We start from the raw sequence: 144,179 nt of genomic DNA on the forward strand, positions 1-144,179 counted from the left end.
TGTGAAGCGGGTGCAGTTGGAGTGATATGGGATTCCTGATATGTCTAGACACGACTCCGACAGATAACACGTACGTTAGCATCCTGTCTGATCCCCTGCAACTGTTCATGTCCATTGTGCATTCCGACGGACTTTGGCAATTCCGGCAGGAGAATGCGACACCCCACGCGTCCAGAATTGCTACGGATAGGCACCAGGAACACTCTTCTGAGTTTAAACACTTCCGCTGGCCGCCAAACTCCCCAGGCATGAAAATTATTTAACATATCTGGGATGCTTTGAAACGTGCTGTTCAGAAGAGATCTCCATCCCCTCGTACTCTTACGGATTTATGGACAGCCTTGCAGGATTGATGGTGTCATTTCCCTCCAGCACCACTTCAGACACTAGTCGACTCCATGCCACGTCGTGTTTCGGCACTTCTGAGTGCTCGCGGGGGGCCTATACGACATTAGGCAGGTGTACCAGTTTCTTTGGCTCTTTAGTGTATAAGAGATCTATCTCCTGTCAAGGGAGAACCAGGCTACAGTAACAATACTAGAAAGTCTGTATACAGCCCAATGCCTTCATTTGACTACGACAGGCACGGTAGAAAACAAGAGAAGAAAGAGAGGTAAATCTTAGGAAAAATATTGGGGCCAACAAAACCCAACGGTGACTAGAAGATCAGGAATAATGAAGACCTTTACGAGAAAATCGAACAAGTAAATACAGCGATGACAAAACGTAGAATAATAATATGTAGGCGTCTGGTTCAGAAGAAAGAAAACACTATAAGCAAGAACGTTTTGAACGTGTCAACCGCAAAAAACCTCTCTCATGCAAGTGACTCCAAGAACTTAACGGGGTCTGAAAGAAATGAAGATTGATGTAAACGAAATTTTGAGTATAGATACGTCTCGAAATAATGTTTTCATTCCCGTCTCCAGGGAAAGCCAAAACAGAAAATTGGAACAAAGTGGTCAGAGAGTTCTGAAACGACAGCACTTAGATCTAATGAAAAATTACTGGAAGCCGCGAGGTCTAGGGCGCCTCCTCACAGTTCCCGTCGGGGGTTCGAGTCCTCCCTCGGGCATGGACGTCCTAAGAGTAAGTTAGTTTAAGTTAGATTAAGTAGTGTGTAAGCTTAGGGACCGATGAGCTCAGCAGTTTGGTCCCATAGGAACTTACCACAAATTTCCAAGTCTGTTAAAACCAGAAGTTAAAATCAGTAATATTTACTTTGTCTATAGGACGAGTGAAGAAAGAAAGTTACTTTTATGAATAAGACAGTTTAGTTTGCAATTTAGACTATGTTACACAGTTTGAGTATGCATATCACCTGTGGTATCCTCTCGACAGCGTAAAGGCGTCTTTTAATAAAGTTACTTTTTTTCAGGTCTATGTCTGCATTCCTGGTACGCATCGAAATCGTAGCGCATCAGGCACACAGCACGCCGATAGAAGAGCCAAAAGAAAATGGAGTAGCCCATCTTCACTTCTCAATGGTCTACGAGACGTGTGAGAAAAGTAATGAGACTGATTTTTTATCTATAAAAGTTTTTATTTTTTTCAGACAACAATATTGTCCCCCTCAAAGTAGCTCCCTTCAAAATGGTTCAAATGGCTCTGAGCACTATGGGACTCAACTGCTGAGGTCATTAGTCCCCTAGAACTTAGAACTAGTTAAACCTAACTAACCTAAGGACATCACAAACATCCATGCCCGAGGCAGGATTCGAACCTGTGACCGTAGCGGTCTTGCGGTTCCAGACTGCAGCGCCTTTAACCGCACGGCCACTTCGGCCGGCGTAGCTCCCTTCGACAGCTATACATCGTCAGAGTCGTTGTACCCAGTCTGGGCAGCAGTGCTGGAAGGCTTCAACTGGCAGGGCCCTTAACATGTCGATGAGACTCTTCTGAATGTTCTCCAGAGTCCCAAAATTAACGTCTTTTTCAATTTCGGGAAAATAAAAAGTGACAGGACTAAGATCATGTGAATATGGAGGCTGTGGAACAAAAGGGATGCCTTCTGAGGTCAAAAATTCCGTAATGGAAGTGGCCACGTGACATGGGGCGTTGTCATGGTGCAGCATCCACATGTCTGCAATGTCCGGTCAGTCGATTCAACCTCCTCCTGACCCTTTGAAGGGCATCTTTGTAAAACACTTGGTTGACAGTTTGCCCTGAAGGAATGATCTGATAAGGGGACGCTCACGTTTTTGAAGTTGAAGGTCTGTCTGAGTGAGGTTCATCTTCAACGTGTTCACGCCTTCCAAATATGATTTGTGTCAGCGAGAAACTTGGCTCCTAATAAGGAATGTTCCCTATAGGCCTGTTGCAACTTCGTCAGAGGTCACACTGGCGGATTCCCTAACTCAAAACTTGCTCTAAATTCCAATTTCGTAACACAACAAAAACGCAGCTTCTCTGATGGCGATGGACGGACTGAGCATCTGAAAGGGATTAGAGTGTTAGCCTGCAGAAGTAGAGCAGCGCACCGTTCCCAGAGCGCTCACAGTGTTGCTAGTCTCACTGAACTTTCCACAGAACTCGTTCGCCAGACGCGAAACTGAAAACTAAACTTTATATGCCGACGTGTTAATTGAGGCTAATCTCTGCCTTCTATAGCATCCCTATGGCCGAACCACGGCGAGAAGACGTGAATTGTTAACGTGATCGTAATAAAGTCAATGCTGTAGTTAGCGGTTAAAAGTTAATATATATCACCAGGCGGCGCGTTTCGCCTGCGGGAGCGAAATATTTATTCCTTGAGTTAGCGTTGTACTATGGCGAGCGAAGAAATGTAAGAAAATGGGTATGTGACCGGACTTTTGTGGGGAAACAAGATAACAAGAGGACGTGTTTGAAGTGTGTGCAGTGAAACAGTCGTTGTTACACGCCATGTTGTATAATTTGTGTTTTTTGAGATCCACAAGCGATATGTAACGTTAATGTGGAGCCATAATACAGTATGGTGCATTTCAAAGGTAATTTCGCGTATTTATTTTGATCAAAACATTCTGTGATGAACTGTAATGTACCACAAGCTTGTATAGAACTTCCAACATTTGGTGGTCGACGTTTGCTGTACAACCTGCTTCAATAACACGGTCAAAGTCATAGAGAAAGTTTTCTCTGTTAAAACGAACTCATTTCACTCGCAGTCAATCATCGAATGACAAAATGCGAATGGCAGTATCCTAATCTTATAGGAGTTTTCTTTCTCTTAAACTTCAAGAAGTTTACAGGCGACTGTCGGAGTCAGCAACAGATTCTGCACCACGAGAGTAACTTGTCTACGTGTACAAAACTACGTACGCTGTGGGAGTAGTCGATGCCGCTATGGACATTGATATTGTCCTTCAAAGACATAAAAACAGAGACACTACACACACTAGTTCAATAACAACAAGTTTAATATTACCAGCTTAAAAACATTAATTTCTTCTTTTGAGCCATAATATTGTACTTCGTATAGGCGTGGAGCGTGTTGTCCGCCTTTTGATCGTGCATTCCCGAAGCCAAGAAGAGAAATAGACTAATACAATTCTCATGAAATCTCTCTGCCTGTTTTCGCCACTACGTTCAATGCCGTTAGAACACCCCAACGCAATCCGTTAACTCGTTGTCTGTGGTGTTGAGGTTATGTGCGCCGGAACCTTCGATATACAGCCTCGCATTGGACAGGTCAGGGTAGGAGAGGGGTCCCCATTGTGTAGTACAAGTTTACGCTGGTGGAACGTCCCGCTAAAGCCAACGGTGAATCGAGTGCAACGCGCTGAGGAAAGAGACTGCGTGCAGAACAACGGACTCTAGCGGCGCCGCCAAGTTGTGAAGCAGACTGCAAATGCGGCCCGCAGAGCAGCTTTGACGGCGACCGGCGGCCACACGGATAAGCAGTAGCTATCAAGTCTGAATCTCCGGACAGAGGGCTCAGGAATCCGGTGAGCCGGCGCGCTACAGAACAGAAGGCACTTAACAGACAGACAGAGGGAGATTTGCGAGCGGCATCGTAGCGCGCCGGCCGCCGCGCCAAATCGGTTTTGCTCTCCTTAATTGAATTCTGCGCCGGCGGCGTGGGCAGGCGGCCAGCGCCATCTGTCGGGATTTGCCGGAAACAGAGCGCCGGGGCCGCGCAGTGGCCTCGCGGCTTAGCGGCGACGGATGGCCGCGGTTGGCGCAGCTGCGGGCCCACTCCGTCAAACGCCCGCAGCCAGCGGCGCTCTGCGCGTGCGCGCCACCGGCCACTCGCAAGGACGCAAAGTTTGTTTCCTCTTTACTGGCGACTCTTCGTTACAGATCTTCACTTGTCTCTGTTTACAAAACGGTCGCGTCGAAAGTGTTTACTCTGCACCGTTCGTTACAGCACTTACAACACTAAAAATACCTACGACCGAGCCTCGATCGAAACATAGGGTCCTCGCTCACTAACCAACCAATAAAACTTCACACCAAAAATCTATTAAACCTAGAAGTGTACATCGGAGTCACTCTGACCCTGGAGATTTTTGTTTGTTGCTGTGCATATGGCTCTGCACATACGCAACTCGCTGCCGTCAATGTGAATTCAACACTGAGTGAGTCCTCGAAGAGAATGGAAGTTGTGAGACATTTTTGTTTAATTAATTCGACAGACACGAAACCACCAGACTTTGATTTGCTTCCCAAACTGAAGGAAAAACTCCGTGGAAAAGGGTTTTCTACAGCTGATAGACCTTCCAGTGAGGTGACCCAAGTAATCAGAAAAGTAAATATTTATGGTGCCTTATCCGGAGTAAAGAAGTTGCCAAAACTTCGTGAAGTTGTCATAAACAAGAATGGAGATTATACTGAAGACGCAAAAAGGTATTTCGTAAAGTGAATTATTTTCTTCAATTCTGTCTTACAGTGTACAGAACTTTTGGATATCACCCTCGTATAATTTTGTGATTTTATAATCGCCGGCCGAGGTGGCCGAGCGGTTCTAGGCGCTACAGTCTGGAACCGCGCGATCGCTGCGGTCGCAGGTGTTGTGACTTGGCATGACAGCGAAGTCACTATGAGAGGAAGCCGAAAAGCACGCGCTTAAGCTCACGCAGGCTGGCGCGAGGTCTGGAACAGTTAAGAGAATTATTAGTAGCAAATAAAGTACGTAGTTGATGTAATACTTAACTTTAATCCATAAGTGGTGTACATCGGGGTTGTTTTGAGGAAGAGAGCAAACAGCGAGGTCATCGGTCTCATCCAATTAGGGAAGGACGGGGAAGGAAGTCGGCCGCGCCCTTTCAGAGGAACCATGCCGGCGTTTACCTGGAGCGATTTAGGAAAACCTAAATCAGGAAGGCCGGACGCGGGATTGAACCGTCGTCCTCCTGAATGCGAGTCCAGTGTGCTAACCACTGCGCCACCTCGCTCGTTAATAAGTTAGAAACTATACTATATGTTCCTCACAGTATACCCAAATTCGAACATAAATGAAGGTTATTAAGTGACTTATGCCGCAAACTTCATGTACCGTCGCTATAAGCGGTATAATCACAGTAGTTTCTTTTCCTGTTAGTAAATTCAATCAACTACACTCATTAAATTTTGGCAGTTTGCAGATTTAAGTACGAACATAATTTACGGGATACCATAATAAGTGTTATCACCAATTTCATGTCGTTGTCACCTCATTACCCGTACATATATCTTTATAGTGTTGTTTCAACTACGAGTAAAAATGAGATACATTTCAGATAGACTACAAAAATATTCCCATTTTTTCACGAATATTTTTGCTCTGCAACTATCAAGCTCCTAATGCTATGATCTTATCTTTTTGTTCTTCTGTATGGATGATGTTATAGACTGTAGCGACGAGAGCAGCTGATGTGTTTAGTGTTAAGTTACTTATAAAAACAGGGAACTATGATTTTTTTTAATACTGAGTTCTTGTTATTTCTATTGACCTTATTAAATAAAGTAGTGTCTGTTCTGGGTGGGCTCAACAGATTACACAACACTGAAAAATGACGGAGCTTATGTCAGTTTAAATAAGCATTTTATTAAGCACTTCTGTCTAATTTCTAGAGTGTGTTCGTTCTGAAGTGGGGAAGGTTTGTGGACATAACATTCTAGTTAAGTAGCATAAAATAGAAATCATATGCCATTCACAGTTACACAGTTGTGTCTGCCTGGTTTGTGGACACATATTACGAGACGTGTCCATTTACGACCATGCTATACGAAACTGCGCGCGTCATGTGATTTCTGGTATATACTACTTAAGATACCGATGTGCCAACCTCCATTTTTGCACTTGACAATGAGGACACGTTCTAAACTAGCTAGTAGTGGTAAATTAAGCACACAATTATATTCAGAGCCTGATTGAAATTATGTCGTTCTTTAACGGTAATATCGTTTTGTGTCTTATTTTATCACACAAATGCTTCGTGAGTCCACTTCACTATCTTACACATATAGGACATCGAAAGAGAATTCAGTCTCATCACGGAGCGCGAGGAGGAAAAAAAGGCAGAGAGAGAGAGAGATCTATCCAAGGATTCCTATAGAGACAAAAATTAAATTAAAAACAGGTTACAGTTTTACTGAATTCACTGCTGTAGCCGTAACTCGGCCTATTGGTGGAGTTGCCCTTTACTGGAACAACACTTATAGTACATTATTTGCAGAATGCCTCATATCAGGCTGAGATCAACACAATATTGCAGTTAGCTTACTGGTGCCTTCCTCCTTACCTCCGTGGCTGTGTCATCATTCGTCACCAATTCTGGTGTATAGCTTTCCTTCTATTAATGAAGGACCCTTGTGAGGAATAAAATTAATCTGAAATGACTGTCATGCCAGTGAAGTTGCTGTTAAGAAAACACGCAGAATGTGAACGGCTTCGGAAATACAGAGACAGGTTGTTTCATTTCACAACACAATTTTTGGTTGATCGCTTCCATCACCGCCTCACTCCCTGCAAAACCAGTTCCGGGGCACGCTTTATTGAAATGACACTCTTCCATTCCCAAGACATCGGCATAAAATGCAGGCAATATCAGCGGATTTACTTTTGTGCGCCGATGCAAAAATTCGCTGCGTGCCCGCGACGTATAGAAATAGAACGTTTGAAAGGAGGGAGGAATATTTTTGGTGCACCGTGGGTAAAATAGTTTTCTCGGCACTCAAACCCTGAGTTCACATCTCTCCTACTACCTTGCTATAGTGACGACGAACGGGACTATAAAAATTATAAAACAAATGTCTAACATGACGGATAAACAATATGATTACCATATGATACTGTCTACGAATGTCCAGACAAGGACGACAGTTCAAAATCGCCGTTTGATTACACGCTAGTCAACATATTTCCAGCAATTTTAGAAACTGTGGAGTACATTGTTCATAAACCTCTGATGGACTGTCTTAACATGTATCACATTCAAAATATGTCTGACACAGGTTCCTAAATCGCCACAGCACAGGACTGTCGAACTCAGGCAAGCCGTGGACAAACACGAGGTTACCGTTTTAATGCTCTTGATTTAGCTAAACGTTTCATGCATTCATTTGAATATCTTGCCTATTACAATGAAACAGGTAAAATTCTGAAACAATGTACACATTTGGCTTGACAATTTCATCAAGAAACGAGTCGTCTATGAATTTTAGAAGTTATCCTGGAGAAATGTGCTCGCATTAGTCCCCCAGGGCTGATTCCTCGGTCTATTTCTTATCGATGATATTTCATATGCGTTACATTCTTTAAGCTATCACTTAGTTGCTGATAATATTTAGCTGCACCTAAGTGTAAATGCTAAACATTGCCTCTGCCATATCAGGCAAAAATTTCTTTTTGTTTATTAAGCTTGACTGAAATTCGCGCTCATGCTTTAGCTTGATTGTTAGCGTTGCTCCATGGCGAGCATATTGACCATGGCATCACTAATTCAGATCGTCAGTTTATCAAAGAGGTACTTCACCACCCTAGCGTGTTCACATTCTGTTAGGAATATCGTAGAATGAAAAAAAAATCTTCAGAGAGAGCATTCAGATGTTTAGAACAGTATTTTACATTTTCTACAATGGATTTTGCATTGTCTCTCAGATCAAATGACAACCAGAAGTTCCAGATTTAACCGTAAAACATCATTACATCCCTTGTGCGGAGAAATACTGTTCAGAACTAAGTGGACTTTTTTTCGCGTTTCATATGCACCTTAACGATTTGCATTTATTATCTGGAATGAACTTAGTTAAAGCTTTGAAGAGCAATATTCAAAGGTATCTCACTTTTTTGTGACAACTGTCACAGCAAAGACGTCTTTTTGTTACAGAAACAGATATTTTTACTCCACTTGACAGTATTGTCGACTCTCTACTCTAATAAATTATGCTTCAGAGGCACTGCGAAAAAGCTTCATAGTTTGCCAATACCACTGAGAGTGTCCATAAATAAATCAATTTGGAACAACGACATGTGGCAAATTAGTGACTTAATCCACATATATGTCCATTGATTTTCCTTGATTATCCTTTGTTCTTTTTCCTCATTCTTATATGTTGTTGCGGTCTTCAGTCCTGAGACTGGTTTGATGCAGCTCTCCATGCTACTCTATCCTTTGCAAGCTTCTTCATCTCCCAGTACCTACTGCAACCTACATCCTTCTGAATCTGCTTAGTGTATTCATCTCTTGGTCTCCATCTGCGATTTTTACCCTCCATGCTGCCCTCCAATGCTAAATTTGTGATCCCTTGATGCCTCAAAACATGTCCTACCAACCGATCCCTTCTTCTAGTCAAGTTGTGCCACAAACTTCTCTTCTCCTCAATCCTATTCAATACCTCCTCATTAGTTACATGATCTACCCACCTTATCTTCAGCATTCTTCTGTAGCACCACATTTCGAAAGCTTCTATTCTCTTCTTGTCCAAACTAGTTATCGTCCATGTTTCACTTCCATACATGGCTACACTCCATACAAATACTTTCAGAAACGACTTCCTGACACTTAAATCTATACTCGATGTTAACAAATTTCTCTTCTTCAGAAACGATTTCCTTGCCATTGCCAGTCTACATTTTATATCCTCTGTACTTCGACCATCATCAGTTATTTTATTCCCTAAATAGCAAAACTCCTTTACTACTTTAAGTGTCTCATTTCCTAATCTAATTCCCTCAGCATCACCCGATTTAATTTGACTACATTCCATTATCCTCGTTTTGCTTTTGTTGATGTTCATCTTATATCCTCCTTTCAAGACACTGTCCATTCCGTTCAACTGCTCTTCCAAGTCCTTTGCTGTCTCTGACAGAATTACAATGTCATCGGCGAACCTCAAAGTTTTTACTTCTTCTCCATGAATTTTAATACCTACTCCGAATTTTTCTTTTGTTTCCTTTACTGCTTGCTCAATATACAGATTGAATAGCATCGAGGAGAGGCTACAACCCTGTCTCACTCCTTTCCCAACCACTGCTTCCCTTTCATGCCCCTCGACTCTTATAACTGCCATCTGATTTCTGTACAAATTGTAAATAGCCTTTCGCTCCCTGTATTTTATACCTGCCACCTTCAGAATTTGAAAGAGAGTATTCCAGTTAACATTGTCAAAAGCTTTCTCTAAGTCTACAAATGCGAGAAACGTGGGTTTGCCTTTTCTTAATCTTTCTTCTAAGATAAGTCGTAAGGCTAGTATTGCCTCACGTGTTCCAACATTTCTACGGAATCCAAACTGATCTTCCCCGAGGTCAGCTTCTAAAAGTTTTTCCATTCGTCCGTAGAGAATACGCGTTAGTATTTTGCATCCGTGACTTATTAAACTGATTGTTCGGTAATTTTCACATCTGCCAACACCTGCTTTCTTTGGGATTGGAATTATTATATTCTTCTTGAAGTCTGAGGGTATTTCGCCTGTCTCATACATCTTGCTCACCAGATGATAGAGTTTTGTCAGGACTGGCTCTCCCAAGGCCATCAGTAGTTCTAATGGAATGTTGTCTACTCCCGGGGCCTTGTTTCGACTCAGGTCTTTCAGTGCTCTGTCAAACTCTTCACGCAGTATCTTATCTCCCATTTCGCCTTCATCTACATCCTCTTCCACTTCCATAATATTGTCCTCAAGTACATCGCCCTTGTATAAACCCTCTATATACTCCTTCCACCTATCTGCCTTCCCTTCTATGCTTAGAACTGGGTTGCCATCTGAGCTCTTGATATTCATACAGGTGGTTCTCTTCTCTCCAAAGGTCTCTTTAATTTTCCTGTAGGCAGTATCTATCTTACACCTAGTGAGACAAGCCTCTACATCCTTACATTTGTCCTCTAGCCATCCCTGCTTAGCCATTTTGCACTTCCTGTCGATCTCATTTTTGAGACGTTTGTATTCCTTTTTGCCTGCTTCATTTACTGCATTTTTATATTTTCTCCTTTCATCAATTAAATTCAATATTTCTTCTGTTACCCAAGGATTTCTATTAGCCCTCGCCTTTTTACCTACTTGATCGTCTGCTGCCTTCACTACTTCATCTCTCAGAGCTACCCATTCTTCTTCTACTGTATTTCTTTCCCCCATTCCTGTCAATTGTTCCCTTATGCTCTCCCTGAAACTCGCTACAACCTCTGGTTCTTTCAGTTTATCCAGGTCCCATCTCCTTAGATTCCCACCTTTTTAAAGTTTCTTCAGTTTCAATCTGCAGTTCATAACCAATAGATTGTGGTCAGAATCCACATCTGCCCCTGGAAATGTCTTATAATTTAAAACCTGGTTCCTAAATCTCTGTCTTACCATTATATAATCTATCTGATAGCTTTTAGTATCTCCAGGATTCTTCCAGGTATACAACCTTCTTTTATGATTCTTGAACCAAGTGTTAGCTATGATTAAGTTATGCTCTGTGCAAAATTCTACAAGGCGGCTTCCTCTTTCATTTCTTCCCCCCAATCCATATTCACCTACTATGTTTCCTTCTCTCCCTTTTCCTACTGACGAATTCCAGTCACCCATGACTATTAAATTTTCGTCTCCCTTCACTACCTGAATAATTTCTTTTATCTCGTCATACATTTCATCTATTTCTTCATCATCTGCAGAGCTGGTTGGCATATAAACTTGTACTACTGTAGTAGGCATGGGCTTTGTGTCTATCTTGGCCACAATAATGCGTTCACTATGCTGTTTGTAGTAGCTAACCCGCACTCCTATTTTTTTTATTCATTATTAAACCTACTCCTGCATTACCCCTATTTGATTTTGTATTTATAACCCTGTAATCACCTGACCAAAAGTCTTGTTCCTCCTGCCACCGAACTTCACTAATTCCCACTATATCTAACTTTAACCTATCCATTTCCCTTTTTAAATTTTCTAACCTACCTGCCCGATTAAGGGATCTGACATTCCACGCTCCGATCCGTAGAACGCCAGTTTTCTTTCTCCTGATAGCGACGTCCTCTTGAGTAGTCCCCTCCCGGAGATCCGAATGGGGGACTATTTTACCTCTGGAATATTTTACCCAAGAGGACGCCATCATCATATAATCTACAGTAAAGCTGCATGTCCTCGGGAAAAATTACGGCTGTAGTTTCCCCTTGCTTTCAGCCGTTCGCAGTACCAGCACAGCAAGGCCGTTTTGGTTAATGTTACAAGGCCAGATCAGTCAATCATCCAGACTGTTGCCCCTGCAACTACTGAAAAGGCTGCTGCCCCTCTTCAGGAACCACATGTTTGTCTGGCCTCTCAACAGATACCCCTCCGTTGTGGTTGCACCTACGGTACGGCCATTTGTATCGCTGAGGCACGCAAGCCTCCCCACCAACGGCAAGGTCCATGGTTCATGGGGGGATCATTCTTAGAGGCAAGCACAATGTTGACTGATAGATTGTCATTCTTATAGGCAAACACAATATATCAGTCAACATTTTAACGCATTTATTAGTTGCATTTTATGCACAAACTAGCTCGTCCCGCAATGTTACCGGTGGTTAAACAGTCACATATAAAGAAATATTAAAGCCGAAACTCACTATCCACGCGTATCAGGCACCACAAAAATTACTTCTTGGAGGTAATGAGGCGCGAAACACTTGCGGACCAGCAAACAGGGCGACATCGGCAAAAACCACGAAATTTTAAGACTATACGAGAAGCTGACAGAATACATTGTGAGGTAACGGGCGAGTTGTGGCGCTCTGGAAATATTCAGTGTTCGGAAGCAGTGGTCGCACGGGCCGCTCGGCCAGCCGGGGCCCGGCAGCAAACACGTGGCGGCGAACGTTAGCCAGACGAGAGGGGTGGTAGGTAGCCCCAGCGCGTGGTCCATCGAGCACGTGGCTGGGAATACCTTGGTGGCGCTGTGCGCCGGGAGGGCCGAAGTTGGCCGACTTTGTGAAACCTTAATGGCAGACATTTCACAGTTCGTATAGAAATTAATAGTAGCCAGATGAATCATGATACCTCAAAAAGAAACATGTTCATTACTATTATTTGCACGACGATTCCGATGGTGTAATCAGATTTTCAATATCTTCATTAGTTTACTGTTTAATATCTGACTGTAAATTAGACAAGTAACAGCCAGCAACGAATTTCCAAAATGTAAACTCTACATCCGATTTCGTCGGTAGACGTGTCTAAGGGTCTAAGGAAAGTTATTAGTGTAAACCTCAATTGGTATAAATTACAGGCATGTAACTTGAATAGTACATAAGTTACAAATGGTGCAAATGGCTCTGAGCACTATGGGACTTAACATCTGAGGTCATCAGTCCCCTAGAACTTAGAGCTACTTAAACCTAACTAACCTAAGGACATCACACACATCCATGCCCGAGGCAGGATTCGAACCTGCGACCGTAGCGGTCTCGCAGTTCCAGACTGACGAGCCTAGAACCGCTCGGCCACACCGGCCAGCACATAAGTTACATTCATAATTCCCAACTGCCGAGTGATAGAAACCTTCGACCATTCGATTCATGTGTGTATTCTTATCGTATACTGTAGACTCAGCAGTATTTGGCCTGTAATGCGGCAACTACGTATCCCAGCCCGTAGACAACGAAACCAGCCAAAACTTTTCAACGTTGAGTCGGAGGGTACCTAGTTGAGGGCCACACACCACCACCAGTACACATTTATTGTGAAAGCTCGCAACATTTATGTGAAAATAAAATGAATGCACTCCTGAAAACGTTTGTTTTGAGGCATAATTTTGTGGCGAAGCATGCAGGAAAAGAGGTGTCATTCATACCAGTGCGTAACCCCTAAAACATTGTTACGGACGCTATAGATTTGACGTAACAGTGATGTCGCGTCACGTGATGAGACGACCCGCGAACCTAACTAACTATGTAAATCAGGTCCGTGGGCCACCTGAGGCTGCCCATGCCTGGTTTACAGTATACGTAAAGCAAAACACGCCTGTCAATTACTGCTCTGAATGAAACACTCCTTATTCGTTGTTAATAGAGTTACTGTAGTCTTTTCTGCTATTTAATGCATTACTGCCAGGCACACAATTACTACTTCTTACGTGGATATGAAAACAACTGCATCTTACTTTGTGATAATTGGTAAATAAATCTCTGTAATGTATTGCCTCTCAAATACTGAAAAACTATGTCTTATCAGGAGCTCTGGATGCGCTGAGGCGACGCAGGATAATGAAAGTACCTTATTTTTCGTAAGGAAAGTATTAAAACAGGAAGGATTTCATCCCTAAAAACAGCTGAAAGTATGCTACAACCACGTTACACAATAACACAGTGAGAGAGAGAGAGAGACAGAGAGAAATAACAATTCAGCATCCAGAATGCGAATCACGAAAAAGAGGAACAAAAGCCAGACAACTGCTACATATACACTGATGATGTTTACATCTAATTACGTGTCATGAACATTGTTTCTTTATTTACGGCGTTCTACTGCCGCACTCGTAAAAACTTCCGTTGCAAAATTCTGCAACACTGTTAGTGAAAATACAATGTTCACATGTAAATAAATGTTAATGTCTGAAGACTGGATACCACGCACCTTGAAACATCATCATGGAAAACTAAACACCTTTAAATGCAACAGATTGGTGGTCCTGTGATCGTGACGGGGCCAAATATCTCACGAAATAAGCGTCAAACGAAAAAACTAAAAAGAACGACCACCCTGTATACTCCGCTAGCCACCAAGCGGTATGTGGCGGAGGGCACAATTCGCGCCAAAGTCATATTTCCCCCCCTCTGTTCCACTCGCGGATCACGTGGGAGAAAAACGACTGTCTGAACGCCTCAGTACGAGCTCTAATTTCCCTTATTTTTGAATGATGATCATTGCGCGATTTGAAAGTTGGTGGTAATAATATATACTCAACAACCTCGGTGAAGATCAGACTTCGGAATTTAGTGAGCAGCCCCTTCCATTTAGCGCGCCGTCTATCTGCAAGTGTGCCCCACTTCAAACTTTGTATGAGATTTGTAACGCTCTCGCGATGGCTAAATGTACCAGTCACGAATCTTGCCGCTCTTCTTTGTACCTTCTCAATCTCTTGAATCAGACCCAACTGCTAAGGATCCCATACAGACGAACAATACTCTAAAACTGGACGAACTAACGTATCTTAAGCTACTTCCTTTCTTGAAGGACTGCATCGCTTCAGGATTCTACCAATAAACCGCAACCTAGAGTTCGCCTTACCCGTTACTTGTGTAATCTGATCATTTCATTTGAGATCATTTCGAGCAGTCACACCCAGACACTTGACCCCACCCGTCACTTATCTGGTTTTGGCGTGTGTTCACCCCAGCTAATTGACTAACAGATCAACAAAGAGTGCAAAACTGTCGCAATATCGGTTAACGCAAAGAAAGTAATAAGGCCCTGTGACTCCTGATTGAACTGCGGCGGAAGAACTGACATTAATTGATTCACAATTGATCCCTTTTAATTAAAAAGGGGTACAAATCGATGTTATATTCAGCTACTGAACACCAGGTGCAAATGTTGAACGTAAAATTAATTAAGAAAGTTACTTGGAATTTCAACTACTTGATTGAAAACTGATGAAGTCGATTAGCACAAATTTATTTTAACTCACGAACTTCAGACATCACATTAATGACTCTCCTAACAGGCAGTGGGAATAAATTTCGTTTACTTGGAGTAAAGCGCGATAAATCAAAATTAATTCCTATCGACTGACCCAGGCGCAAAGCGAAGTGCGAGAAGAATTCTACAATACACGGCCCATGAAACCCTCGTGGAAACTTTGCCGACGTGATCCAACAAATTAATCAGTGGCCTAACTCAAGCCGGAACAGGCATAATTTCACCGAATTCAGCGTGGCGGGGCGGCGTCGTTGTGCGGACGCCGGCCAGCCTCGTGGTGCTGCAAGGCTGCGCTCGTCTATTCACTCCTAGCTATCTTGCTCAGTACGTAGCTGAACGAAAACTTTCTATCTCCAAGCTCAATGGTACCGTTTACTAAGTTCTAAACTGCAGCTATGCTCACTCTCTCTCAGGCAAGCTGAGTAATGATTGCCACGTCCGCACTCTAGGCAAGCTGGGAACGGAAAACCTCTACAGAGACTTCTTCCAGGCCGCTCTTCTCCTCGGTTTCCCCTCTAGTAAATCACTTACTCCAATTGCAGCGCAAGTCGCGTTAATTATGCGTCGCTTCCCAGCGCCGACCAATGCCCACTCTGGGAAGTGAACAAATTCCTACAAAATTTCCCTTCGTCTCAACTTCTGCTATTTAGCTCCTCCCAGGCCACCCATCAAGGTTAGCATCTTCATAAAACACCAGTTTTTCCGAAATTCTGAATCCCAGGATAGTACTTCAAATTCCTTGATCCTATGTTCGCATCAGAGGCCAGTGTATTCCATTCTGTCGCTCTTCACCTGATTTGCTTCAGACTCTGTGAACCGCGAATTCTGCGTGAAGTTGCTATAGTCACGAACACGCATATTTTGACCTCTGTTGATCGCTCCACCGTAGCTTTGCGCGGCTTTCTCGCATGTTTCACTGAAAACAGGACGACGGACATTTATCAACAGGCATACAAGTTCTCCGTGTGCGTCCCGGTACACCAGCATGGGGTCAACCACCCCCTCACTGTCACTCATCTTAAGGCAGCTGGAGGCCGCGCCCCGTTACCGATTTCTCAGAGTTTGAGCTATTGTCGCTTCCCTTCACCGCTCCCCAGCCACACGCCGCCACCCGGCCGTGGTCAACTCTGAATACTTCCTTGGGATAAACTAGCCTCCAGTAAATCGACGGGTTTCCACGAAGTTTTCATGTCGCGTGAATTACTTTAAAACCATCACCCAACATTAATTATTCCAGTACGTCCATATTATACCCTCAACAAGATGCATTGTGCCTTGTCAGTCAGTTTTGTTCAGCCCTACTGTTCGCTCGACGTGAGTTCGGTGATCTTTAATGACTTCATGTAAGGGGCATAGTTCTTGCCATCTTACAACCGCTTCCAAAGACTGGGCATTTATTTTGTACTCGTACATTAATAGGGATTTTCGCCTTGTTATACGCAGTAGGTTACACTTACTAATTGTGAGGTAATTGCCAGTCATTACGCCACGCAATTATTTTCTGCAAACCCTCATTGATTTTTCACAACTTTCGTGTGATACAACTTTCCTGTATACTACAGCATCATCGGCAAACAGTCTAATGCCACTGCCAATACCATCAACCAGATCATTTATGTGAATCATAAAAAGCAGCGGACCTATTACACTGCCATGGGGCACACCAGAAGTTACGCTTGTTTCTGTTGAAATCATCCCTTCAGGACGACATGCTGCTCCCTGTCTGTTGGAAAACTTTCTGTCCAACCGCATATGTCATCGGATAGACCGTAAGCGCGCACTATCTGGTGGAAGCGACAGTGCAGAACTGAGTAGAACGCCTTTCGAAAGTCGAGAAATTTGGCATCAACCTGGGAGCCAGTGTCTAGAGCCTGTTGTATATCATGCACAAAGAGGGTCAGCTGTGTCTCGCATGACCGCTGTTTCCTAAAACCATGCTGGTTTCTGCAGATGAGCTTCTCAGAGTCTGGAAAGATCATTATGCCTGAACACAAAATATGTTCCATGATTCTACAGCAAATGGATGTCAGTGAAATTGGCCGGTAATTACGTGCATCCGATTTTCTAGCCTTTTTATAGATTGCTATGACCTGGGCCTTCTTCCAGGCCCGTGGAACTTTCCGCTGTTCCAATGATATCAGATGATGGATAAGAATGGTGCTATATTTGTAGCATAGTCAACATATAATCCTACGGGGATATCATCTGGGATAGATGCCTTCCTGGCGTCCAAGGATCTTAACTGTTTTACAATCCCAGATACACTAAACACTATGTCAGCCATCCTTGCGTTTGTTCGATAATTGAAAGGAGGAATGGTGCTGCAGTCCTCTACCGTAAACGAGTTTTTGAAAGCTAGGTTTAGAATTTCGGCCTTCTGTTTATCGTCATCACTTACATTACCCGTACTGTCAGCAAAAGAAGGCATTGAATTATTTATAGCGTTCATAGGTTTTACGTACGACCAAAATTTTTTGGGGTTATTTCTAGAATCTGCAGATAAAATATTGCTTTCAAATTCGTTAGAAGAATATCTCATTGTCCTTCTGACAGATGCTTTCATTTCACACAATTTCTGTTTGTCAGCGGGGCAGTAACTACGTTTGAAACGACTGTGCAAAGTTCTCTGCTTTCTCAGCAACTTCCTAATATGTTTTTTGTACCAAGGTGGAGCCTGTCCCTCCCCTATATTTTTGCTAAGCACATACTTCTTTAGCACATGGTGTACAATACCTTTAAATTCCGACCAAAGATGCTCAATATCTTTGTGTCCCGCAGTGAATGCTTGGAGCCGACTATGGAGACATTCATTAAAGACACTTTTATTTGCTTTCCCAAACAAGAAAACTCTACGCCGTCTTTTTTTTTTTTTTTTTTTTTTTTTTTTTTTTTTTTTTTTTTCAACTCTCAACGACATTATGGTCGGTAATACCCTCTTCTGGATTAACTTCCTCGAAAAGATCAGGTCTGTTGTCACGAAGATATCAAGATATCTAATATGTTCCCATCTCGAGTTGGTTTTCTAACCGATTGCTCAAGGTTGTATGTTGAGAGCGCTCCTAGACGTGAACGTTCAGAACTCGTCTACGGGTACGAAGAAGTTCTCGTAACCACCGGTACAAGCATTGTTGCACAACCGACGCTGCGTGTTGTGTGACAACACTCCGAAAAGACCATCCCGCCACTCGGAAAGCCACAATTTGACCCGTTTCAGACTCACTGTGTTGGCTGTAGGAGGCACGAGTGTGTCTCCGTGGCATAGTTGTGTGCTTGCTTCGCACATGCGCACCACACTGGGCCTTCTGGCTACGAGTATTCCCTCTAAAGGGAAGGGTACTATGCTATCTGTTGGCAGACAACATAGAAACCGTTGTCAGTATACAGGGTGTTTCAAAAATGACCGGTATATTTGAAACGGCAATAAAAACTAAACGAGCAGCGATAGAAATACACCGTTTGTCGCAATATGCTTGGGACAACAGTACATTTTCAGGCAGACAAACTTTCGAAATTACAGTAGTTACAATTTTCAACAACAGATGGCGCTGCGGTCTGGGAAACTCTATAGTACGATATTTTCCACATATCCACCATGCGTAGCAATAATATGGCGTAGTCTCTGAAAGAAATTACCCGAAACCTTTGACAACGTGTCTGGCGGAATGGCTTCACATGCAGATGAGATGTACTGCTTCAGCTGTTCAATTGTTTCTGGATTCTGGCGGTACACCTGGTCTTTCAAGTGTCCCCACAGAAAGAAGTCACAGGGGTTCATGTCTGGCGAATAGGGAGGCCAATCCACGCCGCCTCCTGTATGTTTCGGATAGCCCAAAGCAATCACACGATCATCGAAATATTCATTCAGGAAATTAAAGACGTCGGCCGTGCGATGTGGCCGGGCACCATCTTGCATAAACCACGAGGTGTTCACAGTGTCGTCTAAGGCAGTTTGTACCGCCACAAATTCACGAAGAATGTCCAGATAGCGTGATGCAGTAATCGTTTCGGATCTGAAAAATGGGCCAAAGATTCCCTTGGAAGAAATGGCGGCCCAGACCAGTACTTTTTGAGGATGCAGGGCGATGGGACTGCAACATGGGGCTTTTCGGTTCCCCATATGCGCCAGTTCTGTTTATTGACGAAGCCATCCAGATAAAAATAAGCTTCGTCAGTAAACCAAATGCTGCCCACATGCATATCGCCGTCATCAATCCTGTGCACTATATCGTTAGCGAATGTGTCTCGTGCAGCAATGGTAGCGGCGCTGAGGGGTTGCTGCGTTTGAATTTTGTATGGATAGAGGTGTAAACTCTGGCGCATGAGACGATACGTGGACGTTGGCGTCATTTGGACCGCAGCTGCAACACGGCGAACGGAAACCCGAGGCCGCTGTTGGATCACCTGCTGCACTAGCTGCGCGTTGCCCTCTGTGGTTGCCGTACGCGGTCGCCCTACCTTTCCAGCACGTTCATCCGTCACGTTCCCAGTCCGTTGAAATTTTTCAAAAAGATCCTTTATTGTATCGCTTTTCGGTCCTTTGGTTACATTAAACCTCCGTTGAAAACTTCGTCTTGTTGCAACAACACTGTGTTCTAGGCGGTGGAATTCCAACACCAGAAAAATCCTCTGTTCTAAGGAATAAACCATGTTGTCTACAGCACACTTGCACGTTGTGAACAGCACACGCTTCCAGCAAAAAGACGACGTACAGAATGGCGCACCCACAGACTGCGTTGTCTTCTATATCTTTCACATCACTTGCAGCGCCATCTGTTGTTGAAAATTGTAGCTACTGTAATTTCGAAAGTTTGTCCGCCTGAAAATGTACTGTTGTCCCAAGCATATTGCAACAAACGGTGTGTTTCTATCGCTGCTCGTTTAGTTTTTATTGCCGTTTCAAATATACCGGTCATTTTTGAAACACCCTGTATCTACTATCCCCCCAAGTAGCATATACCACCGTCAGATCAAAATCGACGTCCTCTTTCCCGGGGTACTTTGGTTTTCGGCAGTGTATTTTCCAACAGTTTTTCTATCAACTCGTACCGAATGCTTATACTTTCATGAACAGTTTAAGTGTCTTTTTTCCCCACTCCCCTTCTTTATGTTTTCGTTTAGTAGCTTATCTTTTTATTTCAATGTTTTCGTTATTTTATAGGTTAATAACTGTGGGCAAAGCACCCCGTCAGTCCAAAAGCTATCGATGATGATGAAGATGTTTGGTTTGTGAGACGCTCAACTGCGCGGTCGTCAGCGTCCGTACGAAGTCCCAATTTTTACAGAGCCAGTTTTTACACAATCCAGTCTAGCCACTGTCACGACCGATGATGATGATAAAGACAACACTAACACCCAATCCCCGGGCAGAGAAAATCCCCAACCCGGCAGGGAATCGAACCCGAGATCCCGTGATCCAGATGAAAAAAAAAAAAGAACTTTCGAGACTGAATTAATAAATAACAGAGAAAAGTTAAGATGTTGATTTTTAATGCTTTAGGTGTTCTATATGGTTTCCCCTCACTAGAGCTCAGCGCACAGAACGTTCATATAACCATGGGAACGGTCAGAAAAGTCCTTCTTGGGGACCTTGCTCAACTCGTGCGTCACACTTGCTTGACTGTCGGTTATGTCCCTTGACCATCCACGTGAATTTTTGCACTTTATCGTTCTGTGATAGGTGTGTATTGATAACACCAAACCTCGTGACCCCAGACTTTTTCCAAAAAAACGTTGTCCGCGTTTTGGATATCAATCAAGTCGCGGTTGACTTCCACACGTCGATTTTGTTCGGAAGTTATGATGTGCGTGACAAACTTTGCACGCACTTTTCTCTTTTTCAACACACGCCGACAATGTTGTTCGATTGCGATGTGTGACACATCAATGACACGGTTCGGTCACATGTCCACTAACACTGCCTGCTCACAACTGAATGGTCGAATGCATGTCTGTTGTTTAGAGTGTTGTTAGTTCAAGCTGTCACCTTAGTCGCTCGCTGGCGTCGCTTATACACCTAGAATAAAATCAGCTTCGCTGTTTTTGAACGGATAGTGCATATCATCCTCGATATTACAAATACATTTTTCCTAATGCTGCAAGTATGCTGGGTTCACCGTGCACTTCTTTCTTCTCTGTAATAGTCTCTGTTTTCATTGGATATGCTACTAATAAACTTTGGAAATCGTTCCACTCATCTTTAATAGCTTGCTCGACATGGTTATTCAAAACATTTAATACTTGCTTTTTTATGTCTTTCGTCTTTTTCCAAGGGGATCATTTGTTATTAGTTTACCCTAGTTCGACAAGGTTTTTCGAAAATTACTTCAGACAAATTAAGGGATGGTTCATTGGATGGATCCACTGCTGCTACATTTCCTCCATTTGTCCATCTGATCTGGTGCTGTGTCTCTAATCACCACACCGTCGACGTTCTTGAAGACCAGCAAGGCCAGACAAAAAGCTTTCCTCCTTCATTGAGTACTGACCTCCGAGCAGCGCTAGTGCCCACAAGCCAATGAGTTGGGCAATATCCTTATTACTGAGGTCACTAGCTATAACTCTTAATTCAGCAGACAACTGCTAATGCGATCTAAACTGGCATAACTCTAGCAAGATTTTATAGTCCAGTCTGACAGTCAAGAACCCGTTGTCATTTGACTTCCTGTTCTTATTGTAGCATCTAAACAGAGTTCTTGAGTTTGCAGTGTAACATGACATTATACTGCGTTCTTGGAAAACTGCATGACACAATGCTGTCTTGTAACATTGGTTACGACTGGTTTGGGTGATTGGACAAAACCGGTGGTTGTATATCATAACAAGATAGCATTGCGTTATGAATTTTCCAAGTATACGCATGCTGTTAACTGCCACCTGAAAAAATATTCAGTTATATTCTGTTATTGTGAAGTACCTGTAATTGGACATTACTGTGAACCGACGCCATCCGAACATTTTCAAGCGTCGCATATAATGCTGTCGGGCACAAGCACCGTAAACTTCACCAATCAAAGCTCCCTTAAAATAAACCCAGATCTCATTTCAGTGAACTGCAAATTGTGCTTTCTCGCTAACATTAGCTCTGTAGCGAAAGTCTCTTGTTCTGCTCATCTAAACATAAGTCTGAGCAAAATATTGGTGTGAAACACTATCAACAGCAAACAAAAGCACATTAAATTTTTCATAATTTAGACAAATATAGAGAAATTTGCTTGTTTCGCACATATGATTAAATCTATGTTTATAACTTGTAAGTTATCTTACTTCACCTTCTCGGATTACTATATAACCCCCTCTTGTTTCAGATACGAAAGGGAAAGCCGGAAGAGCGATATTACAACATAAATTTCGGAGTACATGTCACCTTCACCAAGTCTTCAGTACTAGCTGCGAGATAAATTCCTAATTGCTTCCTTACTTTAGTTTGTTGCAGCCACCTTGTTATCCCTCAGTTAAATGTCTCTGATTCAGATGATTTAGTAAATCTCCATTAGCGCTCTACTATTTACGGGTGGTCTGTCTTATGAAATATCATTTCGTGGATGTTTTTAGTAGGTCCGCGTAGGAGAGAGATAGTTTTTAAAATTAGTACTTGTAGTCCCGGTGAAGACTTATGGAAGTTCCTAACTAATTTCTCTATCACTATGGAAGAAGGGTTGTTAGTAAGACTCAGTCTTTGTATGTGGACGCCGCTTTAGAAAGGACTGGAACTGTCAACTGTCAGTTGATCTTGAACCTCAACGGTGTATCTGTTACACAGCAGTGTATTAACACATTTTGAAAAGGATAGATTGCTACTCACTATAAAGATGGCACATTCTGGTTGTGTCTTCGTTTCTGGGAAAGGCTTTGGTCGAAAGCTCGATGTGTAACAGTGTTTTTCATCTGTCTGCAGCTCAACGTGTCATCTTTATGACTGGATTATAGGCATCCCACAAGACATACGCCCGCTGGGGATTGGCTACGCCCCCCCCCCCTCCCTTTCTCACGGGCATAAAAAAGTACAAAAAGACGTCTAGCGTCGGTGGGAGACGTCAGCGAAAGTTTTATCTCTAACAGATGTTGTTCCCCATGGCGTGGTCTGTCACTGCTAGTTGTTTGATGCAAAGACATTCAAATGCGAGGGTTATTCGGAAAGTAAGGAACGATCGGTCGCGAAATGGAAACCACAGTGAAAATCCGATGAAGTATTGCACAGGTGTGTTGGGCAGTGTGTCTAGTATGCCCGTCGATCGCGTTACGTCGTTCGTTTTAGTTCCGAGCACACAGGGAGCACATAAAGACACCTAGAACAATAGTGTCTCTCGCCAAGTACGAGGGTCTGGTGAGGAATTTCGCCTGAAGCTATGCAGCCAACATTACATAACTGTTGTGCGGTTTCTTCAAAAATGGCTCTGAGCACTATTGGAATTAACTTCTGAGGTCATCAGTCCCCTAGAATTTAGAACTACTTAAACCTAACCAACCTAAGGATATCACACACGTCTATACACGGGGCAGTCGGTTTCTTCTTCAAGACAATTCTCAGCCACATTCTGCAGGGGCAATGAAGATGCTCCTGCATTGTTTTCAATTGGAAATGTTTGATTTCCCACAATACAGCCCGTAATTGTCTCCCTCTGAGTTTCATCTTTGCTCACATGAACCGCTGGCTATGAAGACAACATTTTGGCACAGACAACGAGCTGTATGCCATCGTAGAGATTTGGCGGAAAATACTGGCGGCTGCGTTCTATAACGAGGGTATTGGAAAGTTGGTACAACTCTACGATAAACGTGTAATTGGATCGGTAACTATGGAGATAAGTAGCTGGAAGTTGTAGCTAACTGTTGCAAATAAAACAGTTTTGATTTTCACTGTGGTTTCCATTTCGCGACCTATCATTCCTTACTTTCCGAATAGCCCTCGTATACAAAACATCTGGGATGCCAGACTTAGCTGCGTCCTCACCCTTTGTGTCCCTATTGGCTCGCTCCTTTGTGGGTGACTACTATTATTTTTGACAGGAGCAAGCAAGTTCCGCTTGTAGGCAACAGGTCTGATTAGTAATTTAAGAAATAATGTTCAAGGAGCAGCAGTGATTGATTTGTAAAACTGATCACAAAACGTTATATATTGCGTTAATTTGTGTTTCGTATATGGTATTGGCTATACAATCATCTTCAAGCCGATTCACTATCCACTGCAAAAATGGTTATATATTCAGCTAGTTATGTATAAACAACGAAAGGATGACCTTCTAGGAGGCAGGGCGTGGAAGGACAGAAGTTTGAACGTGACAGGAAAGGTAGAAAATGTGGAAACGGAAATGCTATGGCTCAATCTAGATATAGTTGGGATCAGTGAAGTGAAATAGAATACAAGATTACTGGTCAGATGAGTACACGGTAATATCGACAGCAGCAGAAAACAGAACAACCGTGAGTAGGGTTCGTTATAAATAGGAAGGTAGGAAAGAGAGTGATTTACTGTGAACATTTCAGTGATAAGGTTGTTGTCATCAGAATCGACAGCAAACCAACACTGACGATAGTTCAGGTATACATGACGACGTCGCAAGCTGAAGACACAGGGGAAGTTGAACGGGTAATTCAGTATGTCAAAGGAGATGAAAATCTAATATCATGAGAGATTGGAATGAAGTTGTAGGGGAAGGAGTAGAAGGAAGAGTTGCTACTAGGAATGAGAGAGGAGAAAGACTAATTGACTTCTGCAATAAATTTCAATTAGTAATAGGAAATAATCTGTTCACGAATCACAAGAGGAGGAGATGTACTTGCAAAAAAGTCAGGAGATATGGGAAGATTCCAGTTAGATTAAATCATGGTCAGGTTGAGATTCTCAAATCAGATAATGGATCGTAAGGCATACCCAGGAGCGGATATAGATTCCGATGTCAATTTAGTAGTGATGAATAGCAGGATGAAGTTTAAGTGACAAATTAGGAAGAATCAGTGCGCCAAGAAGTGGGATACGGAAGTACTAAGAAGTGAAGAGATATGCTGGAAGTTCTTTGAGGCTATACATACTGCGATAACGAATAGCTCAGCAGACAGTTCCGTTGAAGAGGAATGGCCATCTCTGAAAAGGGTAATCACAGAAGTTGGAAAGAAAAACATAGGTACAAAGAAGCTAACTGCCAAGAAACCATGGGTAACAGAAGAAATATTTCAGATGATCGATGAAAGAAGGAAGCACAAAAATATTCATAGAAATTTAGGAATACAGAAATACAAGTAACTTAAGAATAAAATAAATAGGAAGTGCTGGAAGCTAAGGTGAAATGGCTGTACTGAAAACGTGAAGATATCGAAAAGGAGTTAATGTCGGAAATACTATATTAGCATACAGAAAATGAAAAAAAAACCTTCGGTGAAATTAAAAACAGGGGTGGTAACATTAACAGTGCAGTGGAAAATCCCTCTGTGAGGGATAAGACTTGTTTGATGATGTGATAGAAGAAGGAACAGGAGCCGATGTAGAAGAGATAGAGGATCTAGTTTTAGAATCAGAATTCAAAACAAATTTGACAGATTAAAACTGTGTGCCGGAGACATGGTTTAGCCACAGCCCATGTCTCCGCAATATCCTTTCTTCCAGAAGTGCTAGTTCTGCAAGGTTCGCAGAAGAGCTTCTGTGAAGTCTGGAAGGTAGGATACGAGGTACTGGCAGAATTGAAGCTGTAAGGACGGGTCCTGAGTCGCGCTTGGGTAGCTCAGTTGGTAGAGCACTTGCCGCGAAAGGCAAAGGTACCGAGTTCGAGTCTCGGCCCGACAAACAGTTTTAATCTGTCAGGAAAGTTTCATATCAGCGCACACTCCGCTGCAGAGTGAAAATATCATTCTGGAAGCTTTAGAAGACTTAGGTTCGAATAAGGATAATGGGATGTATAATAGTCCATCGGAATTTCTAAAATAATTGGGGAAATGAAAACGACTATTCACGTTGGAGTGTAGAATGTATGAGTCTGGCGATGTACCTCCTGAGTGACTGCCTCCTTAAGTGCTTGCAGGGTTGTGGGGTAATGTGTGTACACTTCAACCTTTAAGTGGCCGCAAAGAAAAAAAATCACTAGTTGGTAAATCGGGTCGTCTCAGGGCTAGGCGCTGTCTCCTCGCGAAGAGAAAATACGTCTAGGAAATGACTCTCTCAAAATTCCTTGAGAACTCCGAGAGGTATGAGCTGTGGCTTCGTCTTGTGGGAGCCAGACTTCTCCCTCTTCATGTTCCCCAACAGTGTGGTTTTAGTGCGGAGGAAGGTCTTCATCATGTTACAGTAGCGATCTGAATTAATCCGACACGCCATCTTCTTCCTCGTAAAATGCGGACTCCACACTCCACCTCCAGCAACGGTACACCAAACTATCACACGACGGCTGTGAAGTGGTCGTTGGCGAAGTTACAGTACCTGGCATGTGGAAGTGGGCCCCAACAGAAGAAATCAAGACAACGCCAGGGGGAATGTTCTGAAGAATTGCCTCCATCACAGATCTGCGATTATGGCAATCTTAAATCTTGGCTAACCATGATTTTGTATGAGTGCATATGAAGTTCTCTGTGCAGCGCTCTTACTAAACTCCCATCAGAAAGTCCATAGGTAGCTGCCTGTTTAACTGCTGAATCCTTCGGAGATTGCTGGTCAGACGCTCTCAGTGCAGAACTTGATGCTCTGAAGTTTGATACCAAACTTGAATAGTGTTTCTATCAGGAACAGAATCATGCCGAACCGAATGTGGAATGCTCGCTGAGTAATAAACACAGAAACACCAATACGGATATACTCCTCCACAACAAACGCACGATGCCCACCTTCACTTTCAACCAAGCCATAGCGCCTACTGAAAACGGCACGTGCACAACTATCTTTCGATGCCCCCTCCACATCAGTATCCCCACCACAGCCTACACAGCTGCTTCTACAAATACAGAAGGTCTTTTTGCCGGACCCTGTGCTTCGAGTGTTGTCATTTTCTTTTTTTCCTAAGATTCCTACAAACACTTTTATGATGGTTTATACACACACACAGTGCAGGAGCGAAGACCAGGAACTTGGATTACTAAATTTTATTTTTTCACTTTCTGTCACAATCACGTTCAAAAATCTTCATTTGTGGTGACTAGTTTCGGACTAACATTGTCCGCTCGCAAACCACTAGCTTCGTTGAAATTGTTGACATGAATTTCCACCATCATACATATAACAGTCATTACTGCCATTTTTGCATCTGTAGAATACTAACGCTTATTCAGGATCCAGGAACTTCACGGGAACAAATCGGGAGCTTTCACTACTTATGAAGTCACTGGGTCCTGAACAAACATTACTATTGTATACCTATAAAAATACCTGTTATGGCTATTGCACAGGGTTATTACAAATGATTGAAGCGATTTCACAGCTCTACAATAACTTTATTATTTGAGATATTTTCACAATGCTTTGCACACACATACAAAAACTCAAAAGCTCGCAGTTCTGGCACGTTTCTTGGTAGAGGAGGTTTAAACACTGAATCTTTCACATAACCCCACAGAAAGAAATCGCGTGGGGTTAAGTCGGGAGAGCGTGGAGGCGATGAGATGAATTGCTGATCATGATCTCCACCACGACCGATCCATCGGTTTTCCGATCTCCTGTTTAAGAAATGCCGAACATCATGATGGAAGTGCGGTGGAGCACCAACCTGTTGAAAGCTGAAGTCGGCGCTGTGGGTCTCCAGTTGTGGCATGAGCCAATTTTCCAGCATGTCCAGATACACGTGTCCTGTAACGTTTTTTTCGCAGACGAAAAAGGGGCCGTAAACTTTAAACCGTGAGATTGCACAAAACACGTTAACTTTTGGTGAATTGCGAATTTGCTGCACGAATGCGTGAGGAGTCTCTACCGCCCAGATTCGCACATTGTGTCTGTTCACTTCACCATTAAGAAAAAATGTTGCTTCATCACTGAAAACAAGTTTCGCACTGAACGCATCCTCTTCCATGAGCTGTTGCAACCGCGCCGAAAATTCAAAGCGTTTGACTTTGTCATCGGGTGTCAGGGCTTGTAGCAATTGTAAACGGTAAGGCTTCTGCTTTAGCGTTTTCCGTAAGATTTTCCAAACCGTCGGCTGTGGTACGTTTAGCTCCCTGCTTGCTTTATTCGTCGACTTTCGCGGGCTACGCGTGAAACTTGCCCGCACGCGTTCAACCATTTCTTCGCTCACTACAGGCCGACCCGTTGATTTCCCCTTACAGAGGCTTCCAGAAGCTTTAAACTGCGCATACCATTGCCAATGGAGTTAGCAGTTGGTGGATCTTTGTTGAACTTCGTCCTGAAGTGTCGTTGCACTGCTATGACTGACTGATGTGAGTGCATTTCAAGCACGACATACGCTTTCTCGGCTCCTGTCGCCATTTTGTCTCACTGCGCTCTCGAGCGCTCTGGCGGCAGAAACCTGAAGTGCAGCTTCAGCCGAACAAAACTTTATGTGTTTTTCTACGTATCTGTAGTGTGTCGTGACCATATGTCAATGAGTGGAGCTACAGTGAATTTATGAAATCGCTTCAATCATTTGTAATAGCCCTGTATATGCGTGCGCTGGTGGAAATGTATATTAACATCTACAATGAAGGCTGCGGTTTGAGAATGGACGATGTAGTCCGAACTAGCCGCCACAAACAAACATTTTTGAGCGCTACTGTGGTAAAAATTGAAAAAAATACTTTTATCTCTGCACCGAATCATGTTTCTTCGAAAAATGACATCGGCAATAACGACAACCATTGTGGTATCCTCCTAACGAGACACAATCGCGATGAAATTAACTTTTATTTGTCATGAAATTCCAACACTGTGTCGGCAAAGGATCAGTAATTGTTATTAATCTTAGCATTTCTTAATTTTCCTGTCTCAGTTGGACTGACAATTTGAGTTAATGCCGCGTGGGTTTAGCCAAGCGGTCAGAGGCGCTGCAGTCATGGACTGTGCGGCTGGTCCTGGCGGAGGTTCGAGTCCTCCCTCGGGCATGGGTGTGTGTGTTTGTCCTTAGGATAATTTAGGTTAAGTAGTGTGTAAGCTTAGGGACTGATGACCTTAGCAGTTAAGTCCCATAAGATTTCACACACATTTGAACATTTTTGAGTTAATGAATAGCTCAATGGCTATGAAATGATTAATGAAATAACATTTGCACATTTTGAGCTATTCGTAGATGTTCAGCTTTGAACCTTTTTTGTCTTTAATGTAAGTACCTGCTACAGACGTGTGTAGGGACTTACGTTCGAAGTTGAACGGTTTGAATAGCTCAGAATGTACTAATGTTACTTCATTAACAATTTCAGTAACCTTCATGCAATGTTTCGATAACGATAAATACTTCCGAATTAGTCACAATTAACCCAGATTCCCAATGTAACTAAGACAGAAAAATAAAGAAATAATAAGGGTTATCCCCCCCCCCCCCCCCCGCCCCTATGGACCTTACCATTGGTGGGGAGGCTTGCGTAACTCAGCGATACAGATAGCCGTACCGTAGATGCGACCACAACGGAGGGGTATCTGTTGAGAGGCCAGACAAACGTGTAGTTCCTGAAGAGAGGTAACAACCTTTTCAGTAGTTGCAGCGGCAACAGTCTGGATGATTGACTGATATGGCCTTGTAACACTAACCAAAACGGCCTTGCTGTGCTGGTACTGCGAACGGCTGAAACCAAGGGGAACCTACAGCAGTAATTTTTCCCGAGGGCATGCAGCTTTACTGTATGGTTAAATGATGATGGCGTCCTCTTGGGTAAAATATTCCAAAGGTAAAATAGTCCCCCATTTGTATCTTCGGGTGGGGACTACTCAAGAGGACGTTGTTATCAGGAGAAAGAAAACTGGCGTTCTACGGATCGCAGGGTGGAATATCAGATCCGTTAATCGGGCAGATAGGTTAAAAAATTCAAAAAGGGAAATGGATAGGTAAAGTTATATATAGTGTGAATTAGTGAAGTTCGGTGGAAGGAGGAACAAGACTTTTGGTCAGGTGAATACAGGTTTATAAATACAAAATCAAATAGAGGTAATGCAAGAGTAGGTTTAATAATCAATAACAAAATGGGAGTGCGAATAAGCTACTACAAATAGCATAGTGAAAGAATTATTGTGGCCCAGACAGACACGAATCCCACGCCTACCACTGTAGTAGAAGTTTATATGCCAACTAGCTGAGCAGTTGACGAAGAGATCGATGAAATGTATGATGAGATAAAAGAAATTATTCAGATAGTGAAGAGAGACGAAAATTTAATAGTCATGGGTAAGTGGAATTCGATACTAGGAAAAGGAAGAGAAGGAAACGTAGTAGTTGAATATAGAATGGGGGTAAAAAGTGAATGAGGAAGCCGCCTGGTAGAATTTTGCACAGAGCACAACTTAATCATAGCTAACACTTGGTTCAAGAATCATAAAAGAAGGTTGTATACATGGAAAAGGCCTAGAGATACTAGAGGGTTTCAGATAGATTATATAATGGTAAGACAGAGATTTAGGAACTAGTTTTAAAACTGTAAGACTTTCCAGGGGCGGATGTGGACTCTGACCACAATCCATTCGTTATGAACTATAGATTAAAACTGAAGAAACTGAAAAAGGTGGGAATTTAAGGAGATGGGACCTGGATAAACTGACGGACCCAGGGTTGCAGAGAGTTTCAGGGAGAGCATTACGGAACGACTGACAGGAATGGGGGAAAGAAGTACATTAGAAGAAGAATGGGTAGCTCTGAGGGATGAAATAGTGAAGGCAGCGAGGAGCATGTAGGACAAAGACGAGGGCCAGTAGAAATCCTTGGGTAACAGAAGATATACTGAATTTAATTGATGAAAGAAGAAAATATAACAATGCAATAAATAAAGCAGGCAAAAAGGAATACAAACGTCTGAAAAATGAGATCGGCAGGAAGCGCAAAATGGCTAAGCAGGGATGACTAGAGAACAAATGTAAGGATGTAGAGGCATATCTCACTAGGGGTAAGATGGATACTGCCTACAGGAAAATTAAAGAGACCTTTGGAGAAAAGAGAACCACTTCTATGAAATCAGGAGCTCAGATGGAAACCCAGTTCTAAGCAAAGAAAGGAAAGCAGGAAGGTGGATGGAGTATATAGAGGGGTCTATACAAGGGCGATGTTCTTGAGGACAATATTACGAATATGGAAGAGGATGTAGATGAAGATGAAATGGGAGATATGATTCTGCGTGAAGAGTTTGACAGAGCACTGAAAGACGTAAGTCGAAAAAAGGCCCCGGGAATAGACAACATTCCATTAGAACTACTGACGGCCTTGGGAGAGCCAGCCCTGACAAAACTCTACCATCTGGTGAGCAAGATGTGTGAGACAGGCGAAATACCCTCAGACTTCCAGAAGAATATAATAATTCAAATCCCAAAGAAAGCAGGTGTTGACAGGTGTGAAAATTACCGAACTATCAGTTTAACAAGTCGCGGCTGCAAAATACTAACTCGAATTCTTTAGAGACGAACGGAAAAACTGGTAGAAGCCGACCTTGGGGAAGATCAGTTTGGATTCCGTAGAAATGTTGGAACACGTGAGGCAATACTGACCCTACGGCTTATCTCAGAAGATAGATTGAAGAAAGCAAACCTACGTTTCTAGCATTTGTAGACTAAGAGAAAGCTTTTGACAATATTGATTTTAATATTCTCTTCCAAATTCTGAAGATGGCACGGGTAAAATATAGGGAGCGAAAGGCTATTTACAATTTGTACAGAAATTGCAGTTATAAGAGTCGAGGGTATGAAAGGGAAGCAGTGGTTGGGAAGGGAGTGAGACAGGGTTGTAGCCTATCCCCGTTGTTATTCAACCTATTTATTGAGCAAGCAGTAAAGGAAACAAAAGACAAATTCGGAGTGGGAATTAAAATCCATGGAGAAGAAATAAAATCTTTGAGGTTCTTCGATGACACTGTAATTTTGTCAGAGACAGTAAACGACCTTGAAGAGCAGTTGAACGGAATGGACAGTGTCTTGAAAGGAGGGTATAAGATGAACATCGCCGGCCGGAGTGGCCGAGGGGCTCTAGGCGCAACAGTCTGGAACCGCGCGACCGCTACGGTCGCAGGTTCGAATCCTGCCTCGGGCATGGATGTGTGTGATGTCCTTAGGTTAGTTAGGTTTAAGTAGTTCTAAGTTCTAGGGGACTGATGACCTCAGAAGTTAAGTCCCATAGTGCTCAGAGCCATTTGAACCATTAAGATGAACATAAAAAAAATCAAAACCAGGATAATGGAATGTAGTCGGATTAAATCGGATGATGCTGAGGGAATTAGATTAGGAAATGAGACACTTAAAGTAGTTTTGCCATTTGGGGATTAAAATAACTGATGACGGTCGAAGTAGATAGGATATAAAATGTAGACTGTCAATGGCAAGGAAAGCGTTTCTGAAGAAGAGAAATTTCTGAAAGTATTTGTATGGAGTGTAGCCATGTATGGAAGTGAAACATGGACGATAAATAGTTTGGACAAGAAGAGAAAGGAGCTTTCGAAATGTGGTGCTACAGAAGAATGCTGAAGATTACATGGATAGATCACATAACTAATGGGTAGGTATTGAATAGAATTGGGGGAGAAGAGATATTTCTGGCCCAAGTTGAAAAAGGGATCGGTTGATAGGACATGTTCTGAGGCATCAAGGGATCACCAGTTTAGTATTGGAGGGCAGAGTAGAAGGTAAAAATCGCAGAGGGAGACCCAGAGATGAAATCACTAAGCAGATTCAGAAGGATGTAGGTTGCAGTAGGTACTGGGAGATGAAGCAGCTGGCACAGGATAAAGTAGCATGGAGATCCGCATCAAACCAGTCACTGAGTTGAAGACCAATAACAACAACAACAAGGTTTATGTACGGACAAATTCATGATCATAACCTGGATTGGAGTACATTGTTAAGAGCGGGTATATGCCGGCATGATTGCCTTGTAACACGTGGATCAGTGTGTCAATACAGAAATGATCATTTGATCATGGCTCATTACAGCTGGATTACACCTCTCCCCAAATGTGCTACAGTCATTATATTATTGTTGCCTTTGAAAGAATTTCGATTTCTTATGGCAACACAATTGTTGGTGTAAGATTAGGGGAAAAAACAACAAGAATCCTAGCGCACTACAAAGCAAAGTATTTAAGATAATTTTCATTTATTGTTCCGTCTCAGTTGCGCAGTTTTAATTAGAAAAGTCTTGTGCTTAGTATCCACGATTAACAAAAAGGGGGAAAGTAGATTTTCGACTGTGCTAGTAATAAAATCAAAAGTGAGTAAGGAAATAAATTTCCATCGTGAATTATGATATACATTGGCTGAGGACAAACGTAATATACTGAAGCACCAAAGAAACTGGTATAAGCATGCGTAACCAAATACAGAGGTATGTAAACAAGCAGAACACGGCGCTGCGGTCAGCAACGCCTGCATAAGACAACAAGTGTCTGGTGCAATTCTCCGAGGTAGCGATGAAGTGAGGATTTTCCTGTACGACCATTTCACGAGTGTACAGTGAATATCGGGAGTTCGGTAAAACACCAAATCTCCGACATCACTGCGGCCGGAAAAAGATCCTGCAAGAACGGCAACAACAACAACTGAAGACAATCGTTCATTGTGACAGAAGTGAAACCGTCCCGCAAATTGCTGCAGATTTCAATGCTGGGCCATGAACAAGTGTCAGTGTGCGAACTATTGAACGAAACATTATCGATGTTGGCTTTCGGAGCCAAAGGTCCACTCGCGTACCCTTGATGACGGCACGACGTAAATCTTTACGCCTCGCCTGGGCCCGTCAACACCGATATTCGACTGCTCACGACCGGAAACATCTTACCTGGTCGGACGAGTTCGTTTCAGATTGTATCGAGCGGATAGGCTCGTACGGGTACGCAGACAACCTCGTGAATCCGAGGACCCTGCAAGTCAGCAGGGGACTGACTGTTGAAGTTGGTGGAAACTCTGTAATGGTCTGGGGCGTGCGCAGTTGTAGTGATAGGGACGACTCTGACAGGTGAAACGTACGTAAGTAACCTGTCTGATTGCCTGCATCCATTCATGTCCATTGTGCACTCCGACGACTTGGGCAATGCCAGCAGGACAATGCAACGCTCCACACGTCCTCAATTGCTATAGAGTGGCTCCAGCAACGATTTCTGAGCCGGCCGGAGTGGCAGTGCGGTTCTAGGCGCTACAGTCTGGAACCGAGCGACCGCTACGCTACAGGTTCGAATCCTGCCTCGGGCATGGATGTGTGTGATGTCCTTAGGTTAGTTAGGTTTAATTAGTTTTAAGTTCTAGGCGACTGATGACCTCAGAAGTTTAGTCGCATAGTGCTCAGAGCCATTTGAACCATTTTGAACAATTTCTGAGTTTAAACACTTCCAGCTGGCCACAAAATTCCCCAGACATGAACATTATTGAGCATATCGGTGATTCTTTGCAACGTACTGTTCAGAAGAAATCTCCACCGCCTCGTACGGATTTATGGACTGTACTGCAGTGTTCATGGTGTCAGTTCTCTCCAGCGCTAGTATAAATGCTAGTCGAGTCCAAGCTACGTCATGTTGCGACACTTCTGCTTGGTCTCGGGGGCCCTACACGATATTAGACTGGTGTACCAGTTTCTTTGGCTCTTCAATGCATAAAAAAGAATACAAGAAATAAAGACTACCAGGTATTTCATTGGTTGATTATTTTTTTTATTGGTTAAAAAGCTATGGATATTACTATCGAATCAGGATAAATGAGACCTGTAGAAAGGAGGGAACTCTATAAGTTAGACTAATCACCTAGTACCATGATCAATCTAAAACGTCTGTGTAAGCTATAAGGTAGAAAGCTCTGTGAGAAACATTTCTGTGTCCGGACCCCTACATGTGAGACCACCTAACATTCCACCTCTATACATAAGAGTGATTTGAGGGAAGTCTGGGTAAAAGAATTTAGCTAAACAGTTATTTTATCCGCTGTCTTAAATATATATACTGCAGGCATGTGTGTATTGTTAAACACTGCCGGCCGCTGGTGGCCGAGCGGTTCTAGGCGCTTCAGTCTGGAACCGCGCGACCGCCACGGTCGCAGGTTCAAATCCTGCCTAGGGCATGGATGTGTGTGATGTCCTTAGGTCAGTTAGGTTTAAGTAGCTCTAATTTCTAGGGGACTGATGACCTGAGATGTTAAGTCCAATAGTGCTCAGAGCCATTTGAACCATTTTGTTAAACACTTATCAGAGTGTCGACAAAAATATTTGTTTCACTGTACACACCGCGGGAAATGCTATGCATGGAGTGTGTTTTGATTGTCAGACAAATATGCGCATGGTTACTTTTCAACTGCGCGGCGCGACTCTTATGAAGACAAACACGAAGTTGTTGACAAAACTAAATCTTTGAGGAAGGTACGTCACGTTCTCAGGATGTCAAAATGAAAAATTAAATGTGTGTTCGAAGAAGGGGAGTCGTGACTTGAAAGTCCAAGTGAGTTTATACTACGTAGTCCACCTATTACAAGCTAAAAAAAAAAGATAACCTCCAAGGGACATGGAAGTATTATGAGGAATAGAGCTGTTGAATTTTCTGACTTTGAGAAATGTCTCGTAGAATGAATCAAACAAACTCTTGATAAAATTATTCCCCTGGATGGTCCACTGTTGAAAGGAAAAATTCATGACTTTGCCCAAAGAGATTTTTTATAATATTTGTGACTGAAAAAACCTTGAATGCTCAGTACTTCGCAGCTATAAGATATTTATTCAAGGACATCATGAGCTGCACTACAAGATGTCCTTTAATGAATATTAGTGGTTAAAGCGGCCGGGGCAAGCAAATCTATGGATGACAGAGTGTCTAAATGTCGGCTGATTATTTAAACCGTGTGTCATCCAGAAGACAGATCTGTTCTTCAAGTGTCTTCTCGATAAATTTTGTGGTAGTAGTCAGATAACACACGGATGAGGACATGGTTGCGAACTGTATCAGGGCGTCTAAGGATGGAATTGGCGGCGACGGAGAAGACGATAAGATAAAAAGGTGTGTTGACTAAGAAGAAATACCATATCAAATTAAACAAGAAGCTTTAAACGCGACAGAGACGGATCACAGATTTTTTGGGTTTTCAGTGAATACTGATCACTCAATTTTTGATAAGTTATTTGAGCTTTAATAACATGCTCATAGTACCAAAACTGAAAAAAGAGAAAACTCACAGATTTCTTTTAGTAAGTGTATCATTGTGCCCAGTATATTCGATAATTATGTTATGGGTACTGTATTTCTTAGTTTCGCTTTCGTTCTTTATCACTGACATACATGCATTTATTACACAGCGCACAGTGAGTTTGAGATACAGGTACAGATATTGTTGATAGGTGGTACTTTAATGTGTGCTCACTTCTGTGTATTACTGTTTCTTCTCTCAGTGTAACAGTCTCCCCGCAGACGTGTCACATACTTTACTACTGATGTTTTCTTCATGTTCATGACTGCACTGACAAGTCGACGGCGCCTGTCAGCATAGACTAACTGTTTTGCCAGCATAGACTAACTGTTTTGCATGCACCTGTCCACACTTCAGCACCTGCCCTGCTGTCAAGAGGAAAATAAACATTAATGTCTTCCTTGTGCGCCGTCCGGATTGGCCGAGCGGTTCTAGGCGCTGCAGTCTGCAACCGCGCGACCGCTACGGTCGCAGGTTCGAATCCTGCCTCGGGCATGGATGTATGTGATGTCCTTAGGTTAGTTAGTTTTAAGTAGTTCTAAGTCTAGGTGACTGATGACCTCAGAAGTTAAGTCCCATAGTGCTCAGAGCCATTTGAACCAGTCTTCCTTGTGCAATTTGTACTTGGTGGTACTAACCAACCTAAAAACATACTGCTCGTAATAACTGTAATTATTAGTCCGTAAATAAAGTAAACAATTAAATGTTCAGTACACAGTGCTCAGTCATCATTAGAAACATGTGGACTTATACTCCTAACACCCAGCATTTCCCTCAGCTGGTTCAGTCATTCACTCACCTTGGACGTAGCCGTACCCTTATCAACTGAAATGTCAAAAGAAAAAATAATTTTGTCCCGGATGCAAGCCTGCAAGATAATGGAATATCCCTTATGAGAGACGTAGTTTCTACGCCTGCGTTAAGCAAATCCTCTAAGAGAAAAATTTCTTTTGAACGAACATGTGTGATGAGCCGGATATCTGAAAAGCCTGTACATGCGAGAACAAAATCCTGGTCCCTTCAGTTCTGACTTATCCAGGTTTGAATGTATTTGTTTGCTGATTACCTAGCTCATACCTACGTTACAATTTTATACAATGAGTGTGTTGATAAAGTTTATTTAAGTATTTAACTTCATTGGAGGTATTGGCAGATATCAGACACCTAAAAGGGAAAATAGTCACGCAGTCACGGAAAAATTGACGAACGATTGCACTTGGTTCATGCTGCCGCCTCACTGTGCATTTAAAATTGGTCTATGGAATGGTTAAAACTGTTTGCGCATTTTTAAGATCAGAGACAAGTTGGCCGCGTAGTCAACAGCATTCTCTAATGCAGAATCTAGTGACAGCCATATTGTGAGCTGTTGTTTTAGAATATCGGAAGACTTATAGGGTCACATGAAGCCCCACGGAAAACCCGAACAAGATGGCCGGATTCGTATTTGAAGCGCGCCTCTTCAGAAAATTAGTCAAGTGTCTTGACCACTGGAACACCTCGCCTTGATTGTGGTTTTTGGAGAGGCAGAGAAACAAATCAGACAGCAGCGTTGAATATTTTTTTATTCGCCCGAATAAGCGTGCGGTGTCGAGAATGCGGGAGTTGTTAAAACCGTGCAGTTTTAATGTGAACATGGTAATGCTTGTAAATGAGCCTGCGTTCTAGCTTGTGCATATTTTTGTTGCAAAAAAAGAAAGGAGGAACATGGGTATTACGCAGAAAAACATTGTGCTGGCACTTCCGAAGGGAGATCGCAACAATAATACCTCTCGTGAATTCTCGTTCAGTAACATTTCTGGAAAACGTGTAAACATACGCAACATTTTCATCAGACAGTATTTTATCGTGTAGCAGTCGGTGGAAGTGGTGCTGCATTCGTCAGTTCTGCGAAACATTCAGAGCATTATAACTGACGCCTCTTACCAGAACAGCTAATTTTCCTGTGTATTCTGTGTATTTAACGCCACACATCGTCATGGTCCTGTGGCAAACGCATAGTGGTCCGGGTGGAAACAAATTCCTTACTTGGCCACGCCTTATTTCAACAACAGCAAAATGAAAATAGTCGACTTTTCTCGTGTTCGTAATGTAGAGGGTTAACTGAACACCAATAACGATTCAGGTTTTTTCGTATGTATTATTGCAGTTATCAATAATATCACATCGAAATCATTCGCAACTGAAAAATATCTACATACATTCCGAGAGTTTTGGATTTTATTTTTTAGTTTTCTTTCATCATTTATTTTCGACTGTAATGTTATATTTGATTACAAATTATATTACATTTGATTGTAATGGGCCACACAATCTGCTAATTTTTTGTTTTTATTATTCTGCAAATTGTTTTAATCCCAAGGTCATCATATCAGATAACTTAAAAAGAAATTCTTGACCCACGTCTACAGTTCTGAAATGCAGTGTAAATTGTAGATGTTTTAAGTAGTGTGCCAGATGATGACCTCAAGGTTGCCATTAGCTGCAGGATAATAAAAACAAAAACTTTTAACAGCTTATTTGGTTTATTACAACAAAATGTCTTTTATGAAAGCTGTGAATGATTATTTTGAATGAGTTGAGTTATATTATTGTCTCAAAAATTATTCCAAATAAAACTGGCGTCGTAATGATGCACTGTACAAATTTCCATTTCATAGTTCCTCTATTACTGTCTCATACCGTAACTGTAGGGAAGCATAGTTTTCCTAGAATATTCTAGGACGTTTCATTTGTGTGCAATATGGCTTCATGTTTGAGGCAACAGTGGCTCTCGCCCGTGCGACGGCCTCAGTTAAGTAAGTACTTTTTTTTTTTACTTAATTTTATCCATTGTTTTCCAGTGTTTCGTCCGCGACTGTTAAAGCGTGTTAAAGCGCGTGACCTTGATTTGGACTTAGTCTGTGGCGCTGTGCGCGTCTCTCTGCGCGTGACCTTCATTCGGACTTAGAAATTTTCAGCGTGCCGTATATTTACTTAACCCGTGTTGCAGAAAAACTCACTTCTGCTCTGTGTTATTCTTATGGAGATTACTGCGCTGATAGGCATAACTAAAGTTAGTTATGACAGCGAACCGAGTGTTCTGTACGGACAAGTTACTCTGTAACTACAATATATGATCTGAAGATGGGCAGCTAGCCCGAAACCGGTAATTGAAAATAAAGAATAGCGATCGAAGACTGAAACGCCATATTTTATTTCACTAAGGGATTTGTAATGCTTCCCGAGATTTCCTCCACTTGCCTTTCACTCGTTCTTATGGATACTCACTCTTTGCTTATAGAAAATTGTACTTGGAAAACATTTTTGAGTCCAGTGATGGCAACTGCGGAGAGATACTTTGCAGACCATTAGAATCGCGTTTGATTTGTGCAATTTAGATACTGGGAAGGATTAAGTCCACTGATCTGAAATACGGCTACATCAAATACACAGAACGTATTTATTTATTTATTTATTTATTTGGGTCACTAGTTTTCTGACTAGTCTGACGCGGCCCGCCGCGAATTCCTCTCCTGTGCAAACTCATTTCACACTAGCACTTACAATACGTCCTCAATTATTTGCTGGATATACTCCAAACTCTGTCTTCCTCTGCAGCTTTTATCCTCTACAGCTCCCTACAGTAAATTGAATTGCGGGATGGTTTGACAAATGTCCTACCATCCTGGCCGTTCTTATTGTCAGTGTTTTTAATATATTTCTTTTCTCGCCCATCCTCCGGAGAACCTCCTCATTCCTTATCAGTCCACCTAATTTCCAACGGTCTTCTGTAGCACTACATCTCAAATGCTTCTATTCCCTCCTTTTCCCCTTTTTCTACACTATATTTCACTACCACACAATGCTATGCTCCAAATGTACATTCTCAGAAGTTTCCTCCTTTAATTAAGGCCAATGTTTGATACTAGTAGACTATTACACAGTGGTAGTCTGCTTTTTATGTCCTCCTTGCTCCGTCCGTTATTGGTTATTACTTCGTAATCTGAACCCTGATGTTAAGTTTGTCGCTGTTCTCATTTCTTCTACTACCTATTACTTTCGTCTTTCTTCGACTAACTCTCAATTTACATTCTGAACCCATTAGAGTGTTCATTTCATTCAATGGATCCTGTAATCCTTCTTCACTTTCACTGAGGATAGCACTACCATCAGCGAATATTATCTTTGATATCCTTTCACCTTGAATTTTAGTTCTTCCCTTTGACCTTTCTTTTATTAGCGCCATTACTTCTTCGATGTACAGATTGAATAGTGGGGGCGAAAAACTACATCCCTGTCTTACACCCTTTTTAATTCGAGCACTTCGTTCTTGATCTTCCACTCTTATTATTCCCTCTTGGCTCTTGTACGTGAATATTAGCCGGCTCTCCCTGTATATTACCACTATTTTTCTCAGAATTTGAAAAATCTTGTACCATTTGACATTCCTTAATGTTTTTTCCAGGCCGACAAATCCTATGAACATCTCATGATTTTTCTTTAGTAACAATCACCTCTTTGGTATCTTTACCTTTTCTAAGGCCAAACTGATCATCATCTAACACGTCCTCAATTTTCTTGCACATTCTTCTGTATATTATTCTTGAGAAACTTGGGAGCATGACCTGCTAAGCTGATCGTGCGATAATTTTCGCATTTGTCAGCTCTTGCAATAAGGCATATGTTGACCTAAAAACAGTCTGTTCCCCAAGGAAGTGTTATAGGCTCTCTATTGTTCCTGATGTATATTAACGACATAGGAGACAATCTGAGTAGCCGTCTTAGATTGTTTGCAGATGATGCTGTCATTTACCGTCTTGTAAAGTCATCAGATGATCAAAACGACTTGCAAAATGATTTAGATAAGATACACTCCTGGAAATTGAAATAAGAACACCGTGAATTCATTGTCCCAGGAAGGGGAAACTTTATTGACACATTCCTGGGGTCAGATACATCACATGATCACACTGACAGAACCACAGGCACATAGACACAGGCAACAGAGCATGCACAATGTCGGCACTAGTACAGTGTATATCCACCTTTCGCAGCAATGCAGGCTGCTATTCTCCCATGGAGACGATCGTAGAGATGCTGGATGTAGTCCTGTGGAACGGCTTGCCATGCCATTTCCACCTGGCGCCTCAGTTGGACCAGCGTTCGTGCTGGACGTGCAGACCGCGTGAGACGACGCTTCATCCAGTCCCAAACATGCTCAATGGGGGACAGATCCGGAGATCTTGCTGGCCAGGGTAGTTGACTTACACCTTCTAGAGCACGTTGGGTGGCACGGGATACATGCGGACGCGCATTGTCCCGTTGGAACAGCAAGTTACCTTGCCGGTCTAGGAATGGTAGAACGATGGGTTCGATGACGGTTTGGATGTACCGTGCACTATTCAGTGTCCCCTCGACGATCACCAGTGGTGTACGGCCAGTGTAGGAGATCGCTCCCCACACCATGATGCCGGGTGTTGGCCCTGTCTGCCTCGGTCGTATGCAGTCCTGATTGTGGCGCTCACCTGCACGGCGCCAAACACGCATACGACCATCATTGGCACCAAGGCAGAAGCGACTCTCATCGCTGAAGACGACACGTCTCCATTCGTCCCTCCATTCACGCCTGTCGCAACACCACTGGAGGCGGGCTGCACGATGTTGGGGCGTGAGCGGAAGACGGCCTAACGGTGTGCGGGACCGTAGCCCAGCTTCATGGAGACGGTTGCGAATGGTCCTCGCCGATACCCCAGGAGCAACAGTGTCCCTAATTTGCTGGGAAGCGGCGGTGCGGTCCCCTACGGCACTGCGTAGGATCCTACGGTCTTGGCGTGCATCCGTGCGTCGCTGCGGTCCGGTCCCAGGTCGACGGGCACGTGCACCTTCCGCCGACCACTGGCGACAACATCGATGTACTGTGGAGACCTCACGCCCCACGTGTTGAGCAATTCAGCGGTACGTCCACCCGGCCTCCCGCATGCCCACTATACGCCCTCGCTCAAAGTCCGTCAACTGCACATACGGTTCACGTCCACGCTGTCGCGGCATGCTACCAGTGTTAAAGACTGCGATGGAGCTCCGTATGCCACGGCAAACTGGCTGACACTGACGGCGGCGGTGCACAAATGCTGCGCAGCTAGCGCCATTCGACGGCCAACACCGCGGTTCCTGGTGTGTCCGCTGTGCCGTGCGTGTGATCATTGCTTGTACAGCCCTCTCGCAGTGTCTGGAGCAAGTGTGGTGGGTCTGACACACCGGTGTCAATGTGTTCTTTTTTCCATTTCCAGGAGTGTATATGTATGGTGCGAAAAGTGGCAATTGACCCTTAACAAGGAAAAGTGCGAAGTTATTCACATGAGTACTAAAAGAAATGAGCTAAATTTCTATTACGCGATAAGTCACACAAATCTGAAGGCAGTAAATTCAACTAAATACTTTGGGATTACAATTACAAATAACCTAAGTTGGAACGATCACATAGACAATATTGTGGGTAGACCAAACCAAAGACTGCGATTCATTGACAGAACACTTAGAAGGTGCAACAGGTCTACTAAAGACTGCTTACACTACGCTTATCCACCCTATTCTGGAGTATTGCTGTGCGGTGTGCGATCCGCTTCAGGTGGGAGTGACGGATGACATCGGAAAAGTACAAAGAAGGGCAGCTCGTTTTGTATTATCGCGAAATAGGAGAGATAATGTCACAGACATGATACGTGAATTGGAGTGGCAATCATTAAAACAAAGACGTTTTTCGGTGCGACAGGATCTTCTCATGAAATTTCAATCACCAGTTTTCTCCTCCGATTGCGAAAACATTCTGTTGGCACCCACCTACATAGGGAGAAATGATCATCACGATAAAATAAGAGAAATCAGGGCTCACACAGAAAAAATTAAGTGCTAATTTTTCCCGCGCGCAGTTCGAGAGGGGAACGGTAAGAGACAGCTTGAAGGTGATTCACTGAACCCTCTGCCAGTCACTTTATTGTGAACAGCAGAGTAATCACGTAGATGTAGAAAATGAGACATCGTCGTAAGTTCAGCTATTGATTGTGCCCCTTAGACCAATTTTTGCAGGAGATCGTTTTATGTAACAAATCATAAATTTATCTCTGTCCTCCTCCTCTTCCGCTCCACACACACACACACACACACACACACACACACACACACACACACACACCTTTGTCACCACCATATTCATTCAGTCATACTGAACGCGCCCTCTGGTGGACATTGCGACAGTGTATGCTATTCGCTCGTTTATATTCGCGTTCCAGTACCGAAACGTCAATATTCTGCTCTTCCCTGTGCATCGAAATATTCGACGCTCTGTAGCAGCTGCTCCCGAGTGAGAGCCACGTGTGCTGGCGTCATTACTGCCACATGTGCAGCCCAACAGCAGTCCTCACTACCTACTTCACTCTCTCTCTCTATTACTCTTCACTGTATCTCCCCCTTCTCCTTCTCACACTTTCCGTATTGTTTGTCGAGCACTGCAAATGCCTTTTGTGTAATTGAACTGCAAATTAAGGTTTGCCTCACAGCACTTTTTAATTCAATATGGACTAACTGTTGTACACTGTACCTATGTACGTTCTATTACTGTAAACCTCCCATGGCCGCCAGACCTATGTATTGATTGGTGCCCCGTGAGACTAGTTTCCTAGCTAAATTTTCTCGACGATTTGTAGAGAGTTAGTCATGAATTTTTGTTTTAAAGACTACGATAATCAACATAAGAAAATTTACATACATTGCTAAGTACAGGCTTTTTCCATACTTTTACATGCTCTATCTTTATTTTCGGTCATTGGTTTTTGCTGCAGTCCGTCCCGAATTCATCTCCTGTGCCAACCTTTTCATCTCGGAATAGGACACACGCAAAGTCCTCAAATCGTTGGATATATTCCAATATCTGCCTTTCTATACAGTTTTTACCCTGCATGGTAATGCAGGTTATTCACTGATGTCGCAGCACAGCCCCTTTCTCCTTGTCAATGTTTTCCACATGTATTCCTCTCCTAGTCGATTCTACGGAGATCCTCTTCATTGCTTCATGTTATCAATACATCTAATTTTCAGAATTCTTGCTTGCTACCGTGTCTCAAACGCTTAGGTTCGCTTCTTTTCCAGTTTTCCCAAACCCTAATTCACTTCCATAAAGTGCTGCGTCTTAAACACATATTTCCACACATTTCTTCCTCAAATTAAGGCCAGTGTTCGGTAGTAGCTGACTTCTTTTGGTAAGGAATGCCTCTCTCTGCCAGTGCTAGTCTACTATTTATGTGCTCTTAGCTTCGTCCGCGTTGTGTTATTTTGCTCCCAAGCTAATACATTTACTTCACTTCGTCTGCTTCGTGATCCCTAATTCTAACGTTAAGTTTTTCAAAAATTTCATTAATGCTACTCTTCAAGACATTCGCCTTTCTTCTGTACTGCACTCAATCCATTCTGTTTGCTCAATAGACCATTCATTCCATTCCACAGCTCATGCAAATCTTCCTCATTTTCACTGTGGACAGGAATGTATCAGCGAATCTGATCGTCGATATCCTTTGACTTTTAGTAGAGACTGAAAATACCGCTTCAGTTGTAAGATCTTTTTTATTTTTTAGTGCATAGATCACGACGGGTTTCAGAGTACTACACGTCCCTCATCAGGCGTTGTACTTAAATACACAAGAGACCAAAGCTAATAATAATTTACATGCAGTAGTACACATGACAAAACAAAAAACGGAGTACCATACAACATTTTAAATAACAGTGATTGGGCTAGGTGCGGTAAAACATAATTCAATGCCAGAGTAACACCAGACATTATAAGTCCGTGTCCTATGTGAGCGACAAAATACAACCGCAGGTGTAGTTATGGAAGTGTCTTACATGAGCGACATCTGTGTCGCTGCCTGTCTCCCGCTGCAACTGACGACGTTTGAATTCAAACATGTCTGAACCTTGTCGCTGCATCACGCACGACAGAGAGCGACAGCCATGTGTCTTCTCGGCTAAGCAGTATGGCAGCTACAGTATTCTACAGGTTAAGGACGCCGTTTTGTAAAAACAGCTGGTTGGCTCCAAGCAGCCATCTTGTAGCGCGACATGGTCGCTTGCACGCAGGACACCCAAGGTTGTCGTCCGATGCTGCTGCTTGTCGTTGTAGCGTCGCGTACCCAAAAGTCGCTCGCTGTCGCTCGCTTCTGTCGCTCAGTAGGACACGGCCTAACGGACGACTGCCTGGGTAAACAAGTATGGAATGAACACAAGGACACTCCTACACTTTGTGCTGTGACCTGGAGCACCGCAATGGACAGTGTAGGACCTTATGTACCACCTGCGAGCGCAGAGCACAGAGTAGCGTATACAGTGGAGGAAGCAAGCTGGTAAACCGGACTGGCAAAAGCACCGCCATCTGTTTACGGCAAGAACAACAGGGAAGCAACTAGCCCGGCCGTTCACAACTTGAATTAGTACTATACGTACAAAAGTGAAAAGATTACAAAAAATAAAAGCTGCATGAAAAGCGTTAAGAGTACATGTGAGTGGTAAAGGAACATATTGAATATCGTGAAACTCTAAATTGGAAGCTAGCGACTTAAGCTTATTCATTAACTGCAACCGAAGGGTATTTTCAATCTCTTCAAAAATACTGAGTTGCGGATGTTTTTCGGGTAGTATTGTTTATTTGCACTTTTATTTCTGTGAATGGTTCCTGTCTAACCCAGAATTTCGTTCTCGGCCGTCCATTCTAATTTTTACTCCTAGTATTGTGTAGTTTGTATTTCCTGGCTTTCCTTATAGCTTAAAAGATGCCCTTTTCCAGGCGTCGCGCCACGAGAGTAATAATTATCTAACAAACTGTACATTAATTAGTCGAAACTAGCTTAACCCTAGAGTACTGAAACTTCGTAATATTTACATTTGCAGTAGGTTAGAAAACCGGACATTTTGCACTTAATTTGATATGTAACATACCATTAGAGATCTAATAATTGTAATTAACTAATGCCTAGCCCATAAATTATGACTTTCTTTAAGTAAGTTTAGAGTAGTACATTTTAGCAGGAGTATAATATTTTCGCCCCTTTAGTGCTCTAGAGTTGTTTGATGATGTCTAGAAACACTGTGCAGGAAGACCACTATCAACTAAAAAATGGAGGATTTTTGGAGTTACTTTCATGGTTTTCTATTTTGATGTAAACAACCCATCCCCAAAGTATGTAATTAAAAGCATTTCTGATAAACATTATACATACTGAGGCAGCGAAGGCAGGTCACCCCAAGTATATTCATAAGGAGTAGATACATTCAGCTGCAGTTTTGACTGTTTTGTAAAAGACAACGTGGCGCATCTTGTCAGTTAGGTTTATAGCTTTTGGATACTGACTCTTTCTTTTAATAGAATTTCACCACCTGATCAAAAGTGTTCGGACACTCCAATATAAGGTGGAATTAACCACCAGGTGCCGAAATGCGAGACGTGTTTTTTTAAGTAAGGTCCGTTTTGTTGTAGACACTAGTAGTTCGCACCCATACCGCAACGAGCGCGTGCGTCGTGTACCGGCATGCCTCAGGAACAGCTGTGCTCAGTTTCAGCTCTATAGCTAACCTGTATGGTTGTGTTCTGTGCATTCAGAATGTTTAAGACTATCAACTCGCCTGCCGCGTGTGAGGTTCGCTCAGTAATACGGTTTATATCAGCAACGAACCTGTCTGCTGCAGAAATTCATCGACAGATTTGCGAAGTGTACGGTAATAGTGTTATGAGTGAAAGGAAAGTTCGTAAGTGGGTACGAGAATTCAAAGATGGCCGTGACAACGTCCATGGTGAGGACCGCTCCGGTCGCCTTTCTTTGATTACAGACGATTTAGTGGTTTCAGTTGAAGCAAGGATTCGTGAGAACAGGCGCATCATAATAACAGGTCACTACATCTACATCTACGTGATTACTCTGCTATTCACAATAAAGTGTCTGGCAGAGGGTTCAATGAACCATCTTCATACTGTCTCTCTACCGTTCCACTCTCGAACGGCACGCGGAAAAACGAGAACTTAAATTTTTCCGTGAGAGCCCTGATTTCTCTTATTTTATCGTGATTATCATTTCTCCCTATGTAGGTGGGTGCCAACAAAATGTTTTCGCAATCGGAGGAGAAAACTGGTGATTGAAATTTCATGAGAAGATCCTGTCGCAACGAAAAACGCCTTTGTTTTAATGATTGCCACGCCAATTCACGTATCATGTCTGTGACACTATCTCCCCTATTTAGCGATAATACAAAACGAGCTGCCCTTCTTTGTACTTTTTCGATGTCATCCATCAGTCCCACCTAATGCGGATCCCACACCACTGCTCGCCGGCCCGTGTGGCCAAGCGGTTAAAGGCGCTACAGTCTGGAACCGCGTGACCGCTACGGTCGCAGGTTCGAATCCTGCCTCGCGCATGGATGTGTGTGATGTCCTTAGGTTAGTTAGGTTTAAGTAGTTCTAAGTTCTAGGGGACTGATGACCTTAGAAGTTAAGTCCCATAGTGCTCAGAGCCATTTGAACCATTTTTTGAACAACACTGCTCTACAATAGGGCGGACAAGCGTAGTGTAAGCAGTCTCTTTGGTAGACCTGTTGCACCTTCTAAGTGTTCTGCTATTGAATCGCAGTCTTTGGTTTGCTCTACCCACAGTATTATCTATGTGATCGTTCCAATTTAGGTTATTTGTAATTGCAATCCCTAAGTATTTAGTTGAATTTACAGCCCTCAGATTTGTGTGACTTATCGCGTAATTGAAATTTAGCTGATTTCTTTTAGTACTCATGTGAATAACTTCGCACTTTTCTTTATTCAGGGTCAATTGCCACTTTTCGCACCATACAGATATCTTATCTAAATCATTTTGCAAGTCGTTTTGATCATCTGATGACTTTACAAGGCGGTAAATGACAGCATCATCTGCAAACAATCTAAGACGGCTACTCAGATTGTCTCCTATGTCGTTACTATAGATCAGGAACAATAGAGGGCCTCAAATGAATTTCCTGACGTGTCGAGATCAGTGCTTTACAACATTGTTGCTGAACACCTAAAGTTTAGGGAACTGTGCTCCCGTTGGGTCCCGAAACTCGTAACAGAGGACCACAAAAACCAAAGATTTGAGTGTGCGATGAAGTTCTTGATTCGTTATCACGAGGAAGGTGACGGTTTCTTGAGTCGGATCGTAACTGAAGACGAAACATGGGTTTCGCATATCACTCTCGAATCGAAGCAGCAGAGCATGAAATGGAGACACACACACTCGCCTGTAAAGGTGATCGCCAAACAGACCCTGTCCCAGTGCAAAATCATGACGTCGGTGTTTTGGGATAGGCATGGTGTTTTGTTGGTCGACTTCATGCAACGAGGAACGACTATCAATGCATAAGCATATTGCCAAACCCTGAGAAAGCAACGCAGAGCGATTCAAAACAAAAGACGCGGCATGCTGACAAAGGGAATTGTCCATCTCCATGACAATGCAAGACATCACACTGCAGGTCTGACCGGCGATTTATAGGATAGTTTTGGCTAGGAAGTTGTAGACCAGCCACCCTACAGTCCTGATGTTGCACCGAGCGATTACCATCTGTTCCTCCACCTCAAACAACACCTCAGCGGCAACCATTACAATGATGACGACGACGTGAAAACGGCAGTGAACTCTTGGTTATCGGATCAGGTGGCAAGTTTTTTATGAAAAGAGTATTTTAAAATTGGTTGAGAGGTATGATACGTATCTGAACAAACTTTGTAACTATGTCGAAAAATAAAGTATGTACTTTCTGAAAATAAATTTACTTTTTCGAAATAACCTTTCGTTGTGTACTTATGTTCAAACGGACCTTACTTAAAAAACACGCCTCGTAGACGGACATGCCTGTATAAAACGATGTGGAGGATACTGTGTTGTCAGCGTAGAAGCAGCAACAGGAGGACGGGTGAGTCAGGAGAGTTTAGTGACCTGCAGCTTCCCATGGACATGTCAGCCGTTCTAAAGGTGCCCAAGTCGATGCTGGTAACGTGATCTTGAAGGGAACGCGAAGTAACAACCATGGCTACTCAAAGGCCAGCCAAGCCCCTGCACTGACGGAGAAGGGCCGTCGAGGATAGCAGATTATGGTTCTAAAAAAATGCATAAATCAGCGGAAGGAATCACTCGCGATTTCTAGAGTACTACCGGCAGTCCAGCCGCCACCAAGGCTGTACATACAGAGTTAAAAAGAATGAGCTACAGTGGCCGAAGAGCTCCTCATAAACCACATATTTCTGTTGTCAGTGCTAAGCTACACTTGAGGTGGTTTAAAGACTGACGCTACTGGACAGTGGATGACTTGAAACGAGTAATCTGGATTCATTAATCGCGCTATAGCCTGTGGTAATGCTATGGAACGCGTAGGTTTCGAGAACGCCTGGAGAACGTAACGTCCCATCCTGTGACTTTACAACAGTGCAGTACGAAGGAGATGGTGTTATGTTAAGGGGATGTTCTTCCGTGGTTAGGGTGTGGTGCTCTCGTTCCACTTAACAGAACGTAAATTGAGGAATAATTTAAACACGTTTTACAGAACTGTGTACTGCATACAGTAACGTTTCAAAGACAATGATTGTTTGTATCAGCATGACAATGCAACCTCTCATAAAGTAGCATCCTGGCCTGTGGACAAAAAAGTTCCTGAAACTGAGTCCCAACCCGAACCCAATGGAATTCCTTTGAGATGAGTTAGTACGTCGACCTCGCTTCAGACCTCAGCACCCCACATCATTATTATCTTTGATTTCGCTCTTGAGGAAGAATGGGCTGCCATTCCTCCATAGACTCTAAGCTATCCCAATTAAAGTGCCCCCAGCAGTGCCCAAATCATCATAAAGGCGGGAGGAGGAAACGCCCCATCTTAAAGTCCATTAATGAGTGTCCTGATATGTTTGATCAAGTATCCGGATACTTGGCTGAAAATAACTTACAAGTTCGTAGCTCCCACCATCGGTAACGCTGGAATTCAGTATTGTGTTGGTTCACCCTTAGCCATGATGACAACTTCCACTCACGCAGACATACGTTTAGCCAGGGGCTGGAAGGTATTTTGGGGAATGGCAGCCCATTCTTCACGGAGTGCTGCACTGAGGAGAGGTATCGATGTCGGTCGGTGAGGCCTGGCACGAAGTCAGCGTTCCAAAACATCCCAAAGGTGTACTATAGGATTCAGGTCAGGACTCTGTGCAGGCCAGACCATTACAGCGGTGTTATTGTCGTGTGACAGCTCCGCCACAGGCAGTGCATTACGATCAGATGCTCGATCGTGTTGAAAGACGCAATCGACAGCCCCGAATTGCTCTTCAACAGTGGGAAGCAAGAAGGTGCTTATAACATCAATGTAGGCCTGTGCTGTGATAGTGCCACGCAAATCAACAGGGGGTGCAAGCCCTCTCCTTGAAAATCACGACCACACCGTGACACCACCGCCTCGGAATTTTACTGTTGGCGCTACACACTGGCAGAAGACGTTCACCGGGCATTCGTCATACCCACACCCTGCCATCGGATCGCCACGTTGTGTACCGTGATTAGTCATTCCACACAACGTATTTCCACTGTTCAATCATCCAATATTTACGCTGCTTACACCAAGCAAGGCGTCGTTTGGCGTTTACTGGCGTGATGTGTGGCTTATAAGCAGCCCCTCGACCATGAAATCCAAGTTTTCCCACCTCCCGCCTAACTGTCTTAGCACTTGCAGTGGATCATGATGTAGTCTGGAATTCCTGTGTGATGGTCTGGATAGGTGTACACGCTCTTCAACTGTCGGCGGTCTCTGTCAGTGAACAGACGAGGTCGGCCTGCCCGCTTTAGTGCTGTACATGTCCCTTCACGTGTCCACATCACTATCACATCGGATCTAGGGATGTTTAGAAGTGTGCAAATCTAACGTACAGACGTATGACACAAGTGACAGACACCCTGTCACCTGACCACGTTCGAAGTCCGTGAGTTCCGAGGAGCGCCCCATTCTGCTGTCTCACGATGACTAATGACTACTGAGGTCGCTCTTATGGAATACCTGGCAGTAAGTTGCACTACGATGCACCTAATATTGAAAACGGATGTTTTTTGGGGTGTCCGGATACTTTTGATCACGTTGTGTACCTTTTACGTGCTATTGGACAGAGTCTTCTAAGAGAACTTCAAGGACACCTGTGGTGTTGTTTAGAACTTTGTACGCAACGGTAAGGAGAAGTGGGGTACGGAATGGTGTGGTAACTGTCACCATAAGAAACCTGCACAGGAGCAGAAATGATCAGTGAATAAGTAACACAGAAAATGTACGAAGACTCAATACCAATCATTCAGCAAGAAACAGAGTCCAGCTATTAACACAGAAACAATTATGGCGATGGAGCCGCAACTAGGTAGCACCTGCGTCGCTTCATGTAGTGGTGTGGCTCCGTGCGCTAGTGGCGGGTTCGCTGCCTCCGATATCGCGGCGGCTGGGGTTGCTCGTGGTATGGAGCTGCTGAACGTGTGCCTCAGCGGGTGTGCTCCATTGGGTCTGCCGGATCCTGCACGACTGCTATCAGCGATGGCTGGAAACATGCTATTCCACTGCCAACTTGATACGCGGGAAGGGTCGTATCGATACATGATACCACATGTGGAACTTGATCCTCAAGATAACAGCGCCGCAGAACCCTGTGCCTCCGTCACGAGAGCAGGTGCCGCAAATGGCTGCTTCTCTGTATAAAATATAAGCAGACACTTAACTCTTGTACGGTTCGTGTGTTCAGCTGTGCGCCTGGAGCCCATCGGTCAGTGCTCTGGTGCTGTAGCGGTTAGACAACCTGTTCGTGAAGCTAATCAGACTTTCACAATGTACACGACAGTCGTTCACGGCGAATGTCGTCAATCTGCTAGAGCAACTGTGAGGTTACATGGCAAAAGATATTCTGACCGTGCTAAGTATTCACGTTGTGCCTTTGAACACTTTACAACAACATTCAAGTAATTGCAAGTGTGAAGAACAAAATACGTCAACGAAAGACAACAGCAACCGATGAGAGACGTGCTACTAACATTTCACCAGCAGTAGCACACAGTCCACATGTCATTCCGAATGTGCATCTTCCAGCACATTTCATTCTTTCCACATTTCGGTCCATCAACAGCCTTCTTCTAATGACTTTTAAAATCGGCTGCAGTGACCTTAGCGGTGACTCTGAGAAGTACTTAATGAAGTAGTGTTTTTGTACAAGATTTTATTTACAGATGATGTATCGTTTAAAAATCCAGGGCAAATCAACCTTCGAAATATGCACTAACGGTGAACTGAAAATCCAGGCTCCCTGAGGACACTGGATAAACGAAAACATTGGTCTTTTAACGTGCGGCGCGGGTTTTTTTAAGAACCGCACCTTGGCCTGAATTTTACTAATGGGATTCTAAATAGTCACTTTTTTAAGCTCCCAAGAGATATGCCGCCTCAATTATTGGAAAGAGTCCCAGTGGACATGAGGCAAACATGACGGATGAGCCGCGCGGGGACGCCACGCGGTCTTAGGCGCCTAGCCACGGTCAGTACGGCTCGCCCCGTCGGAGGTTCGAGTCCTCCCTCGGGCATGGGTGTGTGTGTTGTCCTTAGCGTAAGTTCGTTTAAGTTAGATTAAGTAGTGTTTAGGCTTAGGAACCGATGACCTGAACAGTTTGGTCCCATAAGACCTTACCACAAATTTCCAAATTTCCAAACATGACGGATGTTCCACCGATTCCGCACAGGTAATTACTGACCTTGTTAATTGGATCGTCGTATCGGTCGTTTGGAAAAAAAAAACATGGTTTCCAGGCTCGCCAAAATTAACAGCTTTTGGACTTATTATTGGGAAAAATTAAAACGGGGTTTACGAGAAACACAGATAACTACCAAAGATATGAAATACTACATAAAGTGAACCTCTGCTGGGGCGAGTCCAGATGACTTACGCATCAACATTCAAGATCAACATTATCAGCACTTGTTAAGAGAGCAATAACAATAAACACACGTTTACAATTCTTGAATTTTGCAAATAATATTTGCAAAGACAAATCGTGAGGGCTTGGTACGATCAAGATAACTTTCAGCACATAACTGTAGCGCTGTTCAAAATCCGTACCCGCTCTTTCGACAGTCAAATACATTTGGAACGTCTGATTGGTACAATGGCAGATCACAGGCTGATGGGCTTCAAGCGACAGGTTAAACTACAACGTGCCTGAGTCACGTGTCCGCTTACATTTACCGCACACGCTTGCGTGATCTCTTCTCCTGAGGGGGGACAGTGGTTTGCGATGCTGTTATCTTCTTACTGTTGCATCAGGCTCCACATATGTTACCTCGTTGAAGTCCTCTTTTAAGGTTGTTCACAATAGCATAGAAAATTTTTTAATTCCCATTAGAAAAAGGTGAAATTAGTGGCATAATTCTGCCGTTGCAAACGTCGGAGAAGACGTACATGGGGAACTAATGCCGTGTCACAGTAACGTTGATCGGTGACCGTGTCCAATGATTAAGGTGTCAGTAGACCCATGCAAGATTATGGCTCCCCACACCCTAACATCTAGACCACCATAATGATCATGTTCGACAATGTTCCTGAGTGCATTACGTGCTGCAACATCTCGTCATGTTAAAGTACGTCCAGAACCACTAAAAAATTAAACTCCGACCGAACAGGCCTTGGAAGGTCCAATGGTACTGACCGGCCGCCGTGTCATCTGACTCACAGACGTCACTGCGGATATGGAGGGGCATGTAGTCAGCTCACCGCTCTCCCGGCCGTATGTCAGTTTACGAGACCGGAGCCTCTACTTCTCAATCAAGTAGCTCCTCAGTTTGCCTCACAAGGGATAAGTGCACTTCTTAGGCTAATCACAGAACAAAACTACTTCACTTTCAACAAAAACTTCTACTTGCAGCAAGAGGGGCTTCCCATGGGGTCCCCCATCAGTGGAATCTTAGCCAACATTTTCTTGGACAATATAGAGAACACAATATTCAATAACATTGTAAGCCGCGCGGGATTAGCCGACCGGTCTACGGCGCTGCAGTCATGGACTGTGCGGCTGGTCCCGGCGGAGGTTCGAGTCCTCCCTCGGGCATGGGTGTGTGTGTTTCTCCTTAGGATAATTTAGGTTAAGTAGTGTGTAAGCTTAGGGACTGATGACCTTAGCAGTTAAGTCCCATAAGATTTCACACACATTTGAACATTTTTGAATAACATTGTATAAGAAGGAGGGTACAAAATAATCTACTGGTACCGATATGTGGATGACATAATCTGAAGCACATAACAGGATAGAAGAGCTACACAGTAACATGAACACAGTACACCCACAAATCCACTTTACAATGGAAATAGAAAACAACAAGAAGCTAAATTTCTTGAATCTTACAATCACAAGAAACAACCACCAACATGAATTCTTCATCTACAGAAAACCAACACCCGCAAGCACTCTTACCCACAGTTCATCCAGCCACCCGACAGTGCATAAATATGCCAGTTTCACACACATGCTCCACAGGATAAACAGAATTCCTCTTAAACCAGAAAACTACACACAACAACTAAATATAATCAAACAAATTGCTGTTGAAAACGACTACAAAACAGACATCATAAACAAAATCAACAACAAGGTAAAACGGAAACATGCAGTACATACAGACAACACAGCAGACCACGTCACTTCAGAAAAAAGAGAGAGATGGTACACACTAACATACAATAACAAAATAGCACATAAAATAGGAAACACCTTGAAAAAACAAGGGATCCCAATAACATTCAGAACAAACAATACAGTTCAGAAAAGACTAAGACCAGTCAGAAAAACCTCAGACAAATTCAGCAACGCTGGAATATATTAACTCACTTGCAACTCCTGTCAGGCCCACTACATAGGACAAACAAGCAGAAATTTCCGAACGAGGTACACAGAGCACATGAGAGCTCTAAAAAGTGACAGCACACATTCAACTTTTGCAGAACATCTAATGAACAAAACCCATAACCCCACTAAAATCGAAAACGATCTACGCATTCTGAGAAACAGCAACAGTCTATACCGACAACTAAAAATACAAGAAAATTAGTACATACAAAAGGCTATAGTCGAAGGGAAAAATGCAATAAATGAAAACAGAACACTTTGCAACAACACACTCTTTACCGCTCTGAGAGAAGTGACCAAGGACACAGAACAGAAAGCACACACGCGCAAAAGAACCACTTCCCCATCACACACAGAGACATAAATAATGAACAGAAGTCGTCGTAATTCGCGCTACAGTTTTCATAGCCTTTCTCGCCACATGCGATGCACCTCTCGCGACACACGCGAACAGCAAGATGGCGTAACATTCTGGATTAGAAACAAAGTACGGAAGTTTTGTTTTCTTTGTATAAAAGCAACCAGATACCACCAAACGAACGTGAGCACTAGTATAGCTAAGTAAGAGTTCAGTACACACCAAATAACTGGTTTCCACAACACTACCACAACCCCAAGTATATATTTCTGACATACGAAGTTCATCTTTTAGTATTTTGTTTACTAACAGCCGCTCACATGGTTGCAGATGACGTGATGTTCGCTAAGTAAAAAACGGCAACAGAAAAAAAAACAGAAAACATGTCGCAAACAGCGCCAATAGTTGCTTAAAACATGCTGTAACATACAATAAACAATGTAGTATGAAAATATCCATAGAAAACTATATTTCAAAAGACGAATAGTAAAAATTTAGTAATGTTGTTTTACTGTGTTTGTATAACCTTGCTATTTTCTGCATGTTTTAGATTTAAAAACCCCACTGATGATGGTGATATTTGTCGCCGAAACTAGTTTGGGATAACAAAGAAATAAACGAATAACAAGGTGTTTTGCATCAAGACGGACTCAATTTCTGATACTACTGTTTTCCTATGCAAACACGGACCAAAATGAAATAGTTCCAAGATAAAATCACCCCGCTTGCCAGCAGCGCTCGCCAGACCGGATGGTCACCCAGCCCGACAGCGCTGGAATTCGATGATCTGGCGGGAACTAGTATTACCACTGCAGCAAGGCCGTTGGCGTCCAGAATCACTGCCCACACTAAATCTGCTCTTATCCGAGAGCAGCACGCGACCGCATCTTAGTTGGTCCAGCCCCCGTGTTCTTGGCATCAAAACGATCACGTCCGGCAATTCTGGACGTACCCTCACGTGGCGAGAGGTGGGAACATGTAAAGGACCCAGGAAGACTGTCAAAGATGATCATACTTAAATACTATCGAGCACCTGTGGAATGTGATGGGAAGACGTACCGCAGCACGTTCGCATGCACCAGCGATCATTCAGCAGTTCTTAAGCGCGGTGGTGGGCTAATGCAACGCCCTACCACAAGAAGAGCTCCTTTCCAATCTTCTGGCCAGTGGGCGCACATTCCAGAGCGTGCATAGCCGTCCGTGGTGATGACACAGCCTATTAAGAACCATGTCCTACCATTTGTAACGTCCAAGGAGGCATCAAAAATCGCGGTGACCTCAGGCTAATAATTGTTTTGTCTGGATGAAGTTGTCATTTCTGTTCGCGTCACTGCGTATTTCTTTCACTTACCTTTTGTAATATAGTGTAGCACTTCTTTCCATGTATGGTCCAAGTTTCATCGAGTTATGTTACTCTCCAGCGACATAAAATGGGAAAGTTGCTACCGGCCTTAAGTTTTGCACACCAGTGTACTTGGACTGCTTACGCCACGTATTTCAAGACCCCAACGAAAAACTTTTGTAATGTCCGGGGGTTGTAAAAGATCGCGGTAACTCCATAGTTGTCATTTCTGTTCGCCTCATTGCGTATTTCTTTTACTTACCCTCTTTACTGTACTGTAATATACTGTAGAACATCTTTCCATGTATGGCCCAAGTTTCATCGAGTTATGTTGCTCTTCAGTGACGTAACATGCGTAAGTTGCTACTGTCCTTAAATTTTGCACACCTGTGGACTTTAACTGCTTACGCCATGTATTTGGAGACCTCAACGAAAAACTGAGTGACACTAAACGTCACACGGTCTTTTAAATTGCGACGTTTACAAATATGACGAATGAGATGTACGTAAAGATCTTAGAATGAATAACAAGGGTCGTTGATGAAACAAATTTTGTTAGCGGCTTATTGGATAAAGTTTACAATGCAAGCTCACACAGACTGAGCCTCGTTACATGCGTGTAATCTTCACAGTAACAACCTGCCAGTTTTGTGGTGCGTGGCAGGATTCTGTTCCATGTTGTTAAAAGCGTCATTAGTTCATGTTATCTCCTCCGCCCCGGTGGCAACTGCAGTAATTACACCATATTTTTGACAGACTTCCAAAGGAAAAAAAGAAAAAAAGAGATGTTAAGTAAGGCTGGTGCTGGTTATGCAACAGGTCCTGTTCGACCTATCCAATTGAAATGCCTGGGCTAGCAGGACACAGGGGATTAGGTTGTGGAAATGGGCCAAAATAAGTTGCTGGCGGTTGCACTCAATATACAAACTTTATTCATCAACATACAGTATTACAACAAGGATGCAAAAAACTCAAAACTTTAATCGACCTCCTTTGATTAACTTTAGATCGGCTGAAGGCCACACTCAAAATCCAAGATACAAGGCCTAAGCAAGAAATTGAAATACAAGGTTCTTCTGGAGGTTTCACCCAATAATATTTTCTAAATCTTTAATCTAAACAGGCTGAAGGCCTTAGCAATTTAATTTTAATGGAACTCGGCAGAAGGCCGCACATTAAGCAATAAGAAGAGTTTCAATCAAAAGGCAGAAGGCCTTATCTTAATACATTTCATGCAAAATTCGGCTGAAGGCCCCATACAAAAGCATAACAATCTTATCCCTTAAGGGCAAGACAAGAACTTTAATTTAAGAGATATTAAAATTCGGCTGAAGGCCACATATCAACTAAATATGTTTAACGGCTTAAGGCCTAGAAAAAAAATTAAAAGGCAGAAGGCCTTATCTTAAAACATGTCATGTAAAATTCGGCTGAAGGCCCCATATAAAAGAAAAACAATCTCATGCCTTAAGGGCAAGACAAGAACATAATTTATGAGATACTGATACTCGGCTGAAGGCCACACATCAACCAAATAACTAAAACCCAAACAGGAAAATTACTGTAACACACAAGGAAGGCCCTCGGAAGTTTCCAAGGGTCGGCCTGGGATTGTAACACTAACGCCCGTTTAGATGAGACAGGCAGCCTGTCCAACAACTTCTTAATCCGATGGCAACCCAACCGACAGGCAGCCGACCGACCAGTCAACAAAATCAGTTCCGCTCCACGCAACCAGCAAAACGACCACAAGATTTCAATACAATGACACACAGAATATTGGCGCCCACAACGACCAACAACACCTCAGCTGTCGAACTACACGCCGCGCTGGACAGCAACAACACGACGAGGAAAATACACTGCCGAAAAGTACGTCAACGACCAGGGCAGGTAACGGGAACATCAACGGCCACAAGGCAGAAGATACCGCAGGTCAACTTCAATAACAGGGAATAAATTAAGTTAAGCTCCACAGGAAGACGACTGGAATCTTAGCCGACTTGTATATACATACGTTGTTGCTCGCGGAAATGTCTCAAAAGCGACAACCAGAATCAAACGAAGAAATAAACAGTTGAGGCTCGATAGTAGGTTAAGTGAGGACTCAACTTTCGTGTCCAAGATCGTTGGGCGACGAACTTCGTAGCACTCGCAAGCAGCACCTCACATTTCAACCACGCGTGCACACCGCCAGCGGCCCCGGTCAGAGTATGTGCTATGGAGACTTCCTTGCTGCTCGACGCCAACCGACCGACTGGTCACACACCGCCCAGTCGGAAACTATATCCGCCACACCAAAGATAGTACAGCAGTACTAGTATCGATACACGCTGCTGCTGCCACTCATGGAGAGGACAGCGACATTATCGCGATAACCGCAGGAGAAATAATACCACAGGACTGCAACCAAGGTTTAACCCAAGACAAGTATGACTCGAGCCAACCACGACTCACCAATATGTCCCATGGAAGACTATTACTGTCCTGTTTCATCATCACTGAAATGTTGTGGGGTTAAGTCACGACGGAACAGGAGATTTTCACGCACAGCAAACGGTACTCTGTCGTGCAATCCCGTAAGTGTGCACTGCAGAAGCTGCTGACGGTAAAGCTGTCCTCGTACGGGACGTGTCGAGAAGGACGCTAGAAGCGGTTCCCACCGTGGATGGTGTAGCCTTAGAAACGAGCTCCAGCATCATACAGAACGTGCTCTGCATCGCGAATCGCGACTGCAGCGCTGCTCCAGCGGAAACTGTAGGCTCTGTCTAGCTCGCAAATCACACAGCTTGTTTACGAAAACCAGTGCGCGTAAAATTGCTACGTTATTTCTATTAAAACGTACTTTTCATTTGTTGCCCGCATGCGTCATTTTATTCTGTCTGCAACACGTAGAAACAAAAATTTCAAAGTCTACGAACTTGATACAAGCTAAAAGAAAAATTGCTTGTCATTCAGTATGGACATCAGCAGAAGGTAGGCCATATCACTCCTAAAACAAAGTACCTATTGTTCTGCTTATCAGTGGTCGTCCTTCAAGATGTGTCACGTGTCAGTGTCCTCTTTGACAAAGAGTCCATTGCTAGCCTCTGCGCAGTGCTGCGGCTCACGTTGGTGCTGTTTGGGTTTCCGCCCTATGTTGGAGGCCAGACCGTATCGTTTAGTACGCATGGTTGTCTTCCCGTGTTGACTGGCGCCACACGGTTTTGCAAGCGTTGCCTGTCCGCTAGTAGCAGCAGCGGCCTTTATCGATATGTTGTAACTGTTGCCCTATCTTTGGGGCGACGTCGTTCTTTTTCTGGGTCGTGTGAGTGGGTCAGTGCCACAACACCCCGGGACTGCTGGCGGCACGCATGGACTGCCCGACGGCCGTTGTGGCCGAACGGTTCTAGGCGCTTCAGTGTTAGGTTAGTTAGGTTTACGTAGTCCTAAGTTCTAGGGGAATGATGACCTCAGATGTCAAGTCCCATAGTGCTTACAGCCAGCCCTATGTCCGTTAGGTTAATGCATGGTCAAACTTTTCAAAATTCCTCCCAGAGGGTAACGCTTGCTGCATGTTAAAGTCATATTTGACATTTTACATTTCGCTGTAACGTTATACTTGGCTTTCCTGTGACAGGACTAGAAGTTCGGTTATTAGGAAACTAGTAGCACGCGCTGCGCCAGTGGCGTTATAAGCGGTAAACCATTTCCCTCTGTCGCTTTTTTTTTTTTTTTTTTTTTTTGAAGAGTGTGGGGAGACGTGTGAGGGAGAGAAAGTTTCGAAGTGTATGAAATTACGTGTAAAGATTGTTTAAAGTCGCTAAGTGCTCTCTTTGTCAACATACTTAATGATGGACTCTGAGGTAACAAAAGTCGTGTGATGACTCCTAGTATCCTGCCTGACCTCTTTTTGCCTGACGTAGTGCAGCAGTTGAATGTGGCATGGACTCAACAAGTCGTTGGAAGCACTTTGCATAAATATTGAGCGATGCTGCCCTTTTAACAAACGATAATTGCGAAAGTGTTGCCGGTGCAGGAGTTTGTGCACGAAATGACCTCTCGATAATGTCCCACGAATGGCCAATGGGTGGCCAAATCATTCGTTTGCATTGTCCAGAACGTTATTCAAACCAGTCATAAACAATTGTATGGCAGTGACATGGCGCATTGTCATCGATAAAAATTCCGTCGTTTGCTGCGAACGTGAAGACCCTGAAGGCTGCAGATGGCCTCTAGGTAGTCAAATATAACCATTTCCAGTCAATAATCTGTTCAGTTGCACCAGATGACCCAGTCCATTCCACGTAGATGCAGCCCACAGCATTACGGAACAACCAACAGCTTGCACAGCGCCTTGTTGACAACTTGAATCCCTGGCTTCGTGGGGTCTGCGCCACACTCGAAACCTACTATCAGCTCTTAACCGACTGAAATAGGGACTCATCTCACCGGGCAACGGTCATCAGCCCAGGAGATGCGATACAGGCTATGTCATCCTGTTTTAATCATGTCGTGTGACTAGCGCCTCCCGTCGGGTAGACCGTTCGCCGGGTGCAAGTCTTTCTAGTTGACGCCACTTCGGCGACTTGCGCGTCGATGGGGATGAAATGATGATGATTAGGACAACACAACACCCGGTTTCTGAGAAAGTGTCCGACCCAGCCGGGAATCGAACCCGGGCCCTTAGGATTGACAGTCTCTCGCGCTGACCACTCAGCTACCGGGGGCGGACATGTCAACCTGTTAGCAAAGGTCGTCTGCTGCCATAGCTTATTAATGCCAAATTTCAGCTCACTGCCCTAACGGATACGTTCGTCGTACGCCACACATTTATTTCTGCGGTTATTTCACGCAGTGTTACTTGTCTGTTAGCACTGACAACTCTACACGAACACTACTGCTTTCTGTCGTTCAGTGAAGGCCGTCGACGACTGCATTGTCCGTGGTGTGAGGTAATCCCCGAAATTTAGTATTCTCGGCACATTCTTGACACGGTGGCCCTCGCAATACTGAATTCCCTAACGATTTCAGAAGTGGAACGCCCCATGTGTCTAGCTCCCGCTACCATTCCGCGTTAAGAGTCTGTTAATTCCCGTAGTGCGACCACAATCACATCGGGAACCTTTACACGAGTCACCTGTGTGCGTCCGCAGCTCGTGGTCGTGCGGTGGCGTTCTCGCTTCCCGCGCCCGGGTTTCCGGGTTCGATTTCCGCCGGGGTCAGGGATTTTCTCTGCCTCGTGATGACTGGGTGTTGTGTGCTGTCCCATAGTCCCATAGTGCTCAGAGCCATTTGAACCTCCTGTGTGCAAATGACAGCTCCGCCAATGCACTGTCCTTTTATACCTTGTGTACGCGATACTGCTGCCATCTGTATACGTGCATATCGTTATCCCTTGACTGCAGTGGAATCTGTGCGGCATGATGTACGCTGGCTCAAGGTATATAAACAGTTTTTAACTTACTATGTGACATATTGTATCAAATCCTTAAAGCAAGATTATACTCTCTAATGAGTAGATTATGATAGCATTTTAGATTTTTAAGTTCAGTTGATAATATTCGTAATATTAAAAATAAATTTTTTCTGCCCCTGGAAGCCGTTACAGGCAATCTGCAATTGGAACTGAACGAGGTACAGCGTTTTAGACGTTTAGTGATATAAACCCCGTAAATTTCTGAACAAAATGATATCGGACGGTTCAGTAAAACCTCATTTACCCGACGTCATTTTTCTGGACCTCCGGGTCTTTTTAAGTACAGTAACTGTACAGTACTCGATATTCCATAAGTAATGACAGCATCAACCGCCGATCGCAATAATTACGTTCACGAAATTACACCAATTCAGTAGTATAGTGCATTTACTCAGGTCCGGAGATGGTCATCGTTGAGTGAAATCAATAACCTGATTAACAAACATTTGTTGTCCGTGACTGGTTTTATAACGAAACAAACATTAAGGTAAGTTCAGTCAACCGCTGTCTACGTTATCATGGCTCGGTCCCAGTTAACAAGTTAACATAGTGCTGTGCAGTACTGCATTGCCCCCGTTTGTTGTCAGTGTAAAAAGGCATGAAAGAGAAAAAAGATGGCAGGGCCTGTGCACAAAATGGTACATTGCATAGGCTGCATAATGAAATGTTGAAAACATAGGTGCTGGATTTTGTGGCGACATTTCAGGAGTATCAGACTGGAAGGATAACAGTTCATAAAATGTTCAGTATATAGCGATTGGAAACTTCACAAACAAATATAACAAAATTTGAAAAGTTTGGCGCACATAAATCAGATATGAAATTCGATGACGCTGGCATTTCATATACTCTACAACATCGATTTTAGGCCATTTTATCCCTCTGATTATAAATAGAGACACAAATATTGCTGAGTACACACGAAGAAGGTGGCCACATTCAAAGAAACTACAGTTCATAATTATTCGATTAATAAGAATGTTTAGATCAAAACTTGACCAATTGTACTGCGTCTGTACTGACTTGAAATAAATTTCGAAACTGACATCATTTTTGCTGCTTATTTTGGCACCGTAGTTATGATTTGAAGCCCTATGTACTTCTCCTTTGCTATACTGGTTTCCGTAGGAGCGAGCAGTGTGAAACGTTTGCCATTTACAGCTGACAACAGTATTCTAAGCTGGTAATGCTCGCCTTTAGTTATTAAGTGAATTATTTTAAAAATATGCTTTCTATGTTGGAAAATCACTGCAGACTAGCTTTATGACTCTGTTGAAGTAAGCTACGAGAACTAAAGGGCAGTTTGTCGTCAGCGGAAGCGGAGGCTAGTGATGTTAGCCCTCTGGGGTGGCAGTGTCTGCATACAAACAACGCGAACGAAATGTCAAGTATTCGTAAATAAGATCCGTCACAATAAATTTGTGCCAATTATTTGGTTTCACAACTCAGAGTGTAGATGAAGCATGAAGATTTGTCCAACCTCTGGTTGACGGAGGGGTCATTTTCCGTTACCTTGGGCATTGGTGGGTGGTATTCTCTTTCCAGGACCTGTACTTCCTCAAGCACGATTATGTGCAACAACATAAGCAGTCCTCACATGAGGCACACGTGAACGAGGAGCTGGTCGAATTTTATGACGTCACAACACACTCTTCACGCTGTACAGTTTTCCGAAGCATGAAAGACTGAACGAGTCATATTTTTGCTTCTTGGAGAAGAGCGTGGAAAATGAGACGCAAGGCAGTTTACATCACAAGAGATGCCATAGTGGATTACGTCGTATGCTGTTGGCCTTATTTGGTGGGTTTTATAATTACCCTACAAATAGAGTGAGGAAAAAAATCGCAGCATAAAAAACTAATTAATGTAGAATAATGAGATTTCTACTGGCGAGTGTCAGTTTGTGGCATGGAGTTCCATGCCTGGTGCATTTTGTCGGTCAATACAAAGACGGTTACTGCTGATTGGAGCAGTTGTCCGATAATATCCCGTATGTTCTCGACTGGAGACAGATTTGGTGATCCAGCAGGCCAAGAAGAAATGTCGACACTCTGTAGAGCATGTTGGGTTACACCAGCGATATGTGAACGAGCGTTATCCTGTTGGAAAAGATTCCATGGACTACTGTTCATGAGTGGTAGCACAACACGTCGAATCACCAAATTGACCTAAAAATTTGCATTGAGGGTACGTGGGCTAACCGAGAGAGTGCTCCTGCTGTCATGAACTCTCCTTTGACAAAACTGAAATCGCAAATGGGGGGTTTGGGATCAGTGGATGCACTGTACAGGGCGTCTGGATAAGAGCTTTCCTTGAAGTAACTGATTTGTAACAGTTCGTTATGTCACTGTGGTGCCAACTGCAGCTAAAACTGCTGCTGCAGATGCGGTACGATGCACAGAGCCATACGCCGAACACGATGATTTTCTCCGTCAGTAGTGGCACGTGCCGTCCGGAGTCCTGTGACCCTGCGACCGTACATTGTCGTGACCACCGCTGCTAGCAACCATGTGCAGTGGCTGCATTCCTGCCGTATCTTTCTGTAACATCTCAGAATGAACATCTATCTTCTTGTGGCCCTATTGCACGACCTCGAGCAAACTCAGTGAGTTGTTGATAATGGCGTCTTTGTCGCCTTAAAGGCGTTCTGGACCAACATCAAGTCACCCCGTCCACTCTCAAAGATAACAACCGCTGACGACAGTTACTGTGTGTATTTAAAGCAAACTTTATTTGCGACCTCGTCGTGGCGCTACTAGCGCCGCTCTTATGTGACTGGCGCGAAATTAGAATAGACATCATCTTTCAGATTAAGAATCAGGCTTACCAACTTGCGTTTTTGTCGCACAACTCCTTCTAGGTGGTGCGATTTTTTTTCGTCACTGTATGTGCCGTTTCAGAACACCAGCACATCGAGGATCTCTGAAAAACGCATCGTGTTTGGTACGATGTGTTGTAATAAAGGAATGGGATGTACGAGGGTAATCCCAAAAGTAAGATCTCCTATTTTTTTATAAGTACATAGACCTGTTTATTTCTACAATGGTTTACATCAGTTTACAGCTTGAGCATTTAGTTATTTTTCGACATAATCACCATTTCTGTCGATGCATTTTTGTAGACGCTGTGGCAGTTTTTGTATGCCCATGTCATACCAGCTCGCCGTCATGCTGTTCAGAAAGTTATGAACCTCTTCTTTCACCTCGTCGCCGGAGCTGAATCGCTGGGACCACAATTAACGCTGACAGGTACTGTGAGACACTGAAAAAACTCAAACGGGCAATTCAGAACCGGAGAAGAGGAATGTTGAGCAAGGGCGTGCACATTCTACATGACAACGCTTACCCACACATCGCTCGGCAAACCGTTGCTCTCCTGCAACAGTTTCAGTGGAACATAATCACCCACTCAGCCTGTAGTCCTGACTGGGCGCCCAGTGACTATCACCTGTTCCCTAGGTTAAAAGAACATTTGGCCAGAAAGCGATTCAGCTCCGACGACGAAGTGAAAGAAGAGGTTCATAACTTTCTGAACAGCATGGCGGCGAGCTGGTATGACTTGGTCATACAAAAACTGCCACAGTGTCTACAAAATTGCACCAACAGAAATGGTGATTATGTCGAAAAATAGCTAAATGTTCAAGCTGTAAACTGATGGAAACGGCTGTAGAAAAAAACAGGTCTATGTACTTATAAAAAAATAGGAGACCTTACTTTTGGGATTACCTTCATATCAAACTGATGGTGAAAGAAGTATGTTTTTTAGGTGTGTGTTTTTTTGGTATTATAACTTGCGTGTTACGAATGTATGGCAATGGCACTGTGAATATTGATAAAAAAGCATCTCGTTCTTTGTTCGACATCCTATAATTGTCAGTTAGTAAAATATTGTCAGTAAACTTCTTTAAGTTCTTCAGACTGGGTTGATGCCGCCCGCCAGAAATTCCTTTCCTGTACCAACCTTTTCTCTCCGAGTATGAACCAGTTATTTACATACAATTTTGTTTTAACAAACAGACATATTCAATAAAGTTTCATTATGTTACCACACTGTTAAGTTAAACAAATTATACATCATAAATTTCCATTTCCTTCCAACAATTCAAAGAACTCAACGTGTAAAGAATAAACACTTCACAATTATCTGCACATAATTACTCTGTACCAATTACTCACAATCGATAATGGTGTTACACGCTTACTCCGTTTTCGCTATTCATGCAGTAAAACTTCAGCATCAGTGCTGGCGTTTTAATTTATTACTTACTGAGAACTCTATTCGCAAAACACTTTTCAGACACTGAATGTACCTACAAAATTTTATCATTGAACGACACACAATTCTGGAGATACAATATAATAATTATTGAGTTTCGTGGAAACCTAGTTTACTTAAAACGCAGGGCAAACTACTCAGACCACATTAATCCCGTGTTTAAAGATTAAAGCGCTTAGTGACTTCCGAAGTAGTCGGACGTTTGTTTGAAGCTGTTTTGCTCAGGGGACTCCAGTTGTTTAAAGAATCGTGATTGTGAGAGGGGGAGGGTTACTGTTTGTCACTCTCACATCAGTATTCAGTTAAGTTGTCCTGTTTATGACGATTTATTTTTAGAATTGTAGGAGATCATAATTTTCAATATGGCAACTGTCACGAATATGCCGCCGAGAGGAGAGGTAACACATCAGTTACGTAGTGCGAGAATCGGTTTATCAGGATCCTGTCGAAATAATGTCACAGACTAGAGTTGAACCAATGCTCCAAATGTGCAAAAAAGAGCGCAAATTTTATTTTCCAAAATTCGAAACAGCCCCGGAACGTGTGGAACAGTGACACCCGGCTACTTTCAGTACATTCGTCAAGTAATGTCGACAAATCAATACCAGTACGAAAGTGGAGCGGCAGATGCATCTCCAAAACAATAATCAAGCCGTAATTCAGCAGTAAATCACACGGGAAATGTCCATACCTGGTCGTTCCAAAATTTTATTGCCCGCGAAATTCGGCAGTGAAAGCACGGCTCGCGGCCGGTGGGCCATTCATAACGGTGAACAAGGCCGGCACCGGACGCGCCGTAGCGGCGGGCAGCGGGCGACCGCGCGTGGCAGCCACACGGCAGCAGCCGCCAACACAGCCTGTTCTCTCATCACCGCAGCCCGCGAGTGACAGGTGGGGATATGCCGTCCAGTGCTGCAAGTCCACTGCTGCGTCTTAGTGCCGTGGCAGAAAATCCTAACAATTTTAGGTCTTCCGTACCGTCATAAACGGATCGAATCCGTCTGCCCGGACACTTTTGTGAACACAATAGTTTTGAAACGGTCTCTACATCTACATCTACATGATTACTCTGCAATTCACATTTAAGTGCTTGGCAGAGGGTTCATCGAACCACAATCATACTATTTCTCTAGCATTCCACTCCCGAACAGCGCGCGGGAAAAACGAACACCTAAACCTTTCTGTTCGAGCTCTGATTTCTCTTATTTTATTTTGATGATCATTCTTACCTATGTAGGTTGGGCTCAACAAAATATTTTCGCATTCGAAAGAGAAAGTTGGTGACTAAAATTTCGTAATAGATGACTTCCATCCCAACTCTCGTATCATATCTGCCACACTCTCTCCCCTATTACGTGATAATACAAAACGAGCTGCCCTTTCTTGCACCCCTTCGATATCCTCCGTCAATCCCACCTGGTAAGGATCCCACACCGCGCAGCAATATTCTAACAGAGGACAAACGAGTGTAGTGTAAGCTGTCTCTTTGGTGGACTTGTTGCATCTTCTAAGTGTCCTGCCAATGAATCGCAACCTTTGGCTCGCCTTCCCCACAGTATTATCTATGTGATCTTTCCAACTGAAGTTGTTCGTAATTTTGACACCCAGGTACTTAGTTGAATTGACAGCCTTGAGAATTGTACTATTTATCGAGTAATCGAATTCCAACGGATTTCTTTTGGAACTCATGTGGATCACCTCACACTTTTCGTTATTTAGCGTCAACTACCATCTGCCACACCATACAGCAATCTTTTCTAAATCGCTTTGCAACTGATACTGGTCTTCGAATGACCTTACTAGACGGTAAATTACAGCATCATCTGCGAACAACCTAAGAAAACTGCTCAGATTGTCACCCAGGTCATTTATATAGATCAGGAACAGCAGAGGTCTCAGGACGCTTCCCTGTGGAACACCTGATATCACTTCAGTTTTACTCGATGATTTGCCGTCTGTTACTACGAACTGCGACCTTCCTGGCAGGAAATCACGAATCCAGTCGCACAACTGAGACGATACCCCATAGGCCCGCAGCTTAATTAGAAGTAGCTTGTGGAGAACGGTGTCAAAAGCTTTCCGGAAATCTAGAAATACGGAATCAACTTGAGATCCCCTGCTCGATAGCGGCCATTACTTCGTGCGAATAAAGAGCTAGCTGCGTTGCACAAGAACGATGTTTTGTGAAACCATGCTGATTACGTATCAATAGATCGTTCCCTTCGAGGTGATTCATAATGTTTGAATACAGTATTATGCTCCAAAACCCTACTACAAACCGACGTCAATGATATAGGTCTGTAGTTCGATGGATTACTCCTACTACCCTTCTTAAACACTGGTGCGAACTGCGCAATTTTGCAATCTGTAAGCACATATCTATCGGTGAGCGAGCGGTTGTATATGATTGCTAAGTAGGGAGCTACTGTATCAGCGTAATCTGAAAGGAACCTAATCGGTATACAATCTGGACCTGAAGACTTGCCCGTATCAAGCGATTTGAGTTGCTTCGCAACCCCAAAGGTATCTACTTCTAAGAAACTCATGCTAGCAGCTGTTCGTGTTTCAAATTCTGGAATATTCCATTCGTATTCCCTGGTGAAGGAATTTCGGAAAACTGCGTTCAATAACTCCGCTTTAGCGACACAGTCGTCGGTAACAGTACCATCGGCACTGCGCAGCGAAGGCATTGACTGCGTCTTGCCGCTTGTGTACTTTACATACGACCAGAATTTCTTCGGATTTTCTACCAAATTTCGAGACAATGTTTCGTTGTGGAACCTATTAAAGGCATCTCGCTAGAGGAGCGTAGCGTTCCAAAAGATTGGAAAATGGCACAGGTCATCCCCGTTTTCAAGAAGGGACGTCGAACAGATGTGCAGAACTATAGACCTATATCTCTAACGTCGATCATTTGTAGAATTTTGGAACACGTATTATGTTCGAGCACAATGACTTTTCTGGAGACTAGAAATCTACTTTGTAGGAATCAGCATGGGTTTCAAAAAAGACGATCGTGCGAAACCCAGCTCGCGCTATTCGTCCACGAGACTCAGAAGGCCATAGACACGGGTTCCCGGGTAGATGCCGTGTTTCTTGACTTCCGCAAGGCGTTTGATACAGTTCCCCACAGTCGTTTAACGAACTAAATAAGAGCTTATGGACTATCAGACCAATTGTGTGATTGGATTGAAGAGTTCCTAGATAACAGAACGCAGCTTGTCATTCGCAATGGAGGGAAGTCTTCCAAAGTAAGAGAGATTTCAGGTGTGCCGCATGGGAGTGCCTTAGGACAATATATATATATATATATATATATATATCACCTTGTGGATAACATCGGCAGTTCACTGAGGCTTTTTGCGGGTGATGGTGTAGTATATCGAGAGGTTGTAACAATGGAAAATTGTACTGAAATGCAGGAGGATCTGCAACGAATTGACGCATGGTACAGGGAATGGCAATTGAATCTCAATATAGACAAGTGTAATGTGCTACGAATACATAAAAAGAAAGATCCTTTATCATTTAGCTACAATATAGCAGGTCAGCAACTGGAAGCAGTTAATTCCATAAATTATCTGGGACTAGGCATTAGGAATGATTTAAAACGGAATGACATAAAATTAATCGTCGGTAAAGCAGATGCCAGACTGAGACTTATTGGAAGAATCCAAAGGAAATACAGTCCTAAAACAAAGGACGTAGGTTACATTACACTTGTTCGCCCACTGCTTGATACTACTCACCGGTGTGGGATCCGTACCAAACAGGGTTGATAAAAGAGATAGAGAAGATCCAACGGAGAGCAGCGCGCTTCGTTACAGGATCATTTAGTAATCGCGAAAGCGTTACGGAGATGGTAGACAAACTCCAGTGGAACACTCTGCAGGAGAGACGCTCAGTAGCTCGGTACGGGCTTTTGTTGAAGTTTCGAGAACATACCTTCACCGAGGAGTCAAGCAGTATACAAGGTGTTGCAAAAAGCTTCGGCCAAACTTTCAGGAAACATTCCTCACACACAAATAAAGAAAAGATGTTATGTGGACATGTGCTCGGAAACGCTTAATTTCCATGTTAGAGCTCATTTTAATTTCGTCAGTATGTACTGTACTTCCTCGATTCACCGCCAGTTGGCCCGATTGAAGGAAGGTAATGTTGACTTCGGTGCTTGTGTTGACATGCGACTCATTGCTCTACAGTACTAGCATCAAGCACATCAGTACGTAGCATCAATAGGTTAGTGTTCATCACGAACGTGGTTATCCAGACAGTGCAATGCGGAGTTGGCAGATGCCCATTTGATGTTTGGATTAGCACGGGGCAATAGCCGTGGCGCGGTACGTTTGTATCGAGCCAGATTTCCAGAACGAAGGTGTCCCGACAGGAAGACGTTCGAAGCAATTGATCGGCGTCTTAGTGAGCACGGAACATTCCAGCCTATGACTCGCGACTGGGGAAGACCTACAACGACGAGGACACCTGCAATGGACGAGGCAATTATTCGTGCAGTTGACGATAACCCTAATGTCAGCGTCAGAGAAGTTGCTGCTGTACAAGGTGACGTTGACCACGTCACTGTATGGAGAGTGCTACGGGAGAACCAGTTGTTTCCGTACCATGTACAGCGTGTGCAGGCACTATCAGCAGCTGATTGGCCTCCACGGGTACACTTCTGCGAATGGTTCATCCAACAATGTGTCAATCCTCATTTCAGTGCAAATGTTCTCTTTACGGATGAGGCTTCATTCGAACGTGATCAAATTGTAAATTTTCACAATCAACATGTTTGGACTGACGAGAATCCGCACGCAATTGTGCAATCACGTCATCAACACAGATTTTCTGTGAACGTTTGGGCAGGCATTGTTGGTGATGTCTGGATTGGGCCCCATGTTCTTCCACCTACGCTCATTGGAGCACGTTATCATGATTTCATACGGGATACTCTACCTGTGCTGCTAGAACATGTGCCTTTACAAGTACGACACAACATGTGATTCATGCGCGATGGAGCTCCTGCACATTTCAATCAAAGTGTTCGTACGCTTCTCAACAACAGATTCGGTGACCGATGGATTGGTAGAGGCGGACCAATTCCATGGCCTCCACGCTCTCCTGACCTCAACCCTGTTGACTTTCATTTATGGGTGCATTTGAAAGCTCTTGTCTACGCAACCCCGGTACCAAATGTAGATACTCTTCGTGCTCGTATTGTGGACGGCTGTGATACAATACGCCATTCTCCAGGGCTGCATCAGTGCATCAGGAATTCCATGCGACGGAGGGTGGATGCATGTATCCTCGCTAACGGAGGACATTTTGAACATTTCCAGTAACAAAGTGTTTGAAGTCACGCTGGTACGTTCTGTTGCTGTGTGTTTCCATTCCATGATTAATGTGATTTGAAGAGAAGTAATAAAATGAGCTCTAACAGGGAAAGTAAGCGTTTCCGGACACATATCCACATAACATATTTTCTTTCTTTGTGTGTGAGGAATGTTCCCTGAAAATTTGGTCGTACCTTTTTGTAACACCCTGTATTGCTCCCTCCTACGTATATCTCGCGAAGAGACCATGACGACAAAATCAGAGACATTAGAGCCCACACAGAGGCATACCGACAACTCTCTTTCCACGAATAATACGAAACTGGAATAGAAGGGAGAATCGATAGAGGTACTCAAGGTACTCTCCGCCACACACCGTCAGGTGGCTTGCAGAGTAAGGATATAGACGTAGATGTAGATGAGAAAGAAAAAACCGAAAACTTAACGTCTTTTTCCAAAAATATTTCACAGAGCAAGATCGATCTGTGGTACCTGTTGAAACACGTGTGTAACGTAGCAGCGATGGTGAGGCACGTTAAAATCTTTGACCAGAGAGCCTATTATCGTGGTTAGTCTGCGCTTGACCGCGCGAGTGTTGCGAGCAGTACGCTAGTAGTCGTCGTGTAGTACAGTTGCGAGCAGTCTGTCGATAGCAGTAGCTCAGTTCAGTTGCGTCCAGTAGTACGCTAGTAGTCGTCATGCAGAGCAGTCGGTCAGTAGTAGCAGCCCAGTGCAGTCGTGTGTGAGGAGTCGGCGAGCGTCGACATGGCATTCTGGTCAAGATGCTGAATGAGGTATATTGTTAATTAAGGTAATCATCAGATAATGTAAAGTTTATTTATTGTAATTAATTTCCAACAAATGTCCCAATAATAATTTTGATTTCAAAGCAATTTTTACAAAAAAAAAATTTATTTAATTGAACTAACGATTTCTTTCCATTTCCCTTAAAAAAAAGTTTCAGTTAAATTAAAAAAAAAAAAATATTATTTGCAATGCAGTTCCTCCAAGCCGTGGCTAACAATAAGAGCAGAAATTTGACAAGCAGTTTTAATGAGGTAAGAAATTAATTCTGATTTTTGCACAAGGGCCAAAGACCGATATTTCGGTGTAATTGAATTTTCATTGTCACTGAAGTTTCATTAGCACTGAATTGTTTTTCATCATTTTCGTGACAGCTTATACTTTGAGTCAGATTGCGATTCCCGTTTTTATTGTCATTAAATTTAATTGCTAGAGAGGTTACGCTCTGGTCCCATTTCTATTAAATATCGACTTTTAAAATTTCGGCAGGGAGGTTACACTGTTTTAAAGGGGGACGCTCATGAAAAACCCACGCTATTTAAAAGATGCACCAAATCCACAATTTTGAAAATACGGCAACGAAATTTTGTAACGTGCTTTACATGAAATTAACAGATTTACTTTTAAGTTCCTTGCGTTATACATACTTAAGTTTTTTTTAAGGAATTTAAAAATTTTATTCTCAAAAAATGGTTTCTCAGAAACTCTTCAATAGATATCTTCAGAATTTTCTCTGTTTAACATCTTTGCATAGACCTCTCATGACGCTTTTTGAATACATCTAACAGGAGAATTTTTAATAATTTTTGAATTATTATTGTGTAAGTGTAAAATAAAATTAATGCAAAATTCGAAGTACTTACGCTCAGAATTTCAAAATTTAGTAGCTTTATATAAAAAAAGTATCTAACATTTCATAATTCTAGCCTTCATGGATTCTGAGAGAAAGTTAAACAAATAGCATAATATTCAGAAAAAGCAATTTAAAATTCAACCTAACGTCTTCTCTTATATTAACCTCTTTATGAGGCCACAGATTTCCAATCAGGGTTCTCTTTCCCTTCAAGGCTACCCTTCTGGTTTCTTGTTTTCTGCCTTCTTTCCTTTACTTGGTCTCCAACTGACCTTTAAGCAGCAGGGGCACTTTAAATGTATTTATCTCAAGAGGCCTTGAGCGAAATTTCCTATCTTAAAGCCCAATCTATCTAATACCTTCATATTCCGTACGTTCCCATTATTGAATACAAGAAGTGCATCGTAAGTTGCGGTTCTGACAATTGTAACAGATGAAAATGTGCAGAACAAGAATTGCTTCTTCATAAACAAACCAGCTAGTTTGTTATTGATCCTAAAATACGGAACAGAGTCACAGATGATGCATAAAACAAAATAGTGTATTTATCATAGTCTTCTAGGTGCATCGCGGACAAGCCTGCTTGAAAGTAATGAACGGAATTGTTCTTGGACGAACTACTATTGAAGTGCTAACCGTAAAAACTGGCATGCCAGGAAAGTCGCGTTACACGTTTAATCATTTTTCAGGCACTTCGGATGCGATTTCATCTTTGCAACTTTGCGAACTTATTGTCCATGCCATCTACCAAAAAATAAAAAATAAATTAAAAACTGACATTTCCGGTCAATTTCATGAACGTCCCCCTTAAATCGTCGCACGAAGGACGAAATGGCTGACATCGAAATACGTGACTATGAGGTAGAAAAACAACAGAAATCGTCAAGCAGAGGAAAGGCCATTGGACTGACGGTATACCAATACGATCTTACCTAGAGTATGCCACAGACCTTCTAGCAGCAATGTGCCATCGGCCTCTCAAGGAGCGAAGTTATCCTGATGATTGCAAAAAGGCACAGATCAGTCCCGTTTTCAAGAAGGATCGTCGAACAGATGCACAAAACTATAGGCCTATATCTCTGAGGTCGGTTTGCTCTAGGACTTTGGAACATGTTTAATGCACGCTTATTATGACATTTCTCGAGACCGAAAACCTTGCCGGCCGAAGTGGCCGCGCGGTTAAAGGCGCTGCAGTCTGGAACCGCAAGACCGCTACGGTCGCAGGTTCGAATCCTACCTCGGGCATGGATGTTTGTGATGTCCTTAGGTTAGTTAGGTTTAACTAGTTCTAAGTTTTAGGGGACTAATGACCTCAGCAATTGAGTCCCATAGTGCTCAGAGCCATTTGAACCATTTGAACCGAAAACCTTCCCTGTAGTGCTTAACATAGGTTGCGAAAACAACGTGCGTGTGAAATCCAGCGCGTTCTGTTCGTCCACGAAACGCAAAAAGGAGTAGATACAGGCACCCAGGTACACTATGTGATCAAAAGTATACGGACACCCCGAAAAAACATCCGTTTTTCATATCGGGTGCATTATGCTGCCACCTACTGCCAGGTACTCCATACCGGCGGCCTTAGTAGTCATTAGACATCGTGAGAGAGCAAAATAGGGCGCTCCGCGGAACTCACGAACCTGGTCACTTGTGTCAGACGCCTGTACACGAGATTTTCATACTCCTAAACATCCCTAGGTCCACAATATCAGATGTGATAATGAAGTGGAAACGTGAAGGGACACGTACAGTACAAAAGCGTACAGGCCGACCTCGTCTTTTAACTGACAGAGACTACCGACAGATGAAGAGGGTCGTAATGTGTAATAGGCAGACATCTATCCACACCATCTCACAGGAAATCCAAACTGCATCAGAATCCACTGCGAGTGCTATGACAGTTATGCGGGAGATGAGGAAACTTCGATTTCATGGTCGAGCGGCTGGTTCAAATGGTTCAAATGGCTCTGAGCACTATGGGACTCAACGTCTGAGGTCATAAGTCCCCTAGAACTTAGAACTACTTAAACCTAACTAACCTAAGGACATCACACACACCCATGCCCGAGGCAGGATTCGAACCTTCGACCGTAGTAGTCCCGCGGTTCCGGACTGCAGCGCCAGAACCGCTAGACCACCGCGGCCGGCAGGTCGAGCGGCTGCTCATAAGCCATACATCACGATGCTAAATGCCAAACTACGCCTCGCTTGGTGTAAGAAGCGTAAACATTGGACGATTGAACAGGAGAAAAACGTTTTGTGTAGTGACGAATAATGGTACACAGTGTTGCAATCCAATGGCAAGGTGTGGCTATGGCGAATGCCCGGTGAACGTCATCTGCCAACGTGTGTAGAGCCAACAGTAAAATTCGGAGGTGATGGTGTTATGGTGTAGTTGTGTTCTTCATGGGGGGGGGGGGGGGGCTTGCACCCCTTGCTGTTTTGCGTAGCACTATCACAGCACAGGCCTATATTGGCGAATGCCCGGTGAACGTCATCTGCCAACGTGTGTAGAGCCAATAGTAAAATTCGGAGGTGATGGTGTTATGGTGTAGTTGTGTTCTTCATGGAGGGGGCTTGCACCCCTTGCTGTTTTGCGTAGCACTAACACAGCACAGGCCTATATTGATGTTTTAAGCACCTTCTTGCTTCCCACTGTTGAAGAGCAATTCGGTGATGGCTATTGCATCTTTCAAAACGATCGAGCACCTCTTCAGCCTGTGGTGGAGTAATTACACTACAATAACATGCCTTTAATGGACTGCCCTGCACAGTGTCCTGACCTGAATACTATAGAACACCTCACTGACCGACATTGATACCTCTCCTCAGTGCAGCACTCCGTGAAGACTGGGCCGCCATTCCCCAAAAAACCTTCCAGCACCTGCGAGAGTGGAAGTTGTCATCAAGGCTAAGGCTGGGCCAACACCATACTGAATTCCAGGATTACCGGTGGAGGGTGCCGCGAACTTTTAGGTCCTTTTCAGCCAGGTGTTCGGATACTTTGATCACATAGTGTAGATCCCGTGTCCCTTGACTTCCGAAAGGCATTCGATACGAAATATCAGAACAACTGTATGATTCGATTGCAGAGTTTCTACCAAACAGAGTACAGTCTGTCATTCCGGACGGACAGAAGCCTTCAGACGTAAAAATGACTTCACTGTTGTATTATTGCTTACACGATTACAGAGCAATCACTGGAATCCACAAAATATCTAGGATTATTCTTATGGTGCGATTTAAAGCGGGACGACCATACAAAAATAACAGCAGGAAAGGAATATGCTAGATGCTAGAATGAAATTCATTGGAACAATTCTTAGGAAATACAGATCGTCAACAAAGGAGGCAAGCTTACATGACCATCGTTCGACAAGTAATTGAATACTGCTCGTCCGTGAAAGATCTGTACCGGTCAGGAAGCTAGATGAAACAGAGAAGATCCAAAATATTGCAGTGCGTTTCGTTACAGGTCATTTAGTAAGCACGGAAGCGTCACGAAGATGCTCAACCAATACAAGTGCAGACGCTGCAGGAGAGGCGTTCTGCATCATGGTGTGGTTAGTAGAAGAGTTAACAAATACATTGCTTCCTTCTGCGGATATCATGGCAAACGAAACGATAATGTAAGAAAGCTCCTACAGAATCTAATATAACTGTTTTAGTACTAATTAAGTCACAAGAATTATTACTTAAAACATGTTTACATTTTACAGAACTGAACAAAAGTGCCTTCTAATGAGGGCCAAAGGCATTTAAAAATGTTTGGGCACACATTTTTGCATAATTGGCGGACGTGAGTACATATAATTTACTCTAAATGCTCATTTATGAAAGGCCTAAAATGTTCACATGTATAAGTGAGACTGTGTTAAATAGCCTGTAATTAAAATGTTCCACATTATTACTACACTGAAGAGCCAAAGAAACTGGTACACTTGCCTAATATCGTGTGGGCCCCGCCCGAGCATGCAGAACTGCCACAAAACCACGTTGCGTGGACTCTACTAATGTCTGAAGTAGTGCTGGAGGAAACTGACACCATGAATCCTGGAGGGCTGTCCATAAATCCGTAAGAGTACGTGGGGGTGGAGATCTCTTCTGAACAGCACACTGAATGGCATTCCAGATATGCTCAATAATGTTCATGTCTGGGGAATTTGGTCGCCAGCGGAAGTGTTTACACTCAGAAGAGAGTTCCTGGAGCCATTCAGTAGCAATTCTGGACGTTTGAGGTGTTGCATTGTCCTGCTGGAACTGTAGAAGTCCGGCAAAATGCACAATGTACGTGAATGGACGCAGGTGATCAGACATGATGATTACGTACGAGTCACCTGTCAGAGTTGTATCTAGACGTATCAGGGGTCCCATATAACTCCACCTGCACATTCCCCACACCATTACAGAGGCTTCACCAGCTTGAGCAGTCCACAGCTGACGTAGAGGGTCCATGGATTCATGAGGTTGTCTCCATACCCGTACTCGTCCATCCGCTCGATACAATTAGAAACGAGACGTTCGACCAGGCAACATATTTCCCGTCATTAACAGTCCAGAGTTGGGTTTGATGGGCCTAAGGCGAGGAGTAATGCTTTCTGTCGTGCAATCATCAAGGCTACACTAGTGGGCCTTCGGCTCCAAAAGCCCATATCGATGATGATTTGTTGAATGGTTCGCACTCTGACACTGATGGATCAGCATTGAAACCTGCAGTACTTTGTGGAAAGGTTGCACTTCTGTCACACTGAACGATTCTCTTCAGTCGTCGTTGGTCATGTTCTTGCAGGATCTTTTTCCGGCCGCAGCGATGTTGGAGATTTGCTGTTTTTTGGATTCCTGACATTCAAGGTACACTCCTGAAATGGTCGTAAGGGGAATTCCTCACTCTCGGAGATGCTGTGTCCCATCGCTCGTGCGTCGGCTATAACACCACGTTCAAACGTTAAATCTTGACAACCTGCAATTGTAACAGCAGTAACCAATCTAACAATTGCGCCAGAAACTTGTTGTCTTATAGGCGTTGCCGACAGCAGCGCTTTATTCTGACTGTTTCCATATATCTGTATTTGAATCCGCATCCCTATACCAGTTTCTTTGGCTCTTCAGCGTAAAAGGTGACTGACCTACTGAGCACTTAACTTGGCGACACCCTGTGCTAAGAAACAAATTCTGAAATATATACATGCTTTTATGTTTCTAACAAAATTATCTACAAAATATTACACACGCTGAGAAGTATTGGTAGTAGGAAAGGAATAGACGTCGAACATCCAGTCGACGTGACAGTTATAAGAGATGGAGCAACAGTGAAGTTGCTAACTGACTAACTATCATCACAGTATTCACTTGAAGTAATGCTGGAAAATCATCGAAAATGTACATAAGGATTAACAAAGGGAAACTAGAGCTTCCCTATTCCTGAATTAAAATACAATGTTTCAGCCACTGCACCACTTTACTCGGTGTACTTTGCAGGTAACGTGATACTCTACGTGTTCAGAAATATACGGACTCCTGTTAGTAGACACTGACATCGGAAGTGGCTCAAATGGCTCAAATGGCTCTGAGCACTATGGGACTCAACTGCTGAGGTCATTAGTCCCCTAGAACTTAGAACTAGTTAAACCTAACTAACCTAAGGACATCACAAACATCCATGCCCGAGGCAGGATTCGAACCCGCGACCGTAGCAGTCGCACGGTTCCGGACTGCGCGCCTAGAACCGCGAGACCACCGTGGCCGGCTGACATCGGAAGTGTCCACGCTTCGCCTCTATGACGGCTTGAACTGGAGAAACTTTCAATGAATGTGAGAATGTTTGCGGAGGAATGGCAGGTCATTCTTCCTCAAGAGCTGAAGCCGGAGAAGGTAGTGACGTTGGAGGCTGGAGTCTGGAGCGAAACAACGTTCTGACTCATCCCTAAGGTGCTCTGTTGGCATCATGTCGGAACTCGGCATAGGCCAGTGCGTTTCAGAAATGTTCTTGCCCACAAACCATTGCAGACCACAGATGATGCTTCATGACATGGTGCATTGTGTAACGGGAGATCCTCCTCTAACATTACAACAGTAGTTGTCGATACCAGTACTACACTACCGGCCATTAAAATTGCTACACCAAGAAGAAATGCAGATGATATACGGGTATTCATTGGACAAATATATTATACTAGGACTGACATGTGATTACATTTTCACGCAATTTGGGTACATAGACCCTGAGAAATCAGTACCCTGAACAACCAACTCTGGCCATAATAACGGCCTTGATACGAATTGGCATTGATTCAAACAGGGCTTGGATGGCGCGTACAGGTAAAGCTGCCTATGCAGCTTCAACACGATACCACAGTTCATCAAGAGTAGTGACTGGCTTATTGGTATGAGCCAGTTGATCGGCCACCAATGACCAGACGTTTTCAAGTGGTGAGAGATCTGGAGACTGTGCTGGCCAGGGCAGCAGTCGAACATTTTCTGTATTCAGAAAGGCTCGTACAGAACCTGCAACATGCGGTAGTGCATTATCCTGCTGGAATGTAGGGTTTCGCTGGGCTCGAATGAAGGGTAGAGCCACAGGTCGTAAAACATCTGAAATGTAACGTCCGCTGTTCAAAGTGCCGTCAATGCGAACATGAGGTGACCGAGACGTGTAACCAATGGCACCCCATGCCATCACGCCGGGTGATACGTCAGTATGGCGATGACGAATACACGTTTCCAATGTGCGTTCACCGGGATGTCGCCAAACACGGATGCGACCATCATGATGCTGTAAACACAACCTGGACTCATCCGAAAAAAAGACGTTTTGCCATTCGTGCACCCAGGTTCGTCGTTGAGCATATCATCACAGGCGCTCCTGTCTGTGATGCAGCGTCAAGGGTAACCGCAGCCATGGTCTCCGAACTGATAGTCCATGCTGCTGCAAACGTTGTCGAACTGTTCGTGCAGATGGTTATTGTCTTGAAAACGTCCCCATCTGTTGACCCAGGGATCGAGACGTGGCTGCACGATCCGTTACAGCCATGCGGATAAGATGCCTGTCACCTCGACTGCTAGTGATACGAGGCCGTTGGGATCCAGCACGGCGTCCCGTATTACCCTCCTGAACCCACAGATTGCATATTCTGCTAACAGTAATTGGATCTCGACCAACGCGAGCAGCAATGTCGCGATACGATAAACCGCAATCGCGATAGGCTACAATCCGACCATTATCAAAGTTGGAAACGTGATGGTACGCATTTCCCCTCCTTACATGAGGCATCACAACAACGTTCCACCAGGCAATGCCGGTCAACTGCTGTTTGTGTATGAGAAATCGGTTGGAAACTTTCCTCATGTCAGCACGTTGTAGGTGTCGCCACCGGCGCCAGTCTTGTGTGAATGCTCCGAAAAGCTAATCATTTGCATATCACAGCATCTTCTTCCTGTCGGTTAAATTTGGCGCCTGTAGCACGTCATCTTCGTGGTGTAGCAATTTTAATGCCCAGTAATGTATTTTTCAAAATGTGGACAGTCGCGCTATCCTCTGTGCCCTCGGTGGCTCAGATGGTTAGATCGTCGATTAATTCTCATTTATTTCTAGAGAAGCTGCATGGTCATCATTGGTATATTTTCTTTCGGAACAGTTACTATCTTCAAAAAATGTGTGATTTTCAGCTTCAAGAAACAGACCACTAGACAAGAACTGGCGCCATCTCAGCATGACAAGCTAAGTAAACCTGAAAGTCTATTGTACTCTTCGCCCCTGTCAAATCTTCATAAAAGACTTTAATGTGGGCAATAGATGGAATCAGGAAGGAGGAGAGAGTTTACAATTCATGCACAAACAGTCATCGCCTCTGAATTGCTCCTCTACTGTATGCAATTCACAGAGCTGTAAAATATGTCCATATCTTTCCGCATCTAGCATTTACTGTTGCACAATAAGGGGACCCAACCACAAAAAACACCCCCATACCGTACCACCGCTTCCTTTGTACTTCGTTGTTGGCATTACACAAGATGGTAGCTATTCTCCAAGCATGCGAAAAACCCAAACCCTCACACTGGACTGTCACAGAGTGTAGCGTGAGCCTATACTCCAAAACACATGTTTCCATCATCCAGTCCTGTAGTGTCTCTCTTTCCACCACTTCATGCGGCTTTTAGCATTGATTACCGAAGTGTGTTGCTTATGCGCATTTTCTCGATCTTTGTATCCCATTCTTTTTTAACTCCAACGCATAGTCATTGCGCTAGCTGTCTTGACTGCTGGAAGCACTTTGGAAGTCACGAGTGATTCCTTCCGGTGATTCGACGCAATTTTTTTCTGCAACCTCCCTCCGCAATGCTCGATAGCCCCCGTCCTAAGTATACGAAGTCTACCTAATCTTGGTCTATCTGTGGTAGGTTTTTTTTCTTTATTGTTATTTCCATTCCCCATCAGGGCAGGGCTGACAGCAGCATAAGCTCTGGTCTTCAGCCAAGAGTCTTTACAGGTAAATAGGAAGACATTTGAAACAATATAAAGAAGAAAACATGAAGGAATATAGAAACAAAAAAGGCGGAACATAAGAAAGCATACAAAGCGGTGACTGTAAATCGGAAATAAAAGTCTAAAAAAGTAAGTTACACAAGAAACACACACTACAGTAAAAGGCACCAGGCAAAGTACAGCTGGAGCAGAAAAGTCGGAGAACAATTAAAACAGCCACGTGATGGATGGTGTAGCACGGAACAGTCATGGACGATAAACAGGTCGAGCACACTATTAAAACCACATCACTAAATGACTCTGTAGAATGGCACCAAAACACAACACTAACGTAGCGCACTGATAACTAATAGAAACCTGCGAGGATCTGCCAGGAGGGGGGGGGGGGGGGGGGCAAGGGAAAAGGAAAACAGGGAAAAGGAGGCGAGACAGAACGGGAGGAGGTGGAGGACGCGCCAGATGAGGGCTGGGGAGGGAAGGGACGGGGGAGGAAAACAGCCGAGGAAGGGGTGCAGAGACTCAGGGAGGGAAGGTGGAAAATCCGCTCTGGGATAAGGAGGGGAGAGGAAAAGGGGGCCCTGGGGAGGGGGGGGGGCAGGTTACAGTTAGAAGGAAGGGTATGTGTCATGGCAAAGCTAAGCATCCGGAAGGAGGAGGTGCTGGAAATTGCCTAGATAAAGGAGGGTGTGGAGGTGGAGAGAGGGACGGATACAGCGATAGAGGCGCGGCAACGGGCGGGGGGTGGAGAGGAAGGAGGAAACTAGGGGGTGGGGATCAAGCCTGCAGACAGTGTAAAGGATGTGGAGATGTTGGAGGAAGAGGAGGAGGGGAGGGAAGCGGATGAGGTCGTACAGGAGCCGTGTGGGGGATGTGGTAGATTCTTCACGTTTCCACTTCGCAGTCACACCCCCAACAGTAGACTTGAGTAGCTTTAGAAGAGCTGAAATGTCCCTCGAGGATATGGTACTCAGTTGACAACCAATGACTAGTCTACGTTTGGTCTCCTGACCGATCCATTCTGCTATTACTGGTTCTCTAATGACAACAAAATACTCCGCTTCCCTTTTATACTGCCTGATCAGTCTCTCGTGACATCTGCTGGCCAATTCCGCACTACACGGGCGAGTCCGGACACTTTTGATCAGATAGCGCACATTCGTTACGACATCAGGAATTGCTATACTCAGAGACATTCGTAATGATCACCACGGATTCAGATACTGTGTATTTCTACATATAATGTGTACCATTTTTATCAGTACTATTTTGATTTTACTAAATGTTGCATGCACAACCTACATCTACTCGTTCTAGTACTCACAATGTCACGTTACATCACAGATTTCACGTGCGTACGTCTCCAGTCTGCTCTGTTCCATCTGAACGTACCACCGTCGAGCCATATTCAGCTGCTGTGCGTTTTCACGCCTAGTGAGTTATCAGTTTAAGCTGTGGGGGAGTTGTGGGAGCAGCCAAATGGATCGCTTAGCGCGCTGCTAACACTAGGAATAATTCAGGATATAGGCAGTGGAATGCTGTAATGTGTCGCTCGCATTGCCCGTAATAAAAGCTTATAGGCTTGTGTAATGTGTTGCCGTAATCATGAAACAGTGGCGCTATTAAAAGAACCGGAATTCACCCTGTTAACCCTAGGAATTGTATGATTCGCCGAGGTGTATGCAGTACGGATTTGTAGGTTGGTTCCCTGAGGGCGACGCGAGAGATAAAATACAGTGCACTGGTGTTTGTTATACGCTGGTTCCGAGGATGATAACTTATGAAGTCGTGAGGACTGTATGAGACAGAGGAAGTTCTACTGGCGAGATGGTGTTATTTCACTGTAAATTAAATTAAAATGAAACGGCAGTGAGGAGAAAGAAATGAACCGCAATAAACAGACGCAACGAATAGGTTTATAGCATGTGTTGTCAACTATGTGAGACTCCATTAGCTAGACGCTCTTAAGCTCAGAATAACAATAAAGTGAACTGTAAATGGAAGAGGGGTATGCCATTTATACGCAAAATTCTTAGTGATTTTATGTGTACGGACATTAGACCGAGGCCTAAGGCATGATTCTATGTCTAACCTTTGATCTCCTTATCTTTTTTTCACTTGTTGTTGTGGTCTTCAGTCCTGAGACTGGTTTGATGCAGCTCTCCATGCTTTTTTCACTGATTTCACGGTATGTTATTTCACGCTAAGTTTGTGCTCTGTATTCAGGAGCTGTATCAGTCTCTTATGGAATTAAGACAGGCTAAATTCTCAACCTCTTTCTTCTTCCCTTCCTGCCTTCCTTCCTACCTTTGCAAGTTGTACAGTATTGCTTTTATCATCTGTGAGCTTTTGCCTGACCCAGTGTAACACAGTTTTTGTAACTCAGAAAAAACGAGGGTACAACAATAACATGGAATGACGTAAACATTTTATGTGAAATCTTAGTATATTGTAATCATAGTATCACCTGCCTCGATATACGGTGTCACTTGTGCAGTGATATTCGACTTGGAGATGGCTGGTTCGAATCCTGGTGGTGAGAAAAATTTTCAGCTTCAGTAATTGGCCAGAAGGCTAGAAGGCGTGGTGGCGTTTAGTCACTGAAATCAAAAATAGCAGATAGTCATTTTCGTGAACCCACTGTTCGCCATTTCTTCCCATTTTCATTGTCCCGGTGTAAACCAGGCCAACTCCAGAAGGCATCTTGTATTACATCTCATGCTGTATCACTCTTTTTTTCCCCAGCTGTATTTGCCAGCAGCGCATCGGAAATATTTCTTTGCAATCGCTAAACGGACAGTGGGATGCCAAATAAATGTAACTGAGTCGCTGGTTAAACATAAGTCATATTTACATCGAATAGTGTTTAAATGTTTGCATCATATTCTAAAGCTATAGTATGAAGGACAAAAATTTTGACTTATACATGATGCAATCATCCGAAATGGGCGATAAGAATAGTAGAGGTGCAATGGTAGCTATGCTCTCTGTGGTGTATGGGCCACTCGCCCGCCACTCTTACAACCTCTCTCACAGCTGTGGTATGCGTGCAGCCTACCTTTGAAGGGGTGACATGACCAGACGACAGAACTTAAACCAGGTATGCTGCCTAGGCCAGTAGGCGGCAGTACAGGAGCCGCCAGAGGTCGCCAGCTCCTCGCATCTGTTTGTCTCCGCAGGCTATGTGATCGCAAATAGTTCCTTTAGCACCTCTACTCAGCCTGGCTATTTAGGGTGGCGCAAAGCAGTTCCAGCGAAGTGTTTCGTTGACCTCTGGGTCAGGCGCCACAGTTCTTCATTCAGAGTCTCGTTTCGAATGATTGCTATGTACGATGCCGTGCCACTCGGCAGCCACTTTGGAACAAGGGAGCCGCCAGCGTCTGCCTTCAACAACAGCAGGAATTAGTTAAAAACCATTCAAAAGCCAAGACTGCACAAAATAATTTTTTATTCAAGGCAACCGGTTTCAACAGTCGCACTAATCTTCAGGTATTAAACTTTTTTTGTAGTAAAACGCGCTCATTTTACGCTGACCTCAAACACAAGATGTTAAGTGCATAAAACTCAGCACATTATAAACTTTTGTCATCGCCAAAATGTTTAAAAACACACAGCATCTTTCAATATTTATCCACTTGACATCTTGTGCATGAGGTCAGCGTAAAATGAACACAGTTTACTACAAAAAATGATTAAGACCTGAAGATGACTGCTAAGACTGTTTAAACCAGTTGTTTTGAATAAAAAATTATTTTTTATGATCTTGGCTTTTGAATAATTTTTAACATTTAAAACAGATCGCCCTTCAATATTCTTATAATGAGAAAATTCAAGTAGGATTTAGCGTCTACATGGGAGACGACCAGCACCTTGGTATCAGCTGTCCACCTTCACCATGTTGTTTCTTTCTACTTCCGAGTAATTATTAACCTCGACTGTTTCATAATTACAGCCTTAAGCTTACGTTCGGGCTTGTGTAAACTCAGTGATAATCCCGAATTTCCACGAATTACTGTAGTGATTAACGTTTCTCTAAAGAAGAGTGAAGCGGCAGGAAGCCTACAAGTAGGGGAGTGGGAAATGCTTGTGGTTTTACTGGACAAACTCAACTTCATCATTTACAAGGTGCATTCAAGTTCTAAGGCCTCCGATTTTTTTTCACCGGACTGGAAAGAGATAGAAACATGTGCATTGTTTTAAAATGAGGCCGCGTTCACTGTCAATACGTCCCAGAGATGGCAGCACCATACGGCAGATGGAATTTTACCGCCAGCGGCGAGAATGAGAACTGTTTTAAATACTTAAAATGGCGACGTTTTCCTTACTTGAACAGCGTGCAATCACTCGTTTCCTGAATTTGCGTGGTGTGAAACCAATTGAAATTCATCGACAGTTGAAGGAGACATGTGGTGATGGAGTTATGGATGTGTCGAAAGTGTGTTCGTGGGTGCGACAGTTTAATGAAGGCAGAACATCATGTGACAACAAACCGAAACAACCTTGGGTTCGCACAAGCCAGTCTGACGACATGATCGAGAAAGGGGAGAGAATTGTTTTGGGGGATCGCCGAATGACTGTTGAACAGATAGCCTCCAGAGTTGGCGTTTCTGTGGGTTCTGTGCACACAATCCTGCATGACGACCTGAAAATGCGAAAAGTGTCATCCAGGTGGGTGCCACGAATGCTGACGGACGACCACATGGCTGCCCGTGTGGCATGTTGCCGAGCAATGTTGACGCACAACGACAGCATGAATGAGACTTTCTTTTCGTCGGTTGTGACAATGGATGAGACGTGGACGCCATTTTTCAATCCAGAAACAAAGCGCCAGTCAGCTCAATGGAAGCACACAGATTCACCGCCACCAAAAAAATTTCGGGTAGCCGCCAGTGCTGAAAAAATGATGGTGTCCATGTTCTGGGACAGCGAGGGCGTAATCCTTACCCATTGCGTTCCAAAGGGCACTACGGTAACAGGTGCATCCTACGAAAATGTTTTGAAGAACAAATTCCTTCCTGCACTGCAACAAAAACGTCCAGGAAGGGCTGCGCGTGTGCTGTTTCACCAAGACAACGCACCCGCACATCGAGCTAACGTTACGCAACAGTTTCTTCGTGATAACAACTTTGAAGTGATTCCTCATGCTCCCTACTCACCTGACCTGGCTCCTAGTGACTTTTGGCTTTTTCTAACAATGAAAGACACTCTCCGTGGCCGCACATTCACCAGCCGTAGCCGTGCTGCTATTGCCTCAGCGATTTTCCAGTGGTCAAAACAGACTCCTAAAGAAGCCTTCGCCGCTGCCATGGAATCATGGCGTCAGCGTTGTGAAAAATGTGTACGTCTGCAGGGGGATTACGTCGAGAAGTAACGCCAGTTTCATCGATTTCGGGTGAGTAGTTAATTAGAAAAAAATCGGAGGCCTTAGAACTTGAATGCACCTCGTATTAACAGAAACCAAAATTGAAGAGGAAATTGACGCTGACTGGTGACAACAGTCAGATCCGGAAATGTGTTTACTACTTTTGGCTGTAGGAAAGCGGAACTTTAATCTTGTAACTGATATCAAACCATAAGGCGGTAATCTCTCGTGTACGTTACATTAAAACAACAAATAATAAACTCAAGCACATAAATATTATTCGAGCACGATCTTAAAGGAAAGACTATATCTGAGTGCTTATGAGCAATATTAAAATTCAAAATATTAAGACAAATGTATCAGCAAATTCTCTGAAGTCAATATTCACACAAAACCTTACACAATAGCATACATTGTGTGTACTTTGGTGCAACTGGCGTACTAAACTTAAGATGTTCACAGAAAACACAGAAGAACATACACGGCAAGTATACCAATTAACTTGAAAGACATGGGAATCTTTACATCTTATGTAGATAAAGCACGATAATTCTTTGCAGCACTTAAACGCATACAGGACAACCCGCACTTAACACTAACAGCAACAAACAGGAGCGAACGAGGACGGAACTTGAGACGTCATAACAGGCCCCTTGACTTATACAAGGGGCAGACACAATTTAACAAGACCGTAACTTACTGCTATGGCAACACCAACACAACTCCATGAACACCACGAACATAACATGGGTTTATACGTAGCCCTAAATAACTGAGTTAAGCATCATACCAATCCGGCAGCTTGGTCAAGTCGTACGCATAGACAAGTGCCTACAACAACCACTGAATTACCTAACAAGGGGATCCTCCATACTGTAAATCACGGATTTTGATGCGCTTCAAATATGTCGTAGAGGCACTTTCCCTGAGTGCCTAGCTATCCGGTTTTTTAGCGACGGGCCTTGGTTTTTGAGAAAACCTATTTTGATATTCATTGCGCTCTTCGAATACCCGTAACATTACATACGTTGCGAGCAAGTCAGCGTAGCGCAGCGGTAAAGGTTCACAGCTACTGCGCTGGAGGTACCGTGTTCGAATACTGCGCCCAATTTCTTTTTTATGTACGCAAGAACCGTGCGGAAAATTTGGTACTAATGTTCAAAAATGAATAGACGAATTAACTGTGAAATACGGAAATGAAGTCGTGTCGTGCACGAAATCCGGGAAGTTCACGAAACTGGTGTACGAAGAACTTTTGCGTTCTGTAATTCTTCCGTACGTGGGACACAAAATTTTTTTGTACATTATCGATTCGTGGGGAGGCCAAACCGATTCAACTTTATAAGATCATCTGTTCACTGACGAAAGGAAAGCGAGCACCTGCACCCTAAAAGTGGTCCCACCAAAGTGCACTCCTTATTGCCAGCCCTGCGATGTTTATTTTTACCGACAGGTGAAAATCTTCACGAAAACTATTCAGAATGCTCCCGACTTGATGAAAGACAATAGAGAGATCTCTTCTAGGGAAGATCCGATAAAATTACATTCGCTAATCCTACATCAATTCAGAGCACCTAATTTTGAAAGCATGATTAGATCGGCATAGTTCGCATCGAAATTAGCGGATGAAAGAGAAATCTTTTTAAATGCAAAAGAATTGTATTTTCCGGTGTCGCTCGTGAAGAAACAGTGCGCCTGCAATATTCTTGCTTTCATAAAATGTGCGTGGTGCTGCGAAAATTTGCGCTTCGGTTGTTTCTATGGTAAGTATAACCTACAATATTGTTCTGGGACGTCAAGCAATGTAGGCGATGAAAAACAAGATTTTGTAATATCGTATGACAGAAAAAATTAATAACTGAATACGGCTGGTCCCGGCGGAGGTTCGAGTCCTCCCTCGGGCATGGGTGTGTGTGTGTGTGTGTGTGTCCTTAGGATAATTTAGGTGAAGCAGTATGTAAGCTTAGAGACTAATGACCTTAGCAGTCAAGTCCCATGCACATTTGAACATTTGAATAACTGAATATATCTTTTTCATTTCGCACATCTTACACTGTTTGTTGATATTCTTTGAAATACAATTGAAAAATTCGGCCGATTATGAAAAAAAAACCGAAAGTACACGAGCAGGATTCGAACACGGACCTCCGGCGCTGACTTGCTTGGAACATATGTAATGTTACGGGTATACGAAGTCCGCAATGAACGTCAAAATCGATTTTCTCAAACACCAAAGCCCGTCGCTCAAAAAACCAGCTAGCCAGGTACTCAGGGTAAGTGCCTCTACAACGTAGCCGGCCGCGGTGGTCTAGTGGTTCTAGGCGCCCAGTCCGGAACCGCGGGACTGCTACGGTCGCAGGTTCGAATCCTGCCTCGGGCATGGATGTGTGTGATGTCCTTAGGTTAGTTAGGTTTAACTAGTTCTAAGTTCTAGGCGACTAATGACCTCAGAAGTTAAGTCGCATAGTGCTCAGAGCCATTTGAACCATCTACAACGTATTTGAAGTGCATCAAAATCCGTGATTTACGGCATGGAGGGTCCCCTTGTAAGTTCAAAATCGCCGAGGGCAAATGCAAGCACTAGCAAAGGCAGGAAACTATTCAATCCGTTTCGCGCTGCGGCGCTGCTCATTGATGGCCATCACGTGGCATAATAGATGGCCCTAGTCAGTAGTTCTCGAGGATGCGGCATTGCAATTTCCGCGCCTGGCGGAGACGGAGGAATGGGGTGGGTCGGTCTCCGGACACCTCTTGCCGCGGCTGCGCCGGCGATCGGGCAAGTTGGTCCGGCAACTTGGCCTCCAAGTTCCCCCCGCGGCTGCGGCCGCGACGGCTTTCAGTCGGCGTCGCTGCTGTCACGCGAGGTGACAAATGAGAGCCGCACACAGTCGAGCCGCCCGATCGGTGAACGCCATTAAAAAAACTCCGCCGCCCCCGCTGAGCGGACCTCCAAGAAGGGAGGCGGCCCCGGGCCATTTAAAGCGACTCAGTCGCGGCACGTAATGGGCCATGCCACATCTGGGATGAATACCCGCTCCGCTTAATACCTCCACTTTTAGCGTAGGTCGCCTGAATACCTCCAGTCCAGCAGTAAAAGTGACCGACGCAGTGCCTGCTTCGTGTATGACAAACTTGTCTTCAATATTCCATGATCCAACAAATAGAACGATCCAATGCAGGACGTATTTTTCCAAGTTGCGACATACTCTTGAATGAAGACAGTGATCTAGGAAGTAAACAATTCGTTTCTTTAATTTAAATGGACGATCACAAAAATTGTGGTTCAAAAATGTTCAAATGTGTGTGAAATCTTATGGGACTTAACTGCTAAGGTCATCAGTCCCTAAACTTACACACTACTTAACCTAAATTATCCTAAGGACAAACACACACATCCGTGCCCGAGGGAGGACTCGAACCTCCGCCGGGACCAGCCGCCTAAGACCGCTCGGCTAATCCCGCGCGGCAAAAATTGTGGTAGACTATAGATTACGGTCCATAGTGACCATCCTCAAATGTATTTAAAATATACGAAACCTTACGTTATCTTAATAAGGCAAAGCCAAGGTGGCATCGTCAAGAGATCTACACTGCTATGCATCGTCGGACAGAACTAATATTATACACTACACCCCACAAGTTTGAAAACACCATCCTGCGTACGACAACAGACCAAGATGAAAGTGTTCTACGTCAGTTATTGGTTACAATACAGAATAATAATAGCAAATAACGATTAATAATGATACAGTATTATAAGAAAATTATTGTACATATACGTAAATAGCGATTAATAATGATACAGTATTATAAGAAAATTATTGTACATATACGTACATACTCTATCCCAGCGCAAACTTCCAAACGACTGAAAAAGGCGCAGGTGCCTCCAGTGTATAACAAGGGCGAAAGATCGGACCCGCAAGATTACAGACCAATATCCCTAATATCTGTTTGCTGCAGAATCGTTGAAGATATTCTCAGTGCGGATACAACAAACTTTCTTGAGAACGAGGAGCTTATGTCCACGAATCAGCATGGTTTTAGAAAGCATCGCTGGTGCAAAACTCAGCTTAACCCTTTGTAACAAATATACTGCGAACTACGGATGAAGGGCATCAGACAGATCCCATATTTCTAGACTTCGGGAAGCCTTTAACGCGGTGCTCCATTGCAGGCTGTTAAAGAAGGTACGAGCGTGTGGAACGGGTTCACAGATATGTGAGTGGCTCAAAGATTTCTTAAGTTATGGAATTCAGAATCTTGTCCTCGGCAGCGTGTGTTCATTAGAGACAAGGGTACCGTCAGGAGTGTCCCAGGGAAACGCGAAAGGACCGCCATTGTTCTCTATACTGGACAGGATGGGCAGCAATCTACGGTTGTCTGCTGAAGATGCTGTGGTGTACGTTAAACTGTCGAAGTTGAGTATTTGTAAGATACAAGATGACAGACAAAATTTCTAGTTGGTGTGATGAATGGCGGCTAGCTCTGAATGCAGAAAAATGTAAGTTAATGTGGAAGAGCTGGAAAAGCAGATGTTCGGATACAGCATTAGTAGTGCCCTGCTTGACACAGTCACGTCGTTTAAATTTTTGGGCGTAGCGTTGCAAAGCGATATGAAATAGAACGAGCATGTGAGAACTGTGTTAGCAAAAGCCAACGTTTGACTTCGGTTTATTGGGAGAATTCTAGGTAAGTGTGGTTCATCTGTAAAGGAAACCGCATGTAGGACGCTGGTGTGACTCGTGAACAGTACTGCTCGACTGTTTGGGATCCGTACCAGATCGGATTAAAGGAAGACATCAAAGCAATTCAGAGCCGGGCTGCTAGATTTATTACTGATAGGTTCGAACAACACACAAATGTTACAGAGATGCTTCGGGAACTCAAATGGAGATTCCTGGAGGGAAATGGCTCTGAGCACTATGGGACTTAACTTCTGAGGTCATCAGTCCCCTAGAACTTATAACTACTTAAACCTAACTAACCTAAGAACACCACACACATCCATGCCAGAGGCAGGATTCGAACCTGCGACAGTAGCGGTCGCGCAGTTCCAGACCGTAGCGCCTAGAACCACTCGGCCATTCAGGCCGGCTCCTGGAGGGAAGGAGACGTTCTTTTCGAGGATCACTATTGAGAAAATTTAGATAATCGGCATTTGAAGCTGACTGCAGAACGATTCTGTTGCCTCCAACATACATTACGCGTAAAGACCATAAAGATAAGATACGAGAAATTAGGGCTCATAAGGAGGCATATAGACAGTTGTTCTTCTCTCGCCCTATTTGCGAGTGGAACACGAAAGGAAATGACTAATAGTGGTACCGGGAAACCTCCGCAACGCGCATTAGGGTGGATTGTGGAAATCATTGTGGATGTAGATACTGGCAGCTGTCGCTATTGCTCAGTGTTATATAAACTAAATTTACCTGTCCAAGCAGTTCTACCAAACACTTCAGGTGGCACCAGTAGACGGCACGACTGTGTACGAATATGTTCTTTATGTGGTACCAACGTTCGATACCACACTAGTTAGGGGTTGCAGTTATCGACCGCGGTCCGTATTAGTATCGTTGGACCCACCAGTCGCGACCAGCGCCGCTAGCGCCGCTCCGCGGCTTGTATCAAGTTTCTAGCGAGCTCTGGTCCACTCTTGCTCGGAACCTCAATTAGTAGAGTAGCATATCCTTCAGCAGATAGGAACCAACCTCTAACAAGGCGCTTAGTAACGTATGGCCTCAATAGCTATCTGAGCTATCTGTTTATAATTACACTCATGCTCATAAATTAAGGATAATGCTGATACATGGTGAAACAACGGTCTGGTGCGCGGTTTGCGGGTTTAAATCACATCGGGGTATGACCATGCGATGCATTTAACGTACGGTTGCCGCACGGTGGCGCTGGCAGCAGTCCACATACGCAGAGGTGTGTTGGTGCATGTCAGAGTATAGTGCAGCGAGTAAGTGTGTAGACGGCTAATGGTGACTATGTGTTGGAAACGGCTCAAAGAACACATATTGATGACGTTATGAGGGGTAGAATACTAGGGCGACTGGAGGCTCGTCAAACACAGCAGGTCGTAGCACGGGCCCTCCGTGTGCCAAAAGTGTGATCTCAAGATTATGGCAACAATTCCAGCAGACAGGAAACGTGTCCAGGCGCTACAGTATAGGACGTCCACAGGGTACAACACCGACATCTCACCATCAGTGCCCGCAGACGGCCACGGAGTACCGCAGGTAACCTTGCTCGGGACCTTACCGCAGCGACTGGAACAGCTGTCTCCAGACACACAGTCCACAGACGACTGAACAGACATGGTTTATTCGCCCGGAGACCTGCACGGTGCATTCCAGTGACCCCTGGTCACAGGAGAACCAGTAAAACTTGGTGTCAAGGACACAGTACATGGACTTTGGAACGGTGGTCCAAGGTTATGTTCACGGACGAGTCCAGGTATAGTCTGAACAGTGATTCTCACCGGGTTTTCAATGGCTTGAACCAGGAACCAGGTAACAACCCCTTAATGTCCTTGAAAGGGACCTGTATGGAGGTCGCGGTTTGATGGTGTGGGGTAGGAGTATGATTGGTGTACGTACACCCCTGCATGTCTTTGACAGAGGAACTGTGACAGGTCAGGTGTATCGGGACGTCATTTTGCACCAGTATGTCCGCCTTTTCAGGGGTGCAATGGGTCCTATCTTCCTCCTGATGGATGACAACGCACGGCCCCATCGTGGAGGAGTACCTTGAAACACAATATATCACGCGAATGGAGTGGTCTGCCTATTCTCCAGACCTAAACTCCTTCGAGCACGTCTGGGATGCTCTCGGTCGACGTATCGCTGCACGTCTTCAAACCCCTACGACACTTCAGGAGCTCCGACAGGCACTGGTGCAAGAATGGGAGGCTATACCCCAGCAGCTGCTCGTCCACCTGATGCAGACTATGCCAACCCATTGTGCGGCCTGTGTACGTGTGCATGGTGATCATATCCCATATTTATGTCGGGGTACATGCGCAGAAAACAGTGGCGCTTTGTAGCACATGCCTTTTGGGACGGTTTTCTCAACGTATCACCAATACCGTGGACTTACAGATCTGTATCGTGTGTGTTCCCTATGTGCCTATGCTATTAGCGCCAGTTTTGTGCAGTTCCACGTTGTGTGGCACCACATTCTGCAATTATCCCTAATTTATGACCATGAGTGGATATGTATGCAGCCAAGAAGAATCCAGTACAACCAGTTAAGTACAATATATATTATTTTTTACCATCGACTTCTAATTATTTTAGTCGTTGCAGATCCAGACCATGCAGCCAGCACCTTATCGACGTTACTGACAAACGTGCTGTGATTTACATGTTTCTATTTATCATTGGCCATCAGTCAACATTGGTGACGACTCGTTCGTCGTCATCATAACAGTTTACAGTTCCATTCAGTTTCAGTTCCGTTTGTATGAAGGCGAGACATGGCACGAAAGGCGGTATTACATGCAGTGGAAGTAACTGAAACTATCCCCAAACCGCCGGATTCCTTATGATTCATTTTGCACCAATAGTGTCCGACAAACGTCAAAGAAACTGAAGATTTCCATCAGTAGAGTTGTCAAAACCATACACGAGATACAATCTTCAATTATGACCGTCTTCTCTCATGAGCAGCCAGGAAAATATCAGAACGCCAGCAAAAGTATTCGGTAATGATTAATAAACGTAAGAGATTCAAAACTGTCCGTCTGCTGACTGCTCAACTAAACACAACAAGGGATACAGCAGTGAGTCCACAGTGAGACGGCGCCTGACAGAAAACAACCTCTACGATTATGTAGCAACAAGGAAACCATTGTTCAAGCCTTTAAAACAATAAAAGAAAATTTTTTGAGAAGGCTCCAATGAACAACAATGGACAACAGGAGACTGTGAAAGAGTCTTTCTTTTTGAAGAATCCAAGTTCGAAATATTTGGAAGTAAACGCCGTCAATTCGTATGCCGTTTACTTTATGAACTCGTGATCCTCAGTGCGTAATTTCAACTGTGAAGCATAGAGGGCGTTCTGTGAAGGCATGGAGATCTTCTGGAAGGAATAAAGTCGGAGGTTTGGTGAAAGATGGTGGAAAAATGAACCTAAAGGATTATCAGGCCATTCTCCAGCGACGTGCCAAGACACCTGGTTTGCATCTGACTGGGAAAGAGTTCGTCTTGCAACAAGATAACTGCTTGTGTCAGAACTATGTGCAGTCTCTAGAGGTTCAGAAAATTTTGAAAAACATAGAATGGCCGCCCAGGCCCTTGATTGTAACCCAGTCAGTGAGTTGGACAGGAGGAACCGCAAACGGGGGGAGTCATCAGTGGGGCACACTTTTGGGAGGTTCTGCGACAAGAATGGAGACCATTTCCAACTGAGACCCGGGAAAAATTGACCCATCGCAAGCAGCGAGTACGCAAGACAGTGATTCAATCAAAGAGTGACTATTTTGAGGAACCTAACTTAATACTTACGTTTACCTATATGTTGTTGGAGGTTAATAAACATTTGGAATATCATAAAACCCAGCTTTATAATGTATCTTCTCTCCAGTGTCAATCATCACTTGGTGTGGGTAGTGTGTGTGTGAAATCTTATGGGACTTCACTGCTAAGGTCATCAGTCCCGAAGCTTACACGCTACTTAACCTAAATTATCCTAAGGACAAACACACACACCCATGCCCGAGGGAGGGCTCGAACCTCCGCCGGGACCAGCCGCACAGTCCATGACTGCAGCGCCCCAGACCGCTCAGCTAATCCCGCGCGGCGAGGGTAGTGTAACGCAAACTAGGCCACAATGCCAGTAGAGTCATGATGCGAGCGCCGCTACTGTTAAAAGCATACAGTAACAGCAGTGCTTCGTATCTTTTAAACAAATCTGAAGATGGCCATTGTGAACCGAAATGGACCGTCTGGAGACAGGTTTTGTGGTCATCGACTAAATTAAAGAAACAAATTCTGCAGAACGTATTTGTCATCATTAGTTTCTCCCTGTTAGGAGATAATCATTGATCTTATTCTGTAGGTGTAAGGCTTCAGTAATAGTAACACACACACACACACACACACACACATACACGCGCGCGCGCGCGCGCGCGCGCGCTCGCTCGCGCGCTAGAACCACCGTCGTTTTAACACAAATATCCATGAATAAGAAATAGTAATTTTCTCGTGAGAAGAGGAGGACAAATACCATCTTCTTTGGATGTTCTGTACTTCCTACACGGTCATCGTAGATGAACAAGTGAAGCTTAGTCATTATATGTCAGCGTGTGTGGTGGCAGTGTTATGAACGCAGGATCATTGATACAGTGTTGTATTCCAGAATGAGATTTTCACTCTGCAGCGGAGTGCGCGCTGATATGAAACTTCCTGGCAGATTAAAACTGTGTGCCGGATCGAGACTCGAACTCGGGACCTTTGCCTTTCGCGGGCAAGTGCTCTACCAACTGAGCTACCCAAGCACGACTCACGCCCCGTCCTCACAGCTTTACTTTGGCCAGTACCTCGTCTCCTACCTTCCAAACTTTACAGAAGCTCTCCTGCGAACTTTGCTTCGGTAGCTCATTTGGTAGAGCACTTGCCCGCGAAAGGCAAAGGTCTCGAGTTCGAGTCTCGGTTCGGCACACAGTTTTAATCTGCCAGGAAGTTTCATGTCAGCGCGCACTCCGCTGCAGAGTGAAAATCTCATTCTGGAAACATCCCCCAGGCAATGGCTAAGCCATGTCTTCGCAATACCCTTTCTTTCAGGAGTGCCAGTTCTGCACGGTTCGCAGGAGAGCTTCTGTAAAGTTTGAAAGGTAGGAGACGAGGTACTGGCAGAAGTGAAGCTGTGAGGAGAGGGCGTGAACCGTGCTTGGGTAGCTCAGTTGGTAGAGCACTTGCCCATGAAAGGCAAAGGTCCCGAATTCAAGTCTCGGTCCGGCACACAGTTTTAATCTGCCACGAAATTTCACAGTGTTGTATTGTTTGGTTAATATGTAAATATGCACATCAATACTGTAGCTCTTTGGGTGTGAAGGGGCGGGGGCTATACAAAAACATTTGGTAAGAGAAATTATCTGCAAAAACTTCTACAAATTCGTACAAGTGTATTAGCGGCATGTATGGAACAAACGAAAGCCAATAAATTAATAACTTCTGAGTGTACAGGCGTTTGCGAGCTTTCCCAATTATGTTTTAGGTAGTTGATCGGTTAGATCATTAAAGGGACCATACTACTATATCATCAGCCACTTGACAGCTAGTAAAGAGCACTTCCCTATTTAATGCTAGATATAGTGGGAATTTGTGAAGTTCAGTGGCAGGAGGAACAAGACTTCTGGTCAGGTGACTACAGGATTATAAACACAAAATCAAATAGGGGTAATGCAGGAGTAGGTTTAATAATGAATAGGAAAATAGGAATGCGGGTAAGCTACTACAAACAGCATAGTGAACGCATTATTGTGGCCAAGATAGATACGATGCCCACACCTACTACTTTAGTACAAGTTTATATGCCAACAAGCTCTGCAAATGACGAAGAAATTGAAGAAATGTATGATGAAATAAAAGAAATTATTCAGATTGTGAAGGGAGACGAAAATTTAATAGTCATGGGTGACTGGAATTCGAGTGTAGGAAAAGGGAGAGAAGGAAACATAGTCGGTGAATATGGATTGCGGCTAAGAAATGAAAGAGGAAGCCGCCTGGTAGAATTTTGCACAGAGCACAACATAATCATAGCTAACAATTGGTTTAAGAACCACGAAAGAGGGTTGTATACATGAAAGACCCCTGGAGATACTAAAAGGTATCAGATAGATTATATAATGGTAAGACAGAGATTTAGGAACCAGGTTTTAAATTGTAAGACATTTCCAGGGGCAGATGTGGACTCTGACCACAATCTATTGGTTATGACCTGTAGGTTAAAACTGAAGAAATTGCAAAAAGGTGGGAATTTAAGGAGATGGGACCTGGATAAACTGACTAAACCAGAGGTTGTACAGAGTTTCAGGGAGAGCATTAGGGAACAATTGACAGGAATGGGGGAAAGAAATACAGTAGAAGAAGAATGGATAGCTTTGAGGGATGAAGTAGTGAAGGCAGCAGAGGATCAAGTAGGTAAAAAGACGAGGACTAGTAGAAATCCTTGGGTAACAGAAGAAATATTGAATTTAATTGATGAAAGGAGAAAATATAAAAATGCAGTAAATGAAGCAGGCAAAAAGTAATACAAACGTCTCAAAAATGAGATCAACAGGAAGTGCAAAACGGCTAAGCAGGGATGGCTAGAGGACAAATGTAAGGATGTAGAGGCTTGTCTCACTAGGGGTAAGATAGATACTGCCTACAGGAAAATTAAAGAGACCTTTGGAGAGAAGAGAACCACTTGTATGAATATCAAGAGCTCAGATGGTAACCCAGTTCAAAGCAAAGAAGGGAAGGCAGAAAGGTGGAAGGAGTATATAGAGGGTTTATACAAGGGCGATGTACTTGAGGACAATATTATGGAAATGGAAGAGGATGTAGATGAAGATGAAATGGGAGATATGATACTGCGTGAAGAGTTTGACAGAGCTCTGAAAGACATGAGTCGAAACAAGGCCCCGGGAGTAGACAACATTCCATTGGAACTACTGACGGCCTTGGGAGAGCCAACTCTACCATCTGGTGAGCAAGATGTATGAGACAGGCGAAATACCCTCAGACTTCAGGAAGAATATAATAATTCCAATCCCAACGAAAGCAGTTGTTGACAGATGTGATAATTACCGAACAATCAGTTTAATAAGCCACAGCTGCAAAATACTAACACGAATTCTTTACAGAGGAATGGAAAAACTAATAGAAGCCGACCTCGGGGAAGATCAGTTTCGATTCCGTAGAAACACTGCAACACGTGAGGCAATACTGACCTTACGACTTATCTTAGAAGCTAGATTAAGGAAAGGCAAACCTACGTTTCTAGCATTTGTAGACTTAGAGAAAGCTTTTGACAATGTTGACTGGAATACTCTCTTTCAAACTCTAAAGGTGGCACGGGTAAAATACAGGGAGCGAAAGGCTATTTACAATTTGTACAGAAACCAGATGGCAGTTATAAGAGTCGAGGGACATGATAGGGAAGCAGTGGTTGGGAAGGGAGTAAGACAGGGTTGTAGCCTCTCCCCGCTGTTATTCAATCTGTATATTGAGCAAGCAGTAAAGGAAACAAAAGAAAAATTCGGAGTAGGTATTAAAATCCATGGAGAAGAAATAAAAACTTTGAGGTTCGCCGATGACATTGTAATTCTGTCATAGACAGCAAAGGACTTGGAAGAGCAGTTGAACGGAATGGACATTGTCTTGAAAGGAGGATATAAGATGAACATCAACAAAAGCAAAACGAGGATAATGGAATGTAGTCGAATTAAGTCGGGTGATGCTGAGGGAATTAGATTAGGAAATGAGACACTTAAAGTAGAAAAGGAGTTTTGCTATTTGGGGAGCAAAATAACTCATGATGGTCGAAGTAGAGAGGATATAAAATGGCAAGGGAAGCGTTTCTGAAGAAGAGAAATTTGTTAACATCTAGTATAGATTTAAGTGTCAGGAAGTCATTTCTGAAAGTATTTGTATGGAGTGTAGCCATGTATGGAAGTGAAACATGGACGATAAATAGTTTGGACAAGAAGAGAATAGAAGCTTTCGAAATGTGGTGCTACAGAAGAATGCTGAAGATTAGATGGGTAGATCATATAACTAATGAGGAGGTATTGAATAGGATTGGGGAGAAGAGTAGTTTGTGGCACAACTTGACTAGAAGAAGGGATCGGTTGGTAGGACATGTTCTGATGCATCAAGGGATCACCTATCTGGTATTGGAGGGCAGCGTGGAGGGTAAAAATCGTAGAGGGAGACCAAGAGATGAATACACTAAGCAGATTCAGAAGGATGTAGGATGCAGTAGGTACTGGGAGATGAAGAGGCTTGCACAGGATAGAGTAGCATGGAGAGCTGCATCAAACCAGTCTCAGGACTGAAGACCACAACAACAACATCAAAAAGACTTTTGTATACACACGGTTAAATATCATCAGTTTCTCAGTTATGTTTCTGCACAAAGCACACCGCGTTTCACGACATTATCCCCTTTCCCAAATGCTGAGATGTCATCTTATTCCGTGTGTGTATTGTTCTGAATTTACATGCACTCTGGAAATTTGGAAATTTGTAGTACGGTCTTATGGGACCAAACTGCTGAGGTCATCGATCCCTATTCGCAAAAGGGGCTCCTGCCTTCCATCTGTGAGGAACATCCTATGAATAACTTTTACATTGATTATATCGGCCCCCTGCCTCGGACCAAAAACGGGAACTGTTATATTCTAGTGGTAAACGATGCCTTCTCAGGTTTTGCCTAATTGGTTCCCAGCCGTGGGGTTACAGCTGCTTTGTCCATTAAACATCTGACCAAATTATTTTCAAGATTTCGACCTCCTAAGTCTTTGGTGAGCGACCACGCTTCGGCATTTACTCAAAGAAAATTTAAGAAGTTTTGCTTTGGAAGTGTGGTGCACCACATAATCACCACTCTGTATTATCCCCAGCGCTCCTTTGCTGAAAGAGTTAGCCAGAACCTCAAGTTCGCCTTCATTATTTGCCATGCGAAAGACCAGGAAAGGTTGGATGTTTCGGTTCCCTGGCTAAATTTTGCCTTTGAGTCCGCTCAACATAAAGCCATCAAGGGGGCACAAGCATCTTTAATGTTCGCTTATCCCCTCAACTCACCACCGACTAAATCGTGGTCACTGGACGAAATTCTGACAGAAGAGATCAGTCCCGATATTATCCAGCGTAACTGGAAAAGGACTAAATGCAACATCGAGCTAGCGCATAGGCGGCAGATCCGTAGGTATAACCAAGGCAGGCGTCCTTTTAAGAGTAAAGTGGGAGGACTGTTTGTTTGTGTGGAGTTTTTGTAGTGGATCAAAGGGAGAGAACGGTCTATCCGGGAAATTGCTTCTAGAGCCTTTTGGGTGCTCAAAATCTTGAGTCCTCTTAATCTTCTGGTGCGCAGCCTGACCACCTCCAGGGTTCACATCAGCCAGGTTGTGGAAAGTGGTTAAGCTTGGATTTCCTAGCTCGAGGGATCAGATAGATGCTTTGGTGGGGTAGGCTGAGCCGTGCCAGCTTTTGTCCTATCGATTCTACTCCAGAGATCGTACCCTTTCGGTCCTCGTAATGCGATCACGAGATGGGGCGCACGAGAGAGGATCGACCGAGCGAAACTGCAGAGTGGGGACCAGTTAGTAACAGTGTGTGGTTGGTAATGGACACGAGAAGCAGTCTTGGCGGCGAATACTGTCGCGATTAACACGTCCTGGCTGTGCTGGGCGCGCAGCAAAGACGTTTGGTGGTCGCTAACCGATACATGTTGTTGGGGGTCCTGACTCGTAACATACTTTTCCGATGCTGTTGGACATGGACTTCAACTCATGTAATAAGGTGATATCATTGCATTTATATCATTCATTGGAGGCACATTTTCTGTCCTCCGTGTTGCAAGTGTGATGAATCTGAGACCAAAAAAAATCAAATGGCTCTGAGCACTACGAGACTAAACATCGGAGGTCGTCAGTCCCCTAGAACTTAGAACTACTTAAACCTAACTAACCTAAGGACATCACACACATGCATGCCCGAGGCAGGATTCGAACCTGCGACCGAAGCAGTCGCGCGGTTCCGGACTGAAGCGCCTAGAACCGCTCGGTCACAACGGCCGGCTAGAATCTGAGACAGATTACAGTTTGATTCTGTCATGAAACTCTGTGTACAATTTATCTTGTGGTTCGCCGGTACGAAAGTTGTTGTGCCATTCTGACTGTAGTAATACGTTTTGGCGTCTGATGGGGTCGATTTTCTGGTTTATCATTTAAACATTCGGGGCTTAGTCTGTTTCAGAATGTAGTGTGTGTCATTGAACAGAACGATGCCTCAGTGTATGGGCATTCCTCCAGTTCTTTCGGTAGAGTCTTGAATGTTTGGGTCCATCAAGGACGTGTAATTATTGTAAGGCTAAATTATCATTTTATGCCTTTCCTTGAGGTAATCTTATGTTAGTGTGATTTGAAACCCGGGGTTTGTGTGTGATTGGGTTACTGTTTGGTTGCTGTGACAATTTGTATCACGTGTTTTGTTGCTAATTTGATGTTGTTTTATCCAATGTTGTTCTAAGTGCACTGCCTTGGGTTCATTAAGGTGGAATTATCTAAGGAGTTTAAGGTGTAGCGTGTTCGTTATCGTGCTGGAACGCGCGATTTATTGCATCATAATTTCTTACTATTTGTTGTATCTCTGAGCCTGCATTAGGCCTACGCCTACGGACTCTAGCGTGTCTTTCTTATTTAGTAGACTTTAACGTTCCGCTTATGCTCCAGTTATGCTCTGTGATTGCTGCCTGTTCTGAAGTTAATACTGTTTGAGTGTTCAATCCCCCGTCCGGCCATCCTGATCTAGGTTTTCCGTGATTTCCCTAAATCGCTCCAGGCAAATGCCGGGATGGTTCCTTTGAAAGGGCACGGCCGACTCCCTTCTCCGTCCTTCCCTAAGCCGATGAGACCGATGACCTCGCTGTCTGGTCTCCTCCCCCAAAAACAACAACAACAACAAAAACAATTTGAGGGAGTGTATGTGACACAAAGTCGGCCTGAGACTTGTATACCACACACTATTGGTCGGGCCCAAAATTGGTGGTCGATCAGGGCAACTGGCCGTCGTTCATGCTGCCTGTTGTGTACCAGATAAGTGACGGGTGGGGTGTTACAAGTCTGTGTCTTTGAGTGGAAGGTAGAACAGGGAACGCGAGTCGAGTCGCTTTTAGTTTTGAAAAGCCAGCTCCACAATGGCATAGCTACACTGCCCTGCGGGAGTTATGCCGGCGACCACTTAAAGGGGTGGCAGGAAAGAAGGCAGCGACCCCAGGCCAGATGATTCAATCTGTAAGGCTGCCTGCAGCGAGGGCATCGGTACAATGGCGGAGAAGGAGCTTTAGAAAACTGTGTTTCGAAATTCCAACGGGAGATGAACAAAAGCAAGTAGCGCATTTTCGTCCAGCGAGTGCGACACACGGAAAGGTCAATGTACTTTAGGCGTCTAGAATGGGCACAAAACGTCCGACTGGCGGAAACTCAGTAGGAAGGAGAAAACTACTGAAGTTTCGACGCAGTTTGATAAAAGGGAAGTTGCCATTGGTAGAGGGTGTTTCTACGAAATGAGTGAACGCTCCTATTGGTCGAAAAAAGCTGTGACGTGAAAAAGGAACCCAAGTGGAGGGAGGCAGTTCTGCCATGAGTAGGACAAGAGAGAAATTTTGTGCAGGGACTCTTCTCTGAACTGGCGTCAAGTGCAGAACGGAGAGCTTAACACTCCGTATGACAGAGGAGAAATTGGTGTGAACACTGCGTTCACAATGGCTGCACTCCATCTAAAATTAGCTGTAGCAACGTTTAGCTACAACTGTAGAGAAACGAACCAGCCAAATTAGTTAACTGATCTTGCGATAACTGAGGCCGGCCGGAGTGGCCGTGCGGTTCTAGGCGCTACAGTCTGGAGCCGAGCGACCGCTACGGTCGCAGGTTCGAATCCTGCCTCGGGCATGGACGTGTGTGTTGTCCTTAGGTTAGTTAGGTTTAATTGGTTCTAAGTTCTAGGCGACTGATGACCTCAGAAGTTAAGTCGCATAGTGCTCAGAGCCATTTGAACCATTTCGAGAACTGAGAGGGCACGCTGTTCCAACCATGCGCATGTATATCGCCACATAATAAGACTAGGCCTGAGTACATGTTTTCTCGTATAACGAGAAACATAGGGAAAGTTTCTGCTGGAAACTTCAGCAAAGGCCAGATTAGTTTTGTAGGAGTTTCGTGGGAGAGAGCGGCTTTGCAGACAGCAGCACGTCGCAGCTTAAGGTAGATACCGTGTACAGAGGCGTAAACTCTGTTGGTTCACCAGCTTGTGTCCACTGTAAACTGGAGCGGCCTTGGCAATGTTGCGCTCGAATTTGTTACTTGACTAACCATCCACTGTAGATTTGATTGTCATCCTTGAACCGGAATCGGACGATTTTCGTACTACTGACCAACATCATAACGTATGTGTAGGAGCAATTTAGTGAAGAAACTTCCAATTAAACTTTCATAATATTGTGCTTAAGATTAATGTTATTTCAGAGAGTTAATATTTAACATTGTTGTGTATAATCTTATTTCACTTTGTGATGCTGGCAAGATGCGTTATCCATTGCGCTGATTTTATGTTGGCGAGTTGAAAACTGTGTGAAAAGCTGTAATGTGGTGAGAAATATTGCGACATTAAACTTGCTTCAGAGTGGCTCCAGGAACACTCTTCTGAGTATGAGCACTTTCGTTGGCCACCAAACTCGCCAGACTTTAACATTACTTAGCATATCTGGATATCTGGGATGTCTTGCAACGTTCTGTTCAGAAGAGATCTCCACCCTGTCGTACTCTTACGGATTTATGGACAGCCCTACAGGATGCACGGCGTCAATTCCCTGCAGCACTACTTCCGACAGTAGTGGAGTCCATCCCACGTCGTGTTGCGGCACTTCTGGGTGCTCGCATTGGTCCTACACGATATTAGCCAGGTGTGCCAGTTTCTTTGGCTCTTGAGTGTATATGGACATACATGACATGTTGTCAGGGAACGATCTACACTACTAGCCATTTAAAATTGCTACACCAAGAAGAAATGCAGATGATAAACGGGTATTCATTGGACAAATATATTATACTAGAACTGACATGTGATTACATTTTCACGCAATTTGGGTTCATAGATCCTGAGAAATCAGTACCCAGAACAACCACATCTGGCAGTAATAACGACCTCGATACGCCTAGACATTGAGTCAAACAGAGCTTGGATAGCGTGTACAGGTACAGCTGCCCATGCAGCTTCAACACGGTACCACATTTCATCAAGAGTAGTTCCTGGAATATTGTGACGAGCCAGTTGCTCCGCCACCATTGACCGAACGTTTTCAATTGGTGAGAGATCTGGAGAATGTGCTGGTCAGGGCAGAAGTCGAACATTTTCTGTATCCAGAGAGGCCCGTACAGGACCTGCAACATGCGGTCGTGCATTATCCTGCTGAAATGTAGGGTTTCGCAGGGATCGAATGAAGGGTAGAGCCACGGATCGTAACACATTTGAAATGTAACGTCCACTGTTCAAAGTGCTGTCAATGCGAACAAGAGGTGACCAAGACGTGTAACCAATTGCACCCCATACCATCACGCCAGTATGGCGATGACGAATACACGCTTCAAATGGTTCAAATGGCTCTGAGCACTATGGGACTTAACTTCTGAGGTCATCAGTCCCCTAGAACTTAGAACTACTTAAACCTCATCAGTCCCCTAGAACTTAGAACTACTTAAACCTAACTAACGTAAGGACAGCACACATATCCATGCCCGAGGCAGGATTCGAAACTTCGACCGCAGCGGTCGCGCGGTCCAGACTGTACCGCCCAGAACCGCTTGGCCACTCCGGCCGGCATACACGCTTCCAATGTGCGTTCACTAAGATGTTGCCAAACACGGATGCGACCATCATGATTCTGTAAACAGAACCTGGATTCATCCGAAAAAATGACGTTTTGCCATGCGTGCACCCAGGTTCGTCGTTGAGTACACTATCGCAGTCGCTCCTGTCTGTGATGCAGTGCCAAGGGTAACCGCGGCCATGGTCTCCGAGCTGATAGTCCATGCTGCTGCAAACGTCGCCGAACCGTTCGTTGTTGTTGTTGTTGTTGTCTTGCAAACGACCCCATCTGTTGACTCAGGGATCGAGACGGGGCTGCACGATCCGTTATAGCCACGCGGATAAGATGCCTGTCATCTCGACTGCTAGTGATACGAGGCCTTGTGATCCAGTACGGCGTTCTGTATTATCCTCCTGAACGCACCGATTCTGCTAACAGTCATTGGATGTCGACCAAGACGAGCAGCAATGTCGCGATACTACACTCCTGGAAATTGAAATAAGAACACCGTGAATTCATTGTCCCAGGAAGGGGAAACTTTACTGACACATTCCTGGTGTCAGATACATCACATGATCACACTGACAGAACCACAGGCACATAGACACAGGCAACAGAGCATGCACAATGTCGGCACTAGTACAGTGTATATCCACCTTTCGTAGCAATGCAGGCTGCTATTCTCCCATGGAGACGATCGTAGAGATGCTGGATGTAGTCCTGTGGAACGGCTTGCCATGCCATTTCCACCTGGCGCCTCAGTTGGACCAGCGTTCGTGCTGGACGTGCAGACCGCGTGAGACGACGCTTCATCCAGTCCCAAACATGCTCAATGGGGGACAGATCCGGAGATCTTGCTGGCCAGGGTAGTTGACTTACACCTTCTAGAGCACGTTGGGTGGCACGGGATACATCGTACGTGCATTGTCCTGTTGGAACAGCAAGTTCCCTTGCCGGTCTAGGAATGGTAGAACGATGGGTTCGATGACGGTTTGGATGTACCGTGCACTATTCAGTGTCCCCTCGACGATCACCAGTGGTGTACGGCCAGTGTAGGAGATCGCTCCCCACACCATGATGCCGGGTGTTGGCCCTGTGTGCCTCGGTCGTATGCAGTCCTGATTGTGGCGCTCACCTGCACGGCGCCAAACACGCATACGACCATCATTGGCACCAAGGCAGAAGCGACTCTCATCGCTGAAGACGACACGTCTCCATTCGTCCCTCCATTCACGCCTGTCGCGACACCACTGGAGGCGGGCTGCACGATGTTGGGGCGTGAGCGGAAGACGGCCTAACGGTGTGCGGGACCGTAGCCCAGCTTCATGGAGACGGTTGCTAATGGTCCTCGCCGATACCCCAGGAGCAACAGTTTCCCTAATTTGCTGGGAAGTGGCGGTGCGGTCCCCTACGGCACTGCGTAGGATCCTACGGTCTTGGCGTGCATCCGTGCGTCGCTGCGGTCCGGTCCCAGGTCGACGGGCACGTGCACCTTCCGCTGACCACTGGCGACAACATCGATGTACTGTGGAGACCTCACGCCCCACGTGTTGAGCAATTCGGCGGTACGTCCACCCGGCCTCCCGCATGCCCACTATACGCCCTCGCTCAAAGTCCGTCAACAGCACATACGGTTCACGTCCACGCTGTCGCGGCATGCTTCCAGTGTTAAAGACTGCGATGGAGCTCCGTATGCCACGGCAAACTGGCTGACACTGACGGCGGCGGTGCACAAATGCTGCGCAGCTAGCGCCATTCGACGGCCAACACCGCGGTTCCTGGTGTGTCCGCTGTGCCGTGCGTGTGATCATTGCTTGTACAGCCCTCTCGCAGTGTCCGGAGCAAGTATGGTGGGTCTGACACACTGGTGTCAATGTGTTCTTTTTTCCAATTCCAGGAGTGTATAAACCGCAATCGCGATAGGCTACAATCCGACCTTTATCAAAGTCGGAAACGTGATGGTACGCATTTCTCCTCCTTACACGAGGTATCACAAGAAAGTTTCACCTGGCAACGTCGGTCAACTGCTGTTTGTGTATGAGAAATCGGTTGGAAACTTTCCTCATGTCAGCACGTTGTAGGTGTCGCCATCGGCGCCAACCTTGTATGAATGCTCTGAAAAGCTAATCATTTGCATATCACAGCATCTTTTTCCTGTCGGTGAAATTTCGCGTCTGAAGCACGTCATCTTCGTGGTGTAGCATATTTAATGGCCAGTAGTGTAAGTACTATCTTGGAAACTGAATAAACACATTTTAAAAATTTGGTATCGGGTGTACGTTCAGATTCACTCGCCGGCCACTAGATGAGTTTGTACAGCTCCCGCAGCTGCGCCGCCGGCAGGTATATCGGGGCGTGCTCCCGCAGTCGCGCCTCCGCCTGTAATTCGCTGTGCAGCCGTGGCCGCCAAACGCGCGCTCGCCCGCCCCTCTGCGGTGACTAATGGCCGCTCGGGGCGCGGGCCCCGCATCCGGATTAAAAACCCCGGACCCCGCCGCCCGTCACGCCGGCCACGTTAACAGCTTTACAGAATTCACAGGCCGGCTCTCATGTTCCGCAGAGCGCCGTAATCAGATCGCATTTCAGAGACGCGACCTGTCTGGCCCGAGCTCCATCCAGGGGTCGCCTCTGTGTGCTGGCGGACGCTGTGAACGTCATGCGGGACACTCGTCCTCATCTGTGTCCGTCCCCGTAGTGCGAAAGATTTTGGTACCTGTTGTAGCAGGTAGTAATAAACATATCCAGCTACCTTTTCCACATGGTTTATTTATTTTCTGAGTACTAGTAAGCTGGTTTTATTATTATTTGAGTATAAATTTCCTCCTGCAAATGTTACCACTTTGTCCACGATACTCGCATCCCTTGTACAAAAACTGCAGTCCGTGGAGGAAAGAGGTGAGTGGATTCGCAGTTGGATCTTAACGCACCGGAAAAGATTTCAAAGTTCTGTGAATTGTGTGGTGTCACAGTCAGACACCACACTTGCTAGGTGGTAGCCTTTAAATCGGCCGCGGTCCGTTAGTATACGTCGGACCCGCGTGTCGCCACTATCAGTGACTGCAGACCGAGCGCCGCCACACGGCAGGTCTAGAGAGACTTCCTAGCACTCGCCCCAGCTGTACAGCCGACTTTGCTAGCGATGGTTCACTGACAAATTACGCACTCATTTGCCGAGACGATAGTTAGCTTAGCCTTCAGCTACGTCATTTGCTACGACCTAGCAAGGCGCCATTATCATTTGCTATTTATCTTGTGATGCATGTACCGTCAGACCGATGTTTACCAATTATGGATTAAAGTTAAGTATTCCAGAAGCTACGTACTTTTTTTACTAGACTCAACTCCTTTAACTGTTCCAGACCCACGCCAGCCTGCGTGAGCTTAAACGCTTGCCTTTCGGCTACCTCATAGTGGCTTGGCTGTCTTGCCAAGTCACAACAAATTGTACTGACGTTGCGTTTTCAACCCAAGTGGTTGTCCCAGCGCTTTGAAGGGCGAGGCGTCGCATGTTGATCAAGTAGACTAGTGTTGCATGAAATCGATCGCTACTATACGTAACTCTTACAGTCAGGCTCGTGAAGACTACGAACTGTTTCGTTAAAATGTACTTACCCCCGGAATAATCTGGGAGGGGAAAGAAGCAATCCGAACCACAGATTGACTCCCCCCCTTTCGTCCTCAAAAGGGGACAAACGGACCACCCTTTGTAATATTAGCACCTTCCCGCGGGTGGGCAGACGAGAATGAATGGCGGGAAACTCCCAAAAAAATACGGCTGGTATAACTAACAAGAATAAGTAAATTGAATTCAATTAAACTTCATAAAATCTGTTAACAATCAGTACTCAACTTCTGGTGCGTTACGACTCCCAGGATTGAACCAACGCAGAACCTCCAAATGCTCTGCCGAGCCGCCCGCTGCCAGCCGTTTCAATGGACGCAGGAAGGCGCGCCGATTTTCAGAACCTCCTCGCCGGTCGACAGCATACGGCCGAACTGCAAATTAGGTCCCTCGCGGACCCACGCTCAGGAAGATTCCTTTCGCGACGAGCAGTTAACGCCCCATACCACGGAGCCGCTGCTCGCGTCGCTTACGCCGATGCCGCGGTCTGCGTGCTGTCCCTCTAGCACCGGCAGAGAAGTCTCTTCTTGATGCCCCGACTGCCAACGCACGACGAGAGCCCATACAGCCACTTCTTAAACCCACGCGAACAGCCCACTTTTCCCCTTTCCCGCTAGAGGGAGACACCGAAGCCTTCAATTGCGACAACGGCGCCACCACCGGAAAACGGAGGGCGACTGCTTCACGCTATGCACTGCGGCGCGCTTTTCAAAGCTAACTTTACTACGGCTCACTAGTTGACAAATAAAACGTCAAAATCTGTCTCTCATTATGATCAAACTTACAGTTCCAGTAACAAATTTTTTTAAGTAGGCCGATTTCGTGAATCAGTGTGGTTTGGACACATATATTCCACGAACCTAAACAGGTCCACATTTTCATTTGAACCTAATATTTTCAAAGTGAAATTTTTCTTCTTAGAGATCTTTTAGGAGTGACGCAAATACGGAAAAATGTACTGCAAATCACTCCCAAAACATATTCACATTTATTCACCAGACAAAAATAAACATAGAAGATCCGTACAATATTCTCGACATAAGGTTTGAGTATTGTTTGACGTATAACATATCAATGCTTTTCTATATTCTATCAAGTTTTATTGGGTATACTTTCCTTTAATGTCTATGTATAAAAGGCAATGTCCTGACTGGCTGACTCATCGTCGCCCAACCCAAACCGCTAAGGATAGAAACTTGAAGTTTGGAGAAGGTATGGATCTCATGCTGTAGGCGACGTTTAAGAGTTTTTCGAAATTTCTGAGGCGGTGTAATAGGAGATGAAGGGTTTTTTTAAATGTCGCTATCAAGGCAGTTTTGAACGTAGACCTAGAAACATTGGTATTTGCTTTCTTGGTAAGAAATAAAGAAGTACATGATTCAGCATTTTTGGACAGTTAACCTTATAGGGATGAAATAGTGGGTGAAAGCTTTTCTTGAAAATGTATCATTATTAAAGAACTACTGAAGTATTTTTAAAGCTACATCTATGAACAGTGGTATTTGACTTCTCTGTTAGAAACAAAAAAATTACGTGTTTCACTGTGTTTGGAAACTGAACTCCTAAGGGGGTGAAACAGGGAATGGGATTTTTTATGAAACTATTTTATTATCAAATCATTTTAAATCTAAATCTATGAAAATTATAGTTCGGCTTCGCGGTTGGAGATGAAAAAAATACGTGTTTCACTGTTTTCAAAAATTCAGCCCCTAAGGGGGTGAAACAGTGTCAGATTTATTCACTGACATAGAAAAACTTGAAGTTTGCAGGGGGTGTGGACCTTGTACTGTAGGCTTCGTTTAAGAAGGAATTGTCCGAAATTCCACTTTTAAGGGGGTGAAGTAGGGGATGAAAGGCTCTTTGAAATTATGTCGCTATTAACGGAATTTCGAAGCTAGAACTACGAAAACTGGTATTTGGTTTCTTAGTCAGAAAATAAAGATTACACGTTTCAGCATTTTTGGAAATTCAACCACTAAGGGAGCAAAATAGGGAGTGTAAGTTTTTTTGAAAATAAATAATTACTAAAGAACTATTAAAGGATTTTAAGGCAACTGGTATTTGACTGCTCTGTTAGAATTAAAAAATACGTGTTTAAGCGTTTATGGAAATTCAACCTCTAAGGGAGTGCAATAGGGGATGAAAATGTTCAAGAAAATATTTCGTTATATTAAAAAGAAATTAAAGCCAAATTTATGAAAACTGGTATTTCATTTCTCGGTTAGACATAAAGAAATATTTGTTAGGTGATGAAATATCTCCACAAGAACGCAAAAGGCATGATTAACAAAAACTCTGGACTCCAGCTACCAGAATAGCTTTTTGGTCAGAAGTACATTCGGAAAAGACCGTGCTTATAAGGCCCTAATTAGCGTGAAAAGCGTAGAAAGTGTTGCAATTTATGAACAACATACAAATTCGATAAAATAAAAACAAAAACATCTCTGGACGCCATACAGTCTGAGCGAGCGAAGCAGTGCGTGCTAAACCCGCAAAAAATAAATACAAACCAACAAAATTACTTACGAATGTAGTAATGTTTCCGGACAGTATCTATAATTTATAAGGAAACACAATTACTCACTTCTGACGTTGTTGGAAGGGACAAGATGGTGATTTCATTTGATTTTCGTGAAACGAATTCTAAATACACACGGCCCCACTTTACTGGTAACAGCTCTTTAAATACGCAGTATTTTTCTCCAAGTTCTGAAAGCTTCTCGCTAGACAGTAGCAATAGACGTATATGTCAGATAGATGTCCCAACGTTCAAATCAGCACATTACTTTAGCGGGACATATGAGTGCTATTAAGCACGGAAGGGTTAAGTGACGTAGACGAAATTTCAAACGGTATGCCAGTTATTTTATTTACAACACAAGAATAGCGTCGGTTAATGCAACAAAACCACCATCGTCACATAGTTGTGTGCTAACATCGATACGATGTCTGCATTTCCACATGCAAAATACGCGTAATTCACACATGTAGTTAATATACTTTTACACACTAATGAATAAGACATAAAATATATATCTATATAAATACTCCGCAAGCGACCGTATGGTGCGTGGTGGAGGGTACTCTGAACCACTACTAGTCATTCCTTTCCTGTTCCACTCGCAAATAGGAAGAGGGAAGAACAGCTATCTAATGCCTCCATATGAGCCCTAATTTTTCAAATCTAGTCTTAGTGTTCCTCAAGCGCGATGTATGTTGGCGGCAGTAGAAACGTTTGAGAGTCAGCTTCAAATGCCGCTTCTCTAAATTCTCTCAATAGTGTTTCTCGCCTTCCCTCCAACGATTCCCATTTGAATTCCTGAAGCATCTCCGTAACACGTAGGTGTTGTTCGCAACTATCGCTAACAAATCTAGAAGGCCACCTCTGAACTGCTTCGATGTCTTCCTTCAATCAGGATCTGGTACGGATCCCAAACACTCGAGTAGTACTCAAGAATAGGTCACACCTGTCTCCTATACGTGGTCCCTTTACAGGTGAACCACTCTGTCCTAAAATTCTCCCAATAAACCGAAATCGACCATTCGTCTTCCTTCTCACAGTTCTCACATGTTCGTTCCATTTCATATCACTTTGCAACGTTACGCCCAGATATTTAAACGACGTGACTTTGTCAAGCAGGACGCTACTAATACTCTACCCAAACATTACGGGTTTGTTGTTCCTACTCATGCGCATTAACTTACATGTTTCCACGTTTAGAGCTAGCTGCCATTCATCACACCAACTAAAAATTTTGTCTAGGTCGTCTTCTATCTACCTACAGTCATTCAACTTCGACACCCTACCGTACACCGCAGCATCACCACAAAACAGCCGCAGATTGCTGTCCACCCTCTCCGCCAAATCATGTATGTATATAGAGAACAACAGCGAACCTACCACACTTCCCTGGGGAACTCCTGACATTCTGATGATTCGCCGTCGAGCACAACATACTGAGTTCTATTACTTAAGGCGAGATTCACTATCTTTTGGTTAAAAAAAAAACGATTTTTTTAAATTGCATTTTTGGATCCATAAAAGTGTTTAGAATCCTCTCCTGAAACGGTTTTTCCGAATACGGAACGGAAATGTTTGTTATTCGCGGTTGAACAAAAAAATGCACCTGCCTGAAATCGGCCTTTATCACGCACCAGTTTTTTTCTTTCGGAGGACGAGTTATTGTACCGGTGCTTGGGAAGAAACACACAAAATTCAAATGAAAGTTTGAACACGTGTGTTTGGAAGTTAGTCCCCAAGCATTTGCATTCTGGTGCGACGACTGTGGAGATTGCGACTTTCCTGGCAGTGACAGCTTCAACGAATGGTATTCATCAATTCTGAAGACCGTGACAACGATGGACGTCACCCTGGGACTCTATTCGACGCAGTTCACCAAGCATTCGGACGACCACCGGATTCAAGCGGCCGAAAACCGCTTGCCACCGGCCGTACGAGCGGCTCTGGAGCAGCGCAGGATGGCCCAGATCGAGCAGAACGCCCTCTATTTGGAAGAGGAAGGACTAGTTTATGGACCTGGAATAGCAGATTGAACGTAAGTTGCATAATACTGCATGTATATGTAGTCAAAACTTCAAACGCGTTTATCTCAAATGACTTTTTTTTTGTCGTGCGATATGGTAACTTCAAATCTACTGAACCGATTGGCATGATTCTTTGTTTCCGACGAAGCCAACTAAATTGTCTAGTTGTACCACTTTTATTACGATCCATCAACTATAGATATTTTAAGTTGGCCGACGAAGTCGAAAAATCGACGAAAAAATCCGCTATTTTTTTCAAATGGCCGCCATTTTCTTTCCTATGGTCCAAATAACTTAAGTGAGGAACAACACCTAAAGAATCTTATATACTTCGCTAATGCCAACTCAATTTTGATTTCAGACGAGCCGGCTGACCTGTGACATACCGCGCGTGGAGGTCTACATCGAAATTTTGTTTCGTTCCGACGGCACACCCGCATTTGCTCTTCGACGTTTCGGGTCGAAAAAATCCCAGTTTGTAGAGGAAATATCAATAAACATTTTGCCCAAATTTGACACTGACATCTATAACAAATACCGAGAAAAAAATTCTCAAAGAACATGCTTTTCTCTGGCCAAATATACTAAACCTCCCCTTAAGAAGTCTTCGGCGCACTCACATGTTTGTGAACTTATTCCATACGCTCGTACCTTCTTCAACAGCCTGGAATATGGCACTGTGTCAAACGCTTTCCGGAAATCTAGAAATATAGAATCTGCCTGTTAGCCTTTGTCCAAAACTCGCAGTATATCATGCGAGATAGGGGCTAGCTGATTTTCGCACGAACCATGCTTTCTGTAACCATGCTGGTTCGTGAGCATAAGCTCCTCAGTCTCAAGAAAGTTATTACATTCGAAATGAGAATACGTTCAAGGATTCTGCAGCAAACCAATATTGGTCTGTAACTTTGCGGATTCATTATTTTACCCTTTTTACACATTGGAGTCACAAGTTACCTGCACTTTTTCCAATCGCTTAGGACTTCGCGCTGGGTGAGAGATTCACGATAACTGCAAGCATGGTAAGGGATCAATGCCGTAGAATACTCTTCGTAAAACCGAATTGGGATTCCATCCGGACCTGGTGATTTATTTCCTTTCAAATATTTCAGTTGTTTCTCTACGCCAGGGGCGCTTATTACTGTTATCCATACGGGAGTCTGTCCGATGGTTAAATGACGGTATGCTCATACGATTCTGCTGTGCGAACAATTTCTTGAAGGTAAAATTTAAAACTTAGGCTTTCGTTTTTCCAAACTAGACTGGTCAACAGGGAACTGAATGGAAGCCTCAGACCCGCTTAAACTACACATTCCTGATATGTAACTGATCTGCATTGATCACGGACTCACGGCAACAAACAGATCTTCACTGGCTGCTGACAACGAAATACAACTTTACTGCCTCCCAGGAAGACAACCAGCTAGACTGCCAATACACAATTTCACTGGACTAGAAGTCTGCTTACGGCCAGTGTAGACAGCTGTCATAAGGAATCGCTCGTAACAACGAGAGAACTCACAAAATGATTTGGGCTGATCTTAACTTTACTAATTTTTCAAATATTGCCATATAATGTTCATTAGTACTTCCTAATGACTTTATTGATGGGAAACTCTTTACATTTATGCTAATCCTTTTGACGAGGTTAAAGCCGAAGTGGTGTACGTCACGTTTTTAAAATTATTGACTTAAGTGCTGCAATACAATTTTGAAATATAGATCTGTTAAATGGAAGAATGGAGAATGGTGTAACTCACAGTTTTGTTCTTACCCCCATAGATGGCGTTAGCAGTTTCACTTGTGAATGAAACGGCCGCTTTGTTTACAGGCATTGCGGTGCAAGTCTGACTTACGCCATTATTCGTCTAAGTGCTTCTAAGGTGTGCTTTCGTACTGTGTAGTTTACGTGTTTTGGTGAAGATGGATCCTCAATTTAAAGAAGACACAAGTAGTGAACCCAGTATATTGCAAAATGCAGGATCTAGTGATTATAATCCTTCAGAGAATGAAATGCTTGGTTCTTCAGGTAAGTTTAACTCACGTAGTCTATCATTTGGCCAATTACGTTAGTAACACATTATCATGTCTTTGAAGTCGGTGCGCGAGCTAAACGATGTAGCATAATTTCTGCAAAACAATTCGTAAAAATTATAACAGTCTTGATACACAACCTCAAAACGTCGTAGCATAACATTCGGAAAATAATTCTGCGTGTTTGTTTGGTTGCAGAGGAAGAAGTGGAAATAACACAACATGAATTACCAAATCGAAGTAGAAAGAGGCAAAAAAAGGGGGAGTACGAAGCAGGAAAGAAATAAAAAAAGAAATTTGGGTCAGGCATATGAAATTAATGAAGGGAGAAAGGTTCCTGAAAAGACGTTCTCAAACATAAATTGTAACAGCAGATTAAAATGTATAGATAAGATATCAGAAGTGGCACGCAGAAGTTCATTCGAAACATTTTGGAATTTAGGTTCTTTTTCCTGTCAGAATGCTTTTCTGTGTGGGTTAATTAAGCAAATAAGTCCTCAACACAGGCGTCCTAGAGATTGGTCAAGATTGCCAAAGTCAACCAGCAATCAATTTTATATTCAAGTTGCTGGAACTAGTGTTAAAGTATGCAAAAAATATTTCCTTCAAACATTCCAAATATCAGATGGGCGGATGACCAGAGCTGTACAAAAGTTGAAAATGGGAGAGCAACCAGGATCGGACAAACGAGGCAGTGGGATACCCGTGAACAAACTCTGGATATTGTCCGGAAGCATATTTCACCATTCCCCTCATACCAGTCTCATTATACAAGAGCCAAAATCCAAACAGAAAATATTTATCTCCTGACCTTAATGTACGTCTTATGTATAACTTATACAGAGAATACTGCAAAGAGAAAAAAATCTTACCTGTTAAAGAGCCCATTTATCACAGATGTTTCATGCATGACTTCAACTTGCACTTTCATCCTCAACGTAAAGATACCTGTGTGAAGTGTGACAAATACAAAATACAGATGTCCACTTTACAAGATGCAATAGAAAGAAAGAACGTGGAAGTACAACACGAACTTCATCTTCGGAAGGCGGAGGCTGCTAGAACATCCATGAAATTAGATAAAGAATAGTCACAGAAAGATAAATTGTATTATGCCTTCACTTTTGACTTGCAGAAAGCTCTACCATTCCCCAAACTGACCACTTCTGTGGCCTATTATAAAAGAAACATGTACTTATACAATCTTGGCTGTCATGAGCTGTCAACTGATATTGGCTTTATGTCAAATTTTGATCTCGTATTTAACGAATAATAAGTAATTGAAGTTTTGAGTTTTGGCACATGTTCAGCATCCCAGTAGCCAGTCACAGCGTATGATCTCTCCACTGGTGTTACGACAGTTAAATGAAGGAACCCACACAACTATGATGCCACGTGTAAAATGAGATACGACTCGTATATCGCTCCTCGATCGCATACGTTGATCAATACCAGAGCTTCCTAATAACGTCAGATGCACGCTAGAGTGTGTTCGATTCTTTGACAATAATCATGGCTTCAAGAGCTAGAAATTTTATACCAGATTCTACTGGGCGCAGTCGCGTGCATTATAACCAAATGACAGTAAAAGGGGATTTTTTTTTTTTTAATTTGAGTGTGGCTAAAGTAAGTGACAGATTTTTGTAAATGAACACTTCCATCAGTGTGAAACTACGGTTGAGCGTTTAGCGTACACCTGAGATGCTAACGAGATATGAACCCAGTGACCTATATTGTGAGCAGACCACTCCCCGTTTTATGACAGGGTCGCGCAACAGAAACTAAGCTGGAATGGCCCGGTTAAACACGAAATATGGGTACCATTAGCTCACATAGATATAATGAGAAAGTGTTTCATCGTCTATGGAATGAAAAAGGTCACAATAAAACCCTATTTATTACTAAGATACATTAACTTGATTCCAACCATTGAGAAGGCAGTACAAACAATTATGAAGTGCACAGAGGTTCGAATGAATCATTAATCTTACACGATAGTATCTTAGCAGAGGTGGGCGGAAATAGCTGTGTCCAAGTAAACTGCCAATGATTGCTGAATTTGTTAACAGATTAAAGGAATTACCCAGAAAATTACATATAAGCATAAGTATTCTTGCCTAAGCATATGTTGAGTTCAACTAGATTAATTTAGAAAAGCAAATTGTAACTCGAAACGAACGACTTTGCGGCCCCCTCGTCATAATGTACCCAAATACGACTCATGCTTACCATCTTTTCAAAACTCAGGTGCAGAGAATGGCTGCAGTGATAGCTCGGAGTTTAAAGTTCAGTTTCGGCATCTCTGATCAGCTCCCTCTCTGCAGTTCTAAGGCGGCGACATTTCTCCCTCTGACGATCCCAGATTAAGCGTCTATCTGATCTCCTTCTCAAAATCTTGTTGGTTCTGCAAACAGCGGCGTCTCGCTAGCCAACTGCTGTAGACCCTTAGAGTTCCGACCAATGAAAAATGTGTAACGGTAGTAACAATTTCTCTTCTTCGAAAGAATCTCCCGTAATTAACCAGTAATACATGTTTCTCTATTAGAGTGGGGAAGAAAGCAGAAATTCTCTCCCACTACGAGAGTGGTTTGCCTGCCGGTGTGGCCGAGCGGTTCTACGGTCGCAGGTTCGAATCCTGCCTCGGGCATGGATGTGTGTGATGTCCTTAGGATAGTTAGGTTTAAGTTCTAGGGGACTGATAACCTCAGATGTTAAGTCCATAGGTCTCAGAGTCATTTGAACGTGAGTGGTTTCACGTTCTGGCCAATGATAGCGGATACACGAGCACACTCGCGAGTCTTCGTTCCCGCTAGAAAAATAATTTTAGTGAACCAAACCGGAGCTCCCTTACAAAATTTAAACATCTCTCGCTCTTCTCGCTCGGATTGTTTTGCATTTTTCGCATCCCCTTGCAAAACTCTATATTTTTCGAAAGCATTTTGAAGCTGATTCCCACAGTGGAAGCTTACAGCCTGCCGAATGCCGCCTTTTGCCCTCTGCGAAGCTCTTATCGAAACGTGGGACACTGCCTCCGACAGTGCCCGTCCCTTCAGTGTGTATCTGGATGGCACCCTGTCTTTCCCCAAGAAATAGTTTTACAACTTGTTTTGTCAGGGTGCGGCATGCAAAACCGGCCCTTCGTAGGCAACGATTATGTCCCAGTGCGAGCGTCAATAATAATGGAAAACGAGAAACGTGCGGGTAACGAATACGGCATTATCACGCCCTCACACTAACCCGGATTCACACAACGAGACCTTTCTCTCAACTAGTTTCGACAAGTTTCACTGGCTGTGACTACAGCTGCCTTACACAACAGCAAATTTCCGCGCGGTAGTCGGTACGTGAGAGGAAATGGTAAGTTCGTGTGAGACTGTTTGTAATTTGTTTAAGGAGAAAGTTCTGTGGCGTTCTTTGCCTGCAAAAAGCACCGTACAGGAATTCACTCAAAAATGGCGGCGTACAGGATCGGTTGAAAATGCTCCCAGGAACAGACCGTCGCCTGTCTGCACACCTGTATTAAAGAGGCAGTTGCAGGATATAATGACAAGAAGTCCTCGTAAGTTAACCAGGGGATTGAGTCAACAGGTTCATGCGAGTGAGAGAAACTGCAGACGTGTTTTAAGGGGACTGAAATTAAAACTGTACCGTATAAATGTTGTGCAAGAACTGTTCATGACTGTTGAGAAATGTTGCCAGTGGTGTCTCGGACCCACTAAGGCTCATCATGAGTGACGAGACGTGGCTCCACCTGTCTGGGTACATAAATCCCCAAAACAACCGGTATTGGTCGACAGAAAATCCACAAGCGATCCGCCAGGTAGCCTTTTACGACGAGAAGATTGGTGTTTGATGCGCCATTTCCGCCACACTCGTTATGGGGCCCATATTCTTTGAGACTACAGTGAACAGTGACTTGTATTTAGGAATCCTGGTGGAGTTCTATTCATTTGGCAGAAGAGGTGCGTCAGTTATGTTACTTTCGGCAGGACGGTGCAACATGCCACACATCAGCTGCATCATTGTCCCGCGTGAATGAGACGTTTACACCAGAGAGAACAATTAGTAAATGCTTGTGGTCTCCTCGGTCACAAGGCTTCTCCACTTGTGACTTTTACTTGTGGGGACTCTTAAAGGGAAGAGTATACGAAACAAGTCCACACACAATTGAAGAACTCAAGACCAGTATCAAGGATGTTATCAACAGCATCACAACACAAGAACTGACAAGATCTCCTCAAGAGTGCTCATATGTGTGCTGAAGTGGTCGGAGGACACTTTCAGCACATACTGTGAAGGTGAGTAATCATATTCGATACACTACATTTCATTTTATGTTCATATGTTGACCTTAAGGGCCAGTTTTGCGTGCCGCACCCTGTAGTTGTACCCCTTCGGTCATCACTCTCGCACAGTCAGCCAGCGGACCCAGTTTACGGAAAGACATTATACATATCATTCACTATAATGAAATGAAGACGTACTTCTCGCAATAATTGATATTTCTTTCAGTTATATCAGTAATTTCATGCATCGCTAGAAATTTCATTTTGTAGTCTAATTTGGATAGTTGTTTATTAATTAGGTTATGGAGCCGTTTTGGAAAAACTACCCATAATATCAGGTAACATGTGGTAAGAGAGAAACTGAAGACAATTTAAAGTTAGCCATATTTCAAACGAATTGGTTGAGGTTTGCAGCAGCTATCTTACAAATTTTACACCTTACCCTTTTCTTTAATTTCCAATGACAGTTTGGGACTGGCCAGCACGCAGCCATCTTGAAGTTCCCATCAGTCCTTGATACACCACTTCGTGTAGTACACTATTCAAATGCAATATTTCTGCTGGGAACGCCAACTAGATCAGAACAGTAATGCCCTATCCTGATTCTTTAAAGAATCGAACTCCCGCATGTAAAACAGCTTGTTTAAAGACGGTTGGAAGTCAGTTGCTGCTCTCACTATCAATAACTGGATGATTAATGTATACTCCGCTCTAAGAAAAGCAAGCTTTTCACGCATCTTAACATTTTAAGATGTCCTCTCTCTTGAACTAAATGTCGTACAGCGATAGAATTTTCCAACCATATTCAGTGTTATTCGTGGATACTGTCTGCAAAAGATGCTGACAGTAGATTTATTAGTAACGAAATAATAAACCAAAACATTGTTCCTCATGCTCCAGTTTTACTGCATGAACAGCGCAAAATGTAAGCGATAAACCTTTTTTCCTTTTATAATCTTGTGGGGGAAGTATCAGCGATAAACCTTTTTTCCTTTCACAACCTTGTGGGGGAGGTATCAGCGAGAAAATTTTTTTAGAAAAAGTTGAAGTTATGTTCAATTTTCTTGGCAGTCGCTAAGTGTTTTCATTATCAATTACTGGATGAATATAGTCTGTGTAATTTGCACGTCGTGATTTGCACTGCCCCGAGACATACACACAGTTTCTAGCAAAACAGCTGTCTTATTGTGTTAAAACATTGACGTAAGATAATACCTTCTAATGAGTAGATTAAGATAGAATTTAAATTTTTTAATTCAGTCAGTAACTATGTGAAATACTGAAAATCCAATTGTAGGCGCCCCTGGAATCCACTAGATAGGCTATCTGCAACTAAGCCGTGCATTATTTCAGCTGTTTAGTAGTATAAGTGGTAAAATATCACCAGCTGGCAGAAACATTGCATTTATAAAAGTATTTACAACACGACATAACCTAATGGTAATATATAGGTACATGAAGGTAATAGCGTGCTGCCAAACCTTTTGATGCCAAACTTTCCTTGGAAATAAAGAATGAAATGTGTGAGGTTTTCCTCACTAACGGAAAAACACCACGAGGGCCCTACGTGGTACACTGATGATCTTCAGGTCTCTTTTGATACATAATCATCATTGATAGCACCACTTCTCTTCAAGGTCTCTACGACGTGTCTTTCTCGGCAGTTATGTGAAAGCAGAGCTTTTATTTTCTTTTTAATTTCCTTCGCTGTCATGTGTGCTCTACTCTCTTTCAACTTACAGCATACTTCGTTTAATACTGTAACACATTTGTTCTTATGATTATCGCCTCTTCTGAGGTCAAAAACAAACAAAAAAAAAAACCGGATTCTGTTGATATTGTGCAACTGAAACACTCACGTGTTCTTTGCACTAAGTTGCCATATTCTACAATATTTCTTTCCGACGTCACTTTGCCTGCACGCCGCGGGGGTTGTGAAGTACCACAGCTGCAGACGTTTCCACCGCTCGAAAGCACACCTGTGAGTGAACGCTTCGGCTTCTGTCGGTAACATTCGTGTAACATCGACTGCGCTTGCAGACACAGACTTATACACCCTCCACGCATAGAGCCACTCTAATGAAATCTGTTGTCAACGCGAGTTGGGCGGTTGGTCGGGTATAACCATCTGACAGCCGACCCCCACCACTTCACCCTCCCCCCACCACTATTTTAACTTAAAAATTTCGCTGCGTGTTGCGTTGTCGTGCCATCTGCCTGTCCTTACGTTCGTCAGCTGTCTGTGCGCTGGAAATATACTAGCACAATGGCGAAATAGTTGCACAAAAGTGAAATGGCAAACAAGACAGATTCCAAGTGTGATCACCTTAAAATGAAATAACTATTGGAACAGTACAGAGACAGCAGATGCCTTTGGGGTATTAATTGTGAGGAGTACAGTAACAGGGAAGCAAGAAATGCAACATTGACTTGCTTGTTACATATTTTTATACAGATCAATCCAGACGCCACACCTATTATTCCTTAGGCGTCTGTAAATCACTTTGCAGGTTTCAGGAATTAATTTCTGTAATAATTATGGAGATACAACAGCACTAAATTTCAGATCCTCGTAATTTCTGCCGTTGGTTAGGAATCTTAATGTGCCTAAAAGCTGTTCCTTACAGCAGACAGCCTCTCTGATGACAGTATTCTGTTTTGTTAAGTATGGTTTCATTATATCCAGCAGTTCCCAAAAGCGCGCTTCGCCCATTCTAGAATGACTGCGAATATCACCCGCTCTCAGTTCTGTCAGTAAAAGAGCGTGGGTGAATGCCTTCCTTTGCATAAGCAAGTTCTTTGCTCACAGATTTCTCTCGGCTTTTCTTCTCCATTGTAACCACCAAAGCAGTCAAGGCAATTGGAAGTTCTTGCTTCTGCGTAGGAACATGAGGCTTCTTGTCGAACCTAATCTCAATTAACTCTCTACAAGCAATTGCGCTGCAATCGATGACTGAAGTTGGTCGGGACCTGCGTTGGCTATACATTGCTCGGTTGGTTGGTTGGTTGGTCGGTATTTTGGTACGTGTGTAAGGCGCTTACGTAGGGCTCCGCCGACGGTGCGACTACAGAGTGACTCACCAGTAAATAACTTGCAACGGGTTACCAACCACTTGCTAGCAACTCGACGTCCGCATTACCAAGCGATCTGAGTTCCGTTGTATCCTCGTACACAGCTCTGTACTGGTTTAATTTGAAGATGAACGCAGCCGTTTGTGAACATTGCCTTTACACGGGAAGTGGATCAATATTATCTTTACATGGGAAGTGGAAAACATCCCGTTTTACACTACACGCACCCAGGCTTCTGCAGGGGGGACCTGACAGAGATAGCGTGGCTTGAAGTGAGGAAAAAAATCATGACATGTAGTTAGTGTTCTGCACAACTTTTACCAGTACGCTAACGACAGCAAATGTGCAAAAAAGTGTGTACCTTACCGGGAGTATTCTTTTGTGTGACTAAAAGCCAGTATCGTTCTGCAAAACGACATTGTCAAGTGAAAATGGACAATGGAAACGGGGAGAAAACGACAGAAAAGCCACAAATCTCTGATACGTTAAACACAGTGGTGTTCGCATTCAAATGATTTAACGAGCACAAAACACCAGCACGACATTCCTGTATTCATAAATCTCATAACATTCGGGTTTTCAAAGGAAAGAAACGATGTGCTGTGGCAGAAGAAGTCAACAGCGCCAAATCACTGTAGCACTAGTTTAGCCGTTCTATGAAAAGCTGTGAACTTGGAATATATCGGTTGCAGCTCCTTGCTTTCTACAACAGGCTGCAGTTTATGTATCTTTGAATGTACGGATGAATGCAGATTTTTCGTATTCTCATTCGTGTGTGTTAATAATAGAGAACCGCATCTTCCTCTGAGCGTGAATCTGTACTCTAAATGCTGTGAGTAACCAAAAGATGCTCGGAAGTGACAAGCACTCCTCCAGGCTTGCGCACGCCAACTGCAGTTTCTCATTTCCGAGTTGCCCCATGCGCGGAACTACGTTGCCATCTAGTCGACAACCAGTTTCCGATTTAGATCGCCTGCCCGTTGTGTTACTTTTCAGTCTCTCAGTGGAAGTACAGCCAGGCGCAATATCCATCAGCAAGGTGGGGCTAGCTAGCTAGTTTAGGCAGTCTGCACAACTTCGCTGATCTTCTGGCTCAAATAAAATGTAAATGTACACTTAGGAAAACATTACTGACAAAATCATGTCTCACACGAACAGCTCATTCACGACTTTGTACTGCCTCAAATATTCGCTTCAGACCATCGGATCCTTGTTTCAAAATACTCTGCTGAGATTCTTCTTCCGTGGATAATTTTCGACCCTGCACTGCTGTAACGCCACTTGAAACTCAGTGTGTATTGTCGTCTCTCAGGTTTCTGTCCAACCACACCCTTGTCCATTCACAGCTACTGTGTCATTACTAATGGCCTAGTCTTGGAGGCGTATTGAGGAGTATGTTTACTTTAGGCTGTCGGATCCCTGTTTCAAAACACTGTGTTTAAACTCGCCCTTTTTGACCCTGCACTACTACATCTCCAGATGAAACAATCTGCATTATCGTCTGTCCGGATTCACTTTAATAACATGTCTCAGTCGGTAACCATTCGGCGCACTTGATGCGACAGGACAAGAAACACATGAACAGTACCTAAGTTATGTGTTTGCTTACATTAGGTAAACGTTTGTGAGGCGGGGGGGCCGTAGTTTTTGGCGTTGTTACCGCGTTACTATCTGATCGCGTTTCACACACACACCTTCTTCCAAGGCTTTTCCAGTGCCACAGAAAAAGGTATGTAATTCCACATGAAAAGTTAGGAATTATGTGGGTGTCATATTTCGGCAGTTATAAACGTTTCAAATTAATTGTATACATTAGAAAATTCGCTATAGCGAGAACCGTATTTCGATATACACTCCAAGGCACAAAAAGAAACACGCACCGTGAAAGGAATTATCCGAGTGGAACGGAAATTTCAGAAAAATTGAGTGATTTAGTCAAGAGAAAGAACTACACAAATTGAACAAGTCAATAACTTGTTGGTCCACCTCAATCACTTATGCAAGCAGTTATTCGGTTTGACATTGATTGGTAGAATTGTTGGATGTCCTCCCGAGGGATATCGTGCCAAATATTGTCCAATTGGCATGTTAAGTAGACAAAAGCCCGAGCTGGTTGAGGGCCATGCCCACGATGCTCTAAATGTTCTCGATGGGGGAGAAATCTGGTGACCTTCCCGGCCAGGGTAGGGTTTGACAAGCACGAAGACAAGCACCAGAGACTCTCACCGCGTGCGGGCGGGCGTTATCTTGCTGAAATGTAAGCTTAGAATATTTTGCCGTGGTAGGCAACACAGCAGGGCGTAGAATATCGTCGACGTAACGCCGTGTTGTAATGGTGCCACAGATGGCAACCATATGGGTCCTGCTGTGAAAAGAAATGTCACTCCAGACCATCACTCCTGGCTGTAGGGTCGTATGCCGGGCGACAGTTTTCCATCCCACCGGTGTGCGGAGCGTCTCCAGACACCTCTTCACTGGTCATCTGACCTCGTCGCCGAAGACAGTGCTGCTCCAGTCCATGAGATTCCAGGCCGAAGACGTGTTTGCAGAATGCTCCTGATAGCGATGAGATACCAACCTGACCGCCGCCTGTCATATGACCAGACAACCAAGTGTGATGGTCTGAGCTGCCATTTCTTTCCCGTAGGTAGAACCTCTTTGGATGTCATCCGCGGCAACCTTACAGTACAGCGGTACCTCGACGACATTCTACCCCTTTATAGCAAACCGTTCTAGGCTTACATTTTAACAAGATAATATCCGATCGCACAAGGCAAGAAGTTCTACTGCTTCTCTTCGTGTTTACCAAACCATACCTTGGCCAGCTGGGTCACCGGGTCTGTCCTCAATTGAGAAGGTGCGGAGGATCATGGGTAGGGCTCACAGTCAGCTCGGTATTTTGACGCTCTAACGTGCCAATTGGACAGAGCTTGGCATAGTACAACTCGAATAACTGCTTGCATAAGGACCAGAGGGGGACCGACGTGTTATTGACTTCCTAAGTAACAGAACCCAGTACGTTGTCCTCGATGGTGAGTGTTCATGGGAGGTGAGGGTATCATCTGGAGTGCCCCAGGGAAGTGTGGTAGGTCCGCTGTTGTTTTCTGTCTACATAAATGATCTTTTGGATAGGGTGGATAGCAATGTGCGGCTGTTTGCTGATGATGCTGTGTTGTACAGGAAGGTGTCATCGTTGAGTGACTGTAGGAGGATACAAGATGACTTGGACAGGATTTGTGATTGGTGTAAAGAATGGCAGCTAACTCTAAATACAGATAAATGTAAATTAATGCAGATGAATAGGAAAAAGAATCCTGTAATGTTTGAATACTCCATTAGCAGTGTAGCGCTTTACACAGCCAAGTCGATTAAATATTTGGGCGTAACATTGCAGAGCGATATGAAGTGGGACAAGCATGTAATGGGAGTTGTGGGGAAGGCGGATTGTCGTCTTCGGTTCATGGGTAGAATTTTGGGAAGATATGGTTCATCTGTAAAGGAGACCACATATAAAACGCTAATACGACCTATTCTTGAGTACTGCTCGAGCGTTTGGGATCCCTATCAGGTCGGATTGAGGGAGGACATTGAAGCAATTCAGAGGCGGGCTGCTAGATTTGTTACTGGTAGGTTTGATCATTACGCGAGTGTTACGGAAATGCTTCAGGAACTCGGGTGGGAGTCTCTAGAGGAAAGGAGGCATTCTTTTCGTGAATCGCTACTGAGGAAATTTAGAGAACCAGCATTTGAAGCTGATTGAGTATAATTTTACTGCCGCCAACTTACATTTCGCGGAAAGACCACAAAGATAAGATAAGAGAGATTAGGGCTCGTACAGAGGCATATAGGGAGTCATTTTACCCTCGTTCTGTTTGAGAGTGGAACAGGGAGAGAAGATGCTAGCTGTGGTACGAGGTACCCTCCGCCACGCACCGTATGGTGGATTGCGGAGTATGTAGGTAGATGTAGATGTAGATGCTCGACTCGTGAAACTCTCTCTTAATTAAATCATTCAATATTTCTTAAATTTGAATCATTTGCTAGTCAATACATATTACATCAAATCTACCGATTTTCGTCCCACTCCGTTAATTCCTTCGTAGTGCGTCGTGGTACTTCTTTTGTATTCTTTTGTATTACAGAGTATTCAAGATGCATTTGGGGCGGCCTGATTTAGCTGCCACGCCAGATAATAAATATTTCCTCACCTTAAGTGACAGTTAACGGCTCTGGCGTGACAACACCACAAGGGGGAAGGAAAATTAGAGGAGTTATATAAAACTGTAATCTGAATAGCCTTGTGTAGATTCGAAAGCCGAACCTACAGAATAGCAATTGCTTAACTACCGTACTACACAAACTCAATTGATACTTCATTCCCTATTCGAACCACACTTACCCACCATATCTTAGATACCATAAAGGAGGAAGTGGGATGGAATCATGGTCGGTAGTCACAATTTATAATTAAGACTGTTTACTGAACATCACGTCTCTTAAGGAATTGGACAATTACAAATTGCGGACGATTCACTAGATAAAGCTTTGCAAATACAATTAAAAACCCAACGTAGTCAGTACTCAAATAAACAGTCCCTTAAGAGAAAGTTATAAAAAACTTAATGTTCCAGGCATTTATAGAAACCTTAATCATTGCAATTATCAGTTACTTCACATAGCCACTTCATCACACTCCTTAAAACCAGTTACTACATTTAGATGGCCACACTTAACATTCTTCACTAAAATACCCTTGTAAAATTACTATTTCAATCCGTTAAAGAAGCACTTGTTAAAAGGTCAATTAAAAACAACGTTGCCAGGCACTAATACCCCTCACTTTATTTTCCCTTATTAAGAAAACAGAATTACTGATAAACTTCACAAATTCAAACGCCCGTATAGGATTTCCCTCGAGGTACCTATAATGAAAAGAGTTACCAATAAAGGGTGAATTAATGACACTTCAACACTAGTGCCAAGCTACTTTAAAAATAAATGTTCACATGCTCAGACGTGTTAATAAAAGATTACTAGAAGGAGCTTCACAAGGATCTCACTAGATGCTATGCAATTTAAAGTATAGCCAGCTGCCAGTCGCTAATATTTAAGGAAACAGGTTCATATAAGAACAATATGTATTTATATATACACCAGCTTAACCCGCCTTGGCGAAAGGAAGATAATTACTAAACTTTGGAAGGTGGTAGGTGAACAACTCCCAGTAAGGGCCAGGTTCTTAAACACTGCCAGGACTAGACCTCGGATGACATTTTACTCCCCACCAAGGCGCCGGCACAATCAAAAGTTTTTGCGCAAATCACAAAGACATTCCAATAACGCTGAAACATAGAAACACTCGGCACAACCTTTGATTCGATATATGGGTAAGCATTTAAAGGAACACGTTACACTGCTGACAGTTTCGAAACTTTGACCTTAAGCATTTTACACATGGACAACTGTATTAATAGAGTGCAGGCTTTGAAAGCGCCAACATAAAATCATCTGATTGCAAGAAACACAGAGCACTAGTAAAACTTCTGAGAAAACTTTCAAATAACGGCCACAATTTAACTAGGCCAACTGAACTCTTCCACACCATCTTAAAGTTCGACTATGAAAGTCTCACCATAATAATAAAATTTAAATGCCTCTGAGTGCGTCGGTCACAAAACACAATTACGACCACTTACTTAAGCTTCACCGCGTCACTTCAAATTTTGTTCCCAGCGAAGTCACAGACCTTGTATCTCCAAACTGCCCATGTCACAAAAACGCCCGACCAATTTCACACCACAACATATAATGGCTTCACGCTCGTTCGGCAGCCCCTGACGCTCGTCTCCCAGCAAGTGTCACGAGATCTCCAGGGTTACCAGTCGAAGGCTCGCAACCAAATCCCTTCGCCCACTAACCCGGAAGATAAAACACGTGAAAAGCAAAGATAGCTTAGCTCAACAACAATCGATCTCAACGACACAGAAACAAAATAACACTAGCGCCAGCTCGCTACGGCTCAACGGTCAAACGGAGAAACGGAACTTATCTAGTTACTGAACGCCAAGGCGTTCGCCAGTTGTTGCCCTGTTAGTTACAATGCCGATATTTAGGTCATTCTACAGTGCCAGTTACTCTCCTCATGAATCATTTATGAGGCACACAGAAACAAATTACTTTCTCGAAAGTTAGCCGCAACCCGCCGCAAGAAAGTCCTCTGTCGCCTCGCTGACGAAGTTTGCCGCACGAATTTTTTGCTCAACTCCGAAAGCTCTCTTTTATTTTGTACCTGAATTTGATCATCATATAATATTTTGAACACAGTCACACAAAAGCAAAGCGGTGGTATTCTATAGCATAGTACGGAGAAGCTAGTTAGCTGAACTACACTACTGACCATTAAAATTGCTACACCATGAACTACACTACCGGCCATTAAAATTGCTACACCACAAAGATGACGTGCTACAAACGCGAAATTTAACCGACAGGAAGAAGATGCTGTGATATGGAAATGATTAGCTTTTCACATCATTCACACAAGTTTGGCGCAGGTGGCGACACCTACAACGTGCTGACATGAGGAAAGTTTCCAACCGATTTCTAATACCCAAACAAAAGTTGACCGGCGTTGTTTGGTGAAACGTTGTTGTGATGCCTCGTGTAAGGAGGAGCAATGCGAACCATAACGTTTCCGACTTTGATAAAGATCGGATTGTAGCCAATCGGGATTGCGGTTTATCCTATCGCGACATTGCTGCTCGCGTTGGTCGAGATCCAATGACTGTTAGCATAATATGGAATCGGTAAGTTCAGGAGGGTAACACGGAACGCCGTGCTGGATCCCAACGGCCTCGTATCACTAGCAGTCGAGACGACAGGCATCTTATCCGCATGGCTGTAACGGATCGTGATGCCACGTCTCGATCCCTGAGTCAATAGATGGGGCCGTTTGCAAGACAACAACCATCTGCACAAACAGTTCGATGACATTTGCAGCAACATGGACTATCAGCTCGGAGACCATGGCTGCAGTTACCCCTGACGCTGCATCACAGACAGGAGCGCCTGCGATGGTGTACTCAACGACGAACCTGGCTGCACGAATGGCAAAACGTCATTTTTTCGGATGAATCCAGGTTCTGTTTACAGCATCAAGATGGTCGCATTCGTGTTCAGCGACATCGCGGTTAGCGCACATTGGAAGCGTGTATTCGTCATCGTCATACTGGCGTATCACCCGGCGTGATGCTATGGGGTGCATTGGTTACACGTCTCGGTCACCTCTTGTTCGCACTGACTGCACTTTGAACAGTGGACATTACATTTCAGATGTGTTACGACCCGTGGCTTTGCCCTTTATTCGATCCACGAGAAACCCTACATTTCAGCAGGATAATGCACGACCGCATGTTGCAGGTCCTGTACGGGCCTTTCTGGATACAGAAAACGTTCGACTGCTGCCCTGGCCAGCACATTCTCCAGATCTCTCACCATTTGAAAACGTCTGGTCAATGGTGGCCGAGCAACTGGCTCGTCACAATACTCCAGTCACTACTCTTGATGAACTGTGGTATCGCATTGAAGCTGCATGGGCAGCTATACCTGTACACGCCATCCAAGCTCTGTTTGACTCAATGCCCAGGCGTAGAAGGCCGTTATTACGGCCAGAGGTGGTTGTTCTGGGTACTGATTTCTCAGGATCTATGCACTCAAATTGCGTGAAAATGTAATCACATGTCAGTTCTAGTATAATATATTTGTCCAATGAATACCCGTTTATCATCTGCATTTCTTCTTGGTGTAGCAATTTTAATGGCCAGTAGTGTTTTTTTTCACAGGGAGATACCGGAACGGCAGCTTATAACTGCTCTACTGGCTCTACAGTTAAAGCAATTTATGTTGTTTTACAGATATTCAGTTGACAATTGGCCACTTTGTTGTGGACTTCTGACTGACGGTTCCTCATTCTCGTATCGTCAAAAACAGTGCTTGCTTCCGTCTCAGAAAGACAGCACAGAAGCATGGAAACCTCTAGAATTGATTCCAAACTAGCTGCACAGAGACAAAGGTTGAATAAATGTGGCCTTGATCCCGTCCTCCCCTTCTTTTATTCGGCTTGGTACGTTCGCAGCGATCACTACAAAATCTATTTTACACATTCTAAGATCTATTTTGCCTCCAATTTTATTCCCTTTAGAGCTTCTCCCAGCAGATGGGAGCATCATCAGTGACTCTTCTTTGAGTCACTGCTTCATCCTAGTTCATTTTTTAAATAATACGAGGGTTGGAACTTAAATAGTGGCAACTATTTATTCACAACCTAGAGTTACATATTTGCACCTGTTACTGTCCTTCAAAGTAGTCACCAGCGTTGTGTAGAACCCGTTACCAGCGATGTGGATGGCGTAGTATACCGTTAGCAGCGCCTGTTCTGTTGATGGTGCGAATGGAGCGGTCTACTGCCTGTCGAATCTCTGGAACAGTTCTGAAGCGAATGCCACGAAGTGGTTCCTTCATCTTCGGAATCAAATCAAAGTCACAAGGACGTAAGTCCGGGGAGTATGGTGAATGGTACAGTACTTCCCAGTCCCATCGACCGCACAGAGCAGCCACAGCTTGAGCTGTATGCGCCCGCGCATTGTCGTGCAACATGATGAGTGGGTTGCGCAGAAAGTGTTGCCGCTTCTTTCGCAAAGCTGGTCGAGTTGATGCTCAGGAAGCGAACAGTAATACTGTGCACTGACGGTCTGCCGTGGAGGAACGTAATGCGTTAGGATAGCACCATCACAGTCGTACACGAGAATCACAATCACTTTAGATCGCTCCATTCGCACCATCAACAGAACAGGCTCTGCTAACGGTATACTACGCCTTCCACATCGCTGGCAACGGGTTCTACACAACGCTGGTGACCACTTTGAAGGACATTAACAGATGCAAACATGTAACTCGGTTGTATCGGTTGTGAATAAATAGTTGCAACTATTTAAATTCCAACCCTCCCATGTACCAACTTTCTTTATCTTCGGTTTTCTACTGCCCACTTTTCACTTTCGGACAACACTGTGATCCAGACATACACCTTCGGCTACTACTTCCCCGTAACTGTGCAAATGTATTTTGATACCAGTGCGACTGTTGTTGAAGCAAGCCTGCACTAGCATTTGAGGACCATCCTTTGGTGGTTGAAGGTGATTCACGAAGATATGAAAACATTTTAATATGTTATTCTAAAAGTGAAACTAAAGAAAGAAGTTCATATAAACATAGGTCCGCAAATGTTTAGTTACGGAGTTACGGCTAATAAAAGATTTTGCCTCACATTTAGCAACTTCGTTAATATGGAGTCATCGCAAAACTGTACGAGATTAAAGTAAAGCATGATTTCCATTTATTTTTTTGTTATTGTCTGTTGAATCTAATAAAACATGATGGCGCGCCTCCACATTTAACCAACGCCGTTACTACACATTTAAATGAACATTTTCCCCATAAGTGGATCGGTCGTGGTGCTACACGTCTGTGCCCACCCAGATCGCCCGATTTAACACCAATGGATTTTTGTTTATGGGGACAGATGAAAGACATGTTTATGAGGACAAAGTCAATACACGTGAAGCATTACTTGCTCGCATTATGCAAGTTTGGTGCGTGATCTCTTCTGTAGTAAGAATCTGTTCTTATGATATATATTAATTAAATATTTTAACTACTTCGTAGTAACAGGTGAAGAAAACGTCGTCGGAGTCCCTAAACGAGTGTGAGAGCTAGAAAAGTTCCCTGTTCACACTATTATAATTCCTTGATTTACAACTCTCTGTTGTAGTTACTGAAACTGTGTTTTTGAAATTTTCTGCAAAATATTTTGTCAACAATGTCACGTCATGAAACAAGTTGTAGCCAAATCTTACATACTGTTGAATATTATTCATTTAATTCGTTTATTAAACAGCAATAAATCCACCGTAATTTTAAATCGTATGAAAGGGCTATACTTCTCAATGTAATAGATATATTTTTAAGAGAAACTTCGATAGTACCATCAGTTTTATACTAAGTATGACGTATGTGATACTCGTACAGAAGTCAGGCTATGAAACGAAGATTCAAATGGGTGTAGTGCCCTAGAAAAACATTCATATCGCTTTCTAAGAGCGCTCGATAATTACATGCACTGATGAGCCAAAACATTATGACCACCTTCTTAATAACTGTTTGTCGGTCTTTGGAACGAAATACATCACTGGGTCTTGTGGTAGATTTGCGATGGTAGGTGCCACTAGATTCTACCCTCAGGTCATATAATTCGCGTAAATAAAGGGCTGCTGATTTGCGTGCGAGGTGACGTTGCTCTATAGCGACCCAGATGGGTTTCATAGGGTTTACATCAGGCGAATTTGGTGGCAGCGACATCAACATGAGTCCACTATAATGCTCCTCAAAAAATGGTTCAAATGGCTCTGAGCACTATGGGACTCAACTGCTGTGGTCATTAGTCCCCTAGAACTTAGAACTACTTAAACCTAACTAACCTAAGGACATCACACACGCCCACGCCCGAGGCAGGATTCGAGCCTGCGACCGCAGCAGCAGCGCGGCTCCGGACTGGAGCGCCTAGAACCGCACGGCCACCGCGGCCGGCTAATGCTCCTCAACCAACTGTAGCATGGTTCTGGCTCCGAGACGAGTACAATTATACTGCTGACAAATGACATCGCTGTCAGGGAGGGCTCCAAGCTTGAATGGATGCAGGTGGTTCAAATTTGTCAGCATGTCTTCGATTGCTACCACAGGTCCCATGCAAGCGCACGAGAACGTCTCCCATAGCCTAATACTGCTCCCACAAGCCTGTGTCTGTGACACGCTGCGCGTTTCGAGCAGCCGTTCACCTCCATGACTGCGTTTGTGGAGACGACCATCAACCTAGTGTAGCAAAGATGTGGTTCATCCGAATAGCCGACACGTAGCCATTGATCTACGGTCGAGTCCCAATGGCCCGTTCCCATTGCAATCGTGTTTGACGATGTCGTTGAGACAACATGTGAACACGTACAGGTGGTCTGTTGCGGACCTCCATGTTCAACAATGAACGACCAACGGTGTGCTCCGAAGCACTCTTGCGCGCACCAGCATTGTGCTCTTTCGGCAGAGATGCTACAGATCACCATCTACCCTACTTTACAGAGAAGACAAGCCTCCGAACCCCACATTCTATGAAGAGTCGTGGACGCCCAACGATTTACCGTCTGGTTGTAGTTTTACTGTCCTTCCACCTCTTTCCGTAGATGCTCACGACAGTAGCACGTGAACATTCGACCATCGTCACCATTTTCGAGATATTCGTTCACAGGTGTAAATGATAATAATCTGCCCTTTGTCAAAGTCACTTATCTCAATGGATCTCCTTATTTGCAGCCTACATCTTCGCTAGGGTGATCCCCAGTCCGCTTATAGACTCTTTTTACCGCGCCATGTACCCGCAACGCCACGAGGCGTCTCCGTAGGCACAGTGGTCGCAATGTTTTGGCTTATCAGTCTAAGTGCCCTCTGTTACAAAAGAGTAATAATCCAGATGTAAGGCAAATAGCGGTACGAAGAAAACGCGATGTACGTCTAGTTGTGCAGAAACTCAGGGAGATCGCCATGTTGTCATTTTCAATTCTTGCAAACGTCTACATACATTTCCTGTCACGAGGAAAATGTGCGTTCAAACCACTATAGACACATTTCGTTACAAATGAGTTATTATAATGATTTAAACAATAATCATCATTATTACCGCACACTTGTAATGCACAAACAGATTAAAATCGTAATGTTGACGCTGTCCCTTAACTTTTGACGAGAAAGTAGTTATTGTGGATATCCGCAGCTATACCCGGAAAAGTCCGCGTCAGCGCCGGGATATATGCACAAAACCACAACTTCAGTGGGTATCCCTTGCTATAGCTGCCAATATCCACATACTCGCAGACCACTACCTACAGAGTACCCGACACCACTGCCCCACTGTGGTGACGGAGTGAAAACACTAGCCGAGCGGTCTAAGGCGCTGCAGTCATGGACTGTGCGGCTTGTCCCGGCGGAGGTTCGAGTCCTCCCTCGGGCATGGGTGTGTGTCTTTGTCCCTATGATAATTTAGGTTTAGTAGTGTGGAAGCCTAGGAACCTTAGCAGTTAAGTCCCATAAGATGTCACACACATTTGAACATTTTGAGTGAAAACACAGAAAACAGCACAACGCAATGCATCGCCATTGCCCACAGAATACCGACCAGGGTTTCTCATGTGAGAGGCGTTTATGTGGGAATGAAATGGTCTCTTTATTGCCTCTCACTAGTGAAAGATTGATGATGATGAAGTCCATTTCTCCTAGAAATATGAAAGTGAGGATGAGGAAGTCCCATACTCCTTGACAGAGCGTAGGGGACGATGCGGGAGACCCGCACCGCCGTACTAGGCAAGGTCCTAGCGGAGGTGGCTTGCAGTTGCCTTCCTCCGACCGTAATGGGGATGAATGATGATGAAGAAGACGACACAACGACACACAGTCATCTCCAGGTAGGAAAAAATCCCTGACCGCGCCGGGAATCGGACCCGGAACCCCGTGGTCGGGAAGCGAGAATGCTACCGCGAGACCACGAGCTGCGGACAAGATGAAAGTAGCTACACCGTTAAGCGAAAATCATATTCGACAAGTCCTTGATAGTTTTTTGGAGGTATGTGGCCCCACACACAGGTCTTGCAATCCCTTGCATAACAGGCCAGCTGTTTGCAGGCGAAGAGCTGGCGCCTGATAGCGTCGTAAATGGGTTCCATCGTCAGGCCAATTTGGAGATCAAGACATCAGCGTGAGTTCACTATCGCACTCCCAAACGATTCTGGCCTTGTGACAAGAATAGCAATCCTGCTGGAGGATGCCTTCAGGGATGACATCAAGCCGGGAGTGATACAGGTGATCCGCAATGATGTTCACATAACTCACAAATTGTCTCGGTACCTTCGATTACTGCAAAGAGAGGACCTATTGAAGACAAGGTGAAAGTCGCTGTCATAATGCAACCCCGACTGGCTTGCACTTGTGGTGTGATACACGCTTCGAGCAGCCATTCACCTGGATGGTAGCGTACCTGGACACGACCATCGACCTGGTGTAACAAGAAACGTGATTCATCCACCCAGGCGACACGTTTAAGTTTGATCCACGGTCCGAGCCCGATCATCTCTTGCCCACTCCAATCATAATAGAGGAATTCATTGGGGCAACATGCTGCGTAGCCACACGTTGGAGAATGTGAGCTCAACGATGTGCTCCAGAACAGTTCTGGCTGCATCAGCATTTTACTCTGGCGTCAGATCTTCCACAGATCGCCACGTATCCTCCTATTCAGAGAGAGCCAGCCTCTAACCTCCATGTTGCAGTTGGACTTGGACGTGCAATATCTTGTCGCTGAGTCGTGGTTTCCCCGACCTTCAACCGCTTTCCATAGATGCTCACAACAGAAGCAAGCGTACAATCGGACAGCTTCGCCCTTTCCGAGGTGCTCGTTTCCAGATGATACGCGTCCGCTGTCAAAGTCGCTTATGCCAGTGGATTTCCCCATTTCCGGCCCTTATCCTTGCGAGAACGATTCCCCACGCGTCTATGCATTTTACATCTGTGCACTGGGAGTATAAAGTGCCAACATGAGATGTTTTAAGAGGAGTATGTTTGACAATACACATTTCCTGCTGAGTTTTTATTTTTGAGTTTGCCTAACGGCATAGAAACTGTAAGCACTTGATAACGGATAACGTAGTCCTGAAACATGTTTTAGTAAAAAAACCACACGTTTGACAACTGGTGGTGTTCTCAAAACCAAACAACAGACCGGACAGAGGGTTTTACACCAGAAAGACAAAAGTCATGGGATACCTACAATCGCGTCGGACCTCCTTTTACCCAGCTTAGTGCAGCAACTCGACGAGGCATATAGCCTCGTGGCGTAGCCGCGCGGTCTCAGGCGACTTACCACGGTTCGCGCGACCCGCCCCGTCAGAGGTTCGAGTCCTCCCTCGGACATGGGTGTGTGTGTTGTCAAATGGTTCAAATGGCTCTGAGCACTATGGGACCTAACATCTGAGTTCATCAGTCCCCTAGACTTGGAACTACTTAAACCTAACTAACCTAAGGACATCACACACATCCATGCCCAAGGCAGGATTCGAACCTTCGACTGTAGCAGCAGCGCGGTTACAGGCTGAAGCGCCTAGAACCGCTCGGTCACAGCGGCCGGCTCTGTGTTGTCCTTAGCATAAGTTAGTTCAAGTTAGATTAAGTAGTGTGTAAGCCTAGGAACTGATGACCTTGAGAGGTGGCATGAACCCCCTCTCATATTTCTATCTTACGATTCTCCTCTCTAATTGCATGCGGTGGGAAGTTGCTATTCCTTCACACGCGGACTTCCCACGCAGCGTCTCTCGTCACCCAGGTGGTCCGGTGACAGGCGGGCTTCACTGATCTCGAGAGGGTTAAGCCGACGTGTGAGGCAGTCGAATGAATGCTTTCCAGACGCCGACATTGTCAAGAGAGACGCCCGCCGGGGCCTGAAGTAGCGGCTGGGCTAGAGGTTCCGTTACTTCGCAGAAACTTAGCGAAAACACTTTCCGGCGGGCTACCAGCGAGGCGTGGGAATGACTTGTGTACCCAGGCAGTTGTGGCGGGAAAATTCCCGCGCTTTCTGCAAAATAGTAACTGTGATTGGCTTGCTCAGGGCATAGCTCCGTGACGTAGCAAAATCAGCGCAGAAATTGGCGCCAAGAATCTCCATTGGTGGAATGGTAGTGTTCCGGCAATGGGGTGGAATTTTCCGCCGGTTTTCGAGTTGCTGATTGGAACGTTTAACCACGGCCACTGTCGTGGGGGCGGGAATGTTCTGTGTTCGGCCTGTACGGGTGCTCTTGTGGGTAGTCGGCTCTCGCCTTTCGGTCGAGGACGTTGAAGCAACCAGCCATCGCCTACGGTACGCCAGATCGTGTTCTGGCAGTTAAGAAGACAGTTTGGTAATGTATGTCCGCAGCACCGGCAGATAGGGATTTTCCTAGGTGATAATCAGAGCTCAGCAGAGCGCGCCTGTTCGTCTTTTTCTAACTTTGTTCTGTCTTGAGTACCAGCAATTAATGTTGGGTTAATTGTGTGTCTCTCTTATGATTTGAGTAGCAAGGAATTGGCTCCACATACCACTTCGTCTTAAACCTCACAATCTAGTTTAGGGACAACTTCACCTTTACAGTGTTTGTATGAGTATCCAATTTGAGCCAATTTGATGTCTTGTAAATGTTCCATGTGTTTTGGTTTAGTATTTTGTGTTTAGTCTTAATAAATCATATTGTTATTTTGGACAGAACTTTCATTCTGTTAATCGGTAGAGCAAACCTATCATTCCTCACTATGTTAATGAAACCTTCGTTTATTTAATTTATTTATCAAATTAAATTATTGCAGGTGCCAAACTCTTTTCTACTCCACCCTTGTGCAACAGCAAAAGTCGGAGTTAGAATAAGGGGGGGGGGGGGGGTTTAGAGCATCATTTACATATGTAGATTCTAGAATTTAGTGTTAAATACACTGCTAGCCCCGGCACCTCGCAACCTCTGCAGTTTTGTCCCACAGGAACTTACCACCACTACTACGTGACATAGACTGAAAAAGCCATCTGAAGACCCCTGCAGAAACACTGAGAGATCCTGCCACTGTAACAGGCCGGAATTGCGAAAGTGTTGCCGGTGCAGGAATTTATGCACGATCTGATCTCTCAATTATATTCCATAAATGTTCTATGGCTGACCAAATCATTCGCTCGAATTGTCCAGAACGTTCTTCAAACCAGTGGCGGATAAATTTGGTCTGACATGGTGCAGAGTCATCTACAAAAAAATATATCGTTCTTTGGGAACATGAAGTCCATGAATGGCTGAAAACCCCTGCAAGTACCCGAACATAACCATTTCCAGTCAACGATCCATGTAAACACAAGCAGCAGCAGCAGCACTCCGTCTTCAGGCCACAAGTGGCCCATTGGGACCATCCGACAGCCGTGTCATCCTAAGCTGAAGATGCAGATAGGAGGGGCGTGTGGTCAGCACACCACTCTCCCTGTCGTTATGATGGTTTTGTGTGACCGGAGCCGCTACTGTTCGGTCGAGTAGCATCACGAGGCTGAGTGCACGCCGAAAAATGGCAACAGCGCATGGCGGCCTGGATGGTCACCCACCCAAGTGCCGGCCACCCCCGACAGCGCTTAACTTCGGTGATCTCAAGGGAACCGGTGTATCCACTGCGGCGAGGCCGTTGCCCCACGTAAACACAGCCCACACCATTATGGAGCCAGCACCAGCTTGCACAGTGCCCTGTTGACAACTTGGATCTATGGCTTCGTGGGGTCTGCGCCATACTCGAACCCTCCGATCGGCTCTTACCATCTGAAATCGAGACTCGTCTATCCAGGTCTAGGTTTCCCAGTCGACTAGGGTTCAGCCGATGTGGTCACAACTTGTAACGCCGGAAATGCGTATCCTCCTATTTCCATCTATTGTACTATTATTTTTTTTCCTTGTTTTGTTACCTCAAGATATGACATTTCTGTCTCTTTATATATTGTAATTGTTTTACTGTTTGTATATATATATTTATGCACTTATGTCGATGTATAATTGGTTTGTTTCGAAAATATTATTTGTATTTTTACGCTGGGTCTTGCCTAGGGAAAACCGCTATCGAACGATTACATCGATGGGTCGTGTGAAGAATCAAAGTGTGTAGGATCTTTGGTAGTGTTAACTCTGCCGCGTGGAGCGCGGGCAGAGCAGTTGGAGTCTGGCTGGAGTAGCGAGTGGAGCAGGTGTGTTGTGTGACGCTCCCGCGAGTTGCCGCGCTTTCGGGGTTTGGCAGCATGTAATTGCGCTCGACTCGCGATGATAGTTTCTGACATGGTGTCGCGGACGGGAAGCATTAGCTGGCGCACATCAAGAGCCCGTTTCGCCTGGTGACCGTGTCGAGAAGAAGGCGCGCCAACATCCAGCTTCTGCAACAGCGACGGCCGACAATGAGTGACTGTCGCCACCTCCTCGATCGACGGCTTCAAACCTTCAATCAACCAACAAGGAAGACTAAAAGCACGTAAAGTTTCAGAACTGTATGGCAGACCGCAGCTTTTCAAATTGTTCCATTTGCCTCGCAAAATTACAGCAACTTAGCATGAACCTTTGTTGCTCATTGTCCCAATTGCATTGCCAAGCAGGGTCCCTTCCTTTTCCGAAATGAACCCGAGTGTCGTTGAAATTCAAACGCCAGCATAATTCCATTTCACTGCTTTAATTTCAAAGTTCAATTCAAGCATTAGCTGGCTACAATAGTTAGATTACACAAGCACAAATTAAGAGTGCGAGTTTTGTTACCGTATTTTAGCTTACCTGTGACTGCAGCTCAGCTTGGTACGTACTAAATTTTACTATTGTTAATTGTTCAGAATCATTTAATTCAAGTTCAAAGTTAATTCTCTTATTTCTAAATTGCGTAGATTCAAGTAGCTTTTGAAATGATTGTTGAGGTAGTCCAAGACTAACCTTATTTTAGTGAATGTCGGTGTGCTTCAGAAAGAAAGCTCACTATTAACTTCAGTCACTAAATTAACTTTCGATTTTCCAGTTTTATTAATCCTTTTGCTAAATTAAGTCAGAGTGTAGCGAAATTTATTACTTCTGACAAACTTTCAGTTTTCACACTACACGTGTCAACCGTCAGTTGCCACGCTTCTAGTGCTAATTATACGTGTAATTACCTTTCTTTTTCAGTTACTATAGTAATTGTCCTTAGGACTGGCGACCGTGATTTCCCCCAAATCTCAAATATCTAATTACCGCTAGTTAATTGTTAACGTAACGGCTGCACATTTACATTCTTTATTAACTTTACCCCTTTTCAAAATTAATTTCCACCAGTTCATTTGCATTTTTCCTTTCATTTAGATGTAACCCTTTCCTCCCTCTTTACCGACAGATTAACTTCGGTGACGATTGCTTTTCCCAAATTTCCATTAGGTACACGCGGTTTAATTTTTCACTGTCATTAAGGTCGATAAGTGAGGGGGAGGTTACACGTGGCGACCTGGTGACAGGACAATCTTCGGATTTGAGGTTGTTCTGGACACGAATTTTGTATGTTGCAAATCTCGTAACAAAGTACTGGTTACGTACAGGCCGTTTACGTCAGCGAGAATAAGTAGTGGGAGTAACCCTAATTATATTTGAGATTTGGCATTTATATTGAAAAATATTAAAATGAGTGAAGGCAACAATTGCCAAAATTTGGTAGACTTGGATACGGAACAATCGGTCGAACAGTGGGAAACGTGCACCACGGTACCCATTGTTCAGGGGCAGGCGGCTAGCATGAAAGACGCGACCGCCGAAACGCAACAAAGAGCAGAAATGGAATTGTTTCGGGATCGGAAGTGAAAATCGAATTTGAATCCCTTGATGAAGAATACGGGGGGACAATTAAAGAGGAAGCCGCTGCGGAAGGAAAACCGGTAGTTTCCGGGAATTTAACTGATTTATTGAATGTTTTGATTAACGAAATCAAGAGTCAATCGGTCAAGCAAGAAGCTCAGGCTGCCAAGCAAGAAGCTCAGGCTGCCAAGCAAGTAGCTCAGTCTGAAAAAATTGAACGAATGCTAGACAATCAGAACAAAGCTATTAACGTTGTTATCAACAATGTTGGAGTTGTTAACACAAAAGTTGATAAAATCAAAGAAGATATTGTTGTAATTAATACCGAAATCGGTAATCTTAAACAGGAAATGATAGGCGTTCAGGCGGAAATTGCGAGCATAAATACTCGTTTTGATTCCGAAATTAGCAGAATCGAGAAAAGTGTAGGAGACGCAGTGGCTCCGATCATCGAGAATAAGGTGACGGAACAAATTCAATTAGTGAGAAAAGAGGATCATCAGAAGGTGGAAACTTTAAAGGCTTTAGTATCCGAAGTAGGTACCAAAGTGACGAAGCAAGCTAACACCTGCGAAGAGAAAAAGAGGGAAGTGGAAACGCTTGCGACAACCACTTACCAAGTGATTACGAGGGTGTCGGAATTAGAAAGGAAACTTGACGAAAAACAGAGCTTTGTGCCAATCTGTGCACATAGTTCGGAGTTGTTGACGAAAGAGGAGCGGTTCGACCCCTTGAAAAAAGGCGGTATACACCCGACGGATTTCATTAAAAATTGTGAAAGAGTTTTACCCAGGTCATGGACTAATGAGAGAAAAATTAATGCGGTTATTGATGTGTTGGCTGGTGACGCCAAGCGTTGGGGCTTAAACCTCAACGTTACGGACCTGACTTTTGACGAATTTAAAAATTTGTTTCTGGCTGAATACTGGTCAGAGCAAAAACAGCAAAGTGTCTGGCGCGAATTTGTCGTATCGAGGCCTTTCGATGCGAATTCGCGCGGTTCGATGAAGGAGTTTTGTGAGGGCTGGATCCGCAAGTTGGAATACTTGCGTGATCGCCGCTCGGAATCCGAAATAGTCTGGGAACTCTACAAGAAGCTTCCAGATGATACAAGACGATACGTAGGAAGCAATTACAGGACAATCAATGATTTCCTGGAAAGAGTGGAGGACGAGGACAATTGGCGCAATAATCGCGACAGTGGCAGAGGCCGTGGTAACAACAACGGGTACCATAGCAACCACACCAACGATAACCATGGGAATAATGCATACCGCAATCTTGGCAGCAATAACAATAATGGTTCGGACCGTAATAACAATCGGTACAATGCAAATAATAACCGGAATGACGGAAACCAGTATCATACTAGCGTGATACGGGCTGCGCAGAATAGTAATAACGCCAGAGGGTGTGACCAGCCGCCTCAGCAGTATCCGGGGAGCGTATCTGCTGGGACGAGACAGGGAAACCATTAGCCGCGCCGGTGCGGGGCCGACCGGGAGTGGAGAAATTTTGGCGGCCCAATAACAGGAGAAAACCCAGGTGTCGTCGTTATGAAAATTCCGTATGGAATAATCAACGGCGGGAGAGTGTGACAGTGTTAGGAGAAAGGAGTGCGCCCACAAGTAGTAGATCAGCTGTAGACACGGCAGTAGAAAATACATTCACTGTCAGTGAGAACAATTTAAGTAGTGTTCCGGAAATCGACTATAAAGTGGCAGCTGTAATACCCACAGCGGAACTGGAGATTGAGTTTAAGAATGATTCGCAATTGTTGAGAGAAGATCAGATGTCGGATAACACGTCCGTCATTGAGCGAGGGGATGCAGAGAGGGATGAGGTCTGGTTAAGGCAGTTCGGTCGCTTATACGACGAACTAAGAGATTATAGGGGCCTGTACGGGAGAAGCATTTATGGAGAGCGCGGGCAGAATTTGCCGCGTCTCGTCCCACAGGAAGATAGTATTTGTGAAGTGATGGAAAGTTCTGGCCCTAACCGGCAGACTTTATCAGAAATAGTTTATGTTAATGGGGAGCACGAGCAAGAT

The sequence above is a fragment of the Schistocerca serialis genome, chromosome 6 (genome assembly GCF_023864345.2).
Source record: "Schistocerca serialis cubense isolate TAMUIC-IGC-003099 chromosome 6, iqSchSeri2.2, whole genome shotgun sequence".
In the NCBI taxonomy this organism is placed as follows: Eukaryota; Metazoa; Arthropoda; class Insecta; order Orthoptera; family Acrididae; genus Schistocerca; species Schistocerca serialis.